Genomic DNA, 116,488 nt, shown 5'->3' with positions numbered 1-116,488 from the left:
TTGGACATCAGGAGCATTAAAATCCATTCTTGCAACCTGACAAAAGTAGTTTTTATTAATGGAACGGTGGGCTGCAGGAACAGAGCTAGAATCCTTAAGACCTTTGCTCTGTTTCAGCAGCCCAATTATGTATTCCCCTGTGTACACTTCCCAGGGTTTCCCAACACACCTTGCATTCCTTTCCTGGAACTCTGTTGATGTCCCTGGAGATTATTTAACAACTACAACAGGGGATGCAAGGATTGCAGTTGTTTAGTGAATAAGTCACTTAATAATCACTTTGCTCAATGATAGATTCCAGTTTCAACTGTGGTTGTAAATCGAGGACTACTAGTAAGCTTATGATTTGCAGAAGTTTAAGCACCCCTATTACCAATTAATCCCTATCCTATTTAATGTAAAAACTATGTGCACGATCCACACGTCAAGTATTTATTAAAGGAAAAGTTGAACACTGCATGTCTATGTTTGAAAAACAATTTTAGTGTTACAAATGCTTTGTGGCTAGAGTACTAACAATACCAGATTTAGCAAATAAATAGAACATAATTTATCTGATTCCAGTGCCTGAACTAAAGAGTCCAGAATCCAGGCAAAGCACACAGACCATCAAAAGTTTGGTCAAACATTCTGCTAATCTGTTGAGTTGATAGAAGCATGCGAAGAGAGGACTCTTTTATTCAGTGTTCTTCAACCGTGGCAACTTTTAAATGCGGACTTCAGATAAAACGCTGGCTGGATTGAAAGCCACACTTCTTAAAGGCTGAAAACCGCTGCCTTAATCTGACACTGTTCTAGGATTGTATAACATCGGAATCCTTAGGCTCCTCCCTCGCCCCCCCCCCCCGGTCCTTCGCAGAAAAGCCAGACGACTGCAAGAGAGGCAGAGCACTAACGGGACGGCCAATTATTTCATGCCGGGAGGTTCTTCAAAATCAAGGAGGCGGGAGGAGATCGATTAAACTCCAGCAACGGGATGCGCCCCGCTTTCCCTCCCGGACCACCCGCCTATTTTAAGCGAGCGCCGCTGAGGTAAGACTGCGAAAACCCTTAATTACTTCGGGAGGAAGATTGACAGGCGGCTGCATCTGACTCCTCCCCCTTTTTGTTCTCGCCAGCTGGCCGGCCTGCCTGCCGGTCCTTTACCTGCGCATGCGCTGCCGGATGGCAACTCCGGAGTTAACTTCTGGAGCTGCTCGCTGATTCTCTTCTAGTCGGAACCACCCCCGCCAGGGTACATGGCCGCGCAGGGGAAGCCGCGGCCGCAGAGCGTCCTCGGCTTGTGAGTGTCTCGTTTTGTGAGCCGGGGCTGTCCCTTTGTGTCCTCCTGGGTATCCCGATAACTTACCGCGGTGGCCAGCTGGAGAAGCAGCAGCCGCAGCCATGACGGAGCCCCTTCCCGCTCTTTTCACGGCTTGCTTGGTGCAATGGCGGGGTCCCGGATAGGTAGGCAGGGAAAGCGCTCGCCTTCAATCCCGGTCAGCGTCTAGAGAGGCACGCCGAGCTTCAGCCTTCGCCTGACTCGGTTTATATCGTGGTGTGAATGAGTGACAGAGACCAGTTTCTCACTGTAAATCTCAAAATGGTTTACAATTGGACAGATAGCATTATTCATTCATTAAAAGTATGAAGAGAAGGAAAAGAAAAAACGGCTGAACATGGAACAATTGTACAGGAAAGATGTGAAGGGCTCTGAAAGAAAAAAAAATGAAATTAACAAAAAATTGAATCCTATCCTATCCGCAGAACAGCCATCACTTTGTATAACCAGTAGAGCATATTCAACTTAAACTACCACCTTGTTTCTCTGAGAATATTTGTATGTCAAATATTTAAACACTTCAAAATGTTCCACCTCTTATTTCATTGTAAAACTACAGAGAAACACTGTATTCAAGATCCTTATTATAAGACCACACAGCAACACTATACTCAAGATTGTTATTTTATTCCTGTATTGCAAGTATAAAAAAAAGCTGATCCAAGGCCACTGAGTTATGGACAAAAGACATCCCATTCAATAGCACAATTGCTCTATATAGTATATAATTAGCACCTATGATGGTTTACATATTTGGGATAATTCTGACATCTTATTTCTACAGATGCAAGAACAGATTTTATCTTATTTCTACAGATGCAAGAACAGATTTTTACTTTTGCAAGAAATGAATAGAAAGAGACCTGACCTCTGCAACTGTTGTGCAAAAGATTAATTTGGTATGTAGCTAACTTTCATTAATTAACAGGTTAGGCAAGAAAGCCAGCTGGATGACTGGGTCAATCTTCATTCTCAGCCTAACCCACCTCACAGAATTGTTGTGGGGAAATAGGAGGAAGGAGTATTATGTATATTTGCCTTATCAAATTAATAAAGGCAGGGATAGTAAATATATAAATGTAATTGATTACTATTAAAGTAAACCAATTGGGGGTGCTGATATGTTTTTACTTTTCATTTGCTCAGTGTAATTATAGCAGACAACTAAGTGGATAGACCAGCATAGATAAAAGCAATAATTTGTGATTGCATTATAAAGATAATTCAGCTGTTTGACATGTTGGAGGTATAGTTTGCAATTTAATTATCATGTGCACCAAATGAATAATGTGCATTTAGGATAACTTACAGGTAGTCCTCAAATTAAGAGAGTTCATTTAGTGACCGAAGTTACAATGGCACTGAAAACAATAATTTATGACCATTTTTCACACTTAAGAGCATTGCAGCATCACCTTGGTCACTTAATCAAAATTCAGATGTTTGGCAACTCATATTTATGACAGTTGCAGAGTCCCAGGGTCATGTGATCATCTTTTGCTACCTTCTGACAAGAAAAGTCAATGGAAAAGCCAGATTCACTTAAGAACTGTGCTACTAACTGCGCTGATTCACTTAACAACTTTGGCAAGAAAGGTTATAAAATGGGGCAAAACTCATAATGTCTCACTTAGTGAGAAAAATTTGGCCTCAATTGTGGTCATAAGACTACCTAGACCAGGGGTAGGCAACCTTGGCTCTTTTGTGACTCGTGGACTTAGCTGGCTCTGGCATTCTGGGAGTTGAAGTCCACGAGTCATAAAAGAGCCAAGGTTGCCTACCCCTGACCTATACTGTATGCACTCAGAATTCATAGAAACTTTGAGTGACTTATTTCATCTGGATAGCTAATATGTATTAATGGTTTACCACAATTCAGTGAATGCTGTATGATGGATAAGTTATGGAAAATAAATAATTCAAATAACTGTATGGCTTATAAGAATTCCAGTATAAGAGGAAATTTCTGTTAAAATATTGTACCAAAAAGAAAAATAAGTTATTACTAACCATGAGGAATTTTAATTATTCAGGTCCTATCCAAATATTAGGTAGATATAAATGAAAATCATTGCACCAGTATAAAAAAAAGTTACTGTTGAGCCCTAAAGCAGTGTTTCTCAACCTTGACAATTTTAAGGCATGTGGACTTCAACTCCCAGAATTCCACAGCCAGCAATGCTGGCTGTGGAATTCTGGGAGTTGAAGTCCACATGCCTTAAAATTGTCAAGGTTGAGAAACATTGCCCTAAAGCTTCAGACAGAGAGGCAAGATACATATTACGTCTTCAGGATCAAATGACCCAACACACTTTGACAAAAATGGTGAAAAAAATGGTAATCTGTCCCTTAATAGCCAGGGCTGTTGCTGCTATTGCTGCTAACTGTGCAAATGGTGCACCTGTGCTCCAAGCACCCACATCTACCCGTGAATCCTGGTGGCCTACCACAAACAATAAAAACTGGAAAACTAGTTGGTACCTGTGGAAACCAAAACATCCCAGATAATTTCCCAGTCTACTTCTGCAGGAACAAGTCGTAACCACTTGCTTAACAACCATTCTAGGGTTACAATGGAGTTTTAAAAAGTGCCTTTACAACCCATCCTCAAAGCTGCAAGCGTTGCACACATATGTTGTGGTTGTGATTGCAAGTTCAAAATTCCTAACAGTTCAATTAATTATTCTTGAAGTCCTTTTAGAATTTAGAACAATGTGCTGATGTAAAAAGAACCTTCAGATGAAAAGGTGTTTTTTGTTTCCAGATGCAAATAACTTATGTGTTCCAACTCAACCCACATGGTCAATAAAATGACTCTCAAACCACTCTGTTCTCTTTCTGAACTTACTGTTTGTCCTGAGCCCTGGGAAGTGCAAGGTAAACTTAAACAACAGTTTAGAAAGCAGCTGCACCTTTCTATGAAAATACTGCTAGGTAACTTGAGTACTCTGTGCACAAGGATCATACAGGTTGTTGGTAGGATTTATTTTTAGTAACAGTGTCTTTATTCCGTTCCCTTCTCTGTCATTACCGTGTATTTCATGATCTATTATAGATACCCACAAAGGGTATCAAGGTCAGCCTACGGAAAAGAATGAGATAATAAAATGAATAAAAAATAAAAGTAGTTTAAAAATAATGAATAGAATTTGTATTATATTAAATGGTTTTATTTAATAAAACAGGTGATATACAGGCAATACTTTTTTAAAAAATGTCAACTTATTTAGTCAGGTTATACAATTTGCTTCAATGATCATCAACAGAAACTGTTCCTGCTCCTAATTAAAATAGTTAAAAATAAGACTCTCTTTGTTTGGGACGGAGAGAGGATCTGGTTTTAGCACCCTCATATTCCTTTTCTGATGGACAAGATGATGAACTTTTCAAGTTTCGGAAAAGGTTCCACATACCATGCTTGTATCAGCAATGTGATTATAAACATACCTATTTTATTTCTCAATAAAAAATCTGCTTTGTGCTCTTCTGGCTTTTTCAAGATCATCGAAAGTGATAGCTCCTTTTGGCATTTCTAGCATCGCATAGTCTGTGTCAATTATGTTCTCTGCTTCAGCTGAAGAAAAAGATGGATTCATGTATATATTGCATCAGTTTTGTAAGACCAGAGATAATCAATGATACTACATTTGTGCAAAGAAATTACTGTACTTACATTTCATTCTTTGTAGTAAAGTTCCATACCCTTTATCATACTGATGGGCAAGTATAAAGCTCAAAGGTATAATTGGAATAAAGAGTTGAGGTTTCTTATTTGTTATTGCTCTGTATTGAAAAAAATTATACACTAAATAAACGGGAAATAAAAAATAGTCAATATCCAGATAAAATGCTTTAAATGCAAAATATTAAGATTACTTAATGCTGAAATTAAACAGGTTTTGTGGCAATAAAGCTCTGTAGCTCTTAGTTTATATTTTCATTTGGTATAATTATGCAAATAATATGGTTAACCAAATCTCATAAATATTCAGTTCTTTTAATGTGTTATTAATGTGGTTTTGCTAACAATTATGCTAACAGTTATATTTTGTTGTGCGAACTGTAAATCCTATGTTTAATTGGTTGTTGTAAGGGCTTTTTCAGTTTACCAGATTATAGCAGAACAATGTGCCATTGTTACTCATTTACTGTAAATTTGTTTCTGGCCATATTGATTGAAGATAATTATGCAAAATATTTGTTCTAATATTGTTTTCCACACCAAAATGCAAGATACTTCTTGGTAAGAAAATTCTCTCCTCCCATTCCATTTGTTTACTCTAAGCAAGCAAGCAAGCTAATTAGCTCATATTACTTGATATACCAAAGCAGGGGTCTTCAAACTTGGCCCTTTTATGACTTGTGGACTTCAACTCCCAGAATTCCTCAGCCAGCATCTGGGAGTTGAAGTCCACAAGTCATAAAAGGGTCAAGTTTGAAGACCCCTGTACCAGAGTGATATAGAGGTTAAGATGTTAGCCTAAGAATGCAGATAGTCAACTTCGAGTCCATCCTCAGCTATAGCAGCTCACTAGGTGAATTTGGACCAGTCACTCAGACCAAACTATCTCAAAGGGCAAAAGATGGAGGCCAAAGTTCTATGTACACTGTTTTCAACTCTGAAGGAAAGGTGGGATATAAACCTAATAAATAAAAATAAAAAGCAAATGAAATGTTTAAACCATTCAGGAAGCAATGTTTTAATGTACTATAGAGCAAACATGGTGTAGTGGTTAAGGTAGCAGCTAAAAACTGAGAGACTGTGAGTTCTAGTTCTGACTTAGGCACAGAGCTAGCGCGATGATTTTGGGCAGTGGCTCTCTCTCAGTCCTGGGAAGAGCAAACCAAAATCCTGCAGGGGCTAGTTGTCAGAAGTCAACCAAAAAATGCAAATCAGGATCCTTTGTTTATCCCTCTCTTCATAGACCAAGGGTTCTCAACCTTGGCAACTTTAAGACTTGTGGACTTCAATTCAAAGCTTTGCTGGCTGAGGAATTCTGGGACTTGAAGTCCACAAGTCTTAAAGTTGCCAAGGTTGAGAACCCCTGTCATAGATCAATATTGCTAAACTAGGAATACAACTAGCTTGGCTCCAATTGAAATCACAACTGGAGATATAGGCCAGAAATTTCAATTAGGTGTAATAGTAAACCAACTCAGGTTGCTTAGTTTCTTTTGCTATCAGGAGTGCGAGGCTGCATGCATACTCTGCCATAATACAGCATGAACCAATATTGTGAAGGACTCTTCCTTACGTGATGAAATGTTTGTTATTTGAAAAGGAACAGAAAAGAGAGATAATTAGTAAGGTGATTATCTTTAACACAGAATGCATAGCTGGTCTGCACCTGGACCAAAACACATTTTTCATTTCATGTACACCTTTAGACTGGAATATACAATCAGTTTTACTTCTTAGTTAATGTTTTATTTTAAATGCATCCTTTAGCAAATAAAAGAATGAGAGTAAAAACAATAAAATCTGTCTCTCATTTACTACTTATGGGGAAAAAAAGGATTGCATACCCAATTGTTAGGCCCACAGTCATAAGGGCATAAAATGATCCAAAATACTTGAGAAACTCCCGTGTGCCGGCAATTTGCATGGCCATCTGTCTCTCACGCATTTGATTTTGCATCAGAAGCTGCCTTTCTAGCTGAATGTAAAAAAGAAAAAAAAGATTTTACTGATATATTTCAGTGACACAGGATAACAATGTCTTTAGCCTTTATATATTCGGTACCTATTTTCATAATTTCAGGATAAAGAATTATTATCTTAAAATACTTGTTGAAATTTAAAAGATCATACCCTTTTTCAAATTACTGCATAAATATTTGTCTTTTATGTATTTTGGATGACTTAGAAAAATGAGGTTTTCCCATTAACTTCTGACAAAAGAGACAGGAAAATTGTTCAAGCTCTTAATATTATGACAATCTGTTTATCACAGGGGTAGGGGAGTTGAAGTCCACGAGTCACAAAAGAGCCAAGGTTGCCTACCCCTGGTTTATCAGAATGCAATATTTTTATTTAAAAATATTTACAGAACTATCAGCAAATTTGATGATATTTGTTCCAGTGAAAAATATGTTTAGTATACAGTAGCTCTTAAAACCACCCTTGATTTATTAGTCATTGATTCACCATGTGTAATTGGTTATCTCTTAATTTATGAATCAGTAAAAATTCCCATTCAAAATTACCAGGGTCACCATCTAATGTCAAAAAAGATTAACAGCTAGGTGTCAAGTCAATGTAATTACTGCTACAAAGTTCAAATACCCCAATGCAGGAAATGATTAAGTACATAGTCATAGTCTTTGATTTATGACCTGTTACTTAACAACTGTTCAAAGGTTACAATGGATCCTGAAAAAGTAATTTGCAACCCAGATTCAAAGTTCTGATAGCTGCATTTTGGGTACCGTCATCTCACAGTCACATGATCAAAATTTAGAGTGTTTTTCCTAAAAACTGGCATTTATTCCTGATTTCCAGCAAAAAAAAATGGCCCATAGCAAAGAATGGCTTCTCTTAATGACCACTGTAATTGCTTAACAACCCCTGCAAAGAAGGTCATAAAACTGGGTGTGGTCATGTGATAACCTACTTAACAACCATCATGATTTACAACCATAATTATGCATTCATTCAATTACAGTTAAGTCAAGGATTATATGTATCTCTATTATATTATCAATCTGTTTTATTTCCTGCATCGTAGTCCAAATGAGACTTTAGTATATCACCATACAGGATTTCAAAAGAGTTTCAAATCAATGCTTTAGCATGCCATGATAGGTTACCATGCTGTATCCTGCAGTTACAGTTTATTAGATATATATGAATACTCTGGAACTCTCCTAAAGCACCAAATTCTAGATACATGATAAAGTGCTACAGGGCATGGCCTTGAAAAGTCTCACTCCCTGTCTGGTTTTTTTTTCTTCTTCTCTTCCTCACCCCACTGTGGAGTTAAGGAGCTATATACTTATCTATGAAACCTGGCAGAAAAATAATACTGGAATAAATTTGTTGATCCTGTCGTCAGTGCCCATTCTGTCTCTGTTGGATCTGTCTTATTGTCAAGTGGTGAAGTCCTGATTAAGTGATGATCTCACTTGTTATAAGCAAGGTGACTGGCTTCTCTGACTTTTTGCAATCCCCTTTTATCATATTAGCCAGCACAGAAAAAAAATCAAGTCACTAAGCAGGTATGGTCTTGTTTCAGAACTCACTTGTCTGCCCTTCCCCCCAACAGTGTAAAACAGTGTAAAATAACAATAATAATAGATACCAGGAGAGTCTATTATTAGGCACCTGAAGGCACCAAGATAGTAATAGATCTAGTGAAGATGTAGACAAATTTTGCCATGCTGTGCAACCATTTAATTCCTCTAAAGCCAAACAAGAGCTGCTGAACAACTATCTCTCTTACCTGGGGGTGGGGCTGACTGAAAGTGGCAAAAAGAGAGAAATTGGCAAAGAAGCCACACAAAGACCAGTTCAATATCCCTCATTGTTTTTCAGGACACTATAATGAGGGAAAGCTGTGCATTTATGTAAGGATATAAGCGGAGAAGTCCATTGAAATAAATCATCAATGCAATTTTCTCTGCGTTTTGGGAAGCCTGAATAAAACAATGAGGAGATAGGTAAAGAGTGTGAAAGGAATGCAAGAAACAAAAAGCTAGTGGGAAATGGAAACAATGTGAGGAAAAAATGGGCTCAGTGGAAGCTGGCTAATGGCCAGAGAAAAGGGGCACATCCATGTTTACAAACACTTCTGAATACAAGTAGTCCTTGACTTACAACAGTTCATTTAGTGATCGTTCAAAGCTACAATGGCACTGTAAAGAAATGACTTATGACTTTTTCACCCTTATGACCATTGCAGCATCCCCATGGTGGCAATCTAAATTCAGACGCTTGGCAACTGACCCATATTTATGACGGTTACAGTGCCCCAGGGGTCATTTAATCCCCTTTTGTGACCTTTTGACAAGCAAAGTCAATGGGGAATCCAGATTCATTTAACAAACGTGTTACACAGACAACTAAGGTTGAGGATCTTTTGTTGACAGAAAAAATATTGATTTCAATGTAACTGCCCAGGTAAGTAGACACTGTATTCTAACATTTGTTACCTATGGGTAACAATTTTACATAAGGACATGTGCAGCTTGCTACCCACAATATAAATCATACATTTGTCTTCTAAATAGAACAATGTAATATGAATCTGCATTACATAAAAAAATAACTGGAACTCAATGAGACGTACTTATGAATAGATGATATGGGATTCAGCCTTCCTCTGTGAGAGAGATGGGCAGGTATTAAATATGATAAAATAAATAAAAATGTGTTCTAGTAGCTGTCAATTTGGTATACTTTTATTACCAAGTGAATATAGCAACTATCTACCCCTTGGATAAAACGAACTGACATGGCCACCTTATTTTATTTTATTTTTTATTTTTTTATTTATGGCCTTACTCTAAAAAGAAATCTATTTTTTTTAAATGGGAAGATCATACTGTATTTCTAAAATCCTTACATTGTTACAAAGTTCTGTAATGCAAAAACCTACCTGAAGTCGTGAATTCATTAGCATGAATTCCTGCTGATTCTTTAGGTTTTCATTGACAGATTTTGAAAAGATGAATCCCATTTTGATCTATAAGGAGGGAATTCATTGTAACCATCATTAACAATCTCCCAAACACTTTACACATAATAACGCTATCATATATCTTGAAGAAACCAGAAAATGTGGTTGGACAGTTTTGCTGTGCCTTTAACAATGGTTGCCAACAATAGGCTGAATTTGTATGAGGGCTGTCAGATCTGAGCTGCAAAAATCCCAGGCCATACGAAGGAATCAAAAACCTACCGAAAACTATAAACTCGGTTCTTCTATCTTAGTGGCGGTGGAGGCATCTGCAGCCCAGCTATGGTTACTCCTACTTCCTGCATACTAAATCATAAATCGCTGTTTACAAACCACAATTGCCGAGAGAGGGGATAGGAGTCCTCGTCCAGAGAATCAGCCTCGCAGCTGCAGTTCGTAAGTCAGACACCCAAACTCACGCGGGCGACGTACGTGTTGAGTATCCCAGCCTTCTTGAAGGCCGGGGAATGATGGGAGTTGTAGTCCCAGAGTCTACCGATGCCCAGTCAGTGCAAACCACCGCGCATACATCACTGCTCTGCCAAGCCCCAATCGTGCACAAACGACGAAGAGAGAGCATGCTTTCCAACCCCTCTCCGTTCTTGGCCTTTCCTTAGCCCGGGGTGTCCAACCTTGGCAATTTTAAGATCTGTGGACTTCAGTTCCTAGAAATCCCCAGCCAGCCATGCTGACTGGGAAATTCTGGGAGCTGAAGTCCATAGGTCTTAAAGTTGCCAAGATTGGCACCCTGCCTTTAGTGCAAACTTTTCCATATTTTACCTTTCCAGGTGATCTTCGCTCACTCAGAATCTCGGCTAGTTGGCCTAGAATGCAAAGCACTTCCGGGCGCAATTCGCCCAGCGCGGCTGACGAACAGATTGACCGGAATTTGTTATGGGCGTTAAGAACAACGAAGGCATTAGAAGCAGTTGTGGAAATCGCTAGCGAGGCAGGGAAAGTTCCAGCGCAGAGAGGATCCCGTGCTGTGGTATGCACGTTTCAGTAACAACAACTAACGAGTGCAAATAACAACCACGGGGGGGGGGGAACCACTCGTATCGGGTTGACAGCTGCCATATGCATCCCCAGGGATTGTCAATTGGGCTAACTTGCAGGGGTTCTCAACCTTGGCAACTTTAAGACTTGTGGACTTCAACTCCCAGAATTCCTCAGCCAGCTTTGCTGGCTGAGGAATTCTGGGAGTTGAAGTCCACAAGTCTTAAAGTTGCCAAGGTTGAGAACCCGTGGAAAGATTCTCAGATCAGGCTGCAGTACTAGAGACCTCCTCTTTTGCCTTGAGTTGGATTATTCTTCGTGTATGATTCATGCCCGCATCTGTTTGCTCCATAGCCGGCTGGATGGTGATCAGATAATAAAACTGCATTTTTCTATACACCCTTCCTAAAAAAAGCAAAGCTCGGTGGTATACCCAACTCTTTGCAACGCCAGTCCTTTCTTGGACGCGTTTGGTGGGGGGGGGGGTACTGTTGAGTGTAGTGACGATCGGGGCAACAAGAAACAACAACCCCCCCCAAAAAAAGCCTGGAAAACATGCTAAAATAGACTAAACGCTGATAGGAGCTTCATAGCTCAGAAATGCAAAATTAAGTAAAAGTTGCAAGCTTAGACGAGCAGTAAGACTGCGCTCAAGTTTGACCTCACAGGGCTGTTGCTGTGTGGAAAACCGGAGGAGGAAGGCGTATGTTCGTTACTTTAAGTAATTTATAAAGATAATAAAGGCGGGGTGTAAATAAACTAAGTTTAAAACCGCTAAAAAGGTCAGGGAGAGAATCCTCCCTTTAGCAGAAGGGTTAAAAAAAAAAAAAAGACGCGGCGACGTCCTTGCGGTCGAAGCCCCGCCTTCTTTTATGGGCTGGAAGAGAAACCTGCGTCTATGGCCAAAGCCGATCAGTGACTTGTGGGAAAGTGTGGAGGGCATCTCCGGCCACGGCCAGGCTTTTGGCAAGAGGTAAAACATACGAAGAAGGTTGCAGGAATGTAACCAGATAACAATATGTGAAAGACTTTTCTGTCTTCTCAATTGACCCCAGACATTTTTTTTTAACTGAAATGGCAAGGGGTGATCAAAGTCTAACAGCTGTGCTGACTCGGGAATTCTGGGAGTTGAAGTCCACGAGATATAAAAGAGCCAAGGCTGCCTACCCCTGGTCTAACAGAATAACAGAGTTGGAAAGGATCTTGGAAGTCTTCTAGTGAACCAGTGTTTCTCAACCTTGACAATTTTAAGGCATGTGGATTTCAACTCCCAGAATTCCACAGCCAGCATTGCTGGCTGTGGAATGCTGGCTGTGGAATTCTGGGAGTTGAAGTCCACATGCCTTAAAATTGTCAAGGTTGAGAAACACTGTATCTAGTCCAGCCCCTTGCTCAAGCAGGAGACCCTGTATCATTCCAGACAAGTGACTGTCCAGTCTCTTCTTGAAAGCCTTAACTGATGGAGCACTTCTGATGGCAAGCCATTCCACTGGTTAATTGATCTCACTATTAGGAAGTTTCTCCTTAGTTCCAGGTTGCTTCTCTCCTTGATTCACTTCCATCCATTGTTTCTTGTCCTGCCTTTTGGTGCTATGGAAAATAAGTTCATCCCCTCCTCTCTGTTGCAGCCTCTCAAATACTGGAACACTGCTATCATGTCACCCCTAGTCCTTTTTTTTTACTAGACTAGACATACCCAATTCCTGCAACCTTCTTCATATGTTTTAGCCTCTAGCCTCCTAAACATCTTTTCTGCACTCTTTCCAGAGTTTCAACATCTTTTTTATAATATGGTGACCAAAACTGGATGCAGTATTCTAAGTGTGGTCTTACTAAAGCTTTATAAAACAATATTAATACTTAATATGATCTTGATTTTATCATTCTGTTAACACAATATAGGTTTGGATTGGCTTTTTTGGCTGCTGCCACATGCTGCTGGCTCAAATTTAAATGATTGTCCACTAGGATTCTACGATCCCCTCTCACAGATACTGCTATTGAGCCAGGTTTTACCTAATCTATACCTGTACATTTGTTTTTTCTTGTCTAAGTTTAAAACCTTATTTTTTTCTGCATTGTATTTTATTTTGTTAGATGGGGCCCAGTGTTCATGTCTGTTAAGATCCATCTGAATGTTGAGTGGGGTGTTGCTTCTGAGACGTTGCTATTACTGCCAGCTTAGTGTCATCTGCAAATTTGATGAGTTTCCCTTCTATTCCCTCATCTAAATCTTTTATGGAGAAGTTGAAGAGTATGTGGCCTAAAACAGAACCTTGTGGGGATACCCCAAGGCTTACTTCCCTCCATGTAGATGTAGCTCTATTAAGGACTACACATTAAATGCAGTTTGTCGACAGTACAAATCCATCTAGTCATGATACTGTCTATCCCATATTTTTTTTAGCTAGCCAAGAAGTAGGTTGTGATCTACTTTGTTAAATGCATTGCTGAAATCCAAGTAATCTACGTATGCTACATTTTGCTGGTCCACTAATTTAGCCACTTTGCCAAAGAATGAAATAAGATTTATTTAGCATGATCCATTTTTGACAAACCTGTGTAAGCTTCTGGTTATAGTTTTGCTTGCTTCTAGGTGTTAGCAGGTCTGTCTGCTTAAACTTTGGGCTGAGAATTATGATGGAACCAGTGAGGTTAGACTGTATATAAATATACATTAAAACATACATACATGTATATGTATGTAGGAATAAAATAATAGCAATAGCACTTAGACTTATATACCACTTCACAGTGCTTTACAGTCCTCTCTAAGCCAGTGGTTCTCAACCTGTGGGTCGGGACCCCATTGGGGTCGAACGACCATTTCACGGGGGTCGCCAAACAACGCAGTCCACCATTTTTCCCCCTTTTCCTTAGCTGTGCTACTCCCTTTTATTCTATTGGCTTTTGAAAGCCAATAGAATAGACTCTCTTGAATAGAGTCTAATTCTATTGGCTTTCAAAAGCCAATAGGAATTGTCCAAGCTGTCTCTGCCCTGCTGAGCCCGCCAAAAGTCCATTCTGCAAACAGTGCTGCACCAGTTGAGTAGTCCTCGACTTACGACCGGTTGGGGATCGTGGCATTAAAAAGGTTGAGAACCACTGCTCTAAGCGGTTTACAGGGAGAGGAAAAAGCAGCTCCACCCACTGTTTATCCTGACTGTATTGATCAGCAGCCCCTCACAGATTATTATTTGAGGACTAGAAGACCTCCAAGCATCTTTTTAACCTTATGATTCTGTGTTCTGTGTAAATAGGATCTATGCACAACTTTGATTGGCATTTGTGAGATGCTTTATATCAATTGCGCACTAGGTGGTGGTATTTGCACCTATTATGAGAGCTGAAGTTAATCCAGCAACTACTATATCCTCCTCTGTCTTTTTGAAGTTTGTCTTTTTTATTCATCTGTCCTTTGCCTTATATTACACTGGTATTGGCAACTATTTCTAAAGTTCAATTTCTTACTCTGTTTCCAACCAACTTCAAACTGTTTATAGCTTCATTGGTGTAGTTAGGGTTCTGTTTTTTAACTATAAAAACACACACTTCATTATGCTTAAGAGTGTCTGTCTCCATCCAAATAACTGGGTGTTCTGCTTCACCTTTTCTGTTTCCCGCTCACCCTTTCTTTCCTGGTTTATACCACTGTTAAACTGTAGTGTTTTATTATCCTCCTCTGCCTCCATCTCCCCAGAGCCCCTTGCGCCCTCCAGGACCTCTCTTCAGTGGCTTCCTTGCCCTTCATTCAGTTTTCTTTGGAATTTGCACAGCTCATCTGCCCCTCCCCCCCATCTGTGCACAATCCTTTCCTTCCTTTCATCATGAGGTAAAACTTTGTTGAGATCTCTGAGTCCCCCCCCCCTCCCAAGCTGGTGTTGTTCATTCTGGGGAAGAAGAGCTGGGCACTTCTGCTATTGATAGAGCCCTCCCTACTGATGTGCAGTTCCCTCCAAGTTTGCCTCTCCTCTAGCTTCATGGCATTGGTGACCTCCAGGGGTATGTGGAGCACATGCCTAAAGAAAATGCAGGTCACAAGGGTGCCACTTTTTTATGTGCTCTGTCTGTCTCTCTGTCTCTGTGTGTGTGTCTCTCTCTCTCTTATACACGCACACACTAAATTGATGCATTTTTACTTTTTTGACCACGGCCTCTGGACATTCTGGTGGCTTGCGTCTCACATCTTGTGTACATGCTTGCATGCACACTCTTCTCTCCTCGTCCCTTTTTACATCCACATTTTGTTTCTTCTCTTCCTCAGCAGTTATACACAACCCCAGCCATTCTTAACACTTCTTTGTTCTCTGACAAACAAATTGCCTCCACTGTGTCTCTGTGTAATACATATCAGTTCCAACTCTTTCCTCACAGAAAGGTACACGCACAACTATCTTTACTTCCACTTTCTGGGAGGTAGCTACATGACCTGGCACCTCCTTGTGATGAATGTTGGGTAGGGTCCAAGGTGGTGCTCAGGTCCTGAGCTAAGATCCAGGCCACCCTCCTGCCAGACCAATAACCCCACAGAAGGTCTTCTGCTGGTGACAGCTCAAGAAGAAATATCTTGATCCCTCTGGAACTAAGACAACAGCAGTACTGATGGAAATGCAGGAGGCGTAGACTATCCATCTGGCATTGCCATTGGTCCAGCACCAGCCAATTCATGGAACTGAACACTGAGTTGGCAGCTGCCCTTCCATCAAAGTAGCTGACTTGGTCTCTGGAAGATGATGAGGCTTTACAACGGCATGCAGACCATTTCTTGGGCTCAGTCTGGAATGGTCACAGGTGGACCTTGGCTATCTTCTCACACAATCATAGTCCCATTCTAGAAGAAGGCAGACTTTGACTGAGCCCTCCATGTGCTAAGCATTTCCAAGACGGATTAGTGTTGTAGATGGGGTTACTTTTAAGGTAGTCCTGAAGTGTAGATGATCCAGATAGAAACCCTGTAGTTTTTGCTTGGTATGATGCCAATCTGCACTGACTATCAATTTGCTTCATGATTCAAGGTACTAACCTTGACCCTAAACCAGTGCTTCTCAACCTTGGCAACTTTAAGACGTGTGGACTTGACACACAGCAATTGGCTGGGGAATTCTGGGAGTTGAAATCCACACATCTAAAGTTGCCAAGGTTGACAAACTCTCTGCTCTAAACGTTCAGGCTATCAGAAAAGCTCCAGCTTCTTATGTTAACACCTTTACTTTTTATTTTTATTCCTGTATATGAACATTTCCTTCTTCTTTTCCCATCAGAGCAAGTGACATCATAAGACTATGGAACAGGGTCCTCAAAGAGAGATTCCTACAGGATAACTATGGCATTGTTTTGGTGTGTTTCTTTTTTCTTTTTTTATTGTTACAGGTTCTACTTTCGCTGATGCTTTCATTCAGTGTTGTTGTCTTGTTTTATTTTTTGTAAGTTGCCTTGAATAGGTTATGTTTTATAGGAAAAGAGGGAAATTAGTTAATTAGTGGAACACAGGGTCAGATGGGTTGGACTTTATTTTGTAACGTGATATGTAAAGTAATGTTTTGAGTTCTGAGTTAAGTACCATTTTGCAGTTATTTTAGGAGAAGTGTAATATTGCATTGTCATGATCTTGTTTTCTCCTTTTGGTTAGCATTGCAAGGAAGTTGTTTATATTGCAAGGCATAATTTTCCTCAAAAATGGGACTTTGTCTTCTTGAGAAATTATTTCAAGAACACAGTCCCTTACTAAGAATTGTAATTTCTTAGAAATAAATGAAAATCATAAGATCAGTTGAAAATGAGTCCAAAGCTGCAATCCTTTGCATCTACTTGTAAGACATTTTTCAGTTAAAGTACTTATCCCCAGCCCAGTTTTTTTTAACCTGTTTCACAGAATGAAGTATGGTAACCAGGTTCATGTTGCCAATTTTTACATGTCTTCTTCACATACGTTATATCTGTCACATGTTTCTGATCTCAAAATGCTGAAATTATCATGAGGATTCATCCACAAGTTCTTGCTTTAACACAGCCATTTATCGGTGCTGTTGCTAAAAGTAACATAAGCCAATAGAGCTTTGTGAACCCCAGGACTGGCACTACAAATCAGACCTACTGGACATCTGTCAAACATGACACTTCTACCAGGGTCACTGTTCAGAAGTCCAGAGCTTTCTGTTCTGCCTATTTTTCATTTTTGTTAAAAGAATAATATGGGGTTTTCACAAACTGGGTCGATGCAAGAACAAATCAAAAATAAAATCCAGACGTTCTGTGAAAAAGGAAATTCATTTTATTCCCACAAACAGATATTTGTTTCTGGGGAATAAAGGAAATGGTTTTACAGGGGGACTGGTCCTTGGTGTGAGCTCGGGGGTGTGGATTGTGTACATGCTGGTTTTAACATGGGTCCTTCCTGTGCAGATGTGCAGTTCAGGATGCTTCTGATGTGGGCGTGTGAAATCCAGAAAGACAGATCGCTCTCAGCTACGTAGATTCCATCTCTTATGTCTCCCTTTACTTAGGGCAGGGGTAGGCAACCCTGGCTCTTTTATGACTCGTGGACTTCAACTCCCAGAATTCCTGAGCCAGCATGGTTGCCTACCCCTGTCCTAGGGGAATTCTGATCTTTGACGGAGTCAGTGAGACGCTGGTCTAAACGTTATGATTGTATGTTTATTCTGAGGGTGGTCAGCAGTTCAGAGAGCTATTAAAAAGGGGGGGAGGAGCAGATCGGAGGCCTTTTAACTTCTATCAATTTTACCCAAAATTTCTGATTCGCCATGTAGTATAAACTCAGAATGGATGCTACCTTGGATACCTTTAGCCCATATTCTGTTGCTATTCTATTCTATGGGACATCTCTGTTTTAGAGTACACTAAATTGGAACTTTGCGTGACAGACAACATAGAGGTGGTTTAAAATCATTTTTCATATGACCAAAGGCTTTCCCCCCAATGTGTCATGCAAAACTGCCAGGGAGTTGATTCTTACAGAATTGAGTACTGTGAAGCATGTGATTTGAATGTGGTTAACAATTTCTGATTCAGCCAGTAAATTCCTGCGAGTGATTAGCAGCATTTCTTGCCGCAGAAATCTGGAATGTGGCTTGCTTTACTTTGTTTCTAATAATTCAGATGTATATAGGCTAGGAAATCAATGTGTTGTTTTTTTTTTAATTACTATGTGAATTGTTATTGTATCAGGCAGGAACTGCCAACCTTTTGATTTCCTGTTGAGATAAAGCTGTTGATAAGCCTGTTCCTGTTGAGTTAAACCAAAATGTTTTTGTTCTGCCCCTGAAATGACTGAATATGAATTGTGGGGTTTGTCCTCTTCTCTTACCATACAACCAAAGGCCTGAAGTGGGGAAAGCTAGGGGCACTCCTTCTAAAGGCCTGACTTACTATTGATTTCTGCTATAGTAGTGTGGAACCTGCGATGGATGAAGGTAAGATGATAAAGCTTCATAGGCCAATAGCACTCCTGTAGAAGAGGAACATCACATATGTGAAATTCCTATGGTAACAATGAAGTCTTTCATGAACATAAGGGGGATGATTGTTTGTACAGTAACCAGAGGAGCAGGTTGTATTGAGTAGAATGGAGTGCATACACAAAAGCACACACACACACAAAATATGTCTTTCTCTCATTTCTTCTCTCATCTCTCTCTCTCTCATCTGTCTATCTGCATTGCACTCAAGCAAACAAATTAGTGTGTATGTGTTGAAAAAAATGAACTCATATGTATTAGATTTCTTTATTTTTCACATTTTTGAACCACCCATCTCCCTTAAAGAATAACTCTGGGTGATATACAATACAACATCAAAATATAAAACAGTATATAAAATTAAAAGCTGGCTGAGGAATTCTGGGAGTTGAAGTCCACAAGTCTTAAAGTTGCCAAGGTTGAGAACCCCTGCAAAAAGGGTGCAGCTTGCCTTGTGACTTTGCAACAGATTTTGATGGAACCTAGGCTTGCTACAGAAGCTCTTGCACAAAGGTGTTATGAGAAATGCAGCTTATTCTTGATGATATACTTTGCAGCACATCATCTTCCCATAATTATATGTAATTCCTTTTTATTTAAACACATCTTTAACAAAATAAAACAAGGAACCATTGGAACCTGGACAACAGCTGGGGAGGGTATTGTTGGATATATTCATGTCCATAGGACCCCCATTGGGACTTCTGCTTCACTGTGTCCATTTATATTTTATAACATTTAGTATTACTTGTAACTCCCTAAATTATACTCTGTAATTCAGTTGCTAGATTGTTATTAATTCTCCACTTGCAGAGGGAGCTTAATGGATTTTGTGATATCCAGTTTCTATATATGAATCAAATATTCATTCATTCATTCATTTATTGAAGGAAAAGTCTTCATCATGGTTCAGTCCAAGCTGAGGATAAGCAACATGGCAACTGCTTTAGAAAGAAGGTTGCAGTTTATTGGAGAGGAGAGCCAGACAGGAAGATGGTTCTGGACGAAAAGAGAGCAAACACATGTAGGGAGTGGGTTTCTATACCCTCTGGAGTCTTTTGTTTGGAGTTGTTCCTGTGGCATGAACTTTGACCTGAGTCTGAGTGTGCCCTTTGGTATCTGTGGGTTAATCCTGTTATGTCCTGTTTTAGAGTTTGGGTGGGGTATGTAGATTTTAGGTGTCTTCTTAATCTTCTAGCTGGGGGCCTTCCTGGATTATTTACATCTGCATTTCTACAGAGCTGGTTTCTGCTTGGGGGAGGGAGACTTGAGGCTATTAAGAAAACTGGGCATGCTTTTCTGTCTCTTTAAGGTCCTTTGAGAAAATATATTTTTCTGCCCTTTTAATATGTCCTTCTCTGGGGAGCTGACTTCCCACACATTCATTCATTCATTCATTCATCAGCCACTTGATACTAGCTCCATGCATATCTCGGCCCCAGGGCCTGGGGAAAAAGCCAGATCTCTGCCACTTTCTTGAAAACCAACAGGTTGGGATCATCTGCATCTCCAAGAGGAGGCTGTTCTTTAAGGCTGGCTTCCAAAATCTTACTAGGTGACTTCGTCTTTGAACAGGGCCCCCAGTTAGTGATCCACAGATGCAATTGGTAAAGAGAAGAACTGATGCTTTGCCACTTCTATTGCCACGGTGTAGGCCCAAAGATGACCTCTTAACATTGTCTGGTTGTATCCACTTTTCGTTTTCCAGCCTAACTGCTAGAGGCATTCTCAGTTGAAGAAGGTGGGGCTGTCTTTTGACCTTAGTCCTAAAGTATTGGAAAGTCAATGTTTTCCTTAATGGTTTTTTATTTTATTTCCTCAAGGAAACCTGGAATATTTAGTGAGATGAGGAAATTAAGGGAATTTTTAAAATTGAGAACAAAGTACAGTTCTTAGAATTGTTTTAGAGGAAGCTGTGACAATTTCTTCTCTGTGACATCCAAAGCAGCAGACCACTGACTTCCTGAGAGAAATTTTGGCCACACAGATTTCACTGTAGGTAAGTTCTGTCCATGTCAGATTTTACATTTTGGGTGAAAACCGAAACTCAGCTACAGTGAATTAAATGGCTATGCAAAGATCAGAATAATGCTGTATAAATGAAATGTTAACAACATTTTAAAAGCTAAGGCATATTTCTGGTTTAGTTTATTCCTGAAATATGCAGGAATTTATACTATATAACAAGCAGCTACAAATTGGCATGGAGAATCTCATTAGAGTTTACGTATAAGGCTGGGCATGTAAGTGGACTGGACCCTCAGTGATATTGTTGAGCACTGCCCCTAACTCAGAGTTTTATAGAAAGCTGCTTCTAGTGCAGTGGTGGCAAACCTATGGCATGAGTGCCAGAGGTGGCATTCGGAGCCCTCTCTGTGGGCACACGTGCCGTTGCCCCAGCCTCGCCTCCCCCCACAACTCTCTTCTCTCCAGCAGCCCCCCTGAAGGAGAGTCGCCCCTGAGCGTGGCCCACCCGGAGCAGCGCAGCCAAGGACATGGCAGCCAGGCAATGTAGACAAGACTCTGCCCTCACACCCCATCATGCACAGTTGATGCTGCAGGGCGCGGATAGAGGGTGTGACCGCCATAGCGCTGCTGGGCTGCCTGGGCAATCTGCGGCGGGCCCTGGAGGCAGTGAGTGGCCCTATGGGCAGGCAAGGTGGGGATGGGGGGCGGAGCGGGAGCAGGGCCAGTTTTTGGGCACTCGGTCTCTAAAAGGTTCGCCATCACTGTTCTAGTGCCTTCTAAACAGAGTTGCTAATGGAATTGTCACAGGCTAATGTCAAACCAGGCGTCTCCCTGGCTAAGGGTGGGGTTGAATCTTGCTTTCCCCAGCTTAATCTAAACCTTATGCACCGTAAGACATTAATTTGAATGTCCATGGTTGGCATTCCTATAGAAAAGCTGGCCTCTCAGACAGCTTGTAGATGCTTTGTAGTCCTTTCTCAGGTACCTCTAACCAGGAGCCAAACATGGCCTGGCAACCCTTTTTTCTTGGCTAAGTCCTTTGTTATTGCTTTCATTTCATCTCCCATCTTTGAGTGACATACGGTTAGGTCATCATGAACTCTGTGGTATTAAATCATTAAAGGAATGTTTTCTCTTATATTTGACCACACAGACAGCCTCACAGTGTCTGTTAGGTTTGTCACCTGTTACCCAGAGACAATTAAGTTGCCTGGCAATCACTGAGGAGAGAATAGAGACAGGATGAGGACTGGTAATGAAGACAGCAAGTTTCAGGCTAGGATAGTTTCCTGATGACTAAAAGATGATGTCAAGGCTGCTAACATCAGATGTTCTTGCTTGACATATATGAAGAAGTTAAAGTCAGACAATGTTAGAATAGGGGGGGGAGTATGTACTGGGGAATCGTTAGCCATAACAATATTTCAGTACAGTATTTTCAAGGTCAGTTGTAACCAGAGGAGTTACGGGAGGGAAAGTTCACACTTCAAACTAATTGGGGAACATGATTAATGACTGTTAAATGAAGGAGTGAGTTATGCTTTGTTACGGGTGATTGGGAGAGGGAGGATTCAGTTTTTGGCTTCATTATGTACCTGCCGAAGCTATGTAGCAATAAAAGGATTCTTTAAGGTAAACAAAGCCTCAAAGTTCTTTGAAAAGCTGCTTCTTTCGGAACCATGACAGATGAGCGAAGAATTTTACTCCATTTTATGAACTTTATTGCCACGGTTGCTAAGTGAATAACTGCAGTTGTTAAGTTAGTACCCTTAAGTGAATTGTTAAGTGAACCTGGCTTCCCCATTGACTTTGCTCATCAGAAAATTGCAAAAGGGGATCACATGACCTTGGGGATACTGCAACAGTCATAATTACATGCCAGTTTCCAAGCACCTGAATTTTGATCAAGGAGATACTTCAATGGTTGTAAGTGTGAAAAATGGTCATCAGTCACTTTTTTTCAATGTTGTTATAACTTCAGACAGTCACTGAATGAATGGTTGTAAGTCGAGGACAACCTGTACTTTCACAGAAAGGCTAATCTAATATTCTCCATTTGATATTCTCCAGATATGTTGAGATTGTAATTCCCAGTATTCCAAACCAGCTCAGTTACAGGTAGTCCTCGACTTATGACCACAGTTGAGCCCAAAATTTATGTTGCTAACTGAAACATTTGTGAAGTGAGTTTTGCCCCATTTTACGACCTTCCTTGCCACAGTTGTTAAGTGAATCACTGCAGTTGTTAATAACATTGTTGTTAAGTGAATCTGGCTTCCCCGCTGACTTTGCTTGTCAGAAGATCGCAAACGGGGATCACGTGACCCCGGGACACAGCAACCGTCATAAACATGAGTCGGTGGCCAAGCGTCTGAATTTTGATCATGTGACCACGGGGATGCTGCAGCAGTCATGAAGTGTGAAAAACAGTCATAAGTCCCTTTTTTCAATGCCATTGTAACTTTGAAGGGTCCCTAAATGAACTGTTGGAATACACGAGGACTACGTGTATTCAAGACACCTGGGAAGATGATATGTGGTGCAGAATGAGGCACCTCTGCTGCTCCTAACAGGCATGGCATGTCCTCCTCCTCCTCCTCCTCCTCCTCCTCCTCCTCCTCCCAGAGACATACAGGACCAGCTGCCCTGTGAAGAAAGGCAACAGGAGAAACATGGAGGATGCTTCATCTAGGTCTCACTAGTAGTTGATTTCAACCCTAGCTGGCCATAATAGAAACCTTCAGTCAATAGTGGCCTTTGGGGTGGTTTGACTTAGTCCTAAAGGTTCATTGTTGCTAAGTTTGCATTCAGTCTGTATAATAGTTCTTCCGCAGCTATGATAGGCCCACAACTAAGGCATCTCTGTTGTCTTTCTTCCTTTACCTGAAAAAGTCCCAGTATTTCCTCGTAAGGTGTTTATCTTCAGATGAAAACAAGTTTGGGAGCCACCCAGAATCGGTTGAAGGATGGGCAGCTTGTATGCATGTTTTAAATAAAGTTATTATTATAATGTCAACATGCTTCTTCCTTCATGAGAAGCAATTACTCACAATCCTTTAGAATGCTGGGAATCTTTTTTCCTCCCTCCTACAAATTATGGTACTCCACAAATTTGCAAGTCCTTACTATTTCCCTTCTCCCCTCCAATTCTCTCAAGGGCTTTCCTTCTCTGTTTCCCACCCTTGCTTCCCATCAAGAAATTCCTGGCTTTTTTTTTTCAATTGTGTTTTCTTGGGAAGGGAACATCAGTAGCTGAGTCATCTCCACTCTCCACTTGCTGTGACTGTTTAGGATTAATTCCTCTTATCGCTTCCCAGGGGTTACAGTACGGTAAAAGTGTTGCAGAGTTAGAGAGGGGTGAGGAGAGAAAAAGTGTTCTCTTTTTTTTTGTTTTTGGTAATAGCCAACTTTATGCAGAGGGTGGGTTGCAGTTCTGTGCTTGCTCACCCAATCTGAAAGAGCAGGGACTGACTTTAACAGATTGTTAAGAAAACTATATGACTGAAAAGTCATGTGGATTATTACTCCTAAGGATGCTGGCCCTCCCACGTGGAGTTTTTCTGAGCTGCCTTTGGGGTTTCCTTAGTTGCTCCCTTCCAGAGCAGCTCATAAAATGTCTTTTCTTGCCCCTTCATCTTGGCTCAGTCAGATATCTTTAGAGCAGCGGTTCTCAACCTGTGGGTCGCGACCCCATTTGGGGTCAAACGACCATTTCACGGGGGTCGCCAAACAACGCAGTCCGCCATTTTTTCCCCTTTTCCTTAGCTGTGCTACTCCCTTTTATTCTATTGCTTTTGAAAGCCAATAGAATAGACTCTCTTGAATAGAGTCCAATTCTATTGGCTTTCAAAAGCCAATAGGAATTGTCCAGGCTGTCTCTGCCCTGCTGAACCCGCCAAAAGTCCCATTCTGCAAACGGTGCTGCAAGTTGTCTGCAGCGAAGGCGAGCTGTCTGGAAGTTTCCACCCCTCCCTGCTGAGCAACTACTAAAAATGTAAGTAAAAGAGGGCCAGGGGTGGGAGGTGGGAGGCCGGTGGGCGCAGGGAGGGTTGCTGGCATGCATGGGGCCCGGCGGATGCCTTACCTCCCTTGGGCTGGGCCAGCTGGTGGCCCAGCCGGTGGTCGCCCTGCGCCGTCGCTGCCCCTTGCCAGCTACGCCTCAGCCGGTGCAGGGGGCAGCACCACGCATGCGCGGCGCTCCCGGGCAGGGAAAGTCCTCGACTTACGACATGTTGAGTAGTCCTCAACTTACGACTGGTTGAGTAGTCCTCCACTTATGACCAGTTGGGGGGTCACGGCATTAAAAAGGTTGAGAACCACTGCTTTAGAGTAAGGTAGCCTGGACGAATCTTCTTTGTCTCAGTTCTGCTGAGGGAGATTATATCCCAACTCAGTCTGTGTTCAGCCATGCTCCCTCATCACCAACCAACCTGATCTGCCTGCCAGAAAAACAGCATACCTAGCCTTAAATTCAATTAGTGTGCTGAAAAGTGTTCGTTGGCTATTATATACAAACAAAATATTTTTGCTGTAGAGAAATCAGGACAAAAACGCTGCTATTTTCCATTCTGTGGAGTTGAAGTGCTTTCAACCCTTTACCTGTTCTCGGGCGGGCAGAAAATTATACAGGTAGTCCTCATTTATGAACCACCATTGGGATTGGCAAATCAGTCACTAAACAAAACAGTTGCTGAGTCAACTGTGGCTGGTTTACAGTTTTACTTCAGTTTTCCTTTGCTTTACAGACCTGCAAAGGTTGTAAATGAGAGGACGGGCCACAAAGTTATTTTTTCATCATTGTCATAACTGTGAACAGTTGCAAAATGAAGTAGTCCCTAAATGAGAACTACCTGCACCGTTTTAAAATTGGCTACCCCCCATTGCCAGTTCCGATTCCATACCTCTTGCCGCTTTTCAGCCTCTCAAGAAGATCAAACAGGTAGCATCATAAACTTTTTTTTTCCTTATTATAAGGTACTGTAACAGAATTTTGCACATCTGAAAGTGCAAATATCCCACTGTTTCTTTTTAACCATCTGATTAATTACGGCAGATTCTTTCTAAGCTACTTTTTCTGCCTGTTATTCAGTTGTGACCACCTCCTCCTTCTTTTATCTGCTCATTCCCTGAGCAACATTCCTTGCTCCCATCCTCCACACATTCCATTATATCTCTGTTTTGATTCCCTGCCACATCTGCCCTGATTTTCTGTGAACAGAGCAGGGTGAGCAAAGTGATTGGTTAATTCTTCAAGCTACGCTGCCCTTCCTCCTTTGCAGGTTACCAGCCAGCGAGAAAGACACCTGCAGCAGGATTGGTTCATCATCTTTAGGCTCTTTTAGACTTTGCCCATTGTCTTTAGAGTCCTTCTATGCCCTTTTGCAGAACAGCCCATTCTAAGTCAAACCAAAGAAAGTTAAAAAGAAAAAAAAAACAATTGGAAACAAAAGCAAACAGCACTATTACTTAGAAATTCTCTATTTTCCCATTTTTTTAATAGAGGCAATAAATGCCAATTTCCAGATTCCTCTGTGTTTTTGTTTGTGAGGCAATAGAAGGGATTTGTCCTTCCATCCATTCCACTAAAATCCCATTTCAAGACTTGACACATTTCTTACAAGTATTGTCCAGTGATTTGAGGAGTCAGTAGTTGACTGGACAGCTTCAAGTGGCCAACAGGCACCAGATGCATCATGGATACACTTGAATGGATTTTTATTACACCTCAAAAAACACCACAAAAGGCTGTGCCTTGAAAGAGGAAAAATCACTGATTCACCTCTGGATGACCTAAGCCTACCGTATGAATGCATGGGATAAACTCCCAATATCATCAGCATTTCTATTATGATCAAATGCAAGTCAGGAAAGTCCCACTGACTTGCAGAGGCAGATAATGGTTACTGCTGAAAATGAAACCAAATTCTGCTTCCTAGGGGAAAAAAAACAACACTGCTATTGCTGCTGCCGCTGCTTCTTTCTTATTTAAAAACAACCAGCTGACTGTAAAGGAAGCAGAATCATTGCTTTCTGGTAGCATTTTAGACACTTAACTCAAGCGGGCACAGAGGGAAGTCTGTTTGAGAGAAATCAAGGGAAATCAACTGACACGGCTCCGGAGGTGAGTAGAATCCTGATATACAACAGTGGTTATCTCTGCAGAGTTCTAGAACAAGTTTCTCTAATGTGTTAGTCCTTTGCACTCAAGGGAATTCAGAAGAGGTCAAGTGCATGATGGAAACTGCTCTTACTACATACCTGATGGCATCATTTGCACAGTGACATCCATGTGCAACGTCTTTGTGGCCTCCATCCATAATGCTGGTTCACAGCCACCAGCAGGCATTTCTAGCCAGGGGCTCAACTGCCTATGGCTCCTAGCCAAAGCCTTGTCCATCCAACTCTTGATGTGTTTGTAGGCAGCTTTCTCAGTAAAATCCTTCTGTGGGCAAATCCAGGTTTTCTATGGGGTTTAATTCATCCTGTTCAGGGAAAACCTCTGTTCGGGAGCCCTAAGGAGAAAAGGAGCCATGCCTACTATTTATCCCATGTTTCTTTTGGACCAGGGTAAGACTGTCTTCTTTCCCAGGTGTATTTTAGTTATTTTTTTCATTTTATTTTAAGGGTTTTTATTACATTGAGACAGAGAAATAGATGAGAGAGGGGAAGACAAAGAGAGAGATGATACATAATACAATAAATAGCTTGTGTATATTGCTGTTTCCATATTTTTTATTTTATATAATTATCTTCAATCCCCTATGATATACTGAGAATTCCAGGTATTGGATGGATTATGAAAGGTAACAGGTTGATCAAAATATTTCTGCAATAGCAGTAGGAGCCTTCCTGTACTAGAGCCATGAAAGCCTTCCCAAACCTGTAACTCCCCAGATATATTGAATCTGATAGAATTCCCAGAGGGCAAATTTTAGTTAATGTTTTAAAAGCACCCTCAGAAGAATGTGACAAATAGCTCAGAAGTGCAGAGATTCTGATATCGTCTACGACAGAGGTCCCCAACCCCCGGGCCGTGGACCGGTACTGGGCCACGGCTGCCAGAAACCAGGCTGCGCAAACAAGCAAAGGCCAATCCATGGGATGCAGGCAGCACACGAACCACACCCCCTCCGGTCCGCGGAAAAAAAACCTCTCCCCGCAGAACCGGTCCCTGGTGCCTAACAGGTTGGTGGCCTCTGGTCTACAAAATGGTCTATTGTTTCCCTTTGGCTTTGCTGTTTGGCATAATTTAAAGAAAAAAATGTATTTAAATCTCATATGCAGAGGAGGGTCATATTTCAGGTAACTTGTTAGGGCCATCTTCAAAAGCAAGTTTCTAGTCCAGATATAAAAGATAGTGCAAAATAGTTCTTGGTGTCTACAGGGGTTTGGGGGTAGGTAAATCAGTCATGGGGGTTTACAGGAGTGCACAGGGGGAGGACAAATGAAAAGTGCATGACCCCAGTTTGCTATAGTCACCACTGGAACCCATGCACCAGCCCATGTGCCAACAAGTCAGTAGAAGCTGAGAGAGTGAGCAATAAACACATGACTCCATCTCCATTTACTTTGAAAACTATTGCAGATTTGGGGTCCCAGACAGTCCTAATATTTATCAAAACCAGAATGTAGGGATTCTTTAGAAGAGGAAGTCATTCAGTAGAAAACATCCAATGTTGCTTTAGGAATACTGTGCACAGGGCAAGACTAAGTACAGTGGCTATCTTGTCAGGCCCAGTTCTCTAATGACATCTAAACCTAGGAGAGCGGATGCAAAAAGGAAGCAGGCATCTCAATTACAGCCAAAGGATGCTGGCCGGTTGCCTTCTCCCCTCCCTCGGCGTCCCTTGTCTCTTTCCAAGCCTCTTCTGGGAAGCTCTGTGTAGATGCTATTGTTAGGTTCCTGCGACTCTCTTCATTCTTCATTTCACCTCTGTTGGTTTTGTTCTCATGATTATTCCTTCCTCTGCTCTAATGGAAAAAGTAAAGTGGAATCCCCATTTAGGACTCAATCCTGTTCTATAATGCTCTTCCCTCTAACCATGACCAGGTCCTTGAGTTGTTAGGGAAAATAATGCTGGATTAAACCACACAGGCACTATTTTTAATACAAGGCTACCTTGACCATGAGGTCTGAATATCATGTGGTCCGAATCATCACACTGATGACTGGTGTTCCCAGTTCTGATTTCTGTCATCCCAGAGGGCAGGATATAGGATTTGAAGTACAGGCAGGCAAGCTCTGATAAGAAGTGAGGGTGAAAAAAAATCATAACAATAAGATGATGGAACCAAACCAAAGAGTTGGTGGACTTGCCTTCACTGGTTGCAATCATGCAGTTGTGCAGGATCTGACAGCTACCTACCCACAATAGTTTAATTCAGAGCAGGGGCCTAGATTCAGTAACTTGATAACTAGGTCATTAGTTTGATTGGAATGAGACTGGCAAAGATTGGGTGAGGCCAAAAAAAAAAAAAAGTAGATTTTGTACATCCAAAGGTTTTCCAGCAGAACAACACAGCCATCTTGGTTTAGTGCAGGGATAGGCAACCTTGGGTTGCCTACCCCTGGTTTAGTGATTAAGGCACCAGGCTAGAAACTGGCTGGCTGACTTTAGGCCAGTCCCTCTCTCTCAACCCAGCCCACCCCTCAGGGTTGTTGTGGGGAAAACAGGAGAAAGGAATATTAGGTATGTTTGCCATCTTGAGTTACTTATAAAATAATAAAGGCGGGACAAAAATCATATAAATAAACAAACACACTCAAACAAACATACTACTTCAGCAAAGCACGTGGTTTTTTTCTTCTATGTGCCTGGGCTGACTAGGAGAGATTGGAATTTCTCTTATTGAGCTAGATTTCACAATTCTTAGAGCAGGGGTGTCAAACTTACAACGCCACAGGACGTGTCGCGATGTATCACAACTTTTTTTCCATTGCCGGCAATGGGGTGGGCGCGGTTTCGCCATGACGCATCCGGCCCGCAGGCAAGCAGTTTGACACCCCTGTCTTATTAAGGATATGGGATATAATTTAAAAATACACTTCTATTCTTGGGAAGAAATATGCCCTTTTGTCCTTAATAATTTTAGTTCTTACCTTACCAGCTGGTTATGCATATATTTCTTGATGCAAGCTTCCAAGAACCTTGCATGAATAGAACTATTGTATTTGGATAGATGCTTGGTCTGATCCAGCATGCCTCTTTCTGTTTTGGGCAGACAAGTAGCCCTCAACTTATGACCATTCATATAACAGCAATTCAAAGTTACGATGATGCTGGAAAAAGTGACTTGTGACAGGTCCTTATATCAATAACATGATTTGGGTGCTTGGCAATTGCCATGAATTTACAATGATTGTAGTGTCCCAGGGTCATGTGGTCATCATCTGCAACCTTCTCAAGGGACTTCTGATCATTTTCTGGCAAAAACAGATCAATTGAGGAAGCTGGGTTTACTTAACAGTTTGTGATTTGCTTAACAACCATGGCAAAAGTGGTTATACAATTGGACATGGCTGACTTAACCACATGGCTTAATGGCAGAAGTTCTAGTCCCAATTGTGATTTTAAGTTGAGGACTCCCCAAAATAGATTGGATGTCTAAACTCATGTCAAACACCTGCCCTGAACTAGAGAGTAACAATTGTTTTTTTTAAATTAGATCGATAGAAATCTTTATCCATGCATCTTCAAGGCAGCTCCCAAAAGAAATATATAAAAGCATACTGTTAAATAAAAACATGAAATAAAACTACAGATCGCCATTTAGTACTAAAATAATGCACCAAAAAGAGCATACAAGAGTAAGTTAAAGGTTAAATGCAACTATCAATCCACCTGAGCAGGAAATGCTTTAGCTTTAGCCTGAAAGGCAGCAGCAGCAAACGTCTATGGAAGAATTTTTAAATTTGGAGACCAGCCCAGCAAGTTTCTGCTGAATTATAAACTTCGCTCTCTCAATTCTCAAGATTGCTTGCAGACCTAGCCATGGACAGACGTAGTCATTACTGCCATTGGGCAGTAAGATGCAAATGCTGGCTCATTTCTTCAGATGAAACTGGAGTTGGAGGCAGTCAAATGTCTTGGGCTGCAGGTCTACCCAGTAACTTTCAAGGTCAGGGGACACACTGCAAATGACTCTGAGCATGGTCTCAATTGACAGGCATGCTTTTTTTAGAAGGCAATAGGCTAAAGAACCGTTTCTCTGTGGCAAAGGAAAAAATATATCTTCCTACTTCCATATCAATTGTTGTTTTTTTAAAAGTCCTCAGTAAATTAGCTTTTATTGACAAAAACAGTGCAAAGCACCTTAGCTTGAGTCAACCTGCTGAACTATTATGATATTAATGAATGTCACTCTTTTTTAAAGATATTTCTGGAAAAATGGCCAAGTTCCTACCAGTTCTGCTGTTTGCAACCCAGCTTTCTTTGACAGCAGGTGAGAGTTTTCTATTGGTTGTTTTCCAATAATATTCTCAGAATTGTCCACCAAATTTAGAATTTCAGATTTGTGCCAGAACTTTAAGCTGCTCCCTAATCCCTAAAAGTTCAGGTCAGGAGAACCGTTGCAGTAATGGGCTTTCAACCAAAGTGAATCAGTGTTGTAGTGCTTTGTTGTGGCCGTGCTCCTTTGGGTACAAACCCTGTTGCAATTTAGTGGGAGATATTCAAAAGGACAAGTGTTATTGCTTGTGTCTTTTCCGTTCAACCAGCATAAAAGATGTTCCAAACTTACCTGGAGTACCAGTAAATGAGAATATTTGCAGCTCAGGTTTGAACTGTGACATCCCTGATGCTCTCTGGGCTTGATTGTTTCCTTGTAGAGGTCTCATTACTCAACTAAGTAACATCATCAGTGCTAGAAGGGAATGGGATTTGCTGACTGTTTGTATACAAGTGGCTTGCCCCATCAGTGTTGGTGAGAGCGATCTTGACAGTCCCTTGATTATTGCTACTGTTTACTGTTTGATTGTCTGAGTTGCTGGTTCCTTGATTGGGGTATTGTTTATCTAGTTAGGTAATGAAATGTATGCAAGAAAACAACCAAGCTCAGAAAGGTCCAAGGATCCCATGTATCTGGAGTAATCTCCAAAGGATTGGTTCCGGTTATGAATTCAAACTCATGGTAAGCAGCTAGGAACCAGAAGCATTTTGGGAAAGAAGCCACATCTAAGCAGGCTTGGAGGAATCAGCTGGAACCACCAACCTGACACTTAGGGCACCAGTCTGGATTTTTCATTTTGTAACTCACCACATAGCCATGATAGCAGGTTTATGAGCAGGGAAGACCATCCTTGTGGCATTCATTAGGCTTCACATTCAGTCTGAATGCCAAATACCAGCAAAATTTCTTTCCCCACACCCCAATTCATGCTATTGAGGATTTCCATTTCTAGAATTACGGATTTTTTTAGAATCCTCTTCTTGATACTCACAGATCCTTAAAATTAGCATAACATGTGTTTTAATAATCATAACTAGAAGAAGAAAAATGTTACTAATTGCGCTATCACTTTCTTGTAATATCTGCAAAAAATCTTTTTTTTTTTTTTGAATATGCCTGGAATGTCTCACAGTAATCTCCCTGTTTATGGATCATGTGAAGTGGGCTGTAAAAATAAAACACTGGCTAGAAATTAGGGGCTCTTCACAATGAAATTGTTTCAAAGAGCCCACCTCAGGTATCTTTCTGCACTGCCTTTGGCTGCTTCTCAATTTAGAAGCAGCTCTCCTGCTCAGCTCTGCTCAGCTTCTCATTCTCCTTTTTCTAATTTTCAAATTGAAATGGATTGCTTCTCATTTCTGCATCAGTTCAAATCAAAAAGAAAAAAAAGGATCCGATTAGAAATATTTCCCCATTTTTTGTAGTTTTTTCTTCTGATAGTTCTATGTTTAGTAGAGATTTTTCCTAACATTATATATATGCCCCTTTCATCGATTTAGGAATTTTTTTCACTCTATCAGTGAAAGTACAGCCAGCAAAAAACAAAAACAAAACTGCTTTGCATACCAGAAATGGAAATGATATTACTGAGTAAAATCTACATTAAAATGAGGACCAAAGGAAATGACTATTTCCGAGATTATAGTTACTCGTCTAGAAAGGCTGTAATGATTAAAACTATTCCCTTAATTCCTTACAGTTGATTCAGCTTCTCAGATTTACTTTATGGGAGCAACAATGACTGTAAGCACATGAATGTGCAATCCCTTAGAAAAACATGTCACACAAGTATAAACCAAAGGCATTTAAATGATTAGAGATCAATTATACAAAGTATATAAAAAGAGATCAAACCCACTTCTTTCTAGCACTGATTACTATTACCTAGTTTGATAAGGAAACATCTACAGGAAAACAACCAAGCTCAAAGAGCACTAAAGACCTCACACTTTAGTTAGTATAAACCTTGGGGGTTGTGTTTCATTTATATGGAAATGCACATATTTAGATATTCAACATATTTAGGTATTTGCAAAATAGCAATAGAAGAGAATATTTGTAGCTCAGGGTTGAACTGTGGGGTCCTTGGTGCTACAGCACTGATGATGTTACCTAGTTTGATAATGAAATATCTGCAAGAAAACAACCAGGTTCAGAGAGCACCAAGGACCCCACATGATTAGAGGTGTTTCTGCAGGCTCCTACTTAACTGAGCTACAATGCACATATTTCTGAATAAAAATGTTAATTGCCTGGTGGATACTCAAGTTCATTTTTTTTCTTTTTTCTTTTTTCCAGCTTTATTCCGAGTGAGTGTTATTCAGCCTCATTACTTTGCAGAATATGGAAGCAATGTGACTATAGGTTGTCGCTTTCCAACTGATAACTCCTTGAATCTGACACAGTTGAATATTTTCTGGCAGCAAAAGTTGTCAGATGAAGCCAAGGAAGTTTACAAGCTCCAAAATGGACGAGAAGACTTGTCAGGGCAACACCAACATTTTCAAGGAAGAGTTACATTATTATATGAGGAATTGAAAAGAGGCTATTCTATGTTACAAATCACCCATCTAAGGATCACAGATGCTGGACGTTACCTTTGCATGGTCAACTATCGTGAAGCTGATTACAAGTACATTGACTTGAAAATCGAAGGTTAGTAGCCATAGAATGTCAGGAGGGAAAAGCCGAATGATTTGCCATTATTTATCAGTCAGAATTTCAGGATATGCTTTTACATATTTAGCACTGAAGACTACCTGTAGGAGAAAGGATGTATTAGTCTAGGGTGGCCAAAAATCTGCCTTGATAAAAATGATTAGCCTGGAAATTGCTACCCTACTCCTTCTTAAAAACTTGGTATATTAATCCATTATGCGGGTAGAATTGTGTCAAAGCACATGGGGATTATGGGCCCTCTTTGCTCCTTCTCTGCTGACTTCATACTACAGAGGCAAGATTTCAAGCGTGGGGTTATTTTACTTACAATAGCTGTCATTTATTTTAGAAGATCATGTAGAGGGTCTACACAACCAGCCATGGAAGGAAACTACCCAAGGAAAACAATCTGGTTATGTTCCAACAAAGTGACCCAGATGGCAGTGGGGGGACCAGGGTCATCTCCAGGCTCCCTCACACTCTTGTAATCATGGAGAGATAAGGCTCATTGTTGTCATCATTTGTTTCATAGCAAATAAACAGTTAACCTTCTTCATATCTTCTCAGTTATCCCTATGAATATCCACAGAAGAAGTGAGATTCTACTTCCTGCCTCCTATTTTTATGGCTTTGCAGAAATTTCCCTGGAAGGGAAGTTCTGAAGTTATCTCTCCCCACCCCCAATCTTGAAAAAGACATTCTGACTTACATTTTATACTGTAGCACCTGCCATTTTTTCCCTTTGTATCAGAAGAGTGAAACGTTAATGAATAGTTTACCTTTAGCATGCAGATTTTTAATAATGCAACTGGGAGTTGGTGTGTGCATTAATAACTATCAAAATGCAGCAGACAGCAAGAGAGATTTAAAACCTTTCTTCTTTTATGTGGCCATGATCAAAATGGCTCCTTCTAAACCAGTGGTTCTCAACCTTTTTAATGCCGCGACCCCCAACCAGTCGTAAGTCGAGGACTACTCAACTGGTCGTAAGTCGAGGACTACTCAACTGGTGCAGCACCGTTTGCAGAATGGGACTTTTGGCGGGCTCAGCAGGGCAGAGACAGCCTGGACAATGCCTATTGGCTTTTGAAAGCCAATAGAATTAGACTCTATTCAAGAGAGTCTATTCTATTGGCTTTCAAAAGCCAATAGAATAAAAGGGAGTAGCACAGCTAAGGAAAAGGGAAAAAAAATGGCGGACTGTGTTGTTTGGCGACCCCCGTGAAATGGTCGTTCGATCCACAGGTTGAGAACCACTGCTCTAAACTTTTGTTATTGGAAGGAAAACTGCTAATAATACCATTGTAGTTTTCCCCCCAAACACTTTTTAAAGACCTGCACAGTGAACGAAAAAGTGCATTTAACAAAATCAGCACAAAATATATTTCCTTGTATAATGCTTTTGTCAATTACCTCCAAGGGGGAAAAAAACTAACAATGGTAGAGAACTATCTGAAAGAAAGGTCTGAAACCTGGAGAGAGCTTGAGTAATTGTTTTATTTCTTTTTTATGTAGCACCTTACAAGAGGATAAAGATTCAGGAAAGAGAAGAAGATGAAGGTCACTTCTTAATTTGCCAGTCAGAAGGGTACCCTATGGCTGACGTTCTTTGGCTTTATGAAAACAGAATCAATGACACAATATTTGCAAACACTTCATATAAGCTGACAGACACAGGACTTTTCAACGTAACCAGTGTCTTGAGAATCAGACCAAGTGCTCCTGCGAATTACAGCTGCATATTCCAAAATAAGGAACTGAGGCAAACATCAGCTTCCAGAACAGTATTTCTAATAGGTAAAAAGATTAATGCATCGATTATGTGGGAGTTTAATCCTTGCAGAACTGAAAAGGCCCTATAGGATTCCAACCATCAAAATGGCAAAGAATAAAATAAAAATAGATAAGAGAGAACTGGCCTGCAATATTGAAGAAACAGGTGGATAATCACTAAGGAACCTGAACGTAGGATAGCTGAAAGAAAAGGTCTAAGATGCAATGGGTTAAAATCTAGGAAGAATAATTGAATGTAGCCAGGACTGGAAGGAAACCACGGGCAGAGAAGATGGATGATTTTTTTTCTTCTGAAACAAAGTATAGTGAAGAATTATTCTAATCCGATCTGCCAATTATTTTGTCTCCTCTCAGAGCCACAGATTGCATATCAGATATAATTGCAGCCTTAGGACTTTAGTGTAGAATTGGTGCATTTCAGATTCCAAAGAACTTCAATTTAAAAAAAAAAAAACATGCAAAATTTCAGTATTTGTGGAGACATGTAGAATATCTCACAAGCTGTTTAAAATCAAATGGAGCACCCAATGCATGCATTATACATCAATCTCTTCCCATGAGCCTTAAATCCACTTCTCTTCTTATTCTTATCTTTCCTTATCTTTCATCTTAACAATCATTACTAAATGATTACTAAAATCGTCTCTCGAGTCATACATTGCTATCCAAATGTATGTCAGAAATTCTTTCTGCATATTTGCATGTCATTTTCAAGATGAATGTTTATGCAGAGCTAAGAATGGGGTGATGTATTCTGGTTAAAGACAGAGTATAAGCAAGGTAGAGCATGCCAGTTTGGTGGTACCAGATAAGGCATCGAGAGTGTGAGCTCTAGTACTGCCTGAGGCACAAAAAAAGCAGAGTGACTCTCTGTATCTCAGCTCTAGGAAGCAAGCAATGGCAAATCACTTCTGAAATCTTGCCAAGCAAACCACAAACAGGAGTCAAAACTAGCTTGAAGGCATAGAAGAAACACCATCTGAAATAGACAGCTCAGCATTGTCTGAATACGCAGCCAGGATACTGCAGTGGAATTTGGACTGGACAAATATGCCACCCTTATCGTCAACAAGAGGGAAATAGTACAAACTGAAGCAATCAAGATGTTCAATGGAAACAATATCAAGAGTCTGGATGAATACAATGATTACAAATACCCGGACATCCTTTAAGACAGTGGTTCTCAACCTGTGGGTTGGGACCCCATTTGGGGTCGAACGACCATTTCACGGGGGTCGCCAAACAAGGCTGTCTGCCATTTTCCCCCCTTTTCTTTGGCCACGCCCCTAGCACATGGTGATGTATAAGTGGTTGGGGGTCACGACAACATGGGGAACTGTATTATGGGGTCACGGCATTAGAAAGGTTGAGAACCACTGCTTTAAGATAACGACATCAAGCACACTGAAGTCAAGAAGAAGGCTAGGAGTAAATACATTACAAAAATGAAGAACTTAAAAGTCCAGATTAAGTGGAGGAAATATCAAGGCAATTACTACCTGGGCAATTGCAATCATTAGATACACAGCTGGAAGAGTGGACTGGACTCACCCAAAACTAAAAGAACTAAAAGCATCCATAATTCTATAATATATGGCAGGGGTCCTCAATCTTGGCAACTTTAAGATTTGTGGACTTCAACTCCCAGAATTCCTCAGCCAGCTTTGCTGGGAGTTGAAGTCCACAAGTCTTAAAGTTGCCAAGGTTGAGGACCCCTGATATATGGGACCAAACATTTTCCAGTAAGGGGGATTAAAGGAATCTTACAGATGAACAGGAGAAAAGGGTACACGTGATGACCTAGAAAGAGTCTAGGCTTGAAAAGAAAAAATGTTCAATTTTGATGAGCACAGCGTATAGTATTCTAGCATTTGTGAAAATCAGAATCCTAAGGCAGTGATGGCGAACCTATGGCATGGGTGCCAGAGGCGGCACTCAGAGCTGTGGGCACGCACACCGTCGCCCCAGTCCTAGGCCTTCAGCTGGGTTTTATAAAACCTTTTCGCTTTAGCCCTCCGTTGCCATGTGCAAAAAAAAAAAAAAAAAAAGGTTCAATCAGTCAATTTCAACTTCTTGCGGGAAAAAAAAGATCTTGCAAAGTTGGAATTGATTGATTGAACTTTTTAGTCCCACCCAGTCTGCTGTTACCACTGCAGCCATGCCCAGCCAATGGGCCACGCCTAGCCAATGGGCCACACCCACCCGGCACTCGACGATGGATAATTGGGTTTTGGGTTGCTGTTTGGGCACTCAGTCTCTAAAACTGGTTCTCAACCTGTGGGTCGGGACCCCATTTGGGGTCAAACGACCATTTCATGGGGGTCGCCAAACCATGCTGTCCACCATTTTTTCCCTTTTCCCTAGCTGTCCTACTCCCTCTTATTGGTGGCCATACCCACTTGGGGGGTCACCACAACATGGGGAACTGTATTATGGGGTCACGGCATTAGAAAGGTTGAGAACCACTGCTCTAAAAGGTTCGCCATCACTATCCTAAGGGATTGTACTATATCAAAAAAAACCTTGAAACATAGCTGATCAATGTCTTTTGCTTTAAGGACTATACAAATTGTCAGTGCCTCAGAAGTTGCAGTGTGCTTGCTTCTGATTCTCCAATATTCACTCTGTATATTTTTGGTCCCTCTACCTTAAAATGTCCCTAACCATTTCCCCTGGTTTTCAGCATGTTAAAAATGTTTTATTTTGAATCCCATGGAACTTTTGTATTTGTCAAGCATACTACTTTGGTTGAACCAATTTATTGTCTTAACTTTACTTACTTGAGTTATGGGCCCTGGGAGACTAATACTCAGCAATTTATTGGTGCATTATTGCAAAAGTAAAATCCTTTTAGGATACTGTCAACCCAATGAATATTTCGCTAGCTTAGAGTTACTTCTTCCAAGACAGCAATACAATAATTATCAAAGGGGCAATATCTGCTAGAATCTGACTTGCATTGACCTGTGAAATTAACTCATCTATCATTTTCAAACTGAATCTTAAATGTCAGTAATTCTGTGTTCTAGAATCTAGATCAATGTTTTTCAAACTTGGTAACTTTAAAGTGTATGAACTTCGCCTCCCAGAATTCCCCAGCTGCCAAAATCTCTGGTCCATCCATCTTTAATTATTTTAGTTTTAACCAAAAATATCAAACAGAAAGCTGGCAAAGCACCAGTTTCTACCTTCATCTTTGTTTTACAAAAATGTCTCTGAGACTTAAATAGGCCTCACAGACATTCTTAAAAGTTGAAAATGGTGGATGGAGTATAATGGTAAATGTGTCTACCAACTTCCTAACAAATAAAAAAATATAGACAGATAGTGGAGAGTGTTATAGATAGCTAGGATTTTGCTTTAAGTGGGTGTTTTGAAGTTAAGCTCAGTTCTATAGCCATGTTGTAAACAGGCAGGTTCTTACCATAACAATCATGCTGTAAAGTGTCACATTTCTGTGATATATAAAGCATCCTGATTATGAAAACAGATGCAGATACCCAGTTTCTTAGACCTAACAATAGAGAATCAGGTTTTCTACAAAATCCCAACAGATTGTATTTTCTTGTTTACAGATCAAAGAAATGCTTCAGGCACTGGGAAAAATTCCATGAACTTGTTTATCCCAACAGTTTTGTATAGTGCTATGATTTTATTTACTATCACTAAAGTCTAAGGGAAAACATTAATAAATTTGCATACCTAGAAAGGTAAGTGTCTATTTGTTTTCCAATTAAATTTGTAATTTAACTCCATTTATTAACTTAAGTATTTATCACGTAGCAGTTATACAATACTAATGTACTTATCGGGAGCCTTTAATCCACTTTTATCAGCATATGGCTGTGTGATCATGTGTGAGTTTAGCAGCTAAGCAAGAAATCCTGGTTACTATTCTGATGGGAAACCAGCATTGTGGCTGGATGTACAATAGATAGGTAGACCGAAACTGTAGACAGGTGGGATGGCAATCCCAGTTCCAAACTATTGCCAAGAAGAGGGGTTTCCACAAAGTCACCAAAGATGAGATTGATTTTTAATATACTATTTTTTTATTTACTGTTACATTCGCTAACCTGATATTTGTTTTTTTCATGTCTCTCTCCCTCCCCCGTGTACTCTCTCTCTCTCTGTGTATACACACACACACACACACACACACACACACACACAATTGTATAAAACAATTTTATTTTCCCCATTATTTCTATGATTTCTATTTCTATAATTTTGACATGCCTCTTTCTGATCAAAGCAAGTTTAGCTCCTTTACTCTAAGGATGGAAGAAGTCTATGCAAATGTGTGATCAGGCATGTGAAAAGCAAAAGTATTTCCCCCCCCCCCCCGCCCCCGGCTCATTAAGCCTATTTTGAAACAGAATTTTGTTTTATACTATTTCCTGTTGCTGAGCTGTCAAATGTGTATTGAAAATGAACTAAGGTGCTTTCGTTTGAGAAACCAGACTTGAGAAATTTGAGAAGCTGAGGCTCTCCTGATGATAATTTCTTAACCATGAAGTGTAGTTTGTAGCACTGAGCCCAATTATTAGAAGTCTTAATGTTGGCATATCCATAGGAAAAGGTTGGCTAACCACACAGCTGATTATTTCTTACGTAAACCTCTTTTGTCTCTCTGCTGCTGCTTTTAGAAGAAGATCTGGAGCATCAGGTCAAGGATAAAGTTTGATGATTCATGCAGATGGAGAAGCCTGAGCAAATGCAAGAAGCAGTTCTTTTTTGTTGCTAGCGTTTTCCATTGTGCCTCCTCTTAGAAACTTCCTTAATGAAGTTGGACTGCGGAGGTAATTAATGCTGATCTCTCTGGTTTTCTTATGTTTACTGCTCATTCCAAATACTTGTGAAAAATGTGCAGGTTAGAAAATTTTTCCTATACGTTTGGGATTTTATTTTCAAGGCTCCCAGCTACATCCAGATGTAGCCTCACACAGAACAGGCGATAAATGAGAAAACATGCTTCTTCTTGTTCCAACGCAAACGCCAACCCATATGTGCCTGGTGTCATGATTCAAATAAGAGGCTGGGGCTTATCCTATAATATTGGAATGAACATTTCATGTTGGCACCTTTATGGCTAGCTGCAGATGCCTCTGGTCTGACTTCACATTTTTGGCATAGAAATGTTCTTTCTTAAAGCTAGCTCTACCATTAGATACTGTACAGCAGCATCTTAATCAACACATGATGAGGTCTTAGGAAATAGTTTTGTGTACTAGGGCAGGAGTCCTCAACTGTGGCAACTTTAAGACTTTGCCAGCATTGCTGGCTGAGGAATTCTGGGAGTTGAAGTCCACAAGTCTTAAAGTTGTCAAGGTTGAGCACCCCTGCACTATGGCACCTTCCTGGTAAGACAGCCCAGTATTCTCAAGCATTATGGAGAACATTGTCCTGTTAGTGTTAAATTAAAATTTAGCTGTCATTGTACAGTACTTGGCTTCTGGATGGCTATGAAGAGTGGCAATTCCACTTTGTCCTGTCCAGAGCTCTTATGAAACATTATAACTGATATTTTTTTAATACATTTACAAACTATCACAATGTAGCATGTGCAAGTATGAGTTACAGATCGGATAACTGCTGTTTCAAATCTTGCTGCAACTATAGTCTTAGACAAGCTAATGACATTCTGGATCTTTTCAATTATGATCAACAATCTTTCTTGTGGAGATGTTACCATGCTATAAATACAACAGATGTACAATCAACTGGAATAATCTCATCATTGCCAAATGGTAATAACACTTGTTTTTAGTTTTTGTTTAGCTTCTATTAAAAAAATAATTATTGATAATGGTTTCTAGTAAAGGCATCCTACTTAGTAGATAGGAATATTTAAAAATGCATAGTTCAGATTAACAGGGATATTAATAGGTAGTTGAAAAACACTATGAATCTCTGAGGAAGATTAAAAGTAGCAAAAAATGAACATGGCCTCAAGATTGATAAATACATTAACCAGGATGGTTTTTGTTAATTCCATTGGACAGTTTAGACAAATTGACTATTGATTAAGTTCCTATTGGATGTTAAATATGATTTCTGTTTCAAAAATGTGAAAGTGGAAGCTCTAACTCTCTAACTTTCCTGACTGTAAATTATATAATTCAGCATATTTATTAGTTTCTGTAATGTGTTCAGATGAAAATGATACTGGATATGTCTGACTCATGGCCCATTTGGAAAGTCAAGCTTTGGAATTCTTGAAATTCTGTATATACATGGTTCTAACTATGCTGGTGGTCCTCAACATATGCACATAATGGAGCCTGCCCATTACTGTTATATATTGTGTCTGTCATAAAACAAGTTGGTCAGGTGACCAGTCCAATTTTATGGCTTTTTTTTTTTTTTGCATCGTCATGCAAAACAGTAGGACAGTAGGAAATGCAAACCCATTTTTTTTGCTATGGACACAGTCTTGCTGAAAACCAGAAGTACCAGCTTTTCAGCAAATACATCATAAATTGTTGGAAGCTGCAAATGGCTAAATTCAGCTGTGCTGCCAAACACCTACAGTCATGTGACTGCAATTGTTGACTTTTTTTGCCAGTTTCTGGCAAGAATGCCCATTGGTGAAAATAGGTTTGCTTAAGGATTACGGAGTTCGCTTAGCGATTGTTGCAAAAAAAAAAAAAAAGTTGTAAAATCAGACAATGTCAGGTGGTAACATGCTCAACAATCACCATGATTGATGACCATAATTCCAGGCTTAATTATGGTCTTAAGTCAAGGACTACTTGTCATTAAAGCCTTTGTTATATTCTCATTTTGTTCCAAATGCTTTGCCTGCCTCCAAAGGCCCTAATTTTTTTTAACTTATAGGTTTTTATTAAGAGTAAAGTCATAATTCAGTACCACCAATAGTCTAAAATGTTTACACAAATAAATTTGGATAATATGCAAGAAAACTAGACTAGAGAATTCAAGTTTTCTTATTATAAAATCAGTGGTTTTAGATCTTAATTTATGTAAACTACGTTTTTTATGATTAAAAAATCCCCATTGTTTAGGTTTACTCGACTTCCTAGCGAATGTTCAAATAATTCTAGTTACTGTTCTTACGTTGGAGATGGAATGTGCATGCTTTGATTCTATCCGTCAATTACTGTTTATTGGTTGTATGTTTTTAATGCAATGAACCAGAGTTTGGGGAGGAAGTTAAAGACATTGATGTGCAGTTACCTTATATTTAAACAATCTGGAATTTTATTTTATTTATTATTTATAAAATGTATTGGCTGCCCATCTTACATAGGGCGGCTTACAGTTACGTAACATCTAAAACATTAAAAAGTTAAAAACAAACATTAAAACCAAAAACACACATGGGGGAAGGTGGGGGCAGAGAAGCATCTGTTATTACACAGTCAACCACCTCCATTGTGCTGTTCCCCTGCTGGGGCCCTAAGCCGACTGGCACAGCCCCATTTTTAGGCCCTTATGAAAAGATAGGAGGGTTGGGGCCAACCTCACATCGGGGGGGGGGTGATATTCCAGAGAGGAGGAGCAACAGCAAAGAATGCCCTACTCAGGCTGACGGGACCCGCAACATGCCTCCTCTGCCAGCACGAGTGGTACAAGCCAATCCCTCAATTTATCCATTTATTAAAAGATTTGGCTTTATCGTGCTTAAATAGTTGCCAAAAAAGATTGTATGCTCATGGAAAGACACTTAAACCCTAGATACAAAAAGCTAGATTAAAAAAACAAATAAAAATTGCCAGCTCTCAGCCTTTGAAATGGTTCTTTTATCACTCAAAAAAAACAGTGGATCGTGCAATTCTGTGTGATCAAAGGTGGTTCAAAACTTGAGTTACGGTACTTTTTCCACACAGATGTAATTGTTATACTTACAGCATTATGGAATAACTCAAATTCTCTTTTAAATATTTATACTTGCTTTTTAAATATTTTTTGTTGGCATTTTTTTTCAGGTAAAGGGTTACAGTTATAAGAAAAACAATGAAACGTATTTAAAAAAAACACACTTCCTGCTGTCTCTCAGCCTCAGTCTTTCTCTCTGTATCTTGTACGCTTCAGTGAAAGTAAAACTAAACGGTAAAACCCTGGGATTTTCTAAAAACCTCATGCATCCATTGCATGACCTGGACCTTGTGTTTCCAGATCAGATGACCAGTCTGTTGAGGTTACACGCCTATGTATTTGTTTTATAAACTCTAATTCTGTTGAGACAGCAGCGATGCATTTCTTCATATTATAAAAGAAATCACAAGGCAGCTGGAACCTTGCAAGTTCACCCCTTTCTCCTGGCAACTGCAGTTGTGACAAGTATGTGAACAGGGTATATTCATGTAGACTTCATCCACAAGGTGTGTTTGAGTAGGGGAAATGCCCCCCCCATGTGGAATTTCATAGGTGTACAGATGTATTTTAGTCTTCTAAACTGGTAATGTGCCAATTACCCCCCCCCTCGGCCATTTATAAGATGGTTTTAAGACTGAGGCATTAAACCCAGTTTTAATTGAGTTTTTGATTCAAAAGGCAAGTACCATTAATAATTAATAAATCCAGTTTCTCATATGGCTCCTCAAAAAAATGAATCGCCCATTCGCTGCTGCAGAGTGCAGTCAAGGAAGCCGACATACCAGCCACAAGGGCATTTTATATGCATTGCATATTAAAAAACAAACAAACACCTTTTTGACTATTTTTAACCATACTCTGCAGATACTTCTGGTGGCGACTGTAGGTGAACTTCTTCAGATGATTCCAAGCGGCATGGAAGCTCAGATAAAAAAGGTGTTCTCTCGGGCAGCCTAGATCTAGGGCCATTTAAGGCTTTAAAAGTCATAAGCAAAATTTGTGGGTGGCCTAAAAAGGAACAGTCAGCCAGCGTTTTAAACAAAAGAGGCAATAACGCACTTTTATTCTTCTCAAAAGTAACCCAGCTGCCAAGGTTTATACTAACTGAATTGGGGGGGGGGTCCTTGGTGGTCTCTGAGCTTGGTTATTTTCTTGTAGACATTTCATTACTAAACTAGCTAACATTTATCAGTGCTAGAAGGGAGTAGGGCTTCTTCTTTATTTATCTACTCTTTCCCTTCTAGCATTGATGATGTTACCTAGTTTAATAATGAAATGTCTACAAGAAAATAACCAAGCTCAGAGATCACCAACAATCCCTTGTTTCAACCATGAGCCTACAGTACAAATATTCTCTTCTATCAGTACTAACTGAAGCTTCTAGTAAAGAAACAAAAGCAACCCCATGTAGCAAGCATTGCTGGAAGGGATCCTGGGGTTTGCAGCAGGTACGTTTTACTTACATTATCTTCCAGAATTGGATACATCGGACAACGAAAGTCAGTAAAAGGTACTCCTAGCCTTGTCTGTCTGGTTAACAGAAAGTGAGATTGGGATCCCAAAGCACTCCCAAAACTCAATATTTGCTCTTTCTGTAAAGGATAATCCCACTCAGGCTGATATTGTTACCTTGCTAGAATTAAAGCCCCTCACAAGGAACAGGCTTACATTTAGTTTCAAGGTATTATTCCCCATGGAGCCCTTTACTGACTTAAATTGATCCCTAAATGATTTATCACTCCATCAAATGGTTTTATAATTATCAACAAAAGTGCCTGCAGGGCAGAAGGTGGATTAGAAAGAAAGCAGCACTGCTCTGCAATTTTTGTATGCATGACATTACACAAAGACAAGAAAGTGACAGAGCTTGTGGTGGCCCCAAGTAACTCTGATTAAGAGGGATTATGCTATTCAAAGAAAATATACTACTTGCATTACTGGCTTTTCCACTCTTTGATCCAGAATCTTTGAAGGAAAATAATAAGTAAACATAGTTGAGACAGCTGTAATGCTTTTGTTTTGAACTAAAGTTAAGTTTCCAATATAAGACGTGGTACAGCTCCCCCTTGTGTTTTCCACTGTATTCAGATTACACATCATATTTTTTTTAGAAATGATGAACACTGAATTTTAATATGGAAATAAAAAGCATTATTCAGTGAAATTTTGTCTTATTGCTCACCACCTGTTTTTATTAATACATCCAATGTACATTCAGCAAAGAATGTTCAAAACTACCCAAAACACAGCATTATCATTACAATACCTTGAATATTTCCATTTTATGTCTTGAAGCATGACACTCAAAAGGAATATCCAAGATGGTTTTGATCAAATACAACTTAAAATAAGGAACTATTTTAGGGACTATTTTATTTAAGTGGGGATACAGCTTTGACTCCTCTACTGTACAATTAAAAAAATAAAATGTTATCTTTAAGTCTTTGATAGCTGCTGCTGAATTTTTATTGTTTGTATATATTTCTGTGTATTGTGTTTTGAGGGTTATAGGAAGTAAAGTCATGTATTGCATATAGCAATAGTAAAGGGGCATCTAGAGCAGGCATGTCAAACTTGCGACGTATCGTGACTTTTTCCCCATTGCCAGCAATGGGGTGGGTACAGTTTTGGTGTGACGCATGTGGCCCGTGGGCCGGTAGTTTGACATGCCTGATCTAAAGGAAGAAAGTCACACATTTAGCTTGAGATTAACAAATAATTACAGTAATAAATAAAGCTACTACTTCTGGTACTTTACTTGATTACATTTATTTGTGGCAGGTGTTCACATTTCTAAAGATACTAAAAGCAATGGAACCTTATGTCATATAAAAAATAAGGAAAGCATTGTCTATTTTTGCACAAGAAAAATGGAAATGGCTGTCAACAAAATATATAATGTTCTTAGCGTTACAAATATTGCTACTCTTTAGAAAATATTATTTAAAAGTATTTTTACTGATCCATATAGAAATGTAATATCCAGAATGTAAAGGGGAAAAACAAATGATTTTCAACATAGCTATTAAAATAAGTATGTGCTACTTTGACTTTGCAATAAAAATGCATGCCCATGGGAGAAAATAAGCAAGTGCCAACTCAGAGTACATTCCAGAAAGAAACTGGCCGTATACTATAACTACAGTGAATTATCTCCAGCTGGCATGAGCTGTTATTTCTAATTGCAAGTTTAATATGCATACTGTGCTTACAAACTTCTTTGTGATCACGTTCTTATATATTGCAGAACGTATTCTGTGTTACGAATGAAGGCAAACACTCTGTGTTTGCCATAGAGGTTCTACATCTTATTAATACAAACAATTGGAAAATCTCAGAAGAAATGTGATCCTGCTTATTGGAAATTATCAATTATCTTTTATTTCATCATCCATAGCATGCTCAGATAAGAGGCACTCTACTCTATTCTACTTTTGTTCTAGTAATTAAGACACTGGGCCAGCAACCAGGACTGAATTTTATTCTTGCCTTAGGCATGAAAGCCAACTGGATGTCTTTGGGCTAGTCATTCTCTCAACCCTAGGAAAAAGGCAAACCACTTCAATTATTATTTTTTTAACAAGAAAATGGCATGGATTTATCCAGTTAGTCACCAAGAATTAAACCACACTTGATGGAAGGGGAAAAAAAGCAAACAAAACATTAATAAAATCCACTCAATTGTTTCCTGAAGATGGTTTGGAAAAATGTAGATGAACATATCTAGAAGGCAACTACATAGGAAAAGCTGCACTAATGCAATCTATTGTGTTTTGAGCTGCTTTTGAAGAAAGTTTAATTAACTTGAAAATTTCTATGGACAGCAATAAAATATGTATTAAGAGACTCATATGTCCTGCATGATGGCTAGAGCAGAAAATTATAAAGCTCCCTTGGGAAAAAAAATTGTTAAAAGTTCTTTATTAATACTGTGCAACATCTGTTTATGATTTTTAAGCAAAGGCTTCTGATAGTATTAAGTATGGATTGATATTTCTGCTTAAAAAAAAATCTGAAATAAAAATGGCTGTAACTTCCCAAAGAGACAATATGTTCACTCAAGCTATTTCAAGCATAGTTCTATGCTTACTGTACCAATAAGTGCAATCATAATAGTGTCTTTTGAATTTTATATTTAATTGTGAAATCAGAACAATTACAGGATTGAAACCTAGTTTTCTATTTAGAATGGTAAGTTCAGATTTGAATAAGTCTTTCAGTGCAGATACAAATCCACTATTTGCAAACTACAGCATTTCCGATTTACACTGGTAAAATCAATGCATGGTTATAGTGAATTTTTTGCAACTCAACATTCACAACTTTTATAGTGAATAGCTGCCAGTATTTCAACTTTAAAAATCAGTTAACAGAATATGCTATTTTGGAGTTAAAACTAAAAATAAACTACTCATATTTTGCTTATATTTTATATTTATGTAAATTGTACTGAATTTTCACTATTAAGCACTTTCACTATTGCAATGGAAGTCAATGGATAAGTGCTTAATCTCTTTAAGATTCTACAGTATGTACAAAATTCTTTGTGCAGCTTTTTAACTTGTTTTCCAGAGACAGTTATATAAGAAACAGGGAGACCACTGCTTCTGATATGTCAGTTCTACAATCCAAGAAATCTCTTGAGATTTTGTATATCAGACACAATTTTGGGATTCTCTGTTTCCATAGCACCAATTTTTGCATCAGTAAATGTATGCCCCATTTTTTAAACCAATCTTCTTTATATATATATTTGTTTTGCTAAGAGTTTCATTAGCACTTATCTTATAATAAATTAAACATATGTCATATATTGGAATGTTTCTTTGGTAAATATTTGCACTTCAAACAATTCAAACAAAAGTAGTCTCCAGATCATTTTCACTCTCACACACACACATTTTATTCAGTTTTGTTGTTTCTAAGGGTCTTTCACAGGAGAAAAAAAAGCTGAGGATTTCTTTTCTGCTTGAACTAACAGAAGCATATGTTCTTATACAGTTTCATAGACGAATCAATCCCCCACTTCATCACATTATAATGCCATATGGCTTTGTCATATGAAAGCTTTTGCATTTGAGTGCATCTATTATAATTTAACTTATATGCAGAGCACATCATGAGAAAGGCAGCGCTAGATGAATTAAAAGTTGGAATTAAGATTGCTGGGAGAAATATCAACCACCTAAGATATGCAGATGATACCACTCTAATGGCAGAAAGTGAAGAGGAACTAAAGAGCCTCTTGATGTGGGTGAAGAAGGAGAGTGCAAAAGTTGGCTTGAAACTCAACATTAAGAAAACCAAAATCATGGCATCCGGCTCTCTCAATTCCTGGCAAAGAGGAAGAAATGGAGGCAGTGACAGATTTTATTTTCCTGGGCTCCAAGATCACCTCAGATGGGGACTGCAGCCAAGAAATTAAAAGACGCTTGCTCTTGGGGAGGAAAACTATGGCAAATCTAGACAGCATTCTAAAAAGCAGAGACATCACCCTGCCAACAGAAGCGCGTATAGTCAAGGCCATGGTTTTCCCAGTTGCAATGTATGGATGTGAAAGTTGGACCATAAGAAAGGTTGAGCGCCAAAGAATTGAGGCCTTTGAACTATGGTGCTGGAGAAGACTCCTGTGAATCCCCTGGACTACAAGGCGATCAAACCGGTCAGTCCTAGAAGAGATCAACCCCGACTGCTCTTTAGAAGAAAATACTTTGGCCACCTAATGAGAAGGAAGGACTCACTGGAGAAGGGCCTAATGCTGGGAAAGATTGAGGGCAATAGAATAAGGGGACGACAGAGAATGAGGTGGCTGGATGGAGTAACTGAAACAGTAGGGGTGAACTTAAATGGACTCCAGAAGATGGCAGAGGACAGGAAGACCTGGACTTCGCAATTAACAACAAAAATTAGTAAAAGACTCAAATACTGTATCTTTACAGCAATCAGCCAAGCGGTAGAAATTCTGTAACAGTGTAACTGAACTCTGCCTTAGGCGCAGTTCATCTTGTTTCAATTTCAAAAGGAACTTTTAAACTACAGTTAATGAAACTGATCACAAGATGTGTTGATCGCGGAGAGATAGGGAGTGGACCTTAAATTACAAGACGCACCTGCCTTTGTGGTGGGGATTATTTATTTATCGCATGGCACATTCACATCCCATAAAAACACAAGAGATAAAAACGATAACAACAAATGAAATATAAAATCCGACAGGGAAGCCTTGATGAAATACAGTGCATGTACGTTTGGACTGACCCCTTCAAAACGATCTTTTGCCGATAAGAACACCTGTGCGAGTCTGCCTAATTCCTTGGCCATCAGCGTGGAGAAAAGAAACCGAGTCTGCATCCCGGGAAAGCCAAAAGCAAAACCGTGACCTGCTGCCTTCCCCCTCCCCGCGATCTCCCAACCGCTTTGGAGTTCGGGATCCAACCGCAAAATGGAGAAGTCCTCCACTGCATAGGCAATGGGGGGGGGGGTTGTTTTCTTCCGTTCTAGCTTTTCTCGGTGGTTCTTCCGCAGATCTAAAACGTCACCTCCGGTTTCTCCTACGGACCCTAGGCCAATCACGGCATCCTCTACCCCGAATTCTCCGCCCCCTTTTTCCAACCAGTACTGAGTTGCCGTCCTGAGGCAAACAGGGCTCAGCTCCCCCCTTCGGGTCGTATGCGTCTCTCGCTTGCTCTTTCTCCTTCTTCGCCCCCGCCCCCCCTTCTTTCCACAGCCAGACGCCGACGTAGCAGAGAGAAAAGAGATGGCGGCGGCGGCGGCCAAGGCAAAGGAAGCCGCGGCGGGAGGAGCGCGAGGCACCCGCAAGGTTAAGGCGACGTCGCGAGGGCGCCGTCTTGAGCTGTAACCGTTCTTTTCCCTTAGGACGCCCCCCCCTCCCCCCGGTCCCATAGCTTCAACCCGCCAGAAAGGCAGCTCCGACTCCCTCCTTCTTCCGAGCGTCTCTCAGCCTTGCGAGGGGCGACGCCGGCCGCCGAGAGGAGCTTCCATCCCTTCGCTATTATGCTGGTACCTCTCGGGAACGCCGAGAGCCTCCCGGCCGCCCGAGACAGATGCTGAAAACCCTTCTGGCTCCGGCCACCGTTTCTGCCTGCTAGGACGGCGCCTGGCCGGGACGCTGGGTTCCTCTCCAGCTATGTATTTCCTCAGCGGCTGGCCCAAGAGGCTGCTCTGCCCTATAGAGGCTCAGGAGCCCCCGCTCGGTATTCAAGCCGACCCGCAAAGGACTTTGTTCGCCGTGTTGTCCCCGTCCCAGCTCAGCATCTGGTACAACAGGGTGAGTAAAGCTGCTTCACCGCGTCGTCACCCTATAATCACCTGCCTGTTTTTTTTGGCTATCATCTCCTCCCGAAGCTCTTTTTTTTTTTTTTCCACCCAGCCAGATTGCTCCATATCTGACTTTAGCGTGCCTTTCTTTCCCCTCTTGGGTTTGAATAGTGAGAAAGGTGTTTGTATGTATATATGTGTGTATGTGTGTGTGTGTGTGTGTGTGTATATATATATATATATATATATATATATATATATATATGTGTGTGTGTGTGTGTGTGTGTGTGTGTGTATAGTGTGTATATGTATATGTGCCTTCGCGTGTAGCCTCATTGGGATGCGATGCTGAATTTGGAAATACTTTAGAAAACGTGGCTCCAACAAAACTTGTGGCTTCGGTTTGTGGTATGGCTAAGCTGAATGTGACTGTGTTAATGTTATCCTTTTAAATGTGGGTCCTTTGCCTCTTCTCTTAAAGCTTCAGATTGACAGCATAGTTAGATGTATTTTTAGTTACTTAATGGGCTCTAGATGTGTGAGAAAGTTGAGTGCAAAGGGATGCTTACTTAAAAAGAAAGGGCTTGTTTTGCAGATTGGCTGTGTTGTATCATTCTTGGAATGCTTTATTTTCTTTTGAACTTTATTGGTATTTCTTAATCTCAGTTCCAAATCTGCCTTCAGATGCATACAGGTAGTCCTTGATTTAAATTTGTTGCTGAGGAGACATTTGTTAAGTTAGCTGTTAAGTTGTTAAGTGAATTGTTGCTGTTGTTAAGTTAGTAACACAGTTAAGTGAATCTGGCTTCCCTATTGACTTTGCTTGTCAGAAGATCACTAAAGGTAATCACATGACCCTGGAACACTGCAACCATCATAAATATATACCAGTTGCCAAGCATCTGAATTTTGATCACATGACCATGGGGATGCTACACTGGTCGTAAGTGTGAAAAATGGTCATGTCACTTTTTCAGCGCTGTTATAACTTTGAATGGTCACTAACCAATGGTTGTAAATCAAAGACTTCCTGTAGTTGTAATGGCTTGGGCAAAGGGAAAAAAATAATTTTAAGAAACTGTTGGCCGCTTTTAAAAGGAGCAGCAGAACTGCATTCTCAAGAGTTCAATCCTGTGATATTTTCCTAACATATTTACATTTTAGGCAAATGGCAATAACTCCTATTGAATTTCCATTTTGTATACATGTAACAATTATGAAAAGCATTTAAGTTTGTACCTGAAATGTTCATAAATTTGAATTTATTCACTTCATACATTTGTTCCATTGGATATCAGAATCCATGGAAGGCGCAGGATGTGCTGTTTATGTAAGATACATAAGAAATGTATTTAGAAAGAACCAACTAACAGTAATGATGAAGGTAATTTGGTGGATTTAAATTTTGTGTAAGAGTGAAATGTATTTTAATAACTTAGTAATCACATTTCTGACATACAGTATAGTACTGTATATTCAATTACTATATACACCATATGGTGCCCATGCCTTAACAATTTTTGTTCTGTAACTGAATTTGAATGTATTTTTAATATGATAGTGTAATGTCCCATCAATCTGTTGGTCTAAATTTAACATTGACATTTTGATTTTATAAAATCCAGAAAGAAAATTGAATTTGAGTTGTTCCATTTGCCTTAGCTTCTATTTCAGTTGGTATCTATGATGCAATATTGTGTTATAATGGCAGTCTGTTAGTTCTAGTAGTTATTTCTTTGTGAGCATTGGTTTCAAAATAGTCAAGTAAGTTAGTGTAAGTCTACAATTCCCTACAAAGCTGTTATCATTCAAAATAATGATCTTAAATATGTTTATCATACTATTACATATGTTTGCATTAGAGTACCATTTGCTTGGGACAAAACAATGTGTTTTTATATCAGATTTGATGTTCCATAAAAACATAATACTGGAAGGTATTAAAATTAAAATGATTGGACAACCTCCTCAAGGGATTTCTTAATTTACAAAAAAGGTAGAGATGGAGCAATAAAGAAATTTAAAAAGTGAATATAAAAAAAAGTATCAGATATAATACTAGAACTGAAGACTAGAGAATCAAATGCAAAGGATGAAAAAGAAAATATATTACCTGTTGTTGTTGTTAATTGCGAAGTCGTGTCCGACCCATCGCGACCCCATGGACAACATTCCTCCAGGTCTTCCTGTCCTCTACCATCTTCTGGAGTCCATTTAAATTCACACCTACTGCTTCAGTGACTCCATCCAGCCATCTCATTCTCTGTCGTCCCCTTCTTCTATTGCCCTCAATCTTTCCCAGCATTAGGCTCTTCTCCAGTGAATCCTTCCTTCTCATTAGGTGGCCAAAGTACTTGAGTTTCAACTTCAGGATCTGGCCTTCTAAAGAGCAGTCGGGGTTGATCTCTTCTAGGACTGACCGGTTTGAACGCCTTGCAGTCCAAGGGACTCGCAGGAGTCTTCTCCAGCACCATAGTTCAAAGGCCTCAATTCTTTTGCGCTCAGCCTTTCTTATGGTCCAACTTTCACAGCTATACATTGCAACTGGGAAAACCATGGCCTGGACTATACGCACTTTTGTTGGCAGGGTGATGTCTCTGCTTTTTAGTATGCTGTCTAGATTTGCCATAGCTTTCCTCCCCAGGAGCAAGCGTCTTTTAATTTCTTGGCTGCAGTCCCCATCTGAGGTGATCTTGGAGCCCAGAAAAATAAAATCTGTCACTACCTCCATTTCTTCCCCATCTATTTGCCAGGAATTGAGAGGGCCGGATGCCATGATTTTGGTTTTCTTAATGTTGAGTTTCAAGCCAACTTTTGCACTCTCCTTCTTCACCCGCATCAAGAGGCTCTTTAGTTCCTCTTCACTTTCTGCCATTAGAGTGGTATCATCTGCATATCTTAGGTTGTTGATATTTCTCCCGGCAATCTTAATTCCAACTTTTGTTTCATCTAGCCCTGCCTTTCTCATGATGTGCTCTGCATATAAGTTAAATAGGCAGGGCGACAGTATACAGCCTTGCTGGACTCCTTTTCCAATTTTGAACCAATCAGTGGTTCCGTGTTCGGTTCTCACTGTTGCTTCTTGACCCGCTTATAGGTTTCTCAAGAGACAAATGAGATGGTCTGGTACTCCCATCTCTTTAAGAACTTGCCACAATTTCCTTCTCCAGTGGATCACATTTTGTCAGAACTCTCTGCTATAACCTGTCCGTCTTGGGTGACCCTGCATGGCATAGCTTATAGCTTCATTGAGTTATGCAAGCCCCTTCGCCACGACAAGGCAGTAATCCATAAAGGGGATATATTACCTACAGTTCACTTTCTCAACAGGTATTAATCATCTACATGGCATTAAACAATTTTGAATGCAGTTCTACATATACTTACACAAGAATAAACTCTGAACTAAATACCAGAATGTACAAGGATAGAATTATGCATTACATAGCCTTTGGATGGCTGTTAGTTGTAAAGGATGAATACAGTTTATTTTTGCTTATAATTTATCATTTATCTTTCCATTTTTCTGGCGAGGAGGGCAAGTTTATAATCCATTTGCAAACATGTAAAAATGTATTTAGTGCATATAAGGGCCTTTAATGTAACATTGTTCTTATTTTCTTACATCCAATGTAATATGTGCTTGTGATTAGGTTATTTGTGCAAATACAGAAAGCCTTTGTTATCTTCAATTTTGTTCTAGTGTTTTACATATGTATAATTTTTTAGATTTTTTTCTGTATTTTATATACCCAAATCCCAATAGTTCTGAATAGTCACCAACCTTTATTTGTACTCTTCATCCTGTCCTAATGACTTCACATGAAGTTGTGAATTCTTTGATAGAATCTTCAAACAGAGTTGATGTAATAGAATCTATTTTGAGATGGTGTTGGATTATATGACCACTAAGTCTCTTTCCATTTCCGATTCTATGAGTAGATTGCCAGCTTGTATAGATAAATATTTTTAGACAAATGCCTAGATTTATACATGTGTCTATAAACATCAATGGTATCAATTATTTGTAATGTGTTTTATGTAAATATGGCATCAGAATTGTAAATAATTTTCAATATTAACAAGCATTGCTGAGAAACTAATTTTTTCAATCTCTGCTATCAGATTAGAAATTTCCTTTTTTAATTGCAATTGGATATTAACAATGCAAGCTATTTTATTATATGCTTTGTTATATCCACTATTAGATAAAATATCACTGAAATGAGTTTGATCCAGAGGTTTCTGTCATTAAAGTAAGAATGGAAGCAATATTTAATATGATTTGTTCCCAATAGAGCCAGTTCTGTTCTGTGTAATGGAGGGACCTTTTGAACAGTTTGTGGGGTAGAAGGACTGCGGTTAAAAAAACCCCCAAACCAATTCAATAGAGCAGCTAAGAAGTTGGGCTAGAAACCAGGAAAAATGTATTTTAGGCATGGGAGATGGCTGGGTAACATTGAGACAGTCACTCCCTTGGCTCAGCCTACCTCACAGGACTGTTGTGGAGAAAAGAGGATACATATGAGCACTACCTTGAGTTGACAATAGAAAAGAGGGGTTTAAAAAATTGAAAAGAGGAACTTTTTCAATTTCTGTTACTGCTAACAATATTTTCTACTGCATCAAAGTATACCATCGTGTGAGTCCAGTTTACAGCAACCATTTGCAAACATGTTTTCACTTGTAAATTGCAGTCCAATTTTATGTAAAGCAGTTTTTTTTCTGAAATTATGAATATGTACACTCTTTTGGGTGGATGAAGAATTGGATGACCTTTGTATTTTTTTGGAAAAAGACAATAAGATTATGACCCTTTATTAAAATCTAAGGCAGTAGAGGGAAAGGAATAGGGTCAGTGCAAGAGCCAACTTAAGATACTTAATATGACTTCCAGGTTTCAATTTCCAACCCTTTTGGGCCAATAGATGGATTTGGAACTGTGCCATAGTTGTACTAAATAAAGTGGCCAACATCGGAAAACTATTAACAATTCACTAAATACTGTTGTAATGAGTGTGGCATGTAGCCATTTTTTTGAAGTCAAGATATTGAGGCTAAAGATAATTTTAGCAGAATGGCTCTAAACTATATGAGTCATAATTACAAATATGCAGAAGGTATAATGAAAAGCTTTTTAATAATTAGTAGCATCTATGGATAACTAACTATTAAAGGAAAACGTTTGTTAGGCTTATTCTCTATTCCATCTTTTTTTTTTTTAGATGCTTATGTCTGTTTCAGCCTGCTACATTCCAAGTTATTTCAGAAGTAACTCCCATACAGAACAAAGAGTTTAGTGAGCTTGTAGGTCCTATACCTGTCTATGTTTTAATTAGCTGCTGCTGCTAAGTTGTGTATGGTATAAGGCAAGAGTCCTTTAATTCATGGTGCTTACCTAGTTACGGTTTAGAGCAGTGGTTCTCAACCTTTCTAATGCCACAACCCCATAATACAGTTCCCCATGTTGTGGTGACCCCCAACCACTTATACATCACCGGGTGCCAGGGGCGTGGCCAAAGAAAAGGGAAAAAAAATGGCGGACAGCCTTGTTTGGCAACCCCCGTGAAATGGGCGTTCGACCCCAAATGGGGTCCCGACCCACAGGTTGAGAACCACTGGTTTAGAGCTACTCGGTACAGGGATCACATTGGGATTTGTGAACCTATCTGCATGTCTTTCATAGTTCCTCCACTTTAGCAAGGGTTTTACACTTGTTTCCCTCAGGATTTCTATAGTGAGAAGATCTCTTCATCTGAACATGCCTGTTTCTGAGATGCTGGTGATTAAGACTACTAATTCCAAAGCTATGATTAAATAGAACAACGGTTATCCCATTTAGAGAATAAGGGGAGGGCATTTCAGGTGGCAGGTTGTAGCTGCTTTCATAGCATCTTGCCTTTATTTAACAATTTAAAAGTCGAGTTCAACAGAGCCAGAGTTGGAAAAAAAAACCATGAATTCTCACAATCTGTATGTCATCCTACTGAAGACAGTTGGGATTTGAAAGGCATACATATTAAAACAGGATCCCTGAAAGGTCCTGTTGGTCTTGCAGAATTATTTTCTTACCTACAAAAACCACTGCCTACATTTTTCTTTCCCAATTATGGATTATTAATAGCTTCGGTTTTTCTTCCATTTTCATTGAAATTATGCTAAGTGGAAAAAAGACTTTCTGTGCTTTTGTGCAGTCTTGTAGTTTCACAAGTCTCTTCATAGCACATTTCCCATTTTTTCCATTTTACAGGTACACTATCTATGTACATGAAATCTGTATCATCCATTCCAGGGGGTATTGCAAGATTCATCCAGGGTTTATAACGAACTTCAACATGTTAAGGCCCCCCAGGAGTGCTGGGCTGGCTTTCCATTAAACAAAATTGTTCTATTCCCCTTTTTCTAAATATTTAGAGTAGTACTCATTAGCTTCTGATAATTGTTCATGTCAGTACTGTTCTATGAGCTGTCTTCTGAACCTCTCTGTGAGGATTTCCAGTTTAACTAGGAAACAAACCATTGCCAGAAAAAACATTTGCAACACACATAAAAAAACCAGGCAATTTTCCTCATATTGTCTAGCAAAAATGCCCACCATAGCAATAATAAACAAAGTAGGCACACACATAAAGCAAACACATACCACAGCAAGCCAGACAAAACATTTAGAAGACCATATGTTCTTTTGTATTGGTTATAGCCATCCTGTGTATTCTTTGCTACCCCTAGCTTTTTTTTCTGAAGGCCATTTCCTAAATATATGTTGCACATATACACATGAATCAAGAAAAACAAGGTAGAGTATTAGCATCAGAGGAACTATCCAAGTGCTCTATAAGCTCTTTATCTTTCTGATTTTCAGAAATGTAATGTCAGCTTGAATTTTTTAAATTGACACATAAGAGAATTGGTTGATATATAACAGTGGTGGCAAACCTATGACATGCATGCCAGAGGTGGCACTCAGAGCCCTTTCTGTGGGCACGCGCGCCATGCCCAGGAAATGGCAACTGTTCCTCTTCAACCAGCCGCCTGCTAACTCGTCGAGGTCCCATGTGGCCAGATGCATCCCAGCATGGCTGGTTTCCCTCTCCTCCGTCCCATCCCTCCTCCCTTCGTATGCTCTCCTTTACCCGGGCATGACCCACTGCTCAGTTGTCAGCTATCTGTCCAGCTCAGAGGAGGCTTCTCTGAACTGCTGGTGGTGGGCTGCAGAGCCCCAGAGTGCACCGGTTGAGGGTCAGCAGGCTGTGGCTGCTGATGGACACTGTCAGCCACCGTGCGCTCGCTGGCCTCTGTGTGCGGGAGCCGATGGTGTCAGGCAGCAGCCGCCCTGGCCCCTGCCTCATCTTGCCCTGCGACAATAGCATCCCCACCCTGCCTTGCCTTGCCTTGCCTTGCCTCACCCCGCAGGACAAGCCTCCTGCTCACCGCCCCACCTGCCAGAGACCCCCCAGATGTCACCAACCTGCCCAGCCCCCACAGGCGTCCCTCCCCACGAGCAACATCGACGTGACCACGCTTACCTTGGCCATACCCACCCAATCTGCCATGACCACCACAGCCATGCCCACCCAGTGGGCCATGCCCATCTGGCACCTGGCGATAAATAATTGGGTTTTGGGTTGCAGTTTCGGCACTCGGTCTCTAAAGGTTCTCCATCACTGATATATAACATATGATATGTTTATTACAGTGCTCTGCTATCACTCTGTAATTTCCTGCCATTGACAATGCATATTTAATGAGCTGTATTGTACAACACATAGGACAAAAAATAAGGAATATTATTCTGAAAAAATCACTTGCAAGCAAATTGTGATAAGGTTTTGTGTAGCAAACAGAGACAAGACTTGCGCTATGTCATCCTTGTTTTTACAAATATCTGAAAGCCCTTTAACTCACTGAATTGAGATGATACACAACATTTAGAATCAGCAGGATAGCCTTCAGAATCCTGTAAATGAGCTATAAATAGGTAAATAGGTAAAATAGGATTGCGTCTAAAGATACTAAAATCAAAGTGTTAATTGCAGTGCTTATATATTTTTTTCTGCCTACATTTCATATTTTCATATTTTGAGTTGCCAATTAAAGTATTTGTTTTAAAAGTGTGAAGTACTTTTGGTATATCTTTCAGCAAGATCAGAAGACTGAAAATTTAATCATCTTTTAAACACCAGTTAGTATTTATAATTGATAATAATATGCTTCAGTGCTATGTGACAGTTTCTTTTAAATGTTTAAGCTCTTGTGTAAACGATAGAAAAAAGTGAAATGCACTTGAAATGATAATGCATAAGGAAAACTAAAATTTCTATGTATGACTTTGAAAAAAAAGTCTGATATCAGAATGTAAAGCAAACAAATACATCATGTATGTCTGAAAGAACTGAAATAATTCTACTGAAGAGATGAAGGTAGCAATATTGATTTGAGATACGAATTGTTTGTAGAAGGATAGTTCCAGAATGTTCTATCTTCTGTGAAAGGAGACAAATAAAAGCATTTTTGAAATACGGTAGCTGGTCAGCCATAGTCTTAATACAGTCAACTTCTTTTCTGCTTTCTCCTTGCTTTTCTCTTCCACTTTCTTGAATTCTAAGTTATTTTACCAGTATATAAAATAAGATTAGTTGGTGCTATTGCTTCTATACATGTCTATTCAGAAGTAAGATTTCAGTAGAATTTTCTATCAGGTAAATTTTTATAGGCTTCCATGTAAATAAACACTACATCCATAAAAATATTTTATTGCCCCTTTGATATGCAGTAAAAATCTTCCTTAGAAGTATGTTAATTTATAATACATATTTATAATAAATTTAATTGATTATTATCAATTAATAAATATAATAAATTTAATTGATTATTATCCTATCTTCTGAAAGAGCAACATTTCAAAATTAATGAATGATTATGGTTCTTACTAGTGCCTGTCTGAAACAAAACAAATTAATGTTATTGTTTTAGCATATTTACTTGTAATAAGCTTACATGCTGAGACCAGCTACTGTGCTTGTGTCCAGTTAGATGCATTTTCTTCCATACAATTCTCAGTTTTCCTTATGAGAAAAAAGTAGGACTTTTTTTTCATTGAGTCTTAAGATATTTTAAAGTACTTATTATTTAAAAGATGCATATGACTATCCATCTTAAGCAACATCTTATAACAGCTTATAACAGCTTATAACAGCTTATAACAATTATAAAAGCAATAAATAAAGCAATCACAAAAATAATTAAACAATAGGCCCAAACCCTGCACTTAATTGGGGTTGCTTTGGTCTTGACAGAGTTTAAAAAGTAATTTTTTCACATTGCTAAATTTCATGGGTTACAATATGAATGTAAAGTTGCTTATTTTATTTACAGGCCACCCAAATCCAATGGACTTTGGGCAGTGTATAAAAATATAAAACAAAACATAAACACAGCTAAAAACATTGAATCAGATGGACAGCTCCAACTAAAATGATGTAATAAACAGCAAAATCTACAAAATAGGGACCTTAGACCAGAGGTCCCCAACCTTTTGGGCACCAAGGACTGGTTCCATGGAGAAAGGTTTATCCACAGACTAGAAAGTTCATGGTTTTGTGTGCTGCCTGCATCCCACAGATGGGGCTTTGCTTGTTTGTGCGGACCGGTTGCTGGCATGCCACGGCCCAGTACCGGTCTACGCACCGGGGATTGGGGACCTCTGCCTTAGACAAATAATAAACATACTCCCCAGATTGGAACCAAAGTCAGGTTTTTAAGCTTTCCAGACTACTAGAAAAGGTGCCACCCTTATTTCTGAGGGAATGCTGTTCCAGAGGGCGGGGCCAGAAGACATGCTTCCTGGGTCCCACAAGGTGATATTTAATGGAGGGGAGCTGGAGCACACTCATTTTGCTGGAACGTACTGGCCAGGCAGAAACAATTGGAGATAAGCAGTTTTTCAGATATCATTTAAAAGATTAAACATGCAGATATTACTAAGGTTACTTATTTGAATATACTAGAAACCAAGCATTACAATAAAATTAATAAATAATTGAATAATGATCATCACTTTTCTATCATTATTGATTGTAGAATTGGTGCTGGAAATGTATTAACACTCTACATATAACACTCTGCTAGCCTTTATTTAGAGAAATAGCATTGGAAAACCATAAATCTCCAGATGTGTCTAAAAACAGTGCAATAATTTGATAAGTAAAATATTGAAGAAATTATTGTTTTGTAATAAAAGCAAGTTCTTGAATGGTACTCTATTTTCATTTAGATGTTCATAAATGAAAAAAAGTATAGCTTTGACATACTACATTTGTTTTACAATCGTTTATTATATTCCTGGAGCCCATCAAATTGCTTCTGGAAGTATATTATTGATACTATAGGGAATTTATAAATTTGCATCTTGGTGAACCATCAGCTCACTTTCCAATGTTTTTAGTATCTTCAGTACATTGATCTGAAATTTTGTGCTGCAAATGATAGAAATCAAACCATTATAAAACAAATTCTGGAACAAATGCTCAGTCATTTGTTAAAATAAACATTTCTGTGCAAGAGAGAATGTTCTGATCTTTCCAAGCCTGAGAATTATGATGCAACATTAGCTTTTATTAATATATTTCTCACTTTGGAGTGATTGACTGTTCTATCTGAATTGAACCATTTTGAACAATAGCTGTACATCTTGAATAAATGTTTGAAAGTGGTAATAGTGCATGAGCCATATTTTTTAAGCAGAACATTTTAAGACATCATGCTTAATTTATAACCTGCCAATTAAGTAGGATTATATTGTGGTTTTGAAATAAGGAAGTCTTATATTTTCCTAGCCACAATTCTTAATTAGTTTGCTAAGAGGTAACTTCTTAAATGTTAATGTATACTTTTTGGTATTAAGCATTGGATTTAGGTATAGAGCAATATTTTAGAAAATATAAATAATGATTTTTACAGTTGTACTATAGTCTTCTTTGAAAAGAGGTAGGGTGCTATCACTTAAAGTGTTTAAAGCTATTTGAAAGAGTTGAACTTGTGAAAGTAATAGCTAGTAGATTTAGACTTTTTTAAAAAGGTAACATTGACATATAAAAGAATGTAACTGTTGTGTACTATCTCTCTTCCTACCCCAGCCCAGTGTGCTAATTGTAAGCTACAAAGAAACACTAAAAGCTGTGTCGCAGTTTGGACATTATGACCAAGCTGAATGGAAGCCTGACAGTACCATGATAGCTGTTTCGGTAAGTAAAGAATCTTGTATAGAGCTATAAGTCTAATAGAGAGACATTTCACATAACTTTTTATTGAAAAATATAAAATTAATTTAAAAGTAAATTTAAAATATAGATGGAGTTGGTATCTAAATTTCTGTCTTTTTTTTTTTTTGCTTAGAGCAATCATGATCTGAGAGTCAGGGGCCATCTCTTTAAGCTGTCATCAGTTAGGGCTGTTCCACAAGACTATTGCAGAGTCCCTTGGGTACTCTTTTTTGTCTTTCCTCCAAATACGTTGGATAAAGAATTCAGTGTTCTATATTCTTATGATTCCAGCAACAACCTGTCTGAATACAAGGTTGAGGTTGTATTATGCTTCATAAAACCATCATTCTTCATAAAGACATACATTCTGAATTTTTAGTATCTCATTCAAATGTATATTCACACCTTTACATTGCATTAATCTTTATAATATATTAAATACAAATACAGCAATATAGGACATCTTCTTAGAGGTGAAACATGCTTACTTCATTTTCTGATAAGATTTCAAACTCTTATTTTCATTGTTTGATATATTCCTGTAATTTGTCAATGCGATCTTGAGGTTCTCTGAATGAGGGACAGGGAGGTTGTGAGGCCTTTGGTTACTTGCTTGATTGGCTAATTTTATTTAACATCATAGTTGGCCATTAGCTGTTTTTTTACTCATTACATTCCAAAGCACTATTTTAAGGCAGTTTTTGTATATATTTGTGGCAAAGTTGTGAAAACATTTAATTTTTTTTAAATGGCTTTATAATTTCATATGGTTGTTATTCAAGAAATCTAATAAAGTAGATTTTTGAAATACAGGTAATCATAATTGTTACCCATTATCTCTCCATGTATCATAAAAGGTGTTTTTAATGTCCAGTCAATAAAAATAAAACCATATTGATAAACTAATTTGCTTTGACCATTTTTATACTTGAATGTGAATTTAAATGTGAATGTTGATTGAATTGGTATTCTATGCTTTATTATAATATGTTTTCAAATAATAATTAAGGAAAATAATTGTCTTTATTTTCAAGTTTTAAATTATTAAAGTGCCAAATCCTGACTGTTGTTTGATTATATTGCTAGTGATCATCTCTTGCTACTAATTTTTCAAAATCTCAACAGATTTTCCAAGTAGCAAATTTTGTTATCCAATATGGCAAATTCTGTTTTAAAAAAGTTCTCTATTTTTATTTAATTGTTTGGTGGTTTGTATTAGAAGTAATATGTAATTTTTATTCTTTAGCATAAAATAGTAAGAGTGGTGGTTTTGCCACATCAAAATACATTTTTGAGGTAATACATTCAGTATTCCAGTTAACATTAACATACTTAAAAATGAATAAAAACAGTAATGAATCTGGCATGGTAAAGGGGTATAATGTTGTGAGCTTGTGCATATAGTTTGAAAAACTAATGGTACTTGACAAGATTGTCGTTAACCAATCTAGTATCCAAGCAGTTTGTGTCAGTGATTAAAATTAATTGGTTTGATTACGTTATAGGCAAAGAGAAGCAAGATCCTGTGCTGAAACACAACATAACTATAATATGTTTTCTGTATCAAGAATTTTAGTATTGGAGCAATCAATTATTATTTGCATTATCTTGAAATTTCAATGATACACAAATATGAAGGGGAGGCATAGGTTTATTGTTTGACCAAGCGAAATTAGTATCTGGAAGTTTCAACACAGTGTAACATATAGCTTGAACCTTGCTCAGAAAAAAATGACTTGACATTAAAGGTAGTCTGAAGAATCAGATGTTCCAAGCACATACAGCACTGCTTTCCTTTGGATTTGTAGCCAAAGTAATATTACGTAATATCAATAACATAAATAATACCACATTTTTAATTCTAATCCCATAATATTTATTAGTAAAAGAATAGGGGAGAAATAAAATCATTTCTCATTTCTGCATTTCATTTCAAAATGAAGAAGTACAAATTTATAACCGTTCATAACTTGATTCCCTTCCATCAAGTCTGCAGTTAATCCATGTGATTTCTTGGTGGAAAAAAGAAGCCAGGTAACAGGCATAAGGCCTGGCTTCATCCAAAATAGCTTTTTGAAATATTTTATAAGATTGATATCCTAAACCTCATGAGACTTTGGTATTTTATCCATGATAGCCTGGATCTTTTACTGGCAAGACTAGGTTTGGGTTGCTTAAAAAACTTGGCATCATTCTTCTGAGCTGTTGTAGCTTTCAATAATGATAATTGCTATTGTTTGGAGGAACCTACGTATATCTAAATCTGTTTACTTATACAAATTTCAATGGAAGCTAGTGATAGCTTCTTAAAATTAGAGAACTGAATATAAAATAAGAACAAGTTGGAATAATAATTGTTACAGAAAAATGTAGGTTAAATATGACTATGCCAGCCTTCTTCATATCAGCATATACAGAACTGAGTCTTGTAACATTATCAACTTGTATGGCAAATGGAACTCAAGAATGTGCATCTATGCTGATGTCAGGATGATACTTCTACAAAGTGTCATTTTACACTTTCTTGTAGCATAACACAGCAAATGAATAAATTATTTAAAAACAGATAATGGTAAAGAATGTAAGATTAAATAGACAGTGCTATCTTGTTCCTTTTGTTTCTTTCAAACACTGAATTTAATTAGAACATAATCTGGAAATTGTAATATACGTAGATATAGGAACACATCTGTGGATAAATCTTTGGATTTAAAATAGTTTTGCTTTAAAAATTAAAGAAAAAAATATCACTAGATGAAACAGCTGTGAAAATATGCTTTCCTTCTCCATCATATTCTTAACTGAAAAACAGGAAACCATGCTTGGAAAGAAACCCGAAACCTTTATTTTTTTTCTCCTTATGTCTTTGAGAAATATATTTTAAAAATTAAATTGTTTAAAAGAAAGAATTTGGTTAACATTCTTTTAAGTGTTTGCTTTTGATTTAGAGTCCGTTTTAGTTTAATTTTGGGAAAAATGTGTATTAATGTTGTGGGCAGTTATCCATCTAATGGGGAGGTTAGGATTAAATGAATAAAACAATATATTGAAACTAAAGAATAAAAATTCAAAAATCAGGTGTTTAAGCTAATATTGTGCTCTTGCTCTCTCTCTCTCTCTCTCTCTCTCTCTCTCTCAATATAAAGTCTTCTGCCTTTTAAGTACCTTTCTGTCTTCTTAAGGTTTTCTTAAACTTTTTTTCTGCCATTAATTTGGCTGAAATATAGAACTTCAATATGTCATGAACAAAAAGTATCCTCTGAGTAAAAATAAAGTACAGATAATGTTGCTTATCAAGTTTGTTTACTCTAGAAATATGTATTGGGGTAACTTGGAAGACTAGACTGTATGGTCTGATACATTTTTTTTTATTTTCATAAATGTGAGATACAGTTCAGGGAGAACAGAGCGCTGTTTCTTACTTCATGAATAAAATATGACTGCTTTGTAAGCCGAGGACTACCTTTTTATTTTTTCCCTTGAACACAATATTCATGTTTTAAATAATATGGAGTTTAAATTACTAACAGCTCTATTTATGTGAAAAAAATTAAATCCATTTTTTAATTTTGGCTATCTTATCTTTCAGACTGCAAATGGATACATATTATTTTTCAATCTTCTTTCTGCAAGAGACAAATACTTGTATGAGCCAGTGTATCCCAAGTAAGTTTTACTATAAATCCTTTATTTGTTCCACTATACAGGGCTACGTAAACAAATTTCACAGAAATAAACACCACAGAAACATATTTCTAGTTACAATAGGAATTTTCCTTTATTTTCTTTCCCTTCCCCAAATCTGTTTTGGTACTTTAACATTTTGCTGAAAATATTATTTTTGGATTAGAAAATATTCATAAGGGAAAATATGGGGAAAGAAAAACAAATTTACTTTTTGTATGACATAAAAATGTGGCTATATTAGTAATGTATACAGTATATTTGTCAATTCTTTTGTACTTTTTACTCCATAATATGAAATTTTAAAATTCTGTTTTAATAGCAGAAACTTGAAAATTCTATTTAATAAATGTAAATAAGAAAAAATACATATCTGGATCAGTTGTCTAGAGAAAGGATGGGCAGATTTCAGGCATATTCAGGAGTTGGCAGTGATTTAGAAGTGATTTGTTAGTTCAATATACTGACTATTGTTTGTTATTGGCAGTGATTTGTTATTCAGTGTATTCAGAAATGTTATCAAATTAACCAACATCTAGTAACCTCAACAATTGTTATGTTAACCCTTTGAACTGAGAAATATTAAAGTGAACAGAACACAGCAATGCTTCTTCAAAACAGCTGTATTATTTCTTCAAAAAAAATGATAACAAATAACAATGCCAATAAGTTGGATGTTCTCAAACTTTGCAGTGCCATGAAAAAAAAATTCACATAGGATTGACTTTTGACATAAAGGCAGGAATTTGTCCTAAATAATACAGTTTAACTAAAAATAAATGAGAGCCTTTGGAAAATGAAGTGCTTTGGGAAAGTGAGATTTGACAGAAAAAAATGTTCCATATAAAAAATTTCCTTTCAGCTGGATAGCATTTTTTAATAATGAAAGAAAACCTGGTTGCCAATTGTTTTCTTCAAATAACTGAAGGCATAAGGAGACTATTCCTATTGAGTAAGAATTGTGAAAATAAAAATGATTAGAAATAAGTTTTTTTCTTTTTAACTCCCACTCCATTTTTAAATCTTTATTAATATATGCTGAGGTGGGGAACTATGGCCCTTTTATAACTTGCGGACTTCAACTCCCAGCCTGGTTGGCTCAGGAATTCTGGGAGTTGAAATCCACAAGTCATAAAAGGGCTATAGTTCCCCCCCCCCACTTTAAAGGTCTAATAGTTAAGCTCAGCTAAAATTCTAAATTCACTAGTCACACATCTGCTTAGAACTGGTGATGTGATACAGTTTTCTATCTAGAATCCTTATGACTTGAATAGGTATGCATTATGCATAAACCCTAAGTATGTACGGAGTTCTTTTAAAACGAATCAGTAGAAACTATGTCTTTCATTAGTATCAGAGAAAATATGTTCTTCATTTGGTTTTAACTCCCCGGATTTTTGATGCAAGTAGAACAGTTAATCCAAACTTCACCTTTTTCCTATTCTGCCTGTCTGGAAATTCTGAACCGTGATAGTGTTGCAGCTGTGACCTCTACTTGTTCAAACATGCTCTAGACTTCTTGCTTTTCCTGATCTGGCAGGGAACATGTGAGGTTTGACTTAGTTGTGCTAATATCTAGGGAAAAAAAATTAACAACTGGTTCTTAAAAGTTGGACCAAACTGATTAAATAACTCTCTGCAGCCTATTAGATGAATTAGTTTCACTGCCCCCAAATCCTGGCTCCATTAAATTGAAGAATAGTAGCATATGTAGAATGAAGCACATATATTTCAAATTAAAGACTACGTCATCTTAAAGCATATGCTAAAGTCAGGGATTTGTTAAGTATAATAGTGCTTAAAGGCCTTTCAATCATAAATTTCTATTAGCACTGGTGATGATGAAGTGCTACTGTTAATAGGAAGACAAGAAATACTTAAAGGTCTGCTGCAAATTAATAGTGATATATCAGTAGAATGTTCTTCCTGTTCCTGAAGAATACATATATAATACAGTTGTCTTTATGACTGAGTGACCAAACTACTTTCTGCTATACATTATAGTAAAGCTTAGCTTTCAAAGCTATGATGACCTTGATGGCATAGAAATGATACTAAGCCACTATCTTGAATTAGCTGCATCTAAGGCAAATTAATAGAAATGGGGATATACAAAACTCCCAAGTTTGGGAATAGTACTTTCTGGAGAACTTTGGAACATTCTGTAATTCTTCCAGATCACACTAAACTTCTTCCAAGATCATGCTCTCCCAGGGGTGGTCTATGATCGAAATGGAAGATTTAAGAGTTTTCTGGAACTGTTTGTTGAAGCAGTGAGCTATTCAGCATTCTTATAATGAAATTTTAGTTGAACATTTTAATAATTACCACTTGGTTCCTTAAATTATATATAAACAAGAGGGACAATAACGTTTTAGAAATCAATCTACATTAAAAAAAATCAATTACATTTAATAAGGATTTGCTGTTATCTTTTGACCATTTTGTGTTTACTTCATGTTAATAAACAGAATTCTATTAATTTTTTTCTGCCACTATGTTAAGAAATTTTCAGGGAAGTGAGCTACCATAAATAATGCTAGTATGTAACAGTTACAATTATTCCTTCTCCTAGTATCAAACTGTGTCCTGTGATTTTGAAAAAGTATTAGTTTTCAGCCAAAAATTAACTACTTTATTCTTTTGATTAAAACGGTACTCATCTTCAGAAACTCTTCCCATCTCTGCTGCCTCTAGTAATAATACTCTGTCAGTTGGAAAAAAAACTTATAAATCTGCTATGGAAAAATGACAATCATCTCGGAAAATAATTGTTTGGAAAGACTATGCATGAAATATACATATTTATGTTTATGATAGAAGCAGAGATACACATGTAGTTCAGAAATGCTCTTAGGCTTGATAGATAAATAAATTTTGAAGAGTATTATAAAACATTCTTGCTGGCAATCTCATATCTCATTGTAATAGAATTAGAATTTCTATACGATGTATTCATACAAAACATTTTATATAGAATCACTTGTTGTTTTTGCCTTCTGTTGTTCATGTATTCTTTAGTGATCTTCCTCTTCATTTCTTCTAATTTTTAAACATCTATGGTAAGAGACTACAGAAATATAGCTCTTGTTGATGTGGCAACATAGATAAAACATTTTTTCCTGCTTCTGTCACCAACTTACATTCCGAGTTTAAAGGTCAAAGCTATTGAAGTACTAAAATAAGTTCACAAGGCTATTTTGTGTGTCAGAGTATTTTAAAGGGGTGTGATCATATATCTTTCAACCTTTTCAGTGGCTATCAACAAAGAAAAAAGAGTAATGTGGAACCATTTCTGTTGAAGGATTTAACATTGCATGGGATGGAATTCTGGCTTGATTCCCCTTAGACTGAAAAGAAAAACAATTAGATTTTGGCATCTTTTGCAAAATGGTATCAAATTATGTTAGACATAATTAAATGAATTTAAGTGAATTTAAATATAAGGCAGTGGCTCTCAATCTGTGGTCTGTGGACCTCTGGGGGCTGCAATGTCATCATGGGTCTGCGAAGGCTTGAATAAATGTTATGATTTAAATCTTGAGTTAAGTCTTGGAGGGTCCATGGCCATTATCCATGGCCACAAAATGTATTTAAAGGGGGATCTGTGGTAAAGTAAAGGTTGAGGACCACTGATATAAGGCATTGGTTGGATTTGTGGCAGAAGGAAAAGAAGGTAGAGGATGTTATGGAAATGGTATGTGTAAACAGAGCAAGAAAGAATGATGGATATGAAAATATTAGCTGTTCAGTTAAGGAAGCAAATGGGAGCAAAGTTATGGGGTTGCATTTTAGTTCTAGCCTGTTGGTCCTAGACATAATGTCCTCAGCTTTTTATTTCCCTTCTGTAACTGGACGAGTCAAAAACATTATACTCATTCATTTATTTATTGAGGGAAAGGAACCAAGGCTACATACTAGTTGTAGGACTTCTGTGGAGAACAGATCACATTTTCGTTTGTTTTATGCAGAAATATTGAATATTCAAAAAAGTTCATAAACTTTTATGCACCACTATATATGTACTGCCTTTTCATTGTTTTAGGTGTATAGGTAATCCTCAATATCAGTTTGTTTAGTGACCATTCAAAGTTACAACGTCACTGAAAGAAGTGACTTATGACCATTTTTCACATTTATGACTGTTGCAGCTTCCCCATGGTCACGTGATCAAAATTCAGACGCTTGACAACTGATTCATATTTATGACAGTTGCAGTGTCTTGGGTCATGCAGTCACTTTTTGTGACCTGCTGACAAGCAAAGTCAATGGGAAAGCCAGAGTCACTTAACAACTGTGTTAGTAACTTAACAACTGCAGTGATTCACTTAACAGCTATGGCAAGAAAGATTGTAAAATGGGACAAAACTCACTTAACAACTGTCTCAATTTGGGCTCATTTGTGGTCATAAGACAAGGACACCTGTACAAGATAGGTTACAAAATGCATATTTATTGCCTTATTTCTTTCATGTCTGGGAATACTGGTTTAGCATATTAACCCTGTCTTTCATTATTGCACTAAAGCCAAGATGAGTAAGAAGAAAAATACCAAATGTACAAGGTACCTCATAGTTACCTAGAATTACATGGGACGAGGATTGCTTGATCTACACAGTGCGTCATCTTGTAACTTGCTGATATGCATTTTCTTTTCTTTTTCTGCTTTACACAGGACATCTTATTTAAGCTTGTCGACTGTTTTAAAAAAGAGATTACCAAAAATTATTGTTATAGGTCACTTCAACGTGTTTCAGTTTTATTGTTGTCTTACATTTTATACATAATTGGCATTTTGCATAGTATATATGTAATTATGTGAAACAGATGATTTTAAGATGCTAGTATTTTGACTATTCAAATAGTTTTGTTCTTTTGTTTTTTTTAAATGATACATTATTGCATTCTCATATAAAATTTTAATTACTAATATTGACTGCTCTTCAGATGAGGCTTCTGGCAGTCTTTGGGTAATATTAATTCATTTCATTTATTGTTGACTTTTTTTTTCTTTCCGGGTTCTTAAATAACTCTGTAATATGTCCAGTAAATAAATGTCTTCCTAGCCTGTTGTAATGAGTTATATATTTTTACAATCCAATGCAATAAATTGAAGTGGTGATACATATTTTGGACTGAGTATCTTTCAGAAGTCATTATGCAATATGCATCACTATTTAATGTAACAATGCAGTCACTATTCATCTGAAGAACAGTATTTGGTGTCTTAGATATTATACAATTATAATAAAATACGATTAATGAAATGAGTACAGAGTATATGAGTACTCTTTGTTAGTTGGAGTAGCAATTTGCTCTTAGTCTAAATGTTTCTGCTATATGCAAATGTTTAATCATGGAAGATAGGAATGAAATTTAGAGGAGATAGTGGAAAGGGAACAGCATGCTTTCTGACTACAGGAGTTCTCTCCCACCTTAAAAATGCTCTTTAACTTCTACTGAAACCTGATTGTTATTCAGCATTTGTTCTGTGATTGTATTATCTTATTGATTAGACTGCATTTTAAATGTCCTATGTAATTGGACTTAGAATCTTAGAATAACAGAGTTGGAAGGGACTTTGGAGGCTTCTAGTCCAATCCCCTGCTCAAGCAGGAGACCCTATACCATTTTAGACAAATGATTGTCCAGTCCCTTCTTAAAAGCCTTCAGAGTTGGAGCACCCACATTGTACCCACATTAATACAAAGTACTTCAAAGTGGTTTGTTCTTATAATTTGATTATCTGACAAATGATCAGTACATGATGAGAAATTATTACAGTTCATAGTTAATTATAATGGTTTTTCTACGGAAGCAGTGTTTTTCATAAATTATATACAAGTAAAGTTTGCGTGGTATGACAACAGAATATCCGTCCATGCTCTTTCTAGCACAGGGGTGTCAAATTCGCAACATCACTGGGCAATGGGGTGGGTGCGGTTTCACCATGATGTATCCAGCCTGCAGGCCGGCAGTTTGACACCCCTGTTCTAGCAGAACTTAATTTGTATCGAGGCAATTGTAACTTGCTTTCCAGTATTACTTGAAAATTTCACACTGTTGTTAATCATTTCAGTATTGGAATGTTATTTTATAAACTCAGACTTATTATGTTTTATAGTTTATATATATGGCACAGTTTAATATCATAAAGACAATAGAACAGCCCTCTCTTCCCGATAAATATTTAAATATAATTCTTCCTACCAAGCAACCATAATCTCAAATTCACTTAGTTAAAAATATTTACATTTCAGACAAATAGAAAAACAGATAAAGGTAATTTATACAAATAAAGGTAGTTTAAAACCTAATCCACATGGACTAACTCTTCTCCCTGAAATGATCTTTCCCAATGGCTTGTGGTTGAGATCCTGAACATTTGTTAATTTTTGAAAATACTTTATTTTTTTCTTTCTTACTTGTACCCTAGGTGGAATTTTCCTTCAATGGGATTTTCCCATGTATTTTACCAGGAAACCTACATTAGGTACACGAGAAATATAAGTTCCCTCTTAAGCATACCCAGATACTCTGAGTCCATTGGCACCGTCAATTTTGCACTCCAAGGTCATGGTGACCTAACCCTAAATCTAAGTGGAATTTTCCTCCAATGGGATTTTCCCATGTATTTTTCCAGGAAACAGATCGTACAGGCTAGAAAAGTCAGTGCCCTCCTAACCATACCCAAGCTCTCCGAGTTGGTTGGCTATGTCCATTTTGCTCTCCGAGTTTATGGTGACCTAACCCTAACACTAAGTGGAATTTTCCTCCAATGGGATTTTCCCATGTATTTTACCAGGAAACATAGATAGGGCAGGCTAGAAAAGTCAGTGCCCTCCTAACCATACCCAAGCACTCCGAGTTGGTTGGCAATGTCCATTTTGCTCTCTGAGTTTATGGTGACCTAACCCTAACCCTAGGTGGAATTTTCCTCCAATGGGATTTTCCCATGTATTTTATCAGGAACCAGATCGGGCAGGCTAGAAAAGTCAGTGCCCTCCTAACCATACCCAAGCACTCTGAGTTGGTTGGTGATGTCCATTTTGCTCTCCAAGTTTATGGTGACCTAACCCTAATCCTAAGTGGAATTTTCCTCCAATGGGATTTTCCCATGTATTTTACCAGGAAACATAGATAGGGCAGGCGAGAAAAGTCAATGCCCTCCTAACCATACCCAAGCACTCTGAGATGGTTGGCGATGTCCATTTTGCTCTTCGTGTTTATGGTGACTTAACCCTCCAATGGGATTTTCCCATGTATTTTTCTACGAAACATAGATAGGGCAGGCTAGAAAAGCCATTGCCATCTTAACCATACCCAAGCACTCTGAGTTTGTTTGAGATGTCCATTTTGCTCTCCAACATCTGGGTTACCTAACCCTAAATTCTTTTATGGTTTTGTATCATGAAAATCATGGTACAAATAAGCGAAGTAATAAATCTGTATTTTCTGCACAGATAAGCTTTTCTTGATGAAAATTTCTTTCAAGGTCTTTCGAATTGCAATATATAGCTGTTGTTGAGTAGATAATATCTTTCTGAGCATAAACTAAGTCTTCAGTCTTCGTGATTTCATAATACTCATTAAATTGTGATCTAGTTATAGAAACGGTGGGAGCTATTTTTCATAAAACTCATTTTTGCAAAGATAATCTTCCTGGGAAGCTATGAATATTTGGTTGTCTTAGTACCACATATTTGATTATATGAAACTTCAAAATAATTGTTAAGTGTTTTGCATTGAAATATTGTATATCTCCATGGGTAGAGGAATCTCAGTGCCATGCAGTACTTTGGGCTTGAAAAGCATTTCCTATAGCTTGCTTTGGTGGCTGGAGGAAAAGTGTGAATTAGACTTGAGTATTGGTCTCCCCAGGCCTTTTTATAAGAATTGTTTTCAGGACCATAGCTTGTAATAGAAATGTGTGTGAGTGCTTGGAATGTTTTGCTTTATCGTATATCTTCAGATCAAGATTTATTTTAAGGATTTATTTAACCACAGGCTGAATTAGTATATTATTATATAGAACTTGGGTGGGAAATGTATTGAGTACTGTTGGTTCTTTTTTTTAAAAGAGGAAGCCCCCATCTGAAAGGAACACCGTATTATAAGGAAGAACAATGTGCTCCATCATTAAATCTAGAGAAGAAACAAGTGCTAGATTTACAAGCAGCTATTACCAGGTACAGTGACTAATAACTTCTATATTTAAATTATTTACCAGAAAAGCAGGAAATAAGGTGATTAATAATGCAGCGTTATCAGATTATAGTATAATTAAGAGCAGAAGTGAATAATGTCATCTTAGAGTATCAATTTGCTTGGCAGTTCCTTAGAATCTTTAGTAGATCTTCTCACCATCTACTACTTAATTCTTTTAATCAGAAATACTACAGCTGCCCCCACCAAGAAAATTTCTAGAAACTCTGATATAAGGGCTCTGAGAGCTTAAGGGCAGATAAACTGGTTATACTGTTTGGACAGATTCTGTATATCTTTTCCTGCAGCTCTACTGAGTGCCAGGACATGGAGCTTTTGTAGTCCTCACTTACGAACCACAAAATATGTCACTAAGCAGAGCGGTTGTTAATTGAAATGTCACCTGACTGCACTGGCTTACATCAGTTCTAGTGGTGTTTCTTAAGTGAATCACCACAGGTTAAGTGCAAGATCATGTGACTGCAGTTTCCAAGTTCCTGTGACTTCTCTGTTGACTTTGCTTGTTGCAAACTGGCTGTGGTGATTGCAAATAGTGATCACGTGACCATAGGATGCCTCAACCACTGTAAATATGCACTGCTTGCCAAGTGACTAAATTATGATCATGTGACTTTAGAGATGCTGTGATGGCTGCAATTTTGAAGACTGGTTATGAGTCTCTTTTTTCAGTGGCATCATATCTCTGAACAAGCTGTCAACGGACCACTTGTATACAGTCTGTACTATATTTATAGTTATCTAAAGTACAAATGTCCATGAGCTCAATTGTCAATACAGGGTCTGAACCCCACTGAAGCTTTTGGGTGGCAAGTCCCAAATAGGACCAATCTGGCCATGTAGCGCCTCCTAGTGCTGACCAATGTAACTGAAAACACAATATATACATTGTATAAAAATGGAACATTTCCTTTCCTCTTAAAGTAAAGGGGATGGAAATCATGTAAAACCTTGTACATGCAAACGTGAAATAATGTAACATCGTATTTTTTTTCTCTGCTCTGAATTCTTAATAGAAGGGGAACTGTATATACCACTCTGACTAATTTCAGATAGTTGGGAAGCTCTAAAGTAGTGTCCAAAGGTCTGTTTCCGAGTTACTCTGCCTCTCTTAGCAGAACACAGGGCTACTTTCAATAGTTCTTGTCCTTCCATCCCTACATCCTGCTTCAATAAGTTGGAGAATTATTTAGAGCAGATCTTGGAGGTGGTGTTGGGTTATGTCTATAAAAATGTTTAAAAGTTCTAAATAGAATTGATGTATTGGTAAAAATTTCATTTCTTTTATATCAAATGTATGATAAAACAATGTGCCTTGCTTGTAGTTTACAGTCCATGCTAGAGGATCTGATCATTGCTACAGCTGATGGTCTTCTCCATCTTATTCACTGGAATGGCTTGACGAATGGAAGGAAAGCCATAAATCTCTGTACAGTACCATTTTCAGTGGATCTACATTCATCTAGAGGTATTTCCTATATATGGGTGGAAAAGTGGGGATTCTGAATTAAAATGTAATTGATATTTTTATTAATTCATAGCAATTCCCATTTCTTATATTATATGGAAATAGAACTGATGAAGAGAGCTTGCACTTTAATAATGGCAGCTTTTAATAACTGTGTTCTTTACCAGGTTCTTTTTTGGGTTTTGAAAGTGTGCACATAAGAAATATGGAATACTGTGCTACTCTTGATGGATTTGCCGTAGTGTTTAATGATGGTAGAGTTGGTTTTATTACACCAATGTCAAGTGGATTCCCAGCAGAGGTAAGATTTCTTAGTAGTTCAATAATAGTTTGATTGGCTTTTCCAAGATATATCAAAATATTTGCTCATCTGTCCATTTAATAATATTTGAGCTATGCTTGAGAAATTGTAAAAATGTATATAGTTAGCCTCGTTTACTAGAAGATAGGATTAATTTACAGAAATATATAAATAAAATAAGATTCATTTTTTTGGCAGTAAAATATTAATGGAAGATTACCCCTATAAAGAAAGGAGAAAATAGACAAGTAATATTTCTAGAATATCTGATTGTTTCATAATCTCATATTGTTATATTCTAATAAATTTGAACTATATCATTTTGTTCTTTGTAAATTTATTTCCTTGAAATATGTTATTCTCATGTGCATCATTTATACATTCTTTGCTTTACATTTAGCACTATATAAAATAAATATTTCAAAATGCTTGATATTGTACTTATAGCTTAAAACGTGTATCAATTGAAAAAGAGCATATAGGCCATACCTCATTTTAAGATGTAACACAATGTGCTGAAAGCTAAACAGATAACTTGGATAAAATATTCTTGCAGCAACTCCATGGTGTTTGGGCACAGGAAGTTTTCGATGGGACTTGTGTGGCTATAAATAACAAGTACAGATTAATGGCATTTGGCTGTGCAAAGTAAGTTGAACATCTTAACTCAGAAGTAGAATATATTCTTTTTAGATTATCTGAGTATAAAATTATTACTATGCCAGTGGTTCTCAACCTGTGGGTCGGGACCCCATTTGTGGTTGAATGACCATTTCACGGGGGTCGCCAAACAACACAGTCCGCCATTTTTTTCCCCTTTTCCTTAGCTGTGCTACTCCCTTTTATTCTATTGGCTTTCAAAAGCCAATAGGAATTGTCCAGGCTGTCTCTGCCCTGCTGAGCCCGCTAAAAGTCCCATTCTGCAAACAGTGCTGCACCAGTTGAGTAGTCCTCGACTTACGACCGGTTGGGGGTCACGGCATTAAAAAGGTTGAGAACCACTGCTATAAGAGGACATTACCTTTGCTTTTAAATGCAAATCCAAAGTGTATCATATCACGGGGAAAACTATCTCTTGTAAATGAAATTATAAATTTAATTAATTATGTAGTTATCTAATAGGGTTGACGGAAGTGCATGTTTTTAAATTCCGCTGTTTTTAAATTAATGGTGTTTCTATTTTGTACATTAACAGTTGTTACTATAATAATCAAAGTTCAAGTTGCCAAGTGCAGCAAATCTTTCATGTTCATTGAGCGATATTAGATATCAAGCCTATATTATATAAGTATGGTTGTAGAAAAAAGTCTCAAACCAGTAACCAGAGAAGTGTATTTTTGCTATTGTTATAATAAAAATAGACTTAAAGTTAAAAGAAATTCATCCCCTGTTGCTTCTTATCAGGTCTGTTTGCCCAGACCAACCAGGATTAGTCTACAAAAGGTGTGGTTAACTATTATTTCCATTGTTTATTATGGAATTAAAATAATCACCATCCTCATTCCTGCAGCTAAGGTTTGTGGTAAATAGCACTCAAAATGGATTATTAGACCATGTTTATATGCTTAAGGCTAAAAAAGGAGCAAAAGGCTTGCTCTGAACTGCTTTTCTTTTTCTTGTAATAGAATGTTCAAAACATTTTAGAGTGGTGGTGTTGAAATAGGAATATTGTTTGAATATTTGTACAAAGGTTTTTTGTACAATTTGCCTTCCTATAAGTTGATCATTATTTGCCTTATATTCTGCACACATGTAGAATATGTTTGACATTCTTTTGTCAGATATTTGAGGTGTGTTATCATATCCACTGCATTCTCCTCAAGGCTAAATGTGCCAAATGCCTTCACTTTCTTGTCATAATACTTAGTTTTTAGTGCATTAAGTACCCTTGTTGCCCTTTCTTAAAACTTCTTCAAATTTTCTGAATTACTTGCCCCAAGATAAGAAGGCCATTTCTCATATTGTAAAATGAAATGGTACTGTGAAAATAATTTACCAGAATATTAGATTATTCTGTTGTTATCTAAAAGATTGATTATTCATTGCATTTCTAAGTTATCTGCTGTATGGTATAAAAGTAGAAAAAGGTTGGATGTGAAGAAATAAATAAGAAAGCCAACCAATCCAATCTAACAAGCATTGTGCATATTTATTTATCTAGTACAGGGCTTTTCAACCGGTGGTACGCATATCACCAGTGGTACGTTGGCACCTGGCAGGTGATACATGTATGACAGGTTGAACGGCACTGTAAAAAAATGTGTAAAAAAAGTGTAAAAGTGGATGAGGTGAAGCGGCAGCAGCACCGCACAGGCTTGTGGGAAAGTCAGCTGGAACTGCACGAGGCGTTGCCTGGGTCCTACTGAGAGTCCAGGATCAAAGCGCGCAGCTCCAGCTGATTGCCGGCGGCCTTGGAGGTGGCAGGCAATCTCACACAGTCTTCGGGTGGAGATTAAGCTGGAGCTGCATGACGCATTGCCTGGGTCCTGCTGAGAGCCCAGGATTGCTGCGCGCAGCTCCAGCTGATTGGGGGTGACAGGCAGCCTCACACAGTCTTCAGGCAGAGATTCAGTTGGAGCTGCGTGAGGCATTGCGTGCCTGGGTCCTGGGAGAGCCCAGGATCAGCGTGCACAGTTCCAGCTAATTGGGAGTGGCAGGCAGCCTCACGCAGTCTTCAGGCAGAGATTGAAATGGAACTGCGTGAGTTGTTGCCTGGATCCTGCTGAGGGGGAGAGAAGAGAGGATATTAAAGGGGGTGAGAAAAGAAGAGAGAGGATATAAAGGGGGTGAGGACTATCTATATTTTATCATTTTTTTCTGTTTTTTGGGTCATCAAGTTTTTGACATCTTGCTAGGTGACTGGTGGTACTTGAACATTGCGATATTCTAAAAGTAGTACAATCGGTGAAAAGGTTGAAAAGCCCTGATCTAGTAGATCCCAATGGATTCAGTTGGATGCATGGTGTTCATGTAGCAGTTAAACCTATTAGTAGTTCTTTCAATAAGTCATATCTTAAATCTAGAATTGGTTCAAGGAAGGCCTGCAGATGCTACATTCAAGCTTTCTGCACAGCCCTAATATGATTATGACATCTGTTTCCCTCTGACACTAATGAGGTACTGGTAGTCTTTGACTTACGACAGTTCATTTAATTCAAAGTTATAACGGCACTGAAAAAAGTGACTTATGACCCTTTTTCACAGTTACAAACTTTCCAGCATCGCTGTGATCATGTGATCAGAATTCAGATGCTTGACAACTGGTTCATTTTTATGACTTTTGCTGTGTCCCAAGATCATGTGATCATCTTTTTGAGACCTTCTGACAAGCAAAGTCAATGGGAAAGCCAGATTCACTTAACCAGGTTATTAACTTATCAACTGTAGTGATTCACGTAACAAATGAGGCAAGGAAGGTTATGCAATAGGGCAAAATTCATTTAGCAAATAAACAGAAATTTTGGGCTCAGTTGTGGTCATACGTTGAGGACTATCTGTATTTGAATTAATTATATGAAGTGGACAGTCTTTCAATTCAGATTTTCATCTAATCAGCTTAATTTTAAAATTCTTATCTCAGAATTGTGTTTTTCTTTTCTTTTCTAGTGGGTCTGTGCAAGTGTATACAATAGATCATTCCACAGGGGCCATGCAATTGTCTCACAAACTGGAACTAACACCCAAGCAATATCCCGGTAAGCCCAGTTATATTAAAGCTCAGATTGAATTGTTTATCATCTTTTTGGTAATATCCCCCCTTGATTCATTTATAACAAGTAAACAGTTTAGCATACAGTGTCCATAAAAAAGGCTAAGCTACATATCCAATCATCTGGGTCAATGCATATTCAATTATGTATATCCTGTACAGTTCTGTAGCGGACAATATATTTCTGACAAAATTTAAAATATCATTGTTATCACCCATCATAAAGTACAGTCAGACTGTTGTGCTCATGGCCATACCATCTGCGTAAAGACAGCTATTTCTTTCTTTTAAGGAGGAGTCATCAGCTGTTTGTTAACAATAATAGAACTAGCAGGTGTGAGCTGAAAAAAATCTAAAAAATTTCTAGGGGTTAGGAAAGAGCTGTGTTTGCCATAGTTCTTCTTCTTCTTCTTCTTTTTAAACCTAATGGCCATAATGATTTTGCAACCCAGATTGTTCTACTAGTTACCCAATGTCAATGCATTGTTTGCTTAGTCATGCAAAGAAAAATCGAATGGTTGGTTACCAGGAAAAAAGGTTCCCTTTGCACCAACATTTATACATCTAACACATAGTTTAGAAAGTTATAAATCTTACTTTTCTGTTAATCCTGATGACTTCTCACTCTGTTTTTGTGCACTTCTATGTATCTCATGAGGAGGATGAAACTGTGCAGAGTTTAATGAAATTAAATTGCATCCTGTTAGGATTAATATTTTGGGGGATATCACCGCTCCCACAGAGCCAATATACTACAGTCTTCTCTTCACTTGTAACTAAGTTTCTCTTTCTGATCCTGAAAGAATAACGAGTGTGAGATTGAATTGAATCCCCTGTGTGCCATTTTGAATTTCCAGAAGAAAAGTGAGAGTTAAATATATTAAATAAATACTATTCAACTACTGCCCATCTTTAAAATAGTTAAAAATGTTAAAAATGGGTTTTTTAAAATCTGCCGACAATTTTTGTATTTCAATAGATATTTGGAACAAAACAGGAGCTGTTAAACTCATCAGATGGTCTCCTGATAATTGTGTTGTTATGGTGACCTGGGAATGTGGAGGCCTGTCTTTATGGAGTGTATTTGGAGCCCATCTTATTTGTACTCTAGGAGGTGACTTTATGTAAGTAACTTGTGCTTCATATTAGGAAATTTAACCAAAATATGTACCTGCTCTTTAACTTTTTATTTGCTACACAAAGCTTTTAAAACTATTTTTCTTTGCTTAGCTGTTTAATATCTCATATTGTATATATTATTGACTGAGTTAGTAAAGCAAAAGGCTCATTTTTTCTGCACAATATTTTAATAAATGAAATGTTTAACTTGTCTGCAACTACAAAACCAATTCTCCCTTCAGTCTTTGTTGTACAAAATATAGATCTGTGTTTTTATGTGTGATGTATACCATCAAATTCAGAGCTATTTTTAATAGCCACAGAAGAGCTTCCTCGTGCTTAGTAGACTTGTTGAAGTTGAGAAAACTTATCTGATATGATACTTTTAAATTAATAGAAAAGTACAAATGATACTAAAAATCCCTAGAATAGCGTTACTGAAATATTTGTGATATAATGCCTATTTTTCTTGGCTATTTTGGTTTAATACATCAAGAATGAAAAGGAGGGACTTGGAAACAGAATTAAAAATGCCTCCTAATTAGTATGTATGTAGTGAATTGAAAGACACATTCTCTTTAATATCCAATATTTAAATGTAATATTTTGTTTATGCTATTCATTTTAGTCATCGAACTGATGGTACTAAAAAGGACCCTTTAAAGATCAGCTCTATGGTGAGCATCATTTATTATTGTCTTACTAGTCTCTTTTTCTCCCTCATCTAGGCACACGCAATTAAATTTATTCTAATACTTTCCCAAATAAATTAACCTGGACTTATCCACGCTGCTTAAATTGAACCTCTTTCTGCATTTATGTTACAATCCAGATATTTTTAAGTTACTTTCTTAATTTAATTTACTTAATTTACACAAAGACAAATATTCAGGTTCATAAGACTTAGCAAATTATATTCTCTGTCTAGGACAGATCTTAGAAAAATCACAGCATGTCGTTCCTTCTGCCAGAATAATAAGACCATTCAGTTCATAGGAACTAGAATATGTCTTGGATAACTGTACTCAGCAAATACTGCCGATATTTCACAGAACATGCCTGACCTTTGGATACGGATTTTGTCTGCAGTTTTTCCTAGCACATGGCTCTGAGAGGTATATAGAATGGTGAAAATATCTGAAAATGGTGGGAAAGGGAGATATAAAGGAGAAGAAATGTGCTTTTCATTACACTTATTGGTGTCAACTTGATATTAAGCATTCTTTGAGTAGAAAAATTCTAAACAGTATTTCTTTATTCCAGTGTTTTAGTTGTTTTAAATAGCAATAGACTTTTATACTGCATCATAGTGCTTTACAGCCCTCTCTAAGCAGTTTACAGAGTCAGCATATTGTCCCCAACAATCTGAGTCCTCATTTTACTAATCTTGGAAGGATGGAAGGCTGAGTCAATGTTGAGCCAATCAGGATTGAACTGCTGGCAGTTAGGAGAGTGAGTCTACAATACTGCATTCTAATCACTGGGCCACCACGGCTCAGAATGATGATAAATGATACACTCTATTTTTTTTTTCTTAGAGCTGGGGATCAGAAGGCTATCATTTATGGGTAATCGATGCAAATAATTTTGGGAATTCAGTGACTGAGAGCAAAAACAAAGGACAGCATTTTGGTATTTTGCAATTTCAGTTCATCAAAAGTGCACTCGCAGTTAATCCTTGCATAGTAAGTATTCATGTTTGATGATTTGTAGTCCTAGGTCAATTTTATTACCTTTTTGGTCAAAACGTTGCCTAATTTGGATTATCTTAAAATTGGTTTTTTTTAATGTAAATGAAATTGTATATAATAATATGGCGGTGCAAACATTTGAAACATGAAAGTGCTACCACTCTTAAATAATCTTTTTCCAATTTTATTCGGTTTTCTTATTTTCTTTGAAACTTTATGTTATTCTTCACTGTCTGAAGTACTGATTTCTTTTGTTTATTCACAGAGCAGCCAGGAGCAGGTCCTCCTTCAGGGAGAAGATCGCTTATACTTGAACTGTGGTGATGTAGTGCAAGCTCAGAATCCTAGAAGTTCCTCAGCACATGCTGAACATAAGACTGTCAGAGAAAGAGGCCAATTTTCATATGAGAACTTAGATTCTCAGGGTTTAAGCACTTTATTAGGGCACAGACATTGGCATGTTGTACAGGTAACTTCTTCTCTTGGTACTTGACTGCTTCCCTTTTCATATCTTATTTTTTGAAAACCTGTCAGCTGTTGCTGTGAAAGAAGACCAGATTAAAAACTAGTGACTTCCCAAGGCTACGTCTTAAACTGCTTGGAACTTTGAGTGTGGCTTTCCCATAATACAGCTCTATAATTGCTATTGTCTATTAGGATCAAAATATCTTTACTGTTAAAACATCCTAACTGAATTTTTTTTACTTACGTTCCTGATAGAATGCACATATATACATGCCAATAAATATACATATGCCAATAAATATATAAGATATAGACGCAAATAAAATTTGCTAATAATTTGACCTCATGTAATAGTGTAGATGAAATCCTTGACTTACAACCATCCATTTGTGGATTGCTACAAGCTATGGAATTTTAGTCACCAGTTTTACATTTCAGGAAAAGAATTAAAGACTAGTTCTTCAGCCAGTTTTTTTTATTTATAGTATTATTCTAGTTGTTTCATTGGGTTTTTAATTGTTTTACATCATTCAATTCCTTGAATGTTCTTTGCAGTGGAAAGGGGAGAAAAGCAAATAAAAATAAATCAGATTGGCTATTAATACTCCACCAAATCATTTAACATAGGAGGACAGACTTTTGAAAAAAATCATTAGCTATCAGATGGGTAAATATTCATGTGAATTTTTAAGATGTATATTTTTTTCAAGATTAAAATGTTTCTAATCAGGCAAGTAACCTCTCAGCAGAAAGAATTCCAAACACCTGATTTCCTTAAGGGCCAAACCACACATTAAGTCAGACGTGTCAAACTCATGACGTCACGCAATGTATCGGGACTGTTTTGCCATTGCTGGCAATGGGGTGGGCGTGGCTTCTGCATGACGTGTCCAGCCCGCAGGTCAGCAGTTTGACACTCCTGCATTAAGTCATAGCTCCATGTTTAGAGCTCACATAATATTTCTCAGGAACCACTATAGGATGGTTCCATTTTTTATTGAGGTTAGGGAAGAGATGAGTCCCCAGTATTTTTGGCCTCTATCGAATTGTGACTTTGTGATATCAGCAAGTGCTGGATTTAAAACAAAGTGAGAAAGTTACAATGAAGGGAAAGGTATAAAACAGGGGTCTTCAAACTTGGCCCTTTTGTGACTTGTGGACTTCAACTCCCAGAATTCCTCAGCCAGGCACGCTGGCTGAGGAATTCTGGGAGTTGAAGTCCACAAGTCATAAAAGGGCCAAGTTTGAAGACCCCTGGCATAAAATAAAGAATGATCTAGATAGATTCAACAGCTGATATGCATGTCAAGATATAACCATAGATCAAGTAACGTCTCAGATTTGGGAACTGAAAATTTGTATGGAAGAAACCTTATCCACTCTATAATATTGGAGTATGTAGGTAATAAAATATAGAAAGATCAGTGCTGGATGATTATTCCAATAGGTTTGCATAGTACAATAAATTATTAGTATATTTGATGTAAAAACAATGTTTCCAATCTTAATTTTTCTTTATTAAAATGCATAATTATTGTAGCATTGTTTCTACCAAAATGTACTCAGCTTTAGACATTTTGAGACAAATTATATGCAAATCCTATCATTAGTAGTTATCATTGGTGACCTTTTATTTTAAACAATCCTTTACAGTCACCCTGATATTGTAAAAAATGCTGAATATCTACTATACAAATACCCAGAGATCTTGTACTGAAAATGGGAACAAATATCTGCAGATGAAACCATGTAATATTTTATCTATTGACTTTGATGAAGTGTGGTAATTGTAATAATTTTTCATAATGCTTTTTTTTCCTTTTTTTTTTAAAGATTCACAATATATATTTATAAATCAACTGGCCTATAAGGGTAAGTTGTTTTAAAATGTTAATACATTGTATTGAGAAAGAAACTTCATTTTTTGTAGAAATGAATTTGATGGGGCAGCTTGTATTAGAAATTACGATTAATGAAATAGAGCAAATAGTATAATTCCTTTGTTAATAAGGATCTAACAAATTGCATTTGTTTAGTTTTCAGCCATTGATAAGATGGGGCAGAATGTAGCTGTAGTTGGCAAATACGGCTTTGCACATTACTCTCTGCTTTCCAAAAAATGGAAATTGTTTGGCAACATTACCCAGGTAAGTGACTGATTATAAATTAATTAGTGGGGAAAGAAACATTACTATCTAAAAATATTATTACCAATTTATAGAATGTCCTTGAGGTTTACAGACTTGATGGTTGGAATAAACAGTAGATTTTTAAAAAGTTGAATAATTCTAGCTTTCCATTTAATTTTAGGAACAAAATATGACTGTTACTGGAGGCTTAGCATGGTGGAATGACTTCATTGTCATTGCATGTTACAACTTAAGTGACCGCCAGGAAGAGGTAAGGCAGACCTTGAATATAAAAGACTGAAATTCTTCTGTTGGTGCACTTTTATGGCAACATTAAATAGAAATCTGCCTGTCACATAGTTATATTAAAACTTTGTTGCCTGCATAGCAGTAACAATGTCCCAGATTTCAACTACTTGTTATTTTCATTTTTCTTTCTGTTCTCAGAAAGTATTAGGGTTAAAATTAATACTCCCCAAAATTCTGATTTTTGTAAATATGTTTTTTTATCAGAACTGAGGAACTTATTATGATAAGGAATGCCCAGTGTTATTTTTCAAACAAAACTAAGAGGAGATAGTAGACTCATTCTAAAATTCCAAGGATGTTTTATGGCAAGCTATATTGGGATATACTTGGGATAAGAGAAATTCCCTAAATTTTTATATCCAAATATAAGTAACGTGATGTTAGTCTCACTTTCCTTATGAGTATGATAGTTCAGAAATTGGATTCTCCATCTAAAGGTTTATCTCCATGAAAGCTATATTGTTTCATACTGTAAGTTTAATTGTTCAAATGTCTGCCCATTATTACTTTTGCATTGTGTTTTTAACATGATAAATATAGAGCTTTCTTTCTTTCTCATCTCAAGGAGGAAAGGGATAGTGAATGAATAATATTAGTATCACAACAGAGATGAAAAATCCATTCCCTGAAAAATCTAGTTAAAGTGTAGATCAGCCAGGTTGCTGAAAGAAGGAGGCTAGAAAATTAGTTTAAATTCTCCTTATAGGTTTGTGATCAAAAGTATTCATTATTCTTTCAGCTAAGAGTATATTTACGAACAGCCAATCTGGACAATGCATTTGCTCATATCACCAAAGTGCAGGCAGAAACATTATTGCTCAGCGTCTTTCGGGACATCATAATTTTGTTCAGAGCAGACTGTTCCATTTGCCTTTATAGTATTAAAAGAAAATCTGATGGGTAAGTATACTTCAAATAAGTTATTGCATAAATTGTTATATTTTGTTTTTCTTTAGAGTATGGGTGAGGGCAGGGGAAGGCAACCTTGACTCTTTTATGCTGGCTCAGGAATTCTGGGAGTTGAAGTCCACGAGTCATAAAAGCCAAGGTTGCCTACCCTTGGGTCAGGGAGAAAGAAACCTTTGGTGAAACTCTCTGAAACAGATTTGAGTGGTGCCCTTTTTGCTCTTGTTCATTCTGATGTGGCCCCCTTGTAAACAATTACCCAGAGTTCAGTATTACAGGCATTCAGCAGATACTTCATGTTAGGGAACTCAGCAAAGCTAACCTTTACAATGAAAACATTTTCCTTAACCAGTAGCATTAGAAAATTGCCAAAGATATATATATATGTGTATGTATATAGGTCTTTGGTTGTTCGGGTTTTCTCCCACGTAAAATTGGAAGTGTCTTAGCAACGTTTTGACGAAGTCCCATTCGTCATCTTCAGGCTGGTGCTTTCAGCTTCGTGCTTCGAGGAGCAATGTGTGGTCTTAGCTGACGAACAACACCTAAAAACCGAACTACACACTCTCACCAATGTACTAACATCCAATGGATTCCGAAGAAATAAGATTATAAACCTAATCCAAAAAGAAACCCCCACTAAAATCCAAGACAAAGAACAAGAAAACGGCAAAGCCCTCCTCCCATACATAAAAGGCACCACAGACAGAATCAGTAAGATCCTCCATAAACACAACATCAGAACAGCATTCTGCACAAACAGAAAAATATCCACCATCCTTAGCAACCCCAAAGATTAAATTGACTTAGAAAATCAAGGAGAGAAAACCCGAACAACCAAAGACCTACATACAAACACCCGCGAAAACCTCAGAAAACATATATATGTATGTATGTATATGTATATGTATATGTGTGTGTGTGTGTGTGTGTGTATGTATATAGTTCAGTCTATAACAGTGATGGCGAACCTTTTAGAGACCGAATGCTCAAACTGCAACCCAAAACCCACTTACGTATTGTTGGGTGCCGGGTGGGCTTGGCCCATTGGGTGGGCGTGGCTGCGGTGGTAACGGCAGACTGGATGGGACTAAAAAGTTCAATCAATCAATTCCAACTTTGTGGGATCTTTTTTTCCCCACGAGAAGTTGAAATTGATTGATTGATTGATTGAACCTTTTTTTTTTTTTTGCACACGGCAGTGGAGGCCTAAAGCGAAAAGGTTTTATAAAACCCAACTGAAGGCCTAGGACTGGGGCAATGACGTGTGTGCTCACAGAGAGGGCTCTGCGTGCCACCTGTGGCACGCGTGCCATAGGTTCGCCACCACGGGTATATAGCATATTATAATCTGACTTACTTTTCAGTGCTGTTTGCTTTATTTGGTTACATAGTATATTTGCAATATCTTGGGTCTAGTAAGGATTGTTGTATTATATGAAAATTATTATCACATTCATAAATAAAAATGTCAGAATACCTTTTCAAGTCTCACAAATATTTATTTGGGGCTAGGAGGAGACTGACCACTGGGCTTTTCTTTGTCTTTCAGCCCTAATCCCACTACAAGTATTCAGGTTCTGCAAGAGGTGTCTATGTCACGTTATATTCCTCACCCTTTCCTTGTTGTGTCTGTTACTTTAACATCAGTAAGAACAGAGACAGGTATCAGCTTGAAAATGCCACAGCAGGTATCTACAGTTTTTAAAATTATTTTAAAGCTAGAGAAAACAGACTTTATACTTGAAAACAGTATACATAAGACAACATCGTCCCTCATCAAATCTGCCCCATGGTTGGGGCAAGATATACGATAGAGACATGGCTGATAAATCATGGTGTTTTAGGTTAAAGAGAAGAGAAAAATGCATGTGTTTGAACTAATACTGATTTTCCAGAACATCCTAATGTACACAATATCTTTATGAAGGAATGATTTGGATTGCTGCTGTTTTTGCTGTTTCCTGTAGGGCAGGGGCCTTCAAATGTGGCCCTTTTATGACTTGTGGACTTCAACTCCCAGAATTCCTCAGCCAGCGTGTGTGACTGAGGAATTCTGGGAGTTGAAGTCCACAAGTCATAAAAGGGCCATGTTTGAAGACCCCTGCCTGCTGTAGGGTTTTTTTGTTTTGTTTTTTGTTTTAAAAAAGGTGATGCTACTGAGAAATTTCTATTCTTCTGAATGAGAGTTTACTTGTAAAACTTTTGATGAATCAGTATGGCTGTAGTTTACTTGTAAAACTTTTGATGAATCAGTATGGCTGTATGATGTTCAGCATAAAAAATAAACTACTGGGAAAGATAAGGGATCTAATGTTATCAATGATAGTCAGCTTTACTTTTTCGAGAAGGCAGTTGGGTCATCAGCTTTTTGTCTATAATCAGCGTGGCTTGAATGCAATTGAATAGTATGCTTTTATAAACACAGGGCTGATAATGATGTGTTTGAACTTTTAGAAAAATAGTAAATCCAGCAGAATTGAAAAATAATAATAAACATTGTTTTTTTTTTTTTAAGGCCTGTGAAGCAGAGAGCATTATGTTAAATTTAGCAGGACAGTTAATCATGGTACAGAGGGATCGATCAGGTCCTCAGATACGAGAAAAGGAGAGTAGTCCCAACCAAAGGAAACTTGTGAGTTAATTTATGGAAAAATTTCATTGAAAGGAATGCACTTTGTGAATTAATCTAAATGTGTAATACTTTGTTGATCTTATAACTAAAGCAAGTATTCTTTGTTAATGAATGACTGTAACTTTTTGAAATTCTTATGACATTGCTTTTCTGTAACTGCCTTTTTTTAGATCAGGGGTTCTCAACCTTGGCAACTTTAAAACTTATGGACTTGAACTCCCAGAATTCCTCAGCCAGCTTTGCTGGCTGAGGAATTCTGGGAGTTCAAGTCCACAAGTCTTAAAGTTGCCAAGGTTGAGAACCCCTGTTTTAGATGCAAATTAAATTTGTTTCCATTATTATTTTCAAATAGCACTTGCTTACCCAACATTGTATGATAGCGATTAATGTACAAGTTTGTTTTCAAACACAACTAACAATGTGAACTGTAGCAATACCTTAATAAATATAGAAAGGAAAGGAGACAAAAATAAAGGATTTAATATCAGTAGCAAATGTAGACAGCACTGTAACTTTAGATTATTTTTAAATGAACCTGTCCTTCATTTCTGTACTTTGGTAACCCACTTATGTTGTTACAGGTAATAAGCTGTGTTGCTGATTATTTAAAATAATATGGGGAAAATACATTGTAGTAACAGGATAATATTAAAAAAAATATGGAGGAAATTAGGGAGAGTTACATTAATTTAGTAAACTAACATTTGATCATGCTTATATTAAAGAAGGATGAGATGTCAGCAGAAGTAATGTTTGTGTGTTGCCATATAAGACTTGATGAATAACTTGTAAAAAGGGAAAAAAAGAAAATAGCCTAATTAGTATTATTCCTATGTTTTCAGCTGCCATTTTGTGCTCCTGTTGTACTTGCCCAGTCTGTAGAAAATGTTTGGACGACCTGCCGTTCTAACAAACAGAAACGGCACATATTGGAGGCTCTATGGCTCAGCTGTGGGGGATCAGGTATGAAGGTCTGGCTTCCTTTGTTTCCCAGGGACCATCGCAAACCACATTCCTTTCTTTCAAGACGGATCATGCTGCCTTTCCACATTAATATCTACCCCTTGGCTGTTTTGTTTGAAGATGCCTTGGTTCTTGGTGCTGTCAATGACACTGTGCTTTACGACTGTTTATACACTCACAGCAGTGCTGTTGAACATTTAGAGGTCCTCTTCCCCTTCTGTATTGTTGAGAGAACATCTCAGATCTACCTCCATCACATTTTACGCCAGCTTTTGGTGAGGAACCTAGGTGAACAAGCCTTGCTTTTGGCTCACTCTTGTGCCGCATTACCGTATTTTCCTCATGTACTAGAACTGATGCTCCACGAAGTGCTGGAAGAAGAAGCTACCTCGCGGGATCCCATTCCCGATCCTCTCCTTCCCACTGTGGCTAAATTTATTACAGAGTTCCCCCTCTTCCTACAGACTGTTGTTCATTGTGCTAGAAAAACAGAATATGCCCTGTGGAATTATCTCTTTGCTGCTGTTGGAAATCCAAAAGACTTGTTTGAAGAGTGTTTAATGGCCCAGGATTTAGACACAGCTGCATCTTACCTTATTATTCTGCAGGTAATTGTATTCACTCATCTTATTCTGAAAGTGATATGATGTGTTAAACATGCATCCCAAAGGACACAAGCATCTTATTTTGACAGAGTCTTGTCTCTTACAAGTATATATTTATTAAATAAGGATGGAAATAAAAAAAGAGAGAGGGGGATGCTAATTATCTTTGGGAATGAAATTGTCTATTATGCAGTCATATGTAAGTACCCATATAGAGGAGCTGATTCATATAATAGGTGCCTCTAGGCCAGGGCTTTTCAACCTTTTCACCCATTGTACCACTTTTAAGGTATAGCAATATCCGAGTACCTTCAGTTGCCTAGTAAGGTGTCAAAAACTTGATGACCAAAAAAAAAAAAAAAAAGAAAAAAGAAAAAAAGTGATAAAATACAGGTAGTCCTCAATTTACAACAGTTTGCTTAGTGACTGTTCAAAGTTACAGTGGCACTGAAAAAAGTGGCCCCCAAGCCACAGCTGAGCAAGATACCTGCCTGCCCGCCTGGCGGCGCTCTTCCTCCTATCCAAGGTTTTCATTGTTGTGAGCATTTCTGTTGAGGATTGGCAGTGGGGGTGGGGTGGGGGGTATTTGGTTTTTATTCCCCCCCCCCTCTGCTGGGTGATTGCAGCAAGTTTTGGTCACTTCACATGACCCTGGGACACTGTGACCATCATAAATATGAATCAGTTGCCAAGCATCTGAATGTAAATCACAAGATCCTGGAGATGCTGCAACATTCCAGCTGATCAGCGCTTCTTTTGGGCTCAGCAGAAGTGCCAGGATCAGGGCTGCTTTCCAGCTGATTGGTGCTTCTTCAGGGCTCAGCAGAAGCGCCAGGATCAGCGCCAAGCTCCAGCTAGAGCCTGGCACTGATTCTGGCGCTTTCACTGAGCCCTGACAGCCCCGAAGAAGTGATCCTGGTGCTTCTGCTGAGCCCTGACAGCCCTGCAGCTCCAGCCATCTCTCACTCAGGCTTGTGCGGTGCTGCCACTGGTTCAGCTCATTCCCCTCCCCCGCTACCACTTTTCTAGGATGGTCGCGTACCACCTGCCAGGTGCCAATGTACCACAGGTGATACCCGTACCACTGGTTGAAAAGCCCTGCTCTAGGCCATTTCCAGTTAGCAGTCCTATCATAGTCATGGACAGTAAAATCATGGGCCATAATTATTGGACTTGGACAATGAAATGAAAGGTGTGAAGTCTGATGCATGCGTTTATCTGCAGCCTTTCTTGTTTGCTTATTGTTTTGCTAAATAAAAAGGATCAGTGGCTTCTGTGTAAAAAGTGGTTTATATTGGTTCCAGAATATGGAAGTTCCAGCAGTTAGTAGGCAGCATGCAACTCTGCTATTCAATACAGCTTTGGAGAAAGGAAAGTGGGATCTTTGTCGGCACATGATCAGATTTCTGAAAGCCATTGGCTCTGGAGAATCCGAAACTCCTCCTGCTACACCAACAACTCAGGTTTGAAAGGCACATGATTGCTTTATCATAAATGTCTTTGACAGTAATCCAGATATAAATTTGGGGGAAAAAATGTTAAACTCACATGGAACTTGCTAACTGTCCAGTTATCAGATACATGGATTAATAAATGGATTCTAATCATACACTAAACCATAGTCCTTTTTATTAATGAATGACTGTATGTGAACATGATTATTTGATGGTTAAGGATAACTAGAACTTGTAACCCTTATTTGGCATCTTAAGCAAAGGGTCCGTTTAGCTTTGCTTGTGTATAGTGTCACAAGACTAGTCTATGCGTTGTTTTAGTCCTAAAAACAAGTATGGTAAAAGCATTGTGAATCAAATTTTGATTTTGTAAATCAAAATGACTCCATCAATCCACATCATGCTACTGCTTTTGCCATTTCTAGCTTGTTACTTTAAATTCCTTTAAAAGGAAGTTGGGTGGTCAGGTATTTTGATCAAAGGGAATAGGGGGAAAGAGTCATATTTTCAAACTTTAGCATAGCACTTTCAGTATCAGCAGAATCACTATTTGCTAGCAGTTGTGCTTTGATGTCTGCAATCTGCAAGATGTCCAAGCTAGGCCTATGCTTTTTTGCTAACAAATGACAAGATGCCTGGACAGAGGGTTTTTTCTCTTAAGCTATTTGATTTTAAAAGTTATAGGCCTTTTTTTAACAAATAATCAAATATAGCATTAAGCCTGTCTGAAGGAGTAGCCCACCTTAATGTCATAATATAAAAAGAAAGCAAAAAAGTTACTATTATCTAAAATGTTTTGAAGTCATTATAAGTAAATGGATATTTTTTTCAGGGAGCATCTGTTTGATGGAGGATTTCTTGAATAGTTCACTATTGTGAAATTCATTAGAAATATTTATTTCACCATAAAACCTACTCTCAGCTTTTCTAGTTTTCAGCCAGTTGGCTCTTTGCTTTAAATTTAATATAATCAATTTAGACACTGCCTAACTCTAATCAATTCTCCAACCTGTCTAATCCCTTTCTTCCATGTAGGAACCTACTTCAAGTGGTGGCTTTGAATTCTTCAGACATCGCAGTATTAGCTTGTCTCAATCTGGAGAGACACTTCCAGCTGGCAAATTTAACTTGCAAAAAACCTTGAGCATGCCATCTGGCCCGTCTGGGAAAAGGTAATCAAGTAGAAGAGAATATACGATTCTTGCTATACCAGGGATAGGCAACCCAAAACACTCAAAGAGCCACTTGGACCCGTTTCCCACCAAAAACAAAACACCGGGAGCCACAAAACCCTTTTGATTTCTAAAATGAAGATAACACTGCATATATCTTTTTTTACCTTTATTATAGGTGTGTGTGTGTGTGTGTTTGTGTGTGTGTACACACACACACACACACACACACACACACACACATTAAAAATAAAAGTAAAAATATGACTCTTGGGAATATCCATACTATTAAAACAATGATCACCAAGAGAATGCTTTAATGCTTTAAGAGAATAAAATTACATACACACACAGGTAAAAAAAGGATATATGCAGTGTTATCTTCATTTTAGATGTCAAAAGGGTCTCTCTCTCTCTCTCTCTGTCTCTCTCCCTCCCTCCCTCTCTATCTGCCCTTGGTCTGCCACTCCTCTTCCCTCACTCTCTTTCTTTCTCAATCTCTTTCCTTTCTCTCTCTCTCTCTCTCTCCCCCCCTCCCTCTCTCTCTCCCTTTCTCTCTCTCTCTTTCTACCCCCCCTCCTATCTGATGCTCACCTGGCAAGCTTCAAGCTGTTGTCCAACAAGCTCAGGGGTAAGCAACCTCGTCTCTTTTATGACTCATGGACTTCAACTCCCAGAATTCCTGAGTCAGCCTAGCTGGGCTAGCTAGCTCTCTCCTGCCCTTCCTGCTTCCTGCTTCCTGCAGAGATGCAGCAAAGGGAGGAGCTCCGCCCAGTAAGCTTTTCAGCTCCTCGGAGAACACTGTGAGTGCACTCTCTTTTATACACAGAGAAAGAGAGAGAGAGAGAGAGAGAGAGAGAGAGAGAGAGAGAGGGAAGCAGGGAAGCGCAATTGCCTCTCTCTGTCTCTGTCTCTTTCTGCAAAGGCAGAGGAGGCTGGGAGCCACAGGGGAAGGCTCAAAGAGCCGCATGCGGCTCCGGAGCCGCAGTTGCCGACCTGTGTGCTATGCCTTTCATTGCATCAAGCCTATATGTATTAAATTACAGAGATTATGCTATAGTACTTACTTTATTTGATGCTGAAATTTCACAATCTCCAACATGATTCCTAGAAAATTCGGCCAAGTCAACAAATAAAATAAAAGTATGTTTTTGGCGTTAACCTCCTTGTTTCCTATCTTTGTAGATTGAGTAAGGAAAGTGATTGTGCTGAGAACATGTATATTGACATGATGTTGTGGAGACATGCTCGACGTCTTCTGGAAGAAATCAGGCTTAAGGATCTTGGTTGTTTTGCTGCGCAGCTGGGCTTTGAGTTGATAGGCTGGTTGTGCAAAGAGCGTAACCGAGCTGCCCATGTGGACGATTTTGTGACTGCCTTGAAGAAATTACACAATGATTTTCTTTGGCCATTTCCCATTATCCCAGTGTGCTCCATAAATTCACCTCTGAAGAATGGAAAATGTAGGACAGGTATCTTATCCTTACTCTCGTTTAATTTATCAGAAACTAAATGTAGCTTTAGAGTAAATGGAAGTTTACAGTGCAATTACCTTTCATTTTGTGTTTTCAGACATTACGTGATTATTTTCATAGTTGTATATAAAGCCATTGTTGGTACTACCATAGAGGGAAATATAGCAGGCATTTTGAATTCATGTTATGCTGCACATTAGCACATTAAAATTAAACATGTTTAATTCAGTCTTTGAAATTAAACTATTTAAACAAAGAATAAAAACATATAGCAAGTAATTGTTGGAAGAGGATACTATCTACCTGATGAATGTTACAGTTAAAGTGTTCATAGGAAAGAAAATAAGTGGGTTTGGTTTCATTGTGTGCAGGTTACACTGTGTGTGGCTTTATTAATCTATACTGAAGCTCACAGTAGATATCCTGAAATACTAGGAGTTGGTTATAAGTCCTTGAAATGAATTAGGCTTGAAATATTAAATAGCATGTTTAAGGCTATTCCCATGCTTTCATTTCCAGTAATAGGTGAACAACTCTTAAAATCACAGTCTGCTGACAGCTTTTTAAACATGGAAATAGACAGTGGCCTCCCAGATGTACCAAGGAGTCATAGCTGGTTTGGTGCCATCAGCTCCTCCCAAAGAGAGATGGACACAGCATCCTCCCACGGCCCTCAAATGCAGGAGGCATTTCTCTCACCTTTGTTAAGTAAAGTGGGTGAGTTCTTTATTCTGATATTTGGCTTTCTTTTAGGTGATCGTGGGTGTCTTATCTGAAAATAAAAATATACTTTTCATATATAACAATGGCCATGTGCTTCTTCGTCTTTCTTGGGAATAATGCAGAAGGTAAAGGATTCAATAGCAGAGGAAAAAACAAACCAATAATATGTTCATATTTGGAATGAATTCAAAATAGGAATTGTATTGGCAGCAGCAATCTAGAACTTCATCACAAGATAGCATATGTACATGTATAGTGACCATGCTAGTCTCTTTTGGAGTAAGCAAGAACAAGAATAATAAATATTAAATTGAAAAAAAGTTTACTTATATCCCACCTTTATTATTTTTATAAACAACCCAAGGTGGTCAACATACCTAATCCTCCTTCCTCCTCCTATTTTCCCCATAACAACAATCCTGTGAGATTGGTTGAACAAAGAGTGAGTAACTGGCCCAAACTCACCCAGCTGGTTTTCAGGTCTAAGGAGGGACTAGAACTCACCATATCCTGGTTTCCAGCCTGGTGCCCTAACTACTAGAACGAGCTGTCTTGTTCAAATCAACATCATTCAGTATAACTGTCCTTATGTGTCTGTCCTTATAAACTATGACCAAACTTCTTAACCTGTTGTTCTTAAGGAATTCATTAAGCACAACCTCCTGAAAGCCCTCTTACTCTCAACAAGTTTTGTATATTTGCTTTGCTATTAGATTCACATTCATTCTCTCTGTACAGATAGTCCTTCCTTGACAGAGGTACTTGGAACCGGCAACTCCGCTACTAAGCAGCGTGGTCATAAAATACAATGTCATGTGACTGTATCCTCTTAAGGTGGCAGTTGAAATTACAGTTATTAAGCAAATCTCACACAGTCGTTGGGTGTGACGTCACGTGATTGCCATTTGCGACCTGCCAGCTTCTCCATTGACTTTTGTTGGAAGCTGGCAGTGAAAGTCACACATGGTGATCTTCTGACTGAGGGACACATAGCCATTGTTATTGCAAGTCGATTGCCAAGTGCCTGAATCTTGATCCTCTGACCAAGAGATGCTACAATGACCACAACTACAAGGAACAGTTGCAAGTCTCATTCAACACCACCGTAACTTCAAATAGTTGTTGAACGAGCATTTGTTAAAAGAGGACTACCTATATGACTAACTTAGTTTGTACTCAGTTCACTGTTATTCAGCACCAACTCATTCTTATCCTATCTCTTGTTTTACGGCATCCACTTCTTAAGTATCCCATATCACAGTCATACCTACAATAATTCTCATTTCCATTTTGCACGTTGGGGAGATTCATGCTCTAAGTACACAACTATTTTACCTTTTTTTCCTTGCAACAGAAAACATGCCGCCCTCAGCCTTTCTTCTGGCATTTACATATTTTAAATTTTGTTTCTCCATTTCCCCTTCCTTAGTAAAGTCATTTATTTGCTGCTATTTGGGCTATTTATGTATACTTTATGATTGTTCACTCAGTTTTCCAAGTGAAACACAACTTGTTTTGTTCCCTTAATTTTTTGAGGTACAAACACTTTCGTGCATCACACAGATTAGTGTTCACTGCAGATGTGGTACTTGATAACATGACATCTACATACAAAACTACATACAGGTTTCATGCTTTTTAACATTCCACAAGCATTCTCATACATTTATCCATAAAATATTAAAGAGCCAAAGGTACACTACTATATACTGCTGAGATGCAGTTTTTCGCACACTTTAAATAAGACACAGAGAAACCAAAACATCTATATTTGTTTTGCTATATTTGACAGGTGACGAGGGGAGCATTGGCTCTGCCACGGACCTGACAGAAACAAGCTCTATTGTGGATGGAGACTGGACTATGGTGGATGAAAATTATTCCACCTTGAGTCTGACGCAATCTGAATTGGAACATATCTCTTTGGAGCTGGCCAGCAAAGGGCCACACAAATCACAAGTTCAGCTGCGGTAAATAAAATGCGAATTTGTGTCATCATTGGGATTCCTTTGAGTTGTTCTTAGAGGATGTGGACTAAGGATAATATCCTGTGGGGAAAACGGGATATTTCTTTGCCTTAGAAAGTGCCTTTGGGTCTTTTTGTAGGTATTTGCTTCATATTTTCATGGAAGCAGGATGCCTGGACTGGTGCATGGTCATAGGCCTCATCCTTCGAGAATCCTCAGTCGTCAATCAAGTGTTTAGTCTAGCGCAGTCTTCAGAGGTCGATGGGGAGATGTTGCAGAACATTAAGACAGGACTGCAGGCAGTAGAAAGCTGGGCTTCTGTAGACTGGTGAGTCGCATGAACCTCCTTTCACTATACATATGATCTAAGTTACTTTTCTAGGATACAACAGTAAACAAAGAAATAATACTGTTTAACTTATTCAAAACCGTAAACTGTTTGAGGAAGGTATTCTATATGTTGAAACAGTGAGGGAAAAAAATATTTGATCCCTTGCTGATTTTGTACGTTAGCCCATTGACAAAGAAATGATCAGTCTATAATTTTAATGGTAGGTTTGTTTTAACAGAGACAGAGTAACAACAACAAAAAATCCAGAAAAGCACATTTCAAAAAATTATAAATTGATTTGCATTTTAATGAGTGAAATAAGTATTTGATCCCCTCTCAATGAGTAAGATTTCTGGCTCCCAAGTGTCTTTTATACAGGTAATGAGCTGAGATTAAGAGCACTCTCTTAAAGAGAGTGCACCTAATCTCGACCTGTTACCTATATAAAAGACACCTGTTCACAGAAGCAGTCAGTCAAATCAGATTCCAAACTCTCCACCCTGGCCGAGACCAAAGAGCTGTCCAAAGATGTCAGGGACAAGATTGTAGATCTACGCAAGGCTGGAATGGGCTACAAGACCATCTCCAAGCAGCTTGGTGAGAAGGTGACAACAGTTGGTGCGATTATTCTCAAATGGAAGAAATACAAAATAACTGTCAATCTCCCTCAGTCTGGGGCTCCATGCAAGATCTCACCTTGTGGAGTTTCAGTGATCATGAGAACGGTGAGGAATCAGCCCAGAACCACATAGGAGGATCTTGTCAATGATCTCAAGCAGCTGGGACCATAGTCACCAAGAAAACATTTGGTAACACACTACGCTGTGAAGGACTGAAATCCTGCAGTACCCGCAAGGTCCCCCTGCTCAAGAAAGCACGTGTACAGGCCTGTCTGAAATTTGCCAGTGAACATCTGAGTGATTCAGAGGAGAACTGGGTGAAAGAGTTGTGGTCAGATGAGACCAAAATCTAGCTCTTTGGCATCAAATCAACTCGCCGTGTTTGGAGGAGGAGAAATGCTGCCTATGAACCCAAGAACACCATCCCCACTGTCAAACATGGAGGTGGAAACAGTATGCTTTGGGGATGTTTTTCTGCCAAGGGGACAGGACAACTTCACCGCATCAAAGGGACGATGGACGGGGCCATGTACCATGAAGTTTTGGGTGAGAACCTCCTTCCCTCAGCCAGGGCCTTGAAAATGGGTCATGGGAGTGACCCAAAACACACGGCCAAGTCAACAAAGGAGTGGCTCAAGAAGAAGCGCATTAAGGTCCTGGAGTGGCCTAGCCAGTCTCCAGACCATAATCCCATAGAAAATCTGTTGAGGAAGCTAAAGGTTCAAGTTGCCAAACGTCAGCCTTGAAACCTTAATGACTTGGAGAGGATCTGCAAAGAGGCGTGGGACAAAATCCCTCCTGAGATGTGTGCAAACCTGATGGCCAACTACAAGAAACATCTGACCTCTGTGATTGCCAACAAGGGTTTTGCCACCAAGTACTAAGTCAGGTTTTGCGAAGGGGTCAAATACTTATTTCATTCATTAAAATGCATATCAATTTATAACTTTTGTGAAATGCATTTTTCTGGATATTTTTGGTTGTTATTCTGTTTCTCACTGTTAAAATAAACCTACCATTAAAATTATAGACTGATAATTTCCTTCTCTGTGGGCAAAAGTACAAAATCAGCAGGAGATCAAATAATTTTTTCCCTCACTGTAATACCTGGTATAATTTATCTATGGAATTATTTTGTAACTGCTGACTTTTCCTATTAATACATTTTACAAGAGTTCTTATTTCAACATTTGAAGATGTGTAATGTGAACAGAGAAGTATGCATCCAATGATATGCATGGTATCTTGAATGAGCATAATTCTCATAGTAAAGCAGTAGGTTGCAATACCTAACTATGGCTAGGAAGCTCCAGGACAGTAGATTAAATAGGACGAAAAGCAAGAACCATCTCCGCCAGATAAAAGCATTGAAAAACCACTTGCAGGTTGACATAAAAAAACAAAAATAAGTATAGAAACCAAGATCAGTTTTAGTGAAAATTTGAACACCGTATATATTTTCATTGTGCAAAGGGCATCCACCTGTTGAGTTGGCTTAGTACACCGAGTTAATAACCAGAGAAAGACAGTTGCTGAATTTGCAGTTTTAAAATGTTTGAACTAATTACTTATTTTCTTTTCTTACGTTCTTTAGTCCTGGCTATAAGCCATTTTTAACCATTATCAAGCCACAACTGCAGAAACTGAGTGAGATATCAGAGGAACAGGTGCCACTGGAAGTCTTTCAGCCTACAAATCTATCAAGGGTGGCTGAACAAGCCAGTCCAAGGGTGGAAGAGAACCGGATTTCAGCTAACCACAGCGCTAGCCCTCAAAATGAGGCTGGTCCTAATACTTCAATTCGACATGATGAGGACATGCTTGGACTGGAGAAGGAAGACCATCCCCTTCAGGAAGGCAGTTATGATTGTACTGTCTCCTGACAGAATCAGACATGATAACTGTTTTAGTAAAGCTTCGTAATGATGGCATTGAAGAATACGGCTATTGGAAGGAAGTACAGTAATCACTTTTTTCCAAAACATATGTTTAGTTTTGCTTTACTTTGTTTTTGTTTTTAATGAATACTTCTTTTTACATGTGATGACTAGAGAATCTCCTTGAATTTGTGAATGCTTTCCCAGTAACTTCCTCAATTCTTTCGTTTATCTGATTCTATGAAAAACAGCAATATTCTGCTGTATTCCAAGAAGATTTATTTGAAGCTCTTGTAAGCTCTTTTTCCTTAATCATGCAGAACACCTACTCTATATCAGTGTATATGATCTTTATTGCATTTTTTTAAAATGAAAGAAAAAAAACTTGGAGACAATTCTAAAATTTACCCATCTGCACCATCCCCAACCCAGTTTTTGAACCAAAACTTGAACAAGTTGACAATGAAGCTTGCTCAGATGAAATGTTGATGCATTCTGTGTAGTTTAATTGCCTAAAGGAAATGATGGCCTGATTAAGCTAAATTCTGTTCTATAAATTATGCAGGTATCAGAAATTTGACATCACCAAATATTATATATTAAAGGTTGTAAAATACATTGTATCTTTTGTGAATACTCTTATATATTTTCAATATACTGTTTTTGCTTTTGGCTTTGCTCCACAGTGTAGGGTAGCTTTATCTATCTTGCATGTTTGTACTTTTAACTGCAGAAAAACTAAAAGTAAAGTTGCACTTCAATCAGAATGCAACTGATTTTTCATCTGGCATTAGTTGCAGTTTCATTTCGTCATTTAGTCTGTTCAGATCCATTCTGAACAAAAAGATTTTAAACGAATTACTGAATTCTTATTTATTTCAATTGTAAAGATGCTTTTCTCAAGATTATTTTTGTGTAAATAAAACCACTTTATATATTACTGCTATTAAGACTTTGTAATGGCAATGTACAGTGTATATATATATAAACCACCATCTTGCTAATATTTTATAATGCATATACTTGTAACTAAAAAATGTTTATTTTAACTTTCATACAACAATATTATGAAAAACTGGCTGCAGCAGAATCTCATGTTTGCTTGAGGTACTTATTTTTTCAATCTGCTGACTCCAGATTGGTATTATAAATACTGATGTGTAATATTAAATACCTGTAACAGTATTAAAATTTAAATATTGTTTGGCTTGTACTGTGCAGTTGGGAAAAATGCAGCACTACTACTTTTTCTACAGAAACCTAATACTTATTTTTATAATAAGGGTGTAATTAATACATACATGGACCAAAATCATTTATCTTTTAGGTAGTATGAGAATCAGCATCAGCCACAGTCATAGTTCATGAAATACTCTATGCGAATTCTGAATGAATATATTATGAACAGTCAAAAATATTGCTTCCTAACCTTAGCAAATTGAAGGTGGGTGGTCTTCAACTCCCAGAATTCTCAGCAATGGTTGCTGGAAATTGCCACGGTTGGAAAACCTGGTTAAGAGGGTCAAGAAAAATACTGGTTATGACTTTATATATTTGCTTAGAAAGGCATGGTCATGTCTTTTTATTGATAAATGTAATTAGACAGATTTTATTGCTGTTGTATAACCTTCACCATTGGTAAGACTATAAGTAGTGGTACATGTGCAATAACTTTTAAATAAAATATAAAGGGGTGGAAATGACCTAACTTTTCCATACTTCTGACATTGTATTTTGTCTACCATCATGGGTGCAAAAATTGTCATTTTTCTTACATCAGAAAAAAGAGACACTACTTTTCTATACTGTAGTATTGAACATATTAATAGCTATTGCCACCACAGCCTTAAGCACTACACTGCTGTGGTTCCAGCCTAAGCAGCATTTTTTTATAACAGCATTCATCACATGCATTATCTCCAGTGCTCTTAATTCTGTTACTCCTAATAAGCCCTTTTCACACCTCTACAATGGGGACATCTTCCTACTTTGGAACTTAAGCTGGTTCCTATGTTATTAGATACCTGCATTAGAAAATGGATGCCACCCTGAAAGCAGAAATATCCCCAACTGACCAGCATTTCCCTCTGAATAAACTGCATAATACTATTAAAATTGAAGGGTTTAAATAGTTCAATTGATGATAAGTATAGGAAGAAAGACATTCCATGTTCAGTGTGCAGCAGATCTAAAATTGTATAGGAAGGGCTACTTGAGCCACTTGCTAAAGCTCCAGTTCAAGAGGAATTCCCATTAGTCTCCTTCATTGGTATAGGTGATCATACAAGAAGCGTCTTCTCCAGTTTAAGGCAGAAACTGAATCACAGTTGTTTTTTTTATAGTGGAATGAAATCTGCACACTCAAACAATTCTGCTGGACTTCAAAGCAACAGGGTTTTAAAACACAATTCTTCCTGTTGCTAGGAGACAATGCAGTAGAGCTTGTTTGGTTTTTGCATCTGCTTTCTCTCCAAGCAACCAAATGATGAGAATGGGAAGAGATTCCATTTACCTAATAGATGAAGCAGTAAAGAATTTTCACCTAAATCTGATGGAAGAAGTCGCTGTAGCATGCATATTACTTACTTTGTTGAGGAAAGAATTGCCATTGATTGAAAGAATACAACTGCCTGGTCTAGTAAGGAGGTAGTGGAATGAGACAACTCACCACAGGATACCTGGCTGCAGGACAATTTAACAATTCAACTATTTAAAATAAATAAAATATTTAAATTTTTGTCATTCACATTGCATTCTGTTCCTCTTTTTGAATCCTTTCTTTAATGATTCTATTCCATCATTTCTTTGATTGTCCCGCAGCGAGTTGTTCCCACAGCGAGTCGGTCATGACGAGTTGTCCTGCAGTGAGTTGGCTGCAGCAACTTGGCTGTGGCAAGCTGGTTGTGGCGAGTTGGCCATGACAAGTTGGCTGAGGCGAATTGTCACAGACCAAGGTGGTACAATTATTCAAAGTAGGGAACACCCTCCTTTCAGCTGACTTCAAAACTGAGTGCTGCATTGAAGAACTATGTGATTCAAAATCTTACTGGCAGAGCACTTGCCATTCTGCAATTTTACCAGACGGCTATTGCAAGAAGGAAAAAAAAAGGGGGGGTATGGTCTCTTTCCACAAGCCACTCTTATTCTCTGTCCTAGTTGGTAACAGCCATGTGAGCAGTTTGAAATTGAAATTTAGGAGGGGAACTGAATATTCATATACTTTTATGTCTTCCCTCTAGTACAGTGGTTCTCAACCTGTGGGTCGGGACCCCATTTGGGGTCGAACAACCATTTCATGGGGGTCGCCAAACAGCGCAGTCCGCCATTTTTTTCCCCCTTTTCCTTAGCTGTGCTACTCCCTTTTATTCTATTGGCTTTTGAAAGCCAATAGAATAGACTCTCTTGAATAGAGTCTAATTCTATTGGCTTTCAAAAGCCAATAGGAATTGTCCAGGCTGTCTCTGCCCTGCTGAGCCCGCCATTCCCATTCTGCAAACGGTGCTGCACCAGTTGAGTAGTCCTCAACTTACGACCGGTTGGGGGTCGCGGCATTAAAAAGGTTGAGAACCACTGCTCTAGTAGACAATAAATCTTCAGTGAAGTGGCAACTCAACAATCTGAATTTCTTCAATATTTGAATTTCTCAATCTCCAGTCATCTACCTTATATTTCTCTTCCTTCCCAACTAATTTTCTTAAATGTCCATTTGATAATGATCACCTGATTTCTCCCTGCACTCTGATTCTTTTTATCTAAACTAGTCTCACTTTGCTTCCAAATTCCTAGTGTATTCACTGTTTTAATCTGCTACTAACACGTTACTGTTCTTACAAATATATTGTGATCTTGCTGCCAAACTGAACTATCTCACATTTTGAGCTTGACCTGTTCGCTGCCTCCGATATAGTGACTCACAGTTGCTGCAGAATCCTTCTGCAGGGGTGTTAAACTGCCGGCCCGTGGGCTGGATGCATCGTAGTGAAACCATGCCCACCCCATTGTCAGCAATGGCAAAAAAGTCGCGATACGTCACGACACGTCATGTGACGTTTGCTAGTTTGACACTCTTGCCTTAAGATCTCAGGTTTCATGACAAAGCTCCTTGCTGGGTTTTTTTTTGCTGCTCTCCAATTCAATTATTTAATGCTTCCATTGTTTATTATTTCTGTACCTTTGTCTTGTCTCTCTGTAGATATCATTCCCTGCTCAACTCTATTGTCTCCTCTCCTCCAAAACAAGTAGTCTTCAAATGGATTCCTGTGCATATTTGTTTTTCTCTCCACAAATAGAACACAAGTATACAGGGTCATCATTTTCTCTCCAAAACCAATTATCATAGTTTTGGGAATCCCTATATTAAATATGGGCTAAGTAACTTTAGGCCAATCACGCTTTCTCAGCTTTGCTTACCTCACAGGGTTGTTGTGGGGAAAATAAGGAAGAGGGAGCTGTGTTGGATGTATTCAGCATCTTTAATTTCTTATAAAATAAAAAAGATGGAATAATAAACTCAAATAAATGCATGCAGCCATTTGTCCCTTCCATCCCTACATGCCCTCTTCCTTCATATAGATCTAGCTGTCTTAGTTGCCATATGTGTAGGTAGTGCTGAAGATGTTTTTTTTCCCAACATCAATTGAAAAACTGAGAATTGAAGTCCACAAGTCTTAAAGTTGTCAAGGTTGGAGACCTCTGGTCCATTACATACAAGGAATCTAAAACTACATTTTCATCATTATTTCTCAACCTTGGCAGTTTTAACATGTATGAACCTCAACTCCCTGAATTCCTCAGTGAGCATGCTGGGGAATTAACACAAACCTAAAGCCACTGACATTAAGAAATGCAATATTAACACACCATTTATAAAGATTCATTAAGTCAGCAAACAATTTACAATACAGAAAACTTTCCATTTTTTTCCCCAAATTCATGCTAAAATTCAGAATTTTAAAATGTAGCATGCTTTTTAGAAACTAAAAAAGTACATTATAAATAAACACAGCAGAGTCAGTAACAATAAATGTGATGAAATATCTTTGTTAAAATACAGGAATTCACAGAAAAAAAGATGCATACTATTTGTGCTATCTTAACATTCAAACGGTTAGTGCACTTTTTACATGCATTTGCAAAAGATATGCTCTGGTAACTCCCACATGTGCCATTACCTGGTACACATAATGTTATATTACATTACCTGGATGTATTGATATATGATTTCACCTTTAGTTTATTCCTTTGCCTTGGTTTGGTTGAACAAAGAAATAAGAACTAAAATCTGTCTAAAGTTCTGATAATCAAACTTTTGAGTTTTCTAATCTGGAAAGTAAGCTTCTATTGGCCAATGGGGGAAGTCACAGATTTTCAGTATAACAGGTTTTTTTTTTTCATGCTTTGCTCCTAGATATTCTTTAGTTTCATAAAGTAAAGGAGATACTTGGCCAAAAGGTGGCAGTAGCAAACTCTTTCTTATGCTTGCCAAGACATCTGTGTGGATGCGTTAAGAGAAATTTGCAGGAGTTGAGTGACTTGTTTAGTGGGTGTGCATTGGATGAATTATAATAGCTTCTGGGACTCCTTTCCCCAAACTGAGTTTGTGTTGTTGCCTTGTGCCAATTCCTTATGCCTGGAGATTTGACGGCCAGTTGTCAGGCTACATGCGAAGCATCCTTATCTAAGTAATATGTACATCCACCAGAGAAATTCTGGGCCTGAATTCCAAGCTCTTAATATGGGGATAGTCTTGAATCACTCAGAATACTGGCAAGGGTTCCTGGACTCCACTGTTACCTGACTTTCCTGAATCCTGAATATGGAACATGAATTCTAAGGGACAAGGTTTCTTTTAGTGATTATAGAAGGAAACTTCTTGGCCAAATTACTGTGCACCCTGCCAGCCTTCATGTGTAACTTCAGTGAGTGTTTTCTCAAACATCTATATTTGTTTTGCTGTATTTGACAGGTGATGAGGGGAGCACTGGCTCCGTCACGGAGCTGACAGAAACAAACTATTGTGGATGGAGACTGGACTATGGTGGATGAAAATTATTCTACCTTGAGTCTGACACAATCTGAATTGGAACATATCTCTTTGGAGCTAGCCAGCAAAGGGCCACACAAATCACAAGTTCAGCTGCAGTAAATGAAATGGGAGTTTGTATCATCATTGGGATTCCTTTGAGTTGTTCTTAGAGGATGGGGACCAAGGATAATACCCTGTGGGGAAAACGGAATATTTCTTTGCCTTAGAAAGTGCCTTTGGGTCTTTTTGTAGGTATTTGCTTCATATTTTCATGGAAGCAGGATGCCTGGACTGGTGCATGGTCATAGGCCTCATCCTTCGAGAATCCTCAGTCGTCAATCAAGTGTTTAGTCTAGTGCAGTCTTCAGAGGTTAATGGGGAGAAGTTGTAGAACATTGAGACAGGACTGCAGGCAGTAGAAAGCTGGGCTTCTGTAGACTGGTGAGTTGAACCTACTTTCACTTTATACCGGTTATGTCCAAATGAAAAAGAGCTCCTTTTCTAGGAAGTGTAGTGTTTTAAATGGAAGACATAGCAAAAATTGATAATGTTTAATCTCTTGAAAGAAGTAACTCTGTATATTGAAAGGTAATGTCTGGTTTAACAGGTTTTAATATATTGTGGAATCTTATTATAACTGACTTCTTATTTAAATTGTTGAATTTCAATGACCCACAATAAAAGATATATCCTGAATTAGTCAATGTTGTTTTTCTTCTAAACACAATTATTTTAAAAGAAAATTGTTTTCTTGAAGTTTCTAATATGTTCTTGGATATTTAGGCGTACAGCATGTACCGTATATTCTGGCGTATAAGGCGACTCGACGTATAAGACGACCCCCGACTTCGGCACTGATTTTAACGCTTGCGAAAGTCGTCTTATACGCCGGAAAGTACGGTATATACATCACACAGTTTATAGACATAATATAATTTGCTTGATAAGTGCCTATTGATACTTATTTTACAACATTCTCCTGTTATGTTTCTTGGTTAATTAAGGCCAAATGGCATATTGAACAAATACACAAGTTGATTATCTGAGTGTCCCACACAATTTATTGTGCTCTTTTAACATGATAATCTAAATTTCCATCCCATTAACAATTCTGAGACAAAGGCACTTTTTTCATCAAAGTCATAAATTCTACCACACATTATAGAGTGGAACATTTTTGTAACTAGCTTGTGAGTTAAAATTACCAATATATTCTAAGAAACTTAATCAGTGTAAGTCAATATTTATCTGATTTACAACTGCAAATAATTTTTAGACTATTGTGCCAAATGTTAAAGCTTTAAAATGTTGAAAAACTACTTCCAAATAAATGAATACATTCATTTATCACATTTACTTGGAAGTAAATGTGAACAAATCCCATATCAAATTTTGAGTGATTGTAAACTAGATGTTACCTCTGTTGCTCTTATCATATTTATTACTTTCTGCCATATACAATTTAGTATCCTGTGATCTGATACACTAGCAGCAATGTAACAGATTCCATTATGAATTTCAAGAACTGCATAAGATACCACTGCAACTTAACTAGGTAATCAAGATGCTTACAGAACATTGCTTTTTTTACTTCAAATAGTAACAGCACCTTCCTTAATTTCATCTCCAATAATATTGCAGCAACTCTCTAAATTCCTGACAGCACGGCCTCAAAGGCTGCAGATTATGGAAATTGAAATTTAAAAGGAAGGCTCAAGATGGTACCTGGAACATTGCTGAGATTTTGGCTTTACAATTTTTAACAATGAAGAACAGTCCAGTCTATAATGATGATGTTCTTATTAATAGAATAAGCGTACACACAAATTAATTACTAGAATTATAGTCAATTCAGGTGTTCACCTCAGCAGCTATTAACTGACCCATTTCCAAATGCCTTTCTGTAGACCTTTTTAAAGAGTTTTTATAGCTCTCTGAAAATGTTGTAAGGCAGTGTTTCTCAACCTTGACAAATTTAAGGCATGTGGACTTCAACTCCCAGAATTCCGCAGCCAGCAATGCTGGCTGTGGAATTCTGGGAGTTGAAGTCCACATGCCTTAAAATTGTCAAGGTTGAGAAACACTGTTGTAAGGGATTATCTGGCTATTCAGGGTAAGCTGATATAAAAAAGGAGAGTCAGCACTGACATGTTTCAAACTGGGGAATTGCTGGGGAATTCTAGGAGTTGAAGTCCATCCATTTTAAAGTTGCTAAGGTTGGGAAACACTGCCCTAGATGATAAGAACCTCTTTCTCTCTTATTAGCTCAATCAGAGGCAACCTGAATAAGATAGGCAGATTTCCAGGCCCTGAGTCTGGACATTTTAAAAGTGTCAAATAGGGATTTGAACTAAATTCAGAAGCCAAATGGCAGCCAATGCAGTTCCCAAATGGTTACATTGCATCCATAACTACTTAAGCTGCTGCATTTACCAGGAACTCTTCTGTCACTTTACTCCTTTTCTTAAGTTTTTTGTTTTTATTTTTGGGATGCTTTCAAGTCCCTGAAGTTTTCTTGGCAGGGTTTCAGAAGCAGTTTTCAATATTTAAGTCTTCAGGGAGAGACCGGCTTAAGGTCACCCAGCTGGCTTTGTGCCTAAAGTATCTGTGATGACCCAGGGCACAGCCCAGAGGCAATGGAAGTCAGCTGGCAATTCAGTTTTTATTGCTCCAAATTTTCCCCAAATGCTCCCATGTTTGCTGGCAAGCCTCCAACAAAATAACACACAGACCCCTTCAGCCGACTCTGGCTGAAAGTAGGTTCAAATACAGTCTGATTAGCATAAGAAAGTACTCAAGGCCATAGAGATAACAAGGAAGAAAACATAAACTCAACAAGTCTGTTTGAATCCTAGCTTGCCTGAGCAGGTTTCAAAAGAGAGAATCTGAAATACAGTCCGAGGGTCTTTAAACATTCAAGTAACGTGGTCAGTCAATCCAATAGTTCGAGTTTCCAGGTTTCCAAACAGAAGTCACAGAACAAGAGATCAGCAACAATACACAACACTCCAAGAATCAGCGTTTGTTCCCAACAAATGCCCTTCCCCACAGCGTCTCCTTAAATCTCAATCTCCAGATGTTTCTTATGGAGAAGGGCGGGATGCTCTCCTCCCGAGTAATTGAGTTGTTCCCTTCTTCTCTCCACTCTCTGTGCTCTAGGATCAGGTGGGGGTGGCCCTTGCTCATCGCCTGAACTCTGCCTCTCTTGTTCCTCCTGTTCCAATCTTGAAGGGCCCTGGCCTGCCTCAGCCTGCTCTTCCCCACATTCTCCCTCAGCCTCCATAGGGTCCTGTTCCAGTTCATTTTCCTCCGCAGATTCAGGCTTAGACGGAGGCATGACAGTATCTTTCAAGTTACGATATAATAAAATAATTTATTATTATTAAAAAAAATTTTTTCTAAAATGAATGCACAGAGGAGAAAATGCAATGAATCAAATGGCTAGGGTAGCTTCCATCTGATACCTTTTTTTAAATAAAGATTTACATGGTATCTCTCCAAAATTCGAGAATCTCCTAAATTGATAGGGTCAGATCCCAATTTCTATCCCTCCTTTCTCTCTTACCAAAATGGTTTACCCGAGGTTTCTAATCTTTGAACACTGTTCAGTTTTCTTGATGTAGGGTACTAAGCGAGCAACTGTATAGCAGAAGGAAGAGCCAGATCTGGGCTCATCCAACCCATATTCTATAGAACGTGGATGTAACCACGTTCCATCCTTCCCCTTTTTTTACTTTGAATTCCTCATAATCATTTAGCGACCATTGGATATTACAATGGTGCTAAACAAATGGTATTTGTAACCGGTTGTTGAAGTTACTGTCGTTGCAGCATTCTATGGTCATGGGATCAAAATTTGGGCAATTGGCAATCGGCCTGCATTTACAACCACAGGGGACTTCAATTCCATGCTCCTCCCTCTCTGCCTGTTTGGTCTTTAGGTCTGGAGCAGCAACGATTACAATGATAGTATTTGGGAGGTTGGAGGTCCTTCCCCAAGAATGAACCCTTTGGCCACAGAGAAAGAATGTCAGGCTGCTCTATAGCTCCAGGGATGTTCTCTCAAGGACTCCAGGATTACTGCTTTATAAAAGTCCATGAAAGAAGACAGAAAACCTTAGCACTACTCTGCAGAGAGACTCATAGCAGCTTTACAGTTCCTCGGGCTTAGGAATTGTTTATTCCTATTGCTGTGGTTTTTTTTTTTTTTACACATAGAAAAGGAATCAATAATACAACTTGATTTCCCCATAGGATTTCCTAATTTTGCAGAAAATTGCAGCTTCCAATGCAGCATAAATGACATACTCCTGAAAAAAAAATCAGGTAAACAATAAAAATAATTGTATGTAACCAGTTCAGCAATTAACTAAAGAGCATATTATCACCAAAATACAAAATGTGTGTGTGTGTGTGTGTGTGTGTGTGTGTACAGGAGACCAGAATGGTACTTAGAAGCATAGTATTAGATGCTTACACTGGATGAATAGGCAACTGTTTTGCTCATATACCGCTTGATTGCCATAGGGAAGTCAGGTAAATATGGACTTGTAAAAGAATCCAGAAAAAAAGAAGGAAAAACAGCAAAATTGGACCATGCAAACTTAAGAATTCAGTGAGACTGACCATCAAGTTTGTTGGCATTATAATTAAAAGAGCTTTACTTACATAGTGCATTCAAAACGAGTATCATTATTGCAGCAATCACCATTAACACCTCCATATTCTGCATGATAGCCTTAACAGTGCTTAATCAAAATATTTCCTTAGTCAGTAAGAACACATCAAAATATTAAGGACAAGGCAGCACGTGTTATTTAAAGGCGGTAAAGTATGTTATTTTGTGCTTGTAGTTCCAGTACAAAAGCTCCTTTTATTGCAAAAACCCAAGAACAGCTGTTCTAAAGCTACTTTCCAAAAGGTAGTTTCATGTTATAATGTCAGCAGGTGAAGGGACTATTCAAGTGGCAGAAACAGGTGTTTTTTTTTTTTTTTTTTGCATTAAACAAACACAACAAGACATCTTTTCCCAAGAGGTCTTACCAATACTGCCATTGAAATATACTTGTGACTAAATTATTCCTCATAGCTTTTTTTTTCTGTGAGTAATGCTATCTTTCCCAACTCACTCAAGCTCCCTATGAACAGAAGTGGCATCCAACAATTGAGAGATAATCGATCTTTGCGTAATTTCTAGATTAAAAGATAAACTGGTCATAGGTAGAAGTCCAGCTTAAAGGATAAATCCAGCTGGGAAATCTTTCCAGTAAAGCATGTAACAGAGATGACTTTTGATCTTCTCCAAAAAAATAATGGTTAACTATAGCAAGGGTGACCATTCCTTTCGTGGATTTGTCCGAACCCTAAAAATCAAACAGAAAAAAGCAAATAAGCTCATATCTGATTATTTGAATCCTATTCTTATTCAGCACTATGTAATGGTAGAATTCGAAGCTTGCAAAGAATAACCCAAAGAGTATAATCAGGTGAGGAAACCAAAGAAATTAAAATTTTAAAGAATTCCAAGATGCTCACTGAAATAGTGTTAAAGTGGCTGTTTCCAAAACAAAATTTTATTTAAGCCTCTAATGGGTTGCAGAAACATAATACCAAACAAATCAAATTGAAGAAACAGATTGAATTCCTGAGGCTACGTTAATTAAATTTTCTGGCGTATTGTTAAAATAATGTGAAAAATAAGAACTTTTTCCGACTGCAACCAGAAGACGGATTAGTCCTTTTTAATTCTATATCAAGGAGAAACACACTCAGTGCTTGGCTGCCCTTAAAAAGTGTCAGGAAAATGCAACTAATGGCTTGATAAGATACAGAGAATATCTTATCTGCAGAAAACTGCATTGCCTACTCATTGCCTGCAGGATACAATTTAAGGTTGTTGGTTAATGACTGCAATGAAGTTAACTAAAGTGAATTTAGAATAATAATATTGACCTGTAAAGCTCTACAGAGTTTAGGTTTTACTATCTGAGGGAGTGCGTCCATCTTTATGAAAATTATTAGAGGATGGGTTTTTAAAGACCTTCCAGAAGCTAGTATACCAGACAACGCCATCCCCTGTATAATCACTTCCAGACCAAGAAAAAAGATAAGTAACATAAATTGGGCAACTGAATATAAAACAAAATTTAACAGAATTGCTTAAATCACAGGAAGTCAAAAGTGAAGAAAGAAATAGGCTGTATGGAGGTCACCTCAGTTTATGATCAGGAGGGCATAGAATACATTTGGTCTCTGTTAAAAAAACTGAGGAAGCGAACTTTAATTCAAACATATAGAGTAGAACATCTAGATCAGGCACGTCAAACTTGCGACATCCCATGACGTTGCGCGACATATCATGACTTTTTCCCCATTGCTGGCAGTTTGGCGTGCATCCGGCCCATGGGCCGGCAGTTTGACATGCCTGATCTAGATATTCTGTTGCTTTTGTTTTGCTTATACCATTCTATATCAAAATATAATTCAGACTCTATATATCTAGATACTGTAGAAAAAGTGCTCATATTTTATAGACATAGGCAGTTTATTTGAGATGTTGCTGTTAGAAGGACACCTCTCAAGAACGTCTCTCCAGTATAAGACAAATTCTAATTTCCTCCTCTGGATTACTGTATCCATGGTAATATTAATAGTATATGCTACCCCGTTTGCATCTACTAATACAACTATGTCAGTAAGTCAATGACAGATAATTTATACACTCTTAAGTGAGTATCTGGAAACACCACACGAGTTCAATGAGCTTCAAGTAGGCAAATACAGGAGTACAGGATTAATTTCTATCTGCTGGTTTGGTATAATTGCAGGAATCTAATATTCAAGGGCATATTTGATTTAATGAATTCCTGAAATGAAAGATATAAAAATTGTCATGTCAAGGACACCTAAGGAAAAGAAAATGCATATCAAAATTAATAGCACTAGAAAAAGAGCAATTGTGTGTTAACTTCAAAGGATGAAAATGGATCAATAAGCTGTACCCAAAAGGCAAACCATTTAACAGAAGAAGAGAGGAGAATTCTAAGAAATGAATGTGATGCTTAAAGGAACAACTCACTTTCAGCTCGATCCAAAAGCGCCAGGGCCTGGCATGGAGCCCACGTGCATAATACACAAAGTAGTCTCCATTCAAACTATTAACCATAGGAGTTCCATTTCCAAGAGACCAAGTGGACAGTGTTGAACCTTGATGTAGTCGAAGATATAATGCCATGTGGCTTGAACCTGAAGCCGGTGAAAAACAAAAATTACTACATGAATTCAGAAGAAAGGGTAGTGGAGTTGCCACATTTTTTTTTCAATCTAAAGCAAATTATGCACTAAGTGCTTATTTCGATTTTCCTAATAGCCTGGGAAGGATATTTTCCTAATCTCTGGATTAATTTATGAACTATGTTTTTAAAAACATCTACGAAATTTTTAATGTGTCCTAAGAAAAGAGACTGGCACACCTGTTATAGCATAATAGAATAACAAAGCTGGAAGGGACCTTGGAGGTCTTCTAGTCCACCCCCTATTCAAGCAGGAGAACCTATACCAGGGGTAGGCAACCTTGGCTCTTTTAGGACTCGTGGACTTCAAATCCAGAATTCCTGAGCCAGCCATGGATGGCTCAGGAATTCTGGGAGTTGAAGTCCACGAGTCATAAAAGAGCCAAAGTTGCCTACCCCTACCCTATACCATTCTGGACAAATGGCTATCCAACCTCTTCTTAAAAACCTCCAGTAGTGGAGCACCCATAACTTCCTGAGGCAAGCCATTCCAATATCTAACTGTTCCATTGTAAGGAAATTTCTCCTTAATCCTAGGTTGGATATCTATCTGGTAAGTTTCCATCTGTTATTTCATGTCCTGTCCTTAAGTGCTTTGCTTATCTTAGTCAACTATTTATCATAGTTAAAAATCTATTCAGGTACAGCTTATTACAAGCATATTTATATCTGTGATATGCTGAATTCACAATGACTGGCTATCTCTGAGAACTTTGACTGAAGGTGCTTGATGTAATATCAGATAATAATTGGATAAATAATTAGACAAATTAAATAATTTGCTGTAGCTAACTAGTTGTTAAGATCCAATAATTCCCTACTAAGACTCTCAAGGCAAGGAAGGATGAGATCTCCACTCACCTATTACTTCAAAGGTTAGCTTTGTAGAATCCCATTGTGTTGGCTCTTTGGAAAGAAGCTGAAAGCGAACAGGGTTTTGGGGAGCAATTGCTGGTGCAGGAAGATACCATGTTTTCCTTTTAAAAAAGGGATTTTTTTAAAAAAAGAGTTATCAATATAATTAACTGTAAGAGTCCTTTAAAATATTTCAAATTACTGATTCGTGTTAATTCTGTTCAACAAAGTATAATATGGTGTATTAAAACCTAAAATGCAAAAGGTTACATCCTTGCATGCAAAAGAACTAAAAATGATTAGCCCTTTTAATCTTAATATTAAAATAAAAGGATAAATCTGTCAAAGTAGTGTTTGTCAGAATACTTTAAAAACAACAACCCCACCCTTGTTTATCAGATTTCCAGGAAATAATGACAAAACAGTCAAAGTTTTGCTCAAAGCTGAAAGCTTTCGCAAAGCAGAATGACAAGATTCTGCACTATTACACAGAGATAGGAATAACTCTGATAGTCTTGCTGACAGATGAAGCCAAGCCCGTTCAGAAAAACATTAGGATTCATTAAGACTCTTTAAACATAATTAGAAAAGGGTGCAAAAACGAAAAACACAGCCTCCAAATAGCCAGAATTCTGCTGTGTGGCACTCAGAACGTTTGTGTGTGTGTGTGTTTTCATATCAGTGTTGACTCCTGGTGACTACTTTGTTTCTTGGCGTAATTTCAGAACTGGTTGCCATTGCCTTCTTCTAGGGTTGAGAGAGAAGCATTGGCCCTAGATCAGTGGTGGCGAACCTATGGCATGGGTGCCAGAGGCGGCACTCGGAGCCCTCTCTGTGGGCACATGTGCCGTTGCCCCAGCCTTGCCTCCCCCCACGACCCCTTCCTTTCCAATAGCCCCCCTGAAGGAGTCGCCCCCAAGCGTGGCCCACGTGGAGCAGCGCAGCCAAGGACATGGCAGCCAGGCAGTGTAGACAAGACTCTGCCCTCACACCCCATCATGCAGTTGATGCTACAGGGCGCGGGCAGAGGGTATGGCCGCCATAGCGCTGCTGGGCTGCCTGGGCAATCTGCAGTGGGCCCTGGAGGCGGTGAGTGGTCCTGTGGGCAGGCGGGGCAGAAGATGGGGGGGCAGAGTGAGGGCGGAGCATGGGGGTGGAATGGGGGCGGGGCTAGTTTTGGGGCACTCAGTCTCTAAAAGGTTTGCCATCTCTGCCCTAGATCACCCAGCTGGCTTCGTGCTTAAAGGAGGTCTAGAACTCATAGTCTCCTGCTTCTAGCCTCTTGCCTTCAGGCTTAGACCCATTTTGATCTTCAAGATTAAAGGGATTAAAACAAAAAACCCTTCCTGTCCCATACAGGAAGTTTTAGGAAGTCCCGTCAGTCCAGCAAAAGATACAGGAAGAAAAAAAATGTCCCTTCTTCTCCCACTTTTCAAAGCAAATCCCAAACCGCATTTCCAGACTCTTTCCAGTCTGACTGCGGCTTTGTTATGGGCATTGCTATATTTTGCAATTGCTTTCCTTCTGGCAGTAGTGGCTTAAAACGCAACAGGTTTACTGATTCACTTGAAAATACTCATTTTTCAAAAGTATTACATCAACTGACAATTCTGTAAACTAGATGGTTCATTTGGTGAGATCACAACCAACCGAAAAACGTTGTTCACGGGTAAGATCCAAGGAAATCCACAGAGGGGGGATCCTTCCTCACACGTAGCTGCAATAGAATCATTGAACTCAGGCAGGTGGGGTGTAACGAGCGATATTCCACTGTAGTCCATCCCATTTATCCATATTCCAGAATCACTTTTTTCCAAGTGACCATCCAGGCTATGAAATCTTCTGTTTAAATGCTGGAAAAATGACAAGACAAGAAGCTGCTAAAGCAGTGGTTCTCAACCTTTCTAATGCCGCGACCCCATAATACAGTTCCCCATGTTGTGGTGACCCCCAACCACTTATACATCACCGGGTGCCAGGGGCGTGGCCAAAGAAAAGGGGGGGAAAATGGCGGACAGCCTTGTTTGGCGACCCCCGTGAAATGGTTGTTCGACCCCAAATGGGGTCCCGACCCACAGGTTGAGAACCACTGTGCTAAAGCTTTGCCAGCTGCCTGTGAGGCAGATACAAAATAGCTCGCTGGAGCAAGAGGTATCCTTTCTTTACGAATGTCTGAGTGACCATATGAGGGTTAAATCTGTGCTTGTTGCACTAGACATTTTTCTTTCTATACTTTTGGAAACCCACAAAGTTGATTGTGTGATAGCCAACAGCATAATAATCAGTTGTAGCAAGTGAGGAAAAAAGAATTATGTTCCCAGCTTGCACTGAAAAAGCTGACAATATTATGGAAGCAAGGAAAGATCAGAGAGGAAGGTACTGAGTGAGCGAGTAGGGTGGTTATCAGTTTAGCCAAGTTATAAGCAGTAATAGCCCACGGCTGGATATCAGTACGCCCACTCAACGTTTAAATGTACTTTTGCAGAAATGGCTGCTGATGTAATCTACTCAGAGTTGCCCTTAAATCACAAGATGGGCGGCAAATAAATACAATAATCTGGCTGACTATGCAATGAACCATAATAATCAAAATTATCTACTGACTTACCTGCCTCAGTGAAGCCAACTGACATGGCAAATCAAGTGACAGAAATCATTGCAAAAATTAGATCCCTTTTCACAGTAATAACCATTTTCACAATACAATATATTTGTCAATCTTCGATCTCCTTCTATTTTATATATATATATAAAATGTACAGAATAGTAA

The 116,488-nt window shown here is 38.3% G+C and overlaps 4 protein-coding genes and 1 long non-coding RNA gene across 8 annotated transcripts; 3 read left to right on the top strand and 2 right to left on the bottom strand.

The window, feature by feature from the left end:
- Nucleotides 1–303: 303 nt before the first annotated feature.
- On the top strand, nt 304–2,433 carry LOC120317688. Its single transcript, XR_005559299.1, has 2 exons — nt 304–1,032; nt 1,119–2,433. It is a non-coding gene; the product is annotated as an uncharacterized LOC120317688 (long non-coding RNA).
- A 2,036-nt stretch (nt 2,434–4,469) lies between these two features.
- PLGRKT (plasminogen receptor with a C-terminal lysine) lies at nt 4,470–11,046 on the bottom strand. Of its 3 annotated transcripts, none has more exons than XM_039364478.1 (5): nt 10,780–11,046; nt 9,919–10,005; nt 6,848–6,978; nt 4,995–5,104; nt 4,470–4,895 (listed from the first exon to the last, which is right to left on the bottom strand). In XM_039364478.1, the coding sequence occupies exons 2-5, from the start codon at nt 9,997–9,999 to the stop codon at nt 4,774–4,776; spliced, it is 444 nt and encodes a 147-aa protein (XP_039220412.1). In that variant the 5' UTR covers nt 10,000–10,005; nt 10,780–11,046; the 3' UTR covers nt 4,470–4,773. The 3 variants fall into 3 exon arrangements, with proteins under 3 accessions (XP_039220412.1, XP_039220413.1, XP_039220411.1); XM_039364479.1 differs by lacking the exon at nt 10,780–11,046 and adding an exon at nt 10,333–10,520; XM_039364477.1 differs by lacking the exon at nt 10,780–11,046 and adding an exon at nt 10,222–10,516.
- Nucleotides 11,047–17,357: 6,311 nt separating this feature from the next.
- LOC120317689 (programmed cell death 1 ligand 1-like) lies at nt 17,358–45,626 on the top strand. 2 transcript variants are annotated; one of them, XM_039364480.1, is made up of 6 exons: nt 17,358–18,425; nt 30,813–30,881; nt 33,186–33,542; nt 35,061–35,342; nt 38,915–39,049; nt 39,989–45,626. In XM_039364480.1, the coding sequence occupies exons 1-5, from the start codon at nt 18,416–18,418 to the stop codon at nt 39,013–39,015; spliced, it is 819 nt and encodes a 272-aa protein (XP_039220414.1). In that variant the 5' UTR covers nt 17,358–18,415; the 3' UTR covers nt 39,016–39,049; nt 39,989–45,626. The 2 variants fall into 2 exon arrangements, with proteins under 2 accessions (XP_039220414.1, XP_039220415.1); XM_039364481.1 differs by lacking the exon at nt 17,358–18,425 and adding an exon at nt 26,343–26,559.
- A 3,358-nt stretch (nt 45,627–48,984) lies between these two features.
- LOC120317681 (guanine nucleotide exchange factor subunit RIC1-like) lies at nt 48,985–102,279 on the top strand. Its single transcript, XM_039364451.1, is given in 26 exon segments — nt 48,985–50,469; nt 61,595–61,702; nt 65,310–65,386; nt 73,486–73,593; nt 74,953–75,095; nt 75,263–75,396; nt 75,953–76,044; nt 79,003–79,091; nt 80,085–80,229; nt 80,853–80,901; nt 81,763–81,909; nt 82,181–82,384; nt 84,214–84,252; nt 84,417–84,527; nt 84,691–84,780; nt 85,558–85,718; nt 87,277–87,415; nt 88,243–88,359; nt 89,202–89,930; nt 91,232–91,390; nt 92,417–92,553; nt 93,739–94,025; nt 94,548–94,745; nt 96,544–96,721; nt 96,858–97,046; nt 99,264–102,279. Coding segments are annotated over 26 exon segments (4,260 nt in total). The 5' UTR covers nt 48,985–50,328; the 3' UTR covers nt 99,553–102,279.
- A 7,920-nt stretch (nt 102,280–110,199) lies between these two features.
- On the bottom strand, nt 110,200–115,596 carry LOC120317690 (endoplasmic reticulum metallopeptidase 1-like). Its single transcript, XM_039364482.1, has 4 exons — nt 115,369–115,596; nt 113,725–113,840; nt 112,650–112,816; nt 110,200–110,934 (listed from the first exon to the last, which is right to left on the bottom strand). Exons 1-4 carry the CDS (start codon nt 115,497–115,499, stop codon nt 110,770–110,772), a joined length of 579 nt encoding a protein of 192 aa, XP_039220416.1. The 5' UTR covers nt 115,500–115,596; the 3' UTR covers nt 110,200–110,769.
- Between the last annotated feature and the right edge of the window lie 892 nt (nt 115,597–116,488).

This window comes from Crotalus tigris, unplaced genomic scaffold (assembly GCF_016545835.1).
Source record: "Crotalus tigris isolate CLP2741 ecotype Arizona unplaced genomic scaffold, ASM1654583v1 scf7180000019762.1414395, whole genome shotgun sequence".
NCBI lineage: Eukaryota > Metazoa > Chordata > Lepidosauria > Squamata > Viperidae > Crotalus > Crotalus tigris.
This window is presented reverse-complemented; position numbering and strand designations above follow the sequence as displayed.

Coding starts and splice junctions, on each gene's coding strand:
- PLGRKT (XM_039364478.1), bottom strand. CDS start 9,999: ATGGGATTCATCTTTTCAAAATCTGTCAATGAAAACCTAAAGAATCAG. Junction 5,105..6,847: donor ACTGTGGGCCTAACAATTGG/GTATGCAATCCT, acceptor TTTTCAATACAG/AGCAATAACAAATAAGAAAC. Junction 4,896..4,994: donor TTTACTACAAAGAATGAAAT/GTAAGTACAGTA, acceptor CTTTTTCTTCAG/CTGAAGCAGAGAACATAATT.
- LOC120317689 (XM_039364480.1), top strand. Junction 30,882..33,185: donor CCAGCTTTCTTTGACAGCAG/GTGAGAGTTTTC, acceptor TCTTTTTTCCAG/CTTTATTCCGAGTGAGTGTT. Junction 35,343..38,914: donor CAGAACAGTATTTCTAATAG/GTAAAAAGATTA, acceptor TCTTGTTTACAG/ATCAAAGAAATGCTTCAGGC.
- LOC120317690 (XM_039364482.1), bottom strand. CDS start 115,499: ATGGACTACAGTGGAATATCGCTCGTTACACCCCACCTGCCTGAGTTC. Junction 113,841..115,368: donor CCCGTGAACAACGTTTTTCG/GTTGGTTGTGAT, acceptor CTTTTTTAAAAG/GAAAACATGGTATCTTCCTG. Junction 110,935..112,649: donor GCTTTTGGATCGAGCTGAAA/GTGAGTTGTTCC, acceptor TTTGATTTTTAG/GGTTCGGACAAATCCACGAA.